Source organism: Bicyclus anynana, chromosome 9, assembly GCF_947172395.1.
Source record: "Bicyclus anynana chromosome 9, ilBicAnyn1.1, whole genome shotgun sequence".
Lineage (NCBI taxonomy): Eukaryota > Metazoa > Arthropoda > Insecta > Lepidoptera > Nymphalidae > Bicyclus > Bicyclus anynana.
This window is the reverse complement of record NC_069091.1, coordinates 5,429,377-5,573,555: the sequence shown is the minus strand read 5'-3', so window position 1 is coordinate 5,573,555 and position 144,179 is coordinate 5,429,377. Positions and strand designations below refer to the sequence as shown.

General features: G+C 35.2%; 4 protein-coding genes across 5 annotated transcripts; 2 read left to right on the top strand and 2 right to left on the bottom strand.

Moving 5' to 3' along the window:
* Positions 1-74,517: 74,517 nt before the first annotated feature.
* On the bottom strand, positions 74,518-110,213 carry LOC112058316 (mitogen-activated protein kinase kinase kinase 15). Of its 2 annotated transcripts, XM_024099038.2 has the most exons (25): positions 110,031-110,213; positions 109,747-109,952; positions 108,470-108,664; positions 105,282-105,451; positions 102,859-103,137; positions 101,968-102,138; positions 101,166-101,278; positions 99,731-99,932; positions 98,148-98,259; positions 97,518-97,687; positions 96,382-96,562; positions 95,732-95,932; positions 94,557-94,707; positions 93,708-93,922; positions 92,728-92,823; positions 91,670-91,809; positions 90,522-90,671; positions 87,868-87,963; positions 85,258-85,351; positions 83,527-83,709; positions 82,598-82,862; positions 80,983-81,118; positions 80,746-80,862; positions 79,904-80,092; positions 74,518-79,378 (listed from the first exon to the last, which is right to left on the bottom strand). In XM_024099038.2, exons 1-25 carry the CDS (start codon positions 110,077-110,079, stop codon positions 79,114-79,116), a joined length of 4,146 nt encoding a protein of 1,381 aa, XP_023954806.2. In that variant the 5' UTR covers positions 110,080-110,213; the 3' UTR covers positions 74,518-79,113. The 2 variants fall into 2 exon arrangements, with proteins under 2 accessions (XP_023954806.2, XP_023954807.2); XM_024099039.2 differs by lacking the exon at positions 87,868-87,963.
* A 2,129-nt stretch (positions 110,214-112,342) lies between these two features.
* On the bottom strand, positions 112,343-137,464 carry LOC112058319 (muscle-specific protein 20). The gene is made up of 4 exons (XM_024099043.2): positions 137,308-137,464; positions 114,902-115,113; positions 114,501-114,621; positions 112,343-113,515 (listed from the first exon to the last, which is right to left on the bottom strand). Exons 1-4 carry the CDS (start codon positions 137,329-137,331, stop codon positions 113,324-113,326), a joined length of 549 nt encoding a protein of 182 aa, XP_023954811.1. The 5' UTR covers positions 137,332-137,464; the 3' UTR covers positions 112,343-113,323.
* Positions 117,478-119,410, top strand: LOC112058320 (myophilin). Its single transcript, XM_024099044.2, has 4 exons — positions 117,478-117,624; positions 118,190-118,389; positions 118,556-118,676; positions 118,839-119,410. Exons 1-4 carry the CDS (start codon positions 117,619-117,621, stop codon positions 119,019-119,021), a joined length of 510 nt encoding a protein of 169 aa, XP_023954812.1. The 5' UTR covers positions 117,478-117,618; the 3' UTR covers positions 119,022-119,410.
* On the top strand, positions 125,876-133,019 carry LOC112058318 (uncharacterized). Its single transcript, XM_024099041.2, has 6 exons — positions 125,876-126,144; positions 128,046-128,138; positions 130,072-130,219; positions 130,413-130,546; positions 130,934-131,083; positions 132,637-133,019. The coding sequence occupies exons 1-6, from the start codon at positions 126,075-126,077 to the stop codon at positions 132,834-132,836; spliced, it is 795 nt and encodes a 264-aa protein (XP_023954809.2). The 5' UTR covers positions 125,876-126,074; the 3' UTR covers positions 132,837-133,019.
* Positions 137,465-144,179: the final 6,715 nt, after the last annotated feature.

The following is a 144,179-nucleotide window of genomic DNA, read 5'->3' as shown; positions in this document are numbered from 1 at the left end:
CATAGCACTCGTGATCACGAGTCACGTGTTATCGATTTATGTAATTACTCGCGATAGCGACTCGAGAATACGTTCTTACTTATCGTATTCCGTAGATTAAACTCATAAGGTTATAACAAAGTGAGAGTGCCATCGTAACTTTTAAAATAAAAGCGTAATCAGTATCCATAATTTGTGAGATAACCATCTATTGTCTTACGGAGTTGCGTAGGGAACTAATTAAAAGTAAGACTTTATTACGCATATTTTGAGAAGCAAAATTATTACGTTAGTATCTTACTTAGTTCAAAAATTGTTTTTACTTATTGAGACTCGCGAAAAAGCGAAAATAGAGATTCATATTTGAACTACATAATATATAAACATGACAATCTTATAAATTACTAGAAGGACCTCATGGTTTCATCCGGGCAGTTCCTATTCCTGTGTGAATACGGGTATAAAATATAGCCTATGTTACTTCCTGTTAGATGTAGCTCTCGATTTGTGACAGAACTTTTCAAATCGGTTAGTAGTTTTTGAGTTTAGGTACAATCAAAAATACAAATCTTTACTACTTATATATTTTTAGTAACGATGTAGATTACAATTTTATTTCCGAATTTATTTATTTTAAAATATCTCAATTATATACAACGTGATCAGAACCTAGCCCATACAGCCTCCTCATAATACGTCTTCTTGGTCCAAAAGCCAAGAGAAAGCTTCGATGTGGGTTGAAGCTCTTCAAGCTTAATTATAATTACGCTACAATTTTTAGTAAGATTTTTCAGAGATTTTGTAATATATAAAATATACTTGCTGGGTTCTTAACATAATGTGATCTATAATCTCGGAGAAAGAACCAGTGTACTTGCTTTCTTGGATAAACTCACATAGAATGCCAAAGTAAAATTTGATTTTAAAGTAAACTTAATAGGAACTTAATATAAATATCTCAAGGTACATTAGCCTCGCTTATTAATAAAGACACCTTTATCAACTTTTTCAAGTATCCCGTAAGAATTTTAGCGAAGAAATTCAAGATAAAAGTATCAAATTAATTTTTAACAAAGCATCGTAAACACGGGCCCATTTTTCTTTTGTGGAACCGTTACAATGGAAATTCGGTAACGTTAAATCTCCTTAGCGTGGAAAAAGTAATGATTTATTTATGTCAATGGGCTATAGCCGGGGGGGTTATTTTACCTTTCAAATTGGTTATTGTTCGTATAAACTTCTTTTATTACAACGTTGTTAGTAAAACGAGAGCAGGTACGTTTTTTTTTCAATTACCCCCTCTTCAGATAATGGCGGAGTTTTCCGGGCTAATCTCGGATTTTTTCATCGTTTCAACGTCAAAATTCTATCGTATTACGAAAGAGGGTCTTTGTTTTCCCCAATACTAAGCCTCAATGCACACCCGTGGATAGTATGGGAGTGAATTTGAAAATAATTGTTTATGTTATTGAAGCTAATTTTAAAGCCTTGCTTAAAATCGAGGCCTTAGAATCGAATTTCAACTAAGGGCAATTTAGATTTTTTATTTTAATTTTTTATATATGTATATAAGAAACTTAGCTAGGTTATCCTACGAGTAATTGCTTTACAAATAACCCAGGTAGTTAGTAATGGGTGGCAAAGATACTGGCAGCATTGCCGCTTTGAACAGTTAGGCTGATCATTTGAGCAAAATATGAGTCAGCCCTTCAGCCGCAGTGAAATAATTCGCAAAACAAGATTAAAATAGTTCTACTTGAAATCAGATAAGATTGAAGTCAAGGACTTAATTTTTTTTTTATTCTTTACAAGTTAGCCCTTGACTACAAGCTCACCTGATGGTAAGTGATGATGCAGTCTAAGATGGAAGCGGGCTTAGGAGGAGGATGAAAATCCACACCCCTTTTTGGTTTCTACACGGCATCGTACTGGAACGCTGAATCACTTGGCGGTACGTCTTTGTCGGTACGGCAAATGGGGGATCGAACCCAGGACCTCCGTTTTGTAAATCCACCGCGCATACCACTGCGCCACGGCGGCCGTCAAATTAAAAAAATATCATACCTAAGCTAGTGACAAAAACAGATTGGTCGAGGAGATTGGTTTCCTAATAAAGCATTGGATTGGATATCTATTGACCGCTAAGCAAAAGATTAGCAAAGAGCAAATTTTCTTAATCACACTAATACTATAAAGGCGAAAGTTTGTGTCTAAGTTTGTAGTTTATTGTATTACTTTTAAATTGCTTTAGCAGTTTAGCAGTGAAAACGTAACAGACAGTCAGGCAGAGTTACTTACATTTACTTTTACTTTTATCATTAGTAAAGTGTTATAGCGAAACAACTCAGTGGCAGTCACGGAGGTGACATTAACGTAACTAAGTTGACCATTACACAGAATTACCGCAAAGCCTTATTGCCGCCGGTTTATCTGAGCGATCCCTCGAGAGTAGGAAGATATCGCTAAGTTGCTAACACCTGTATCAGAACGTCGTTTGAGATACTCGTAGGTAATCCGATACATTATTTAAGTTGTACTTCTTTTAGTCGTATTATATTGGCAATCATTCTAACATTCGTGTATAAAAATATTTATGAAGCTTTCTAAAGTTATTTAGGGCTTATAAATTCAGTTTGTTTCAAACAATACAGTTGGTTTTAATTTTTTAAGAAACAGAGATTAAGCAAAAATGCCACTAATATATGAGCCTATAACTATATGAGCTAGTTTTTGTTCGAGTCAAGTGTCCCCACCCTCGTACGTAAAAAAATATGCGAAAGTAGTTTAAATAATGAAAATACAAGGAAAACTAATTAATTTGCAATTGCTATTTAAAGAGTAATAGTCGAACAACTTAAAAACGTAATTGGAAATCAAAAATTGCATACTAATTCCGTTGTTAATTAAAAAGATAAAGTTATCAGTACGGTAACTCAGTCAGAGTCTGTTAAAGCTAGAAAGTTGAGATTTAGTGAGGATATGTATATTAATTACTTCTATAAAGTGGTAAAAAGAAAATTTGAAAATAAAGCGTTTTTGGGGTTCCTTCCCTACATGCAAATTCAGGATTTTTTATCGTCTATCCTACAGTGTGGGCAATCGTTATCGGTATTTTTGTGCATTACATAAGGGATTAAAGTGCTAAGTTAGTCTACGGAACCCTACACTGCGCGTGACCCGACACGCACTTGGTTGGCTCTTACTATTAATATTATTTGTTTTCAGTATAAAACCCATAAGATTTTAACAATACATTAATGCAACGTCGACAGTTCCTATGGTAACTGCATCAGTATGTATCCATTTTGTGTCGATACATTTTAATTGGAAGATATTATCGGCCGCAGTAAATATGGCTGTCCGTTGCGGACAGTTCGCCAAATTGGAATTACGAGTACACTGAATATTACTAAATGTAGTCTGGAATTAAATATGATTTAAATCATATATTTTATGCCAAGTTAACATAACTGTTATCTGAAATTAATAATTTGTTTTATTTTATAAAATTATTTTCTTGCACTACACCGCATTTTGATACTTCGTTTCTCCAAAGGTTGTCTAGTAGAAATTGCATTTGCACATTTATACCACCGCCTGTATTTTGTTTGGTTTTTTTTGTTACTATGCAATAAGGTATTAATAAAAAACTTTAAGAGCTTCCGTTAAGTTAACACTAACACCTGCCTCTACGAAGTGTGAATGTCCAAAATTATATCGAAGCTCGTCACTTGATTTATAAATCATTACGTCTAATCAAACTTTCAGGGTCTCTAGCGAAGAGTCAGGTTCAGGGTCTAAGAAGAGTCTGGCAAGTAGACCCTTGAATCCTCACAATGCTACTATGGTGCAAAATCTTTAACTGTCTACCGTACTTCTAAGGTTAAAGCATGATTTCGGACAAATTTTCATTTATGTTGTCTTCATTTCATTTCACTTCACTTTAAAATTTTGTGAAAACAAAAATTTTTTAGCGTTCCGTACTCAAAAGAAAAAACGGAAACCTTATTAGATCAATTTGTTGTCCGTCTGTCTGTCTGTCGAGACCCTTTATTTCGGAAATGCATGAAGTTGAATCTATTTCAATTACTCAGGTCTACAGTCCCATCAAGTTATGAAAAAACTTCTACATTTACTTAGCTTTATTTTTAAGTTTTCGACTAATTATTATCACATTTATTTATTAATATTGTTATCTGACGTTTTGAAAGTGCTTGTAATCTAAGCCTTATTTAAATAAATGAATTTTGATTTGATTTAATACGTATAAAAAAAACGGCCGTTTATTCAGCGAATTTCAACACTCAAGAGAATTAAACTCATAGGGTACTTCTCGTTGACCTAGGACTATTAATTTTGACATGTGACATGGTTATAGACCATAAGTATATGAAAAACTCAAAGCTTTACATTTGTACTTAAATCTTAAAAAACAGGCGGTCTGAAATTCGGGAAAAGCTCGACAAAAACTGCGCAATTCAATTCCTTTAACTAATATATTGATCCCGCGATGGTACGGAACCCACGGTAGCCGAGTCCGACTCGCACTTGTCTGCTTTTTTTATTACATAGTTACTGAATTATTGTTAAACCCACGTCTTACTAGACACGGGCATAAGTTAGTTATTTCTGCATATCGTCTCCAAAGAGTAAAAAAATCTTTTGTAGGTTTGGGTGTACTCTTCTATAACAAGATCCCCAAGACTGTGATGGACCTGCCAATGCATAACTTTAAGCAATGTGTTAAAAACATTTACTTAGTCGAGGTTACTACAACATTGATGAATTCCTTAAAGATAAAAGCGCTTGGAGGCAATTGGATCAGCTTCCACCTTCACACAGGAAATAAAACTATAAGAAATTGTAATTGTTATCAATTGTAAATTATAATACTGTATGACTTTTTCAAAAGAGCAACTGTTGAGTTTCTTGCCGGTATCTTCTCAGCAGAACCTGCCTCCCGAACCGGTGGTAGAGTCTTTACAAATAGTCAACTGACGTGTCAAAAGTGCTTGAAACTGAGCATACTTGAAATAAATGATTTTTGATTTTGATTTTTTTTTTGATTAAATAATATAGCTGAACTAGGAAGATAAAACGAAACGTGATTAAATTATTATAGCACTCTGAATATTATTATTTATTCATTCTAGTTCGTGTATTAGGTTAGGCAACTAACAAATCGATACGTAAACGATTTAGAGTTTGCGCTAATAAATTGTCCCACAGTTGCCCAATACTACCACACTAAGTGAATTTAGCAATAGCAAGTGAATAGGTAAAATTTATTGTCTTTACTTGGCTCCTAGTATGACATTCGCAAATTCGAAAACGCACAGACGATTTCGAGTATCGTAACACTGTAAGTTAAGAAAATGGGATCTATCTGCTTTGTTAATTTTAAAAAATGTTATCTCTATTTATAGCTATAATTTAAATATTTTAATTTTTGTACGCTTTGGCTCTATTTTATGACGTTCTGACATAGAGCAGACACTACCACTTTAGTTACATTTTCCACATGTAAAGGACAATATCAGAATCAATACAATTTTACATTAAGTAACGCGCTACGATTAATTATTATACGGTCATAATTATTTATAAATATGGATTAAGATTTCAACAAATAATATAAAAAAAAATCGGTTGTCTGTAAAGTCGGTTTACTGACTAGTAGTGATTAGGTCCACTTTTCATTAATAGTTGAACGTGACAACGTCATGAGAAAATACTGATGGAATGCATGTTGCATTTTTCAAAGGAAAATGTTTGTTTTCCTAAAATGTTGGCAACCCTAGAGCGACGGAACGAGGCATGACGTCATCTTTTTTCAAGTGTGCAGCCGGCTTTATCGAATTATAAGACGTTGTCACGTCAAAAATTAATGAAAAGTGGACCTAATCACTACTAGTCAAAGTTCACTATCCTTTTCAGAATATTGAGATGTAAATCTAAATCCATATTTAAAAATAACGTGTTTAACGTGATTTAATACCAACAGAACCAATAGGTTACATAAAGGTTGCTAGCTTAGTGACAAGTTTACTTTAAAAACCGAAATAAAAATATGCTTGGATGTAGAAATATGCTTTCACGGACTAAGGACTAACCTCTTTCATTCTGAGAGGAGACTCGTGCTCAGCTGTGAGTCGAACATGGGTTGTTAATTTTAAATACATAATGCAATAATTAAATTTCTACTCAATCTGTTATTATCTCTTCAGTGTTTCGGATAGTAGAAAATAATTTCTACGATAGTCAGCGAGGTAACCTCATACTAAGGGTGTATTCATTAACGTTAACTAATGGATCGAAGGAATATTCTATGACTTATAAATAATTCTGTACAATAAAGCGACCGTTGATCTTACACTATTTCAAAATAACCTCCTTGGTTGTTCATGAGCCGCCATGAAGATAAGCCTTGGATTCGATTTCCAGTTCTGCAAGTTAGTTTACTTTGAAGTTTCATCATCAGCGTTGTCAGCTTTTTTTTTAACTTTTGTCTGTCTGTCTGTTTGTTCGTGCTTTCGAATCTTTAAAACGGTTAAACCGATTTTAACGAGACTTTCACTGGTCGGTAGAAGAGGTCATAGAGCATCTTAGCTACTTTTCTTTCCGGAAAAATACATTGCTCCCGCGGGATTTGTTAAAAACTGTATTTCACGTGGACGAAGTCGCGGGCGTCCGCTACTAGGTAATAAAAGTGAAATCTTTGAAAAAAAATATATAAGTGCTCTTAAGATGTAATCAGTGGAATCTAAGAGGCGTGTAAATGTCAAAATATAAAGCAATAAATAAGTAGAACAGTACATGGTAAAAAATGCAAATGCCCAGTGATTTTAGTTCTGTATTTTGTAAAGGTATAATTTATATGTCAAAACATTAATATAAAGGGAACTTAGCGTAGAGCGCGACGCCGGCAGATGGCGCGAGACGCTAATGACGTCGGCGTCGGGGCATTAAATTATTTTTACGATCTACCCGCGCATAGTGGCTCCATACTTTATACGTGTCCCTCGAATACTATCTGGTTATCTCAATGACATAAATAATAATATACGAGTCAAACACTAATACCATACCAAATAATATTATGACTACGTAGTGACGTACATACTAGATGAAAGAGAAAGAAAATGAAAGTTTTCACGCCATGCCTTTTATTAGAAAGAGATAAATATAGATATGCTCTTTGCCCACAACACGATCTTAGGCAATTTAGTAACTAACCTGTCATTTAAGTAACTATGTACTTATATAGACAATGGGAGATACGAATGCTTTCATACGATCTTGAACCTCCAAAATATCTGCTGCGAATACCCACTGATTTTCAAAGGCAGACAAAAAGAGTTTAGTGTATTAGTGAGAACAACGAAAAATAATAAAAAAAAAACAAATAAATAACTATTGAAAAAATTTCTTTCAGAGATTGAGAGACAGAGGGAGAGAGAGAAGCATACTTATCTTTTATGGAAAACGAGTAAATGGTAAACGTTTTAAGTGGCTTTCATTTTTCAACCAAATGTAAAAACATTTTCCTTTTTCCGATTTTAAATAAACGTACACACAACTCTATCAGATAACCAGATACATGTAACAAACATTTTGACAAATCAAACGTATTATTTATAACTATTTAACGAACTTTGACTTAGACCTAGACTTTGACTTTGACTTTCATTATTACCCGGCACAAACGGTAACATGGTCACCCTAACCGCGCCGCAACCTAACATAACCGTCCAGTATACCGGCTCTTGTGTAGTTCTTTAGCTTTAATATTGAATTATGGCTCTAAAGAGGTAATAAACTCGGTCTAGCGTTGAGTCCGAACATTATTAAATTTGTTATGTCGCGAATTAGTTAATACCGTGAAACTAGAATATTATACGTATTAATTTCCCGCCCTTTAATAAATAACTTACCATACTCAAGTTATAGCGATATCCATATCAAGCTTACCTAAATGTCTGAGACTAATAAGCTTAAGTATTCGATAAAAAAGCGCCTAGTATATGCATACTAAGTTTGATTACAAATATTTCATACAAACAAAAATCTCTATTAGGTAATATAATAACATAATAGTACGAGATCGGGCATAAGAAATATATACCCTCATCTGTTATTTAATTGTGTTAAGAAATAAATGATGGAAAATATTCAACATTGACACATTGGATATGGGTTGCCTAGTTGAATTGCGACCGTATAGAATTAAATGATTTTTTTTCAATTTATTTAATCTTTTTCCCTTATTGGTCAGATTAAAAAACGTACACTAGTTAATAATATATACCCAAAAGAATTGAAAAAGTAAAGGTTGACTGCTTTCTTATTGCAACTGTGGGGTTGCCATATATAAACAGTTAAGTAATGTTAATTATATACCTACCGTCATCAGTTATTTAGTCGTCTAATAAATCGAATGAAAACTTATTTTATGCTTAATATAACTGTATTAGGTGGTCTTTGATCTAGTTCATGGTTTCCTACAGTTTGTATGAAAAATGTGTTTCACTGCAATTTAATTAGGCAACCTATTTTCAATATGTCTCTGTGAATATTATCTATGATTAATTTCATAGCATTAATGAATACCAGATGAGGGTATATATTTCTAATGCCGGCTCTTAGACCATAAACGCTTGTCGGTATTTATTACCTAAATTAGAAAAATTTCAACCCGCGACTTCAATCGAAAATTTTCCCACGACTAAATATTTATACACCACCTGAGGACTGGCGTATGTATTATATGTATATATTTGGGTTGTATTTTGCCTGTTATTTTACCAGCCCTTCAGATTGGAACACAGCATTGCTGCTTTTAGAAGCGGATAAAAGCAAGGTCATACTTCATACATATGTGGCAGAAAGAATTCTTCCAAGATGTATTTAGACGACTCTATTTATCTCAGTTTTAAATCCTCATCAGATACTCTATGACCGTACACTCATAACTCATAATATTTTTACATTATGTAATATGCAAAAAACGTTTTATATAAAAATATTAAAATAAATATGAGACGCTAAATCATAGAAATCTATGAATATAATAAATGTATAAAAGTTTCACAGTAATTTATGTAGCTATTAATTAATTATTTTATTGTTGGAAAAACAAAATGTTTGGAAACTTTTTTGGTGAGCTTAATCATTGGTAACAAAAATAAAGTACTTACCTAACTACTAATGAAAACTACCGTGGTTTACGGGTTTCATTTTCTCGCACAAAAGATCGTAACTTGCGAAAACAGGTCTCTTAGTACGAAATCTTAGTCACAGACGTTTATGGTTTTCATACGAAATACGATGTCGACCAAAGATATGTAATACAAAAATGTAAATGATTTATGAGAAATTTAAATATCACTCATCGCATCTGATCTAATTTACACAGTTGGCATACTTACCTACCTACTTTGTCATTGTCATTACTTATTCTAATGTTATATTAGGCCTCTCTATTTCGATGTTATTTGAAATGTAGTCTATACTTAATTATTACATGACCCAGTGTAGGTAAGACATATTTGTAAAAAAATATTTACTTTGATAATCTCAATTTATAACACACTCAACACAATACTTGTGTTTTAATATCATGTTTTCTTTACAATCAATATTCAAATGATAATATTTTTTGCCTTTTCTGAAAGTCTGTGTTGGTAAAATTTTACAATTTATGCATTTCTTTCTTGTGTCTTGTGTGTGTTATGTCTTTTGTTTAATCTCGGGAATATCGTTCTCAGTGTGCGATTGATAAAAGTAGATAATGTAGCAAATCGTAAAATAATCGTATTAAGTATGATAATTGAAATCAATCTTCACCAATTTTAATGGTTCACTGTAGATCTAAGGGTGTAGACCTGAGGGTCTCTCTATAAGGGAATTAAGGCTTAGTACCACGCCCTGTATAGTTTGATTTTTAATTACTTTTTAACAGATGCGATAACTCGTACTGGGGAACGCTTTTATGTTATGACTTACTTTCTTTATCAACTGATTCACGGATGAATCATGCGGTGGAGGTCACATTGCCTTGACTCACCAGCAAAAAATAAAGACATACAATTTGTAATGTTAACCAGTTATTATGTTCACGAATACTATGTAATGCTTTCGGCGTCCATCGCAGCTGTTTTGATAAGTTTTGATGCCATAATCATTAGTTTATAGTTTTGATTGGCAATTACATTTATGTTCGTGTTTTTTCCAAGGTGAAAAAAATATATTGGCTTTACTAAAACATACCTACTATGATAAACCAGACCGATGTAATAAAAAGTTCACTACCTATTGGAAACCATTTTGTGTTAATTGCTTAATTTATTGTTCCAATGAATAATAATGCCCTAATAGCTTATGATAGCCACAGAAACCTCATTTTGTAAAGGCTGAAGTTTCAGCCCATGCTTCATAGGTAAGTACGATAGTCATTAATGGAGGTTGGATTAATAGTGCATTTTTCTTCGACATGGCAACCCTTCGAAATATACCGTTAAACATCAAACTTTAAGGGTCTATAGCGAAGGGTTGCCACGAAGCTAAGCCATTCATTCATACATGACATCTCGCAGTAACTTTCTAAAAAAATACGCATTTTACTTAGATAATTGTGGATCTGGACCCTATATAATCCTACTATCTTCCAAAGCCACCAAGGCCCAAACTCCATAATTGACTAGCGTACTTACCTATTTCAGGAACATCAACTTACAAATTTTTAACCTTCATAAATGATGTGTCTCGAAATTGTGGCTTCGGTCATAAAGTACCAATAATAATTGTAATTAATTAAGAGGTTTTTTCGAGGAAAATTGTATTGGAAAGCCTTAAAATTGTACTAGGCTTGCATAAAATTGAAAAGATGCCGTTAGTGTCAGCCCTGCGCTATCTGTTTTCAAGGCGAAGTAATCGAGAGGATGCTCGGAATAACTTCAACAATGCGTCTGAAATCTTGTCTAACTGCTTGACATACCGAATGTTCGATTCTCAACTCGACTGAATCCGCACGTCTGCGGTCCTGGTACCTATTTCAACCAAAGATAAAATATTTAAGGGATGGAATAAATAAAACATTCCGTGGATGGAAAATTGTTTGGGAACTCTTTGTTTACTGAATTGGAAATTTTCGAGTAAGTTTGAGTCTAAACGATCTTGCAAGTAATTAGATTAAACACTGGATCTATCTGTCTTTACATAAGTTGCAATAGTTCTTTCTGCAATAATAGGTAATTGTACTTAATATACATCGATGACTATATATCGAACTACCCGACGCCCCGCGGTTTCACCCGCGTACGTTTACGTTTCCGAGAGAACACGGGGATAAAATACGAGTATAGCTTATGACACTTACAAATAACGTAGCTTTCTAGTGTTAAAGATTTTCAAAATTGGCTTCGTAGATCCAGAAATTACTCCCTTTAATACCACAATCTTTACCTTTACAATGATAATCCTTTCTAATCATATTTTTGATTGAGTGTGTTGTTGGTCCTGTAGTTAGCCTATAGCTTCGGATAATGAAGTTTTAGATTCAACTCCTGGGTATGAAATTTTAAGCTTTACGTCATTCAAAGACACTATTACTCGTAGTAACTCAAACTTAGCAAGTGATGGTGTGTCTCAATAGCATAAACGGTTGTAATCTCGGTCAAAGTCAAACGTATCCAAAACCCTCCAATCAGCATTAGAGCAGCTTGGTGGATCTAAGTTTCAAATCCTACACAATTTAAATAGGCTGATGAATTGTCATCACAATGGTACAACAACAGACTCACACAATGGTACAACAACAGTCTCAGTCTGGAAACTTAGGCGAGCGCGGAAGCTCTACCAGAATTTTCGATCGGATTGATGAACTCCCACATCTGAAGGGTCGTCCCTATGTGAGACTTGGATGTTGACCTAAAGAAACGGTATGGAGCGGGTTTGTGGGTTTATGGTGTAACGAGCTTCAAATACCTACTATACAAAAAAAGTCATAACAATTTTTTTTTTTGTTTTTAAATAAATAAATATACTTAAACAATACACATCACTATCTAGCCCCAAAGTAAGCATACAGAGTAGCTTGTGTGCTTGTGGGTGCTAAGATAGTTGATATTATAATATTAATATACAATTATATACTACATATAAATACTTATATAATGTATAAATACACAGACACTGCAAAACGAGCATGCTCATCACACAAATATTTTCCAGTTGTGGGAATCAAACCCACAGCCGTGGATGCAGAAAGCAGGGTCACTACCCACTGCGCCACGCGGCCGTCAAAATTATTCACATTTATGTTGTTTTTTCAATAATATCCCCGAGCAAAGCCGAAGAAACCTCTCAAAATCTTCACAACCTTTTCTATTCACACAAAGACTGACCTTTACGTAACTCTTCGAACAAATTGGTACAAAATGTACACGTAGGTGAAAACACATTAATTTCATTCACAAGAAAGTATGTCTCGCACAAGTTGTTTCATATAATTCTGAGCTTAAGTAGCTGGGGAGAAAAATGGGCGAACTGAAAAATATCCCTGTTCGTACGCCATATCATATTTCTGCTTCTTTTACTTGATATTATGCTGCATTTTAGCTGATATATATTGCTACCGTTTGTAATGTTATAATATCATGGAAATATTACAACAGTAGCAAATGCCTGCGACTTCATCCACATCACGAGTAATGACTTAATCCTATTTTTTTTATTCTTTACAAGTTAGCCCTTGACTACAATCTCACCTGATGGTAAGTGATGATGCAATCTAAGATGGAAGCGGGCTAATTTGTTAGAAGGAGGATGAAAATCCACACTCCTTTCGGTTTCTATACGGCAACGTACCGGAACGCTAAATCGCTTGGCGGTATGTAGGAAGACCTGGATCAATCAAGAAAACCTCAATCGGCCCAGTCGGAGATCGAACCCAGGACCTCCGTCTTGTAAATCCACCGCGCATACCACTGCGTATACGTAGATAAATGTACCTTGTATTTAATCTCAGACGCAAAAGCGGTGTAAAAAAAATTATCGATATCCATCTGTATATTTAACTGTGGCATCAATGATCACAGGTAAATGATTTAAAAGAAGATTTTTTTAACTTACCCGCCAGCAAGCAGAGTTGGTTTAGAATTTAGGCAGTTCTTTCAGAAAAGCTAATATTTTTTGCTTTCAAAACGATCAGTAGAGAGCTTATACTAAAAAATCTATGGTAGAGAGCTTTTCGCGCACTTACAATGTTATTTTTCGCTTTTTAGTATAGCACAATTTATTACAATTTGCAGTTACTAAAAGGTGATTTAAAAATAAGACATTATTGTTTTCGAACATCAAAAAGCGACATTTTAAAAGCATATCAAATACGTTGATAAAAATAAAAATAAAAAGCTCTGTTTGCCCGCCAGTCTAGTTTACATAGCGCTGTGTATCCGACGGGTTCGTATAAAATTGAATTATTTGTTCTTTTGCTCGCGAAAGTTGTGTGGGGTGGATGGCACTTAGTAAACACACCTAATGGTATCTCAATAGTTTAATAAAGGTAACTTATTTGAACAGTTTTGCTGTTGGGGCTAATGGCTTTATTATGTTGCTAGTTCATTTTGTTGAACTCTCTGACGTAACAGTGCAAATGTCTGCAATAACAAGCTTTGAGGTGTGGTCAACTACTGTCATAATTTACGAGATAAGTTCAATTGGTTGCCTACCTGTACTATAAAATAGCGAATTAAATATACTAATGGACGCCCTGCGGTTTTACGCGCGTAGTTCCCATTCTTGTGGGTATACAGGGATAAAATATAGCAAGTGTTACTTGCTAAAAATGTACTTTCAATTGCTAAAAGTTAAAATCGACTTTTGTAAAGGCGTGGAAGCGTAACAAAACAAAGAACACTTAGGTACTTACTTCGGGATAAAAAAATATCATATATGTTGCTAAATAACTTTCTCTATTTTCCAGTGAAAGTTCCATGAAAATGAAAAGATTAGCCGGACAAATAGACATACAGACAATAATTAAAAAAAAATTGTGTTTTAGTATAGTGCAAATAATTATAAGCATTTGTGAAAACATAACTGTTTTTATTTATATGTCATCATCATCATCTCCTTACCCTTATCCCACTTAAGTGGGGTCGGAAAAATATGTCAATCTTTTCCATTCGTTTCTATTACTCGTCAACTCATCATCCACTCCTTTTACACACATGCCCTCTTTCACACAATCCAACCATCTCTTCTTTGCCCTTCCTCTCCTCTTATGACCTTCCACTGTATTTATTGATATATTGATATTTAGATTTTGGATGTAGCATTGGTTTGACCGTAGGTAGTCCATGAGTTCTGAGTTTTCTAAATAAGTAACTCTAAAAACATGAGCAGCTTAGTAGTAATAAATAGCTGTACTCTAAATAAGTGAAATTCACTTACACTCAAGTTAAAACTGCGTTGGGATTTAGCTATTTGTTAGTTTGCCCGGGACGCGCACCGCGAATAAACAAGCAACTGATAAATTGTTTATGACTGTAGTTCGTGATAGCGCCGCAAGCCCTGAAGCGCGCCGGAGTATCGTTATGCGGACTGTGTACTATTCTAGTTCGTTACTACTTACTCGGTGTTGCCAATGGCAAAGACTAGAGGACAAACATAGATAGATCAACGCAAGCTAGTTGCGTTCTTGCCACCATTCCACGTGGGCATGATTTGTATAGTTATTAGGATAAGTTAGCTTAAGTTCCCTATTGTATTTCTTTCTCAATAAAAAAAAAAGCTAGTTTTTATTTTGTTAGCATTATTGAACTAAAAGAAGCCGATTCAATAGAGCTGGTATGCATACTCCTTACTAGTACTCGTATTATACTTAAATCAACAAATTTGTTTGTTGCACTTCTCACGTCAAAACACTAAACTGATAATCATAATTTTTTGAAATTACAAGTTAGAAACATACGCCCTCCGGAATCTGAGGCAGAGGTCATTCTACTGGGCTAGCACGGCTCTCACGACTGAAGTTTACAGTAAAGAAACCTTTTATTTATAAAACATTTAAATTTTCCCGAGGAATAGAAAGAGCTTCAAAGTGAGTGAAGTCACGCGCAATAGTTCTAGTTCACTGAAAAATTACAACAGTTAAGCTGAGTTGACTAATGTAACCCATGTACAATAGGTATATGGTCTATGGTATCACCACATGATTGTGCTTTTGAAGAAAATAGTATTCAATTAACTTGACTACATTAAAAGACTTAAGCAATACAGTGTTAAATAGGAATGTAGAGTATTTCAAAAATACGGAAGCTAGCAAAGTTCTATTTAATACTGTGAACAACATGCCCTCTACCTTATTTCTTTAGTCTTTGGGTGTTTAAAACAATCAAACTACAGCAATCGGAAAATCCTCTGAGACGCTTGATTAAAATAAATTTTAATTCATTTGGTAACTTCATCCGTTTTATCATTTAGTACTGGTAGTAAGACTCTGAATGAAAAACCTTTTTGTTATCACATATTACACACAAATTTATTTTTATTAGCGAAACCATAATTTATAAAAGATATAATTATTATAACAGCTTCTCCCGTGAGTCGTTTTGATTTTGAATTTAATCATTATAGATAATACAAAATAAATAAAAATAAAAATTACATACCGATTATTATTATGTCCGTACTATGAATAACAAATATTATTACTATAGGTCATGTAGGTACCTCACTACAGCTTTTATGTTTATAATCACAGTAATAAAAGGCGAAAGTTTGTGTTTGTGTGTGTGTGTAAGTTTGCTCCTCCTTTGCGCTGCGGCTACTGAAGCGATTTCGCTGGGAAAGGAAATAAATTTTACTCTGGATTAACATAGATAACATAGAATACTTTTCATCCCGGAAAAATCCATGGTTTCCGCGGGATTTGCGAAAAACTGAATTCCACTCGGGCGAAGTCGCGGGCGTCCGCTAGTTTTTTCATAACAATCGTCCACAAAATGCTGTTTGTTACAAGGTATTTTAAAATGATTTTTGATATCGTTATAAAAAGTGCAAGTAAGTACCACGAACAATCAATATTTCATGGCTCAGTCGCTTCGCATCCAGACAAAAAATAACAATCGACAATTTGAATGGGCAGATTGAAAACAAAACGGACTGTGATATTGCGGTAGACGTCTATATAAATGTTGAATAATTTGTTTGCTCGTGGTAATTCATCGGCAAACAATTGCATATTAATAGAGAACGTATTTTTACGAACTGATTTAATGAATCATCATCATCATTATCATATCAGCCGATGGACGTCCACTGCAGGACATAGGCCTTTTGTAGGGACTTCCAAGCATCACGATACCGAGCCACCTGCATCCAGCGAATCCCTGCGACTAGCTTGATGTCGTCAGTCCACCTGGTGGGGGGTCGGCCAACACTGCGCTTACTAGTGCGGGGTCGCTATTCCAGCACTTTGGGACCCCATCGGCTCTTCGAACTATGTGCCCCGCTCATTGTCACTTTAGCTTCGCAACGCTTTAGATTTAATGAATACCTACAATTAACTTATGTACCTCGGGAAATACAATTGTACTTTCATATTACTCATTTTGTATAACATTTCATCATAGAAGTCATTATTATCAGCCTTTTTAGCAGCCCACTTTAAACCACGCCTTCATTGTAAGAAAGATGATATGGAGCTAAGACCCACGTTGTTATCCAATGTGAGGTGGCGGGCTTAGTGTGATAATTTCTCTGAGTCACAAAATTATCAGTGATATGAGAAATCTACTAAAAATTTCTTAGGGTAAAGAAAACAGCTCTACTTAGGACTCGAACCCTGGACATTATATCTGAAGCCATATGCACTAACCACTGGAGTATCCAGGCAATCGTTTGAGTACAAAAATCATTAGTTTGATTTTAGGCGTAAGAGTATAGACGCCTAAATTTTATTTTTTAGGGTTCCGTAAACAAAGATTACTAAACTAAAACCCTGTTACTAAGAACCCACCGTCCGTTCGTCTTTATCTTATAAATCGTAAAAATTTGCAAAGAATTTGTTGCCGCTATAACAACAAATACTAAAAAACAGAAAAAATAAATATTTAAGTGGCAGATTCACCCCTACAACTAACGTGATTTTTTGCCGGTTTTAATAACCTCAAAAGCAAGAAACCGGCCGGACTAATCACCGGTTCAATTCTCGCCCACTGGACTATTGTACCCACTCCTTACAGACTTTCCCGACTAGTTGGGCGCGAAATGGAACATCGGTCATAATTAAAAGATACAGCAAAATATTCAAAAAAAAAAAACAAATGATGCGGAACTCTTCATGCACAATTCCGATTCGCACTTTGCCGGTTTTTCAGACCCATTTTTAGCCCTAACATAACGTACATTTATATGCATCAGCATGATATCATTCTGTTATACTAAGGGTAATACTGGCTTGGTATTAACGTTATAAATAAGGATGTTAGGACGTAGCCCACTCAAATAAACGGAGTAAGCGGCCATTGCCAGCACTTGCGCTAAGCCTTTGTCACTTTCATTTCGCTTTGTACACGGAAATGTTGGAAAAGTAAAAGAAAATTCGTTGTATCCACAGACAGTGTAGCGAAATAGAGACCGGAAATAACTGTAGCTACAATTTGGCTTTGTCGATGGTTTTTGACCCTCGTCGCAAAAAGAGGGGTGTTATAAGTTTGACGTGTCTGTCTGTCTGTTTATCTGTCTGTCAGTCTGTCTGTAGGACCGTAGCTCTTGAACGGATGAAGCGATTTCAATTTAGTTTTTTTGTTTGAAAGGTGACTTATGGGCGAGTGTTCTTAGATATGTTTGATGAAAATCGGTTGAGTCGTTTAATAGTTCTGGGGGTTGAAAGTGGGGAAGAATAACCGAATATCTGCAAATATACTCGAGTGAAAGCGCACTGAAAGAGAATATTGATGACTTGATAGAGAGTGTAATTAATAATTTCATGACCTTCGGGGGTTTTTCAAAATTTTAAGTTTTATTTGTATTTCTGGAAGTAACTGCAAAGATTACACTTCCATATTATACATATTTGAACATTATGAAGAGGTAAAGTTTGTTTGTAAGTTTGTATGTCGGGTAATCTTAAGTTACTACTGAACGGATGTATGAAATGTTTTCACTGTTATGGAACATTATACCACCATTGGTTGAAATTTGCCTATTTCTTTGTACGAGGTTATCTCCTGGGTTGCATGTTGGCGTCAATGGATGAGCTCTATCATTAATAGTGTATTACTAATTATACTAAATGTACTCTCGTCGGAGATATAGCGTGAAATACAAACTAATGTTTACCGGTAAATCCGGTGTATAACCGGTAACGTAATGATTAATAGAACAAAGGGTTGGTACTATCGAAATAACTTTTAATTATTCTGATTATTTAATTGACAACTAGAAAAGGCGTTTCTTAAACAGGTAATCAGACACGCAAATATTTATTTCAATTAGCACTCCCTTTTAAGGGCCTGCGAATGACTGCAAAGGCAAGTGACATCTGAGAGAAAAAGGGTTACTTCTTAAAGGATTGGAATTTTGAATGGCACTTCTTAAGCCTTTGACGAGTCTAATTAAGTAGGCGAAGAACATTCTGACCCGTTTGTGATATACTGTGAATAATATAATTGTGGATTTATTGAGTTTGAAACGCTTTTATAACATACTAGCGGACGCCCGCGACTTCGTCCACGTGGAGATCAATGTAAACTTTCAACCCCTATTTCACCTCTTTAGGAATTGAATTTTAAAAATTCTTGAATCACATTATATTTCGTATCTTTTTTGTTGTTTGTGAAAATGTAACTCTAAAAATGAAGGACTTTCCATACACACTTTCAACCCCTATTTCGCCCCCTTCTATTTTTATATTAGGGTCAAAAAGTATCCTATATTTTGCTCCAAGGTCCCATTTACGATCATACCAAAATTCATCTTGATCGGTTCAGCCGTGAAAAGGTAACAGACAGACAGACAGAGTTACTTTCGCATTTATAATATTAGTATAGAAGTATAGATTTTGAGAAGTCTCAAGTTATGATAAAAAAGAGAGAACTTGATTTGTTTAAATATTACCAAAAAAGATGACGATGATGATGATGTATGTACCTATAGTGACATTTTTCCTTAAAAGAAAAATAATACAAAACTAAGGAAAGGACAATAGGAATTTCTTTCAAACTTACAAACGCACTTTGTAAGAAATTTTATGATATTCTAAGGCTCCAATCAAATCAATCAAGTAAACGAACACGTTATTATGGTAGCGAAATTGTTTATACCAAAGGTGTGAATCGAAATGCTTCGTATGTAGCAGAAAGCTGCGATATTTGAGAGACTACGCCGTAGGCAAGTCTTGAAATTAACTATAACGATTTCTTGCTTGCCTCATTTTTTGACAAGCCATAAAACCTTTAACGGACTTTATCGTAATATGACATTTCTATAGGCTCATTTCTGTTGTGATGATGATGATTTTTTTTTTTATCTTTTTGATTTTTTGATTAATTTTATCTATAAATTGTGTGTAATACTTTCGTATATTGTTTTTAAACGTTATATTTTCTTAAATTAGAACCGGAGTAATCCGTGTTACAGACCTGCACAATTTTAACTGAACAGTCGAACTGTTCAATTAAATTGTCCGTGTGTCCGTCAGTTTTTACTGTTCAGTTGGTTTTGATTGAAATTATAAAATTGTACAGTTAAAAAGTGCTGACCTATTCATTATTTTGGTCTTTATTATCAATCTATAGAACAACAAGTCAATTGACAAAGTGTCATCTACATACTAAATCATGTCCACCAGTAAGCACCGGATGACATTTTGTAATTTGTATCATAGTATATAGATTGTCAATTGATTTGTTTTTTTATTTTGGTGAGTTGATAATAAAGACCAAAATAGGCAAAAGACCAGCTGTAATCCCTCTAACTCGGAAATATTGTCATATAAATGATAACAAGTCATTGGTACGTATAACGATTAACTAACTTTAATTACCCAATAAAAAGGATTTTGGATTTTTGCAAAAGCTCATTTTATTCAAATAAAATATTAATGTAGGCAGAAACTTTCTTATTACATATCTATAACGAGATATTTTATTTCGTCTAGAGCTTTTGGCTGTCTCGTTTGTTTCAATTTCATGCATGCTGTCTTCTTAAGTGCTTTTGGCTTTTGAATGTGTTTTTGTGTTATTTAAATTCACTCATAGCCACTTGAGTTTATAAAACGAAATGTATGTAAAAATATTCTGCCGCCGAAAAGCTCATGCTTTCGTGTGGACCATTATTTCATTTTATATGCGTGAAAACTTATACTATGTGTCTACTGTCTATACTTTTTTTTATTCTCTGACAAGTTAGCCCTTGACTGCGATTTCACCTGACTTTCAGTGACGATGCAGTCTAAGATGGAAGCGGGCTTGCACGAAAGCTTTGTTCAACCCATACCTCTGACGGTTTCTAGGCGGCATCGTACCGGAACGCTAAATAGATTCGCGGTACGTCTTTGTTTGTGGTAGCTAGCCACGGCCGAAGCCTACCACCAGACCAGACCACACCAGACCTACTTAAATAGTTTAAGGTATGTAAACCTCAATAGCTCCATTGTAAGAGGCCGATCTGAAAACTTGTCAAAGGTCGGAAATGCGTACTGACTCTTCAGTAATGTTGGAGCAATAAAAATTAAACTCACTCGAACATATCTTGTTCTCAAATCTTCTACATTTACACAATACGGTCATTATTATTGCACAATTTGCAATAGCAAATAATAATTATGTGCAAAACTTGCGAGACGTTTTAGATATTCTCTATATCTCTGTTCCTTTGGCAAAGTCGTCGACCAAACATATTCTTAATATTAAACCAGGTTCATATTATTTATGAGATCACTCAAGTACCAATGTTATTCTACCGATAGCGCCACTGGGGTACTACAGTACCTATTGTGTATACAGTATGAAATAATACAGTTTAGATGATTGTATAAAGTTTTATATGGGCGAAATTAAACACTCGAGCAATTTTGCAGCGTAAATGCATTGTAAATCATTGGTGGTCACCATTAAAGTACAAAAGTTTGTTTCCATTGTTTCTCTGTGCAACTAATATTAAATACTTGTTTTATTTTTAACAAAGCTGATAATGTTGATGGCGGTTTCTCTCTCGCACTCTGTTCGCGTGAAATCTAATGATCATTATGGACCTACGACGTCATTAAATCGTACTATTTTGTATGAGGCGTTTTTCAGGGATCCGTGGCAGCGCCGCAAATCTGACCCTTTAAATCCCTGTAGCTCCGAAAGTAATGATCGCAGATAGCCTGTTACTTTACAAAGTTACTATTAGCATACTCTTAATTTACAATTTAAAAAACTGTCATCATCCCTATAATATGTGATAGACAACAGACGACGTAAGGGCATTTTAAAACCATTGTAATGTGTGGTAAAACTTATAGATCAAGATATTTCTTTTATTTCTTTATTTCTATTCTTTCTTTCTATTTTGTTCCCCAAGTCTATTCAAACAATGGGCACCGTCAATCGGTTAATACCACAGTTTACGACAAAGTGACGTTCGCTATTAGTTTTATAACCAACATTTAAGGTTTATTAGTACGTATACAATTCCCAGGTTATTCCACACATGGCCAAGTCTAGACGACCAAAATGTTGGAAAACGTCTTTGTATTAAGAAATTTCGTTTCACGGCAACACCTCGTACATTGTGCCAGAAATATTAACAACAAAACTCTCTGCTGTACATACGTTGCATATATGTAATTACCTAACATATGATATAATTATACAAGACCAGCTAATTATAGCTAGTTGACATAATATTTGAAATTCTATATGTAACAAATGTCACCCGGTGCCTACTGGTGGATATCTTATAGTAAGTAGATGACATTTTATCAGTTGATTTGATGTTTATTTTGATAAGTTGATAATAAAGACTATAACAGTGAATAGGCCAGCTAGCGCCTCCATACTTACTACATACAATATACATACATATTTAAGAATTGTATTAAAATAAACGCATGTTGAGTTAGCCTGTAAGTGGGGCATAGCATATTATTTTTAATGCATGTTAAGTTTAATTAGTCATGAGTTTTTTGTATACAACGTTGGCTTCCGAATAAATAAATAAATAAAATAAAATACAGTACAGTACAGTAACAATCTCCATTTGATATTATCAATAACTAGCGGAAGCTTGCGATGAAATTCTGTTTTTAACCGACTTCCAAAAAAGAGGAGGTTCTACGTTCGGCTGTATGTATGTTTTTTTTTTTTATGTATGTCCAGCGATAATTCCGTCAATTATGGACCGATTTTGAAAATTCTTTTTTTGTTTTGTAGGGTTTACTTCCAGGGTGGTCCCATTTTTTCACAAATCCCGCGTAGATTTTTCCGTTTTAAAAAGTAGCCTATATTATTATGTTGCTTAATAACCTCCTCTACCTAGCAGTGAATGTCTCGTTTTTATCGGTTAAGCCGTTCCACAGATTAGCTCGGATAAAAATAAGACAGACAGACAATAATTAAAAAAAAAGCCTGATTATGTTTTAGAATCATGTAAATAGCTGTCTTGCAGATTCTATAAGAGCTAAATATCATAAGGCTGTCATTGTTCGTCGGCGTTCCGCCGCGCGCCGAAACATATCGCGCTGTCACATATCTGCGGCGGCGCCGGCCCCGGCCGCTATTGTGACACCGCTCTATAATATGTCGTATGCGACAGGTGAATGAATTATTTACAGACTTATTGTAATGTTCTAACATCCCAATATACCTGACGACCTTCACCTAGCTGGCTGGCAAAAAGTTGCATGCCCCGGACCAAATTTGACTACACCCCCCGAATCGAAGGCATAGTCTATATCCACTGGGCTATCACGGCTCTATTCACAGCGGTCCTTAAACCGAAACACGAAAGATGAAGCATGACGTCAGTATTTAATGGAAATACTACAGCCTTTATAGAATTGCACCGGTTGGTTGTAATATTACTGGAATGTAAAGTGTCAAATCGCGCTAACTTGGATGTTTAGAAATTAGAACTAGGAAGAAGTGCGACTTATTGGCCGTATGCCCCTGATTGATTAGCGTTATTCTTTAGCGGTGATTACTAACCATAAGGCTGACCCTGAGTTAATTTGGGAAATATTAGTACCTATTTAACCGAGCTGAAAACCATAACTAGGACCAATCTGTTCCAAGCCGACGTATTAAATTACTATCGCCTGTAGCAAAAGAAGTCGTACAATTTAAAAAAAAAAAAAAATTATCGAAGACTTATAGAATACCTGCCAGTAAACGTTTGCATTGCGGAAATTGAGTGTGGTCTAGTAATAAGTATACTCGTATATTGTATACGGAGAACGTAGACCGCGCCCGCTGACGGACGGCGCACCGACCGCTACTGGGAGTGAGATGTTTATACTCATAGCTGCCAGTTCATGTAAGAAATGATATGGAATAAAGGGAATAAAATTTTTGACGGCCTCCGTGGTGCACAGTAGCGTGCACTGGGTATTCCACCAGGGTATGCAATATACGTACAATTTGTATAAAGTAGAAAATTTCTTCTCCAACGTAAGTTTTTAATGACTTCCTAGAAGGGGCGTAGCTACCGCAGTATCAGCCGTATCAATGATATAGAGCCCCCCCCCCCACCAGTGTGAAAGCAAACATCAATAAAATTTAAACCAAAATTTTACTTAATTTGGTGTTTTCCGGTAAAAAAAAACCTAAAACATTTTCGAGATTTGCCGCTCGTCTATTGGGCCCCCCAACTAACTTTAATACAGGGCCCCTCCAAGACAAGCTACGACTTACATGTACAGTGTATACATATATACACTGTACATGTAAGTACCTAACACCAATAACAATTGACCATTGCTTGAAGGTATTCTTTAAACATAAAATGTTACAATTCATGCAAAAAGGCGCAGGTAGAACGAATTCAAAGACGTAGTGAACATCTCATCAGAATCTAATAACACGGACTTAGTGTCGCGTTACAAGGCCCGCGCTTGTCATCTCTCGTCTAGACAAAGCGCTCGCTTCGTGACTCTTCCACCATTATTCCCTCGTCCCACGACAATCGTACCATTTTTACATTTTACATCTTTTCTAGACCTCAAAATATTCACATAATTACATAAGATAAATGTTACTTTAGGTCCTTTACACACTTTGGTGCGACAAAATGGACGCAACGTATTTGTCACTTTAACGCGAAATCAATGGAACCTTACAGGCTAATTTATTAACTTTGACGTATGTTAGTTGACATATAAGTACGAAATTGAGATTCAATTTAACAAATGTCATCCGATGCCTACTCAGTTTATTTGGTGCTTATTTTAATAGGTTGTTAATAAAGACCAAATTTACCAAACCACCAGGGTGTGGTCAAGTTTGTTAAGGATGTTTTATGTAAACAAACAGACCACCGCGACTTCATCCGCGTAAAAATCCTGAACCACGACGTTCTTTATTAGACTGTACTCGTGTATATTATACAAACCTTTCTCTTAAATCAATATTTTAAATGATGAAACCGCATTAAAATTCATTGTACGCAAACGTAAGTTCGTTACAACGGAGAGTACCTACTACAACATTGTAATAAGTACGCTTTAAACTTAAAGAATCTAATTGGAAACGTAAAGAGTGAGTTCCTTAAAGATAAAGGCGCTTGGAGGCCATTGAATTAGCTTCCACCTTCACACAGAAAGTAAAACTATATTGTAAATTATAATACTGTATGATTTTTTGTAAAGGAGCAACTGTTTAGTTTCTTGCCGGTTTCTTCTCAGCAGAACCAGCATTCCGAAGCGGTGGTAGAATCTTTACAAATAGTCAACTGACGTCAAAAGTGCTTGTAAACTGAGCCTACTTGAAATATATGAATTTTAAATTTAGAGGGACTGTGGAAGCGACTATGTTATCATTAAAACTATTAATTGAACGTTAGATATCAAAACATAAACAATATAAAAAAAATCTATAAATCTCAGGTATTAATAGAAAGTTGTTTAAATACAGAGTAATTAAACAAAGTTACGTCATCAGCACTAGTGTGAAATTGTTAATCGCAGATGATAAAAGTATCGCGTGTGCTTTTACTTTTACAGACATTCCAATCCATTACACGTTGACATCAAAAGTTAGATATAAATCTAGATCTAGATTCTATCTAGATACAAAATTAATTTCTTAATAAAGAAAGCTGCTTGATGGATTGGGTGTTAGTAGAGGTTCCATAAAAGCAATTGTTTTCCATTATCTATCATAACGCAAAGAAACAAAGAACTATGAGAAACTTTGTATTTATTTTATAACCAAATTAATTTATTAAACTTAAATTAAAAAAATAGCATATTTTCATATAAGTACTGAACGGCTCGACTTCGCCTCCAAAAGCGAATAAAACTGTGTGGTTAATTTAGTATTATTTAACGCTTAAATTTACTCTATTCAAAACGAGATGTAGGTATATTACAAGAATTCGGTAATTTTTATCACAAATACCGACTGTCGTCGCCCCATTTCCAATAGTCCCAGTTTGGGCGCCATTACATTTCTTCTCAGTAACTATCTCACTAAATAATTTAATCATTATGAGGCGTCAATAATGATTAAATATTGAAACTGATATTGGTGTTTTTTTTTTGTGTACTTATTTGCGTATCTGCATGGTTTTATGCATCTTGTTAGATCTGTTAGGACGCATTATAGTTAATCGTCTGGAAAAAGATCTTCTATAATTTTATTGATTAAGTTATTATTTTAAAAGATTTCTCGTACATCATCATAACTATTGCCTTCGTTTTAATGATACACAGATTTTGAGCTTACACCCACAGTTTTGCACCAATACGAGTTGTCAGGCTTAGGCTTTGTAATTAAGCCTAACTGTCATAGACGATCTAAATTGTTTACCATAGGCCTAAAATATTACCTTCAAACCAAGGCATATTTGTTGAAATAAAATAAAATTGCATGAATTTTATTTTTAAGTTGTACACCATGAATAGTTGTACACCAACGTTCAGAGGACGTCTGTCAACTCTGCTATTCACATATAAATGTTTGGAGAATAGAATAAACATGGCGCAGCTACCACGGCACTAATACGTGAATTGCGTCAGTGCACGGCGGTGATAAGTTTTTGAACGTTTATGAATAAATGAGTGGTCCCCGTCTGCCGCATCAATACCACCGGTGCACGGCTGAATGCCAAATGCCGTTCGTGACATTTTCCACTTTCACCCTTTTTTTTTGTAAGTATAGATCGTGTCACGAAAAAAGTGCATGTGGTTGACAGTTGAAAAATAATTCTTCGTGGTCAAATTAATGGCAGAGTTATCACATTAGGAGTGGTATAGGCTTCATATTCTATGTTCATATTGTAAATCTTATAGTACACTAGCGGATGCCCGCGACATCGTCCGCGTGGAATTCAGCTTTTCACGAATCCCGCGAGGACCATGGTTTTTTTTTCGGGATAAAAAGTAGCCTATGTGATAATCCAGAGTAAAATCTATTTCCATGCCAAATTTCAGCCAAATCGCTTCAGTAGCCGCAGCGTAAAAGAGGAACAAACATATTTACACACTTATACACGTACACACTTTCACACTTACACACAAACTTTCGCCTTTGTAATATTAGTGTGATGTGATTAGAGTGGCACATTGAGAAGATTTTATAAGTCGATTACAAGATTATTGGTACGAGTCACCGGCAGTCGCTGATTACAAATGGTTAAGGACCGCGGGGTTTATAAATTCCTACAAAAATGTGTTGATGATTCTTTGTTAGTTCCTATGTAGAGCTATCTAACACACTCGCTGATGTATCTCTTATTATGCCCAGGAAGATGTAGAACTATATTACGATTAAACAGTGCGCAGTTCAGTCATCAGTGCATATTTTACATGACGTAACCTATATGACTTTGGATTTTTGTACAGCTAATTTGCCGAGTTACTTTGCGTACCAAACCTTTTGACGTATTTCAGCTTTTATTTGAAATCTCTTTGAATCAAAATAAAACTAAAAAATATGAGAATATTCATATTTACATCAAAATTCACTATTTACGCAAACGAGCTATCAACTTCGTATCATATGTAAAAGGCAACTTATAAAATGTAAGTAGCTGTGAAATATAAAGGGTTATATAAAATATCGCGTCCTTTGTTGTCGGTGTTAATCATACACAAAAAGCGTAGATATGACGCGTAAAGCCGCGTCCACACTTGTATCATTTGGCCGAGCCGATCACCGTATCCATATGGATATATTTATCTCTAGACCGTATACAAATTATTCGACATATGTATAATATCTTATTGTGGACGCTTTTCAGTGACCGCGCATAAATTCGTCTAGTGCTGTGCAGTGTTGAACTGACTTGACATGGATCAAACTCCATCACCGAGGCAGTGAATTAAGGTGGATTTTTAAAGGACCACAAGGCAAAAGAGGCAGAGGAACTCACTGGCAAGGTGAAAAGACAAAATTAAAAAAGCAACTGGCCAATGCTGGTACCAAATAGCACAGAACAGGGACGATTAGACATCTTTGGAGGAGGCCTTCACCCATTCGGGGGTTTTTGCGTATTCTATCTATTTAAATTTTACTAAACAAAGTAACTTAGATTACTAACATAAATAATTTCTGTATTTTTTTTTTTATTTTTATTTCATTTTATTTTATAAGTCTGCCTCGTTGGTCTAATCTAGTGGTTTCGAATCACGAGGCCCTGGGTTTGAATCCTGGGTCGGGCTACTGAGAGACTTTCTTCTTCTCCGGTGTTGGGAAATTGGTGGTGTTACACCCTGTGTCTCGGAGAGCACGTTAAGCTGTCATTACCGGTCATTATCATTACCCTAAGCCCGTCAATTCACATTGAAGCAGTGTGATGGGTCTAAGCTTCATATCCCCTTTTTTATAAGGTGGAATGCCTGGCGCTAGAGGGCATTTAAATAGGCTGATAATGATAATGATGACCTGTAAAGATACAATCTTTCGATCAACGACACAGATACGGTGATCGGATCGGATTAATGCTGCAAATGTAGACACGGCTTAACATGTTTGGGAAAGGTGCGAGACCGTTACCCCAGCGGGGACTGATAGTAATTGACCTCCCCGCTCGTCTGAAGGTTCAACGCCATTAAGCCCTAAATAGTTACAGCCAAAGCCCGCTATATATATGTACATCTACTTAAATAACTTCAAACGCGTCACAACTTACAGTACGCACGGTTAAAGTGAGTCTCGTTGAACAACAGCCTACACGATCGGCTCATCTAGTTTGATATCATGTAATATTTACCATACCAAAATATTAATTTTGGTTCCAAAAAAATATCAAAAGCAGTCTGAATATAAAAAGTTGGTAATATAAAGCCCTCGTGAATAAAAAATGCATATTTCCACGTGTGTGAAAAGCGCGATCTTGACGAAGTCAAACATTATCAGGAGGACGTGATAGCCAAGTGGATATGACCTGTGTTTCCAATTTCGGAGGGTGTGGCTTCGAATCCGGTCCGGGACATGCACATCCAACTTTTCAATTGTGTGCATTTTAAGAAATTAAATATCACGCGTCTGAAACGGTGAAGGAAAAACATCTTGAGGAAACCTGCATATCAGAGAATTTTCTTAATTCTCTGCGTGTGTGAAGTCTGTCAATCCTCATTGGGCCAGCCTGGTGGTCTGTTGGCCTAACCCCTCTCATTCTGAGAGGAGACTCGAGCTCAACAGTGAGACGAATATGGGTTGATAATGATGAATGATTATGTATGTAAGAGACCGATATATGTACTACAGTGGGTTTAGAATGGGCTGAGTGTGATGAAAAAAAATACTACTATACTTACATCTCTCTAAAATATTAAATTTCGTACCGTGTATCAAGATAACGATTTTGAAAAAAATCTCTAGAGTAAAGTTACCCTAACATTTCGTTCTTTTCAAATCATCGGCAGGCGTCTTTTAGGAAAATTCTTTTCCAGTTTTCATCTATTCGCATACGTACATTGAACGTTAAAGGAAACGTTCAGGATGAACGCTTGCAATGAAAACTGGCATTTCCATTTAGAAATGTTAATGCTCGTAGACGCGAAACATGGGCAGAAAGCACACGTTCATATAAAATATAAATAAAAAAAATATTTCTGTCCTTTTATGATTATTCCTGTATTGTAGTTAAATATTAAAAAAATGTTTAAATACGTAGACAAAATGCCAAGACGATTGTCTACGAGAATTAGTTCAAAGGTGATGGAAGATGGATTTATCTTTCTACTGTAATCTACGATTATCGTCTAACTTTTTGGTACCATTTGCATTCTAACCGAAGATAAGCAAGAAGTATACAAAAATGTGGTCTAGTGACTTCAACTATTACCTCATCCAATCGAAATGACCTTTTGGTCCTGTGGTTAGCCTATATGGTTTCGAATCACGACGTCCTGGTATCGAGTGCTAAAATTGATAATGAAGTACCTACTGAGTTATTCTTCTATAAAAAATCTCAGGCTTCAAAGTTAACTCTGCCACTTGGAAAATACGCCGCCGCCCGGTCATTATCGTGAAATAGTCGAACTTTATGACCCTTAATTCGCTATTTTTTCCTTACAAGTTAGACCGTGACTACAATTTCACCGGATGGTAAGTGATGATGAGACCATCATCACATACCGTGATCGAACCAGAAATGAGGAGAGAGAGTGATGTTTGGAAGTCCCTACAAATGGCTTATGTCCAGCAGTGGACGTCCATCGGCTGATATGTTGATGATGATTCCACGAGTACACCCATGTATACTAACAGTGCAAGGTTAATAATGAAATATGCTGATAGTAAATGAATCTTCTTCTTCTTAAGGTGCCTCTCCGACTAGCGAAGGTTGGCTGTCAGATTCTTGAACTCGTCTCTATCCTTCGCGAGGCGAAATAATTGTGCGGCGCTCGCGATCCCGGTAAATGAATGTAACCATTAAAAAATAGCTTCAACTTAGCTAACAAGATTAGACCCACATAATACACACTAAATAAAAGCTCGAGAACAAAACCCTATAATCACACACGTTCATCGGCATATGCAGTCTCCGCAAACTCAAAATTTAGTTACAGCACAACGTTATGCAAACGCATTTTAAGCAGAAAGGAAAACAACAATGAACAAAGTGGTATCTGGCTGAAACAGGTAGAACAAAACGAGCGCCGGCAAAGCGCAACAATGTCTGCTACAGGCAGTGAGATGTCAACATACTTTTTGAGTCTACGTAGCTACTTACTTGTGTTTAAAATGTTTACTTTGTCGAGAGAAGTAGGCACTCAGTAGCTTCTGAGAGATGTTTTGTACACTTCATGTACGTGTTAGGGTACAAGTATCGATTGAAAGTTTGTGGAGATTTGCGCTAAAATTGTATAGAGGCTGAATTGTTTGTATACATTTCTTTTTTTTTTAATGAAACTAAAAACTAAGTTATCCTCATATTATCATGTCCATGGTGGCAAGAATAGTGACTGCATTTCCGCGTTTTAATACATTTTCTAACAAATCTATACTTATATTATAAAGAGGTAAAGTTTGTGGTATTAGTAATTTCTTCAGAAAACGCAGTGTTGGTCGACCCCCCACTAGGTGGATCGAGGACATCAAGCGGGTTGCAGGGAGCCGCTGGATACTGGTGCTTGGAATTCCGTGCAAGAGGCCTATGTCCAGCAGTGGACGTCCATCGGCTGATAATGATGATGATGAGGGGTAATCTCTAGTTCTACTGAAACGATTTTAAAAAATCTTTTACCATTAGAAAGCCACATTATTCGTGAGTGTCATAGGCTGATCTTTATCTCCGTATTCTTACGGGAACGAGAACTACGCTGGTGAAACTAATGCTTCAGCTAATATTAAATAATGTAAAAAATTAAGTTATAAAATGCGGTACTTATAGTTTTTTGTAAACTAGGTTACGCTGGTATGAATTCTACTCATGAAATCTCTCTTCCCACTTGGAAGTGTAAAAGCTACAAGTACTCTCTAAAATTGAGTTCAAAGAGCTCAAAAATGTCTGGATAAGCGTCATTTCGAATGAATTGCACTAAAACTTGTCGGGATTTTGCAGGAGCCTTTTACTATTTTTTGCAGTTTGTTGGAGTTCTCTAAGAATCGATTTTTGATAAATAGCCCCCGGTATGAAAAAAATAACAGTAAAATTCGATAAACAAATGACAGCTTTACGTTTTTTGTACGCCACCTATTCTGCGCACCTTTCACCTTGCGTTGCCGCCAACAACATATGGCGCATATGTACGCTGTTGGCGGGCGCGCACGCCTCGGCCTAATGCTCCTCGGTTGCGCACCTTTCACTTTTCAGGCGTAGGTATTGAGACGTACATAGTGTATGCAACATACGCCTATTTAGACAGTCAATCTGAAAGAGTAAATCGTAGCACTATTTCATAATACTTAGTATACCTAATAATACGTTATTTAAAAAGCTAGGTTACCCAGATTAATTTCGTAGATATTCCGTGACTAAACCGAATAAGAACACTATTAAATAAAAGTGCACGCCCTCTAATTCTAGTTCATCGTATTATTTCGATACAGACAGATTTCTTAGAAGTTGTGTTCATGCTAGTTACTCGTACCTACACTATGTTATTCTTCTTCAATCAACCATATTCTCAGTAATAAGCCAAGGTCGGCGGTCGGTGTTCTTTATTTAAATGTTTGTAACATGGGAAGGTTTTCGTAAATAACTTTAATTGTGGTTTTTTTTCATGTACCCAAATATTTATTTTGTTAATCTATCTTTTTATGCTAGTTTATAAGGTCATGAAGGTTTTCTCAATAAATCACCCCCCGATTTCAACGCTGATTGTAGATCTAGGTACACAGCGTCTTCGCCGGCGAAGACGAGGTCTCCGATATCTGACGTCACCCTGACGTGGACTTTAACTTCCCTTTCCGTACGGCCCTCTAAGGTCCGGTCTCAGAGAAGACGCCCTTAGAGAGTTATTCCGCCCAGCTTCTCTGCTTCTGCGTTGGGACCCCATCAGGTGATGCTTCTGTGCTCGCCCAAACACCCCGGTGACGCCGCTGAGGTCCAATTAAGGAGCCTACGGCACTTACACAATCAGAATAAAAAAAAGTGTGTATCAGCTCCGACGCACGAATGGAGTTTACTCTTTCAGATCGACTGTTTAAATAGGTGTATGCTCAGACTAATTAGATAAAGACCTGCCTCGCAAGATATTATTTTTATGTCAAAGTATATGATCAACGATCTTATGCGATTATAAACACTGTCTCTATAGAATCGATGTTTCATAGTTTACAATCGTGTTAAAAACCTCTGTAAAAATACCTTTTTGTGTAGTTTAACTACACAAAAAGGTATTTTTACATTTGGTGTAAAAAACGAACAAAAACTGTTAGTTTAGTATAAGATATGTATGAAATCTAAGCTCGTTTTCCTTAGAAAATGGCAGAAAATTTTGTTTGTGAATTTGGGTGCGATACTAGTCCTTATGTATTAAGTCTCAGGGTGTATGTTGCCCCGCAGCATACACTATGTACGTCTCAATACTTACGCCTGAAAAGTGAAAGGTGTGCAACCGAGGAGAAGCAGGCTGCGGCGTGCACGTCAACCAACAACGTGCGGGCGCGCTAGGGTGCCGTTGGCAGCAGCGGACGGTGAAAGGTGCGCAGAATAGGTTGCGCATATGAACGTAACGCTGTCATTCGTTCATCGAATTTTACTGACCATATTTTTTCATACCGGGGGCTATATATGAAAAATCGATTCTTAAGGAGTAAACTCCAAAAAATTGTTTGCAGCAGAAAGTTTGTTCACATCTGGACAAGCTCTACCTGTAGTACAAAGAACTGTTCTACTCGTGCTTCCACATATGCTACTATAACAGCTCGATAAGTATAGGCACTGTGTTCCGTGCTCTGCAGTACTTAAGGCTTTCCAATTCCAGACTGGTACTAAGAATTGTGTTGGAGAAAACACCTAATAACTTTTTTATCGTTGGCCTGACACAGAAAATCTCTACAAGCGACCTTTGTTGATGGAACCTTTAATGAGAGAGAGTGATTATACAAATGTTTATAGTCGATACTAAAATACGCATTACTATGATTACATTAAAGAGCTATTTGCATTAATACTAGCTGTCTATTTTCTCTGCTTGTACCTTTTCAGTCTATTTTTAACCTTTCCTACTGCAAGGCACAAACTGTAATCCCCTTTCTTCTATAGAAAAGAACCAAGAAGAAGAAGAAGAAACCACGCTACTCCAGAGTCAATAGTGTTATAATGTTTGACGTTGTAACGATCATTTATAATTACTAACTTATTTGAATGTCCCGTTAAAAGCTCACGGGACTTTTCTAGTTAAATATGCAACTGCTTATGATAAACTGAAGGAAGTATCATATTAAAATTTCATATTTAACTAGAAAAGCGGCTAGTCGCGCGGTTAGCCTGCGGTTAACCGCTAGTGCGTTACAGCTCTTACAGTTAAGTGTTGAACTGTGTAACCATTATAAATACTACTTGTTGTACTACTTGTTGTGTACTATAAAGTTTTTTTTGTGTGATGATAATAATGACAGAGTTTTAAATGCGTTTGACATATTATTTAAACGGCAACTTTCAAGAACCACGTAAAAAAAATATAACACTTAATTTGCCTAACTAAATTTTGTGTTATAAAACGTTAAATCCTTCTAAATCTTTAACGAGTCCCTATTAGAGGTTGGCGGTTCACAAAATTATGCAAGGTCGTTAGAAAGCAAGCTTTGATGAAGTAGTCGGTAATTCAGCGGCGCTTTATGATGATTGGCCTCATTATTTTGCGCCGGCGGTGAGCTGCGGCGGTTTGGGGCTTTCAGAGTTAAGACGGAATCCTTTTTTTTGTATAGAAGTGCGCTTTGAACAAGAGTGCTAATATTCGTTTCAGGGTTGCTAGAAATAAGGCATATAAATTTTTTAGGAGGACAACTATACACAAAAATAATAAATTGTATAATCTACATAATATAATCCAATCTAAGTCTGATTGCTAATTAAGAAGCTTACCTTTTCAAACCCTAAACACGCTCGGTTGTGTTGCAAAAAGAAAAAATATGTATTAAAATAATAAAACTAGTATACTTGGACAATAACCTAGTAACTCCTAAAGTCATTTACACTTCTAATTCAGGAAGTGTCAAAACACGAAGTAATTTCTTGAAAACGATTGAAATAACGGATACATGTACAACTTTAAATAAAGTAACACATACATAATTCCGCCCAAGAAACTAGTGAAACTTTTATAATAGTTTTCAAATAGTATCTCAAGTAGTAAGTAAGTACATATTTACATTCAGACGTACGTAAGTGACGATATTCTCAAGGAAATTGAACAATAATCATTGAACTACGTGACTCAATCCAATCCTCCGCAATAAAGGCAAAATAAAAACACTTATACGACGAAACGGATTTGCTCTGATATTGAATTCAAAACCCTTTGATGGTATGGTTATAGCAATCGATGGATTTTGTTGAATGTCTAGCGCTAAAGTGAAGCTTTTAATAGTTGAATTCGATCTCTCCATTCGAAGGAAATCGTTCTGTATAGACCTACGTCAATTTTGATGTAGGTAATAATTCATTAAACAACATTATAACACCATGTCACATAACTGTGTGCCAGCGGTAAGTAAATAATAATAAATTTAGTCTCTATTTCTTTTGATTGGTTTGATTTTGTATTGTTTGGTTGGTTAGCAATATTTTTGATCAAAAATTATATACAGATATATATATTTTGAACAAATCTATGCATATGTATCTCGATATTAACTAGAATCACCTCGTGATGGCGTAGTTTGCTAAACGGGTGACAATTTTATTGAGATAGTAAACCGCAACCAGACGTGGCATCACGCCAGCGGTTAACGACGTAATCTACGTATGACAGTATAATGTTTCCCAAGCACCTACTATATTTGTATTACTTGTAGAATGAACGTGATACATACCTAAGGGATATAATAAAATATCAGATTTCATATTTATTGTATAAAACATTTTTAGGCAAAATTATGAGTATCATGGTACATGGCTATAGTAATATACTCCATGTACCGTTTGCGAGGGATTAATAAATTTTGAGGTGCATTAAGTAGGTATTAGAATGAGGCATGTCATGAGGTTTAACACCTACGTCAGTTGGACTCAGGGCGGCCCCTTGTGGGAAGTGTTCTTTGTGTGCGCTGTGACAGCTGTGATGTGTGTGTGTTGCTCTGTTTATATGCAATTTTCCCACTTACCATCAGGTAGGTCATCTGCTTGATCCGTCAATTATTTTGCCAAAAATATGCTAAGATTGTTTCCTAGAATATATTGATCCGATTTAAATAAAGTTGTCGTAACTTTTGCATATTATTTCAGACAACGTTAAGCCCTCATTCGCACGAGAGTTTTTTTTTTATAAGAAGGAAAAAAGCGTTCAAATACAACAAAATGCATTCCTAAGTGTAAGTTCATACGACAGCATTTTTAAAACACGACGCTTTTTTCGAGCAGTGTTCCATTTTCAATTTTGGGTGTTGGAAAGAGACCTAAATTTAACTTCATGCTATATTTGAACGCTTTTTTAACGTCCGTTAAAAAACTCTCGTGCGAATGAGAGCTTAGGATGGATCGGCGAACGTTATAGGCGTATCGCTCTGTTAAGGGTTATAATTTTGGTAAGTTATTAAAAATTATCTTATAAACAAATACCTATAGTCATATAGAAAACTGTATTATTACCTAATGCCTTATGCCGTATGCCGCATGATACGGTAATGTTAAGCCCGTGATCGATCTCGCATTGTTCCAACATCACTAAACAATCAATCATTTTCATAAGAACCATTAATCAATGTCATTAATGATCGTCATAATTTGGATAAGATGGGCAACAATTACATATAACATTCCAGTTTATAGCGTGACTTACTTAAAGCCGAGTCTCCATAATGTAGCAGTTTGCGAAACGATTTCGAAAAACAACGAAATATCTCAAATGTGACAAGTTGAAGCTTAAAGAAGATCTTGAGATAACAAAAAATGTACAAAAGTGTTGGTAATCCTAATGAAGCATGTTTTTTAACTTCCATCTTATTCATCATCATAATTAATAGCCGATGGATTCCACTGCTGGACATAGGCCTCTTGCATGGTCTTCATTCTCTCCAAGCATAGTTCGTTCCATCCCCCACTGAGTGACTTTAAGACTTTATGATGAGGGCCACATTTAGCGACCAGGTCTCGGATCAGTAAGTCACCACTGGCAACACACACAGTTAAAAAATAGAACAGGAATACTTGTTTTTATATAATGCATAAATATAAATTATATTCAATACGTTTAAATAAACATAACTTCTTTAACACTGTTTTAACATTTGTTAATTTCAATGTTTAATTCTCATACACATCTAAGGATAACTTAATAAGGGTTTCTTCATATTTAATCGCCCGGGAGTCGTAAGTCGCATCGCTTTCTATTGTAGGTTTGGCTTAAGATTTTATGGAGAGAGAATAGGCGGTGATTTTTCCTAATCCGCAATCAGAGGGTCTTTATCTGTAGCAGAGGTAGTTCTCGGCGCAATTTCGTCTTGAGTGCAAGCAAACAGGCTGAAAATGAGAGAAGTAGCTCCATGTTAATTAGACGACGTCTAGGGTTGCCATGTTTAAATAAAACGTGGACTTTTTAAAACATATACTATTTGGAAACTGTATATTCTTAGTCTTATATAGTCTTATGCTATATATAATTACCCTCAACTATTATTAAATTATTACGAATATAACTAAAAAATAAATCAAATAGTCACAAAATGAAAACAAGAAAATTGGGGTTAAAAAGTGGGAATATAAAAACTTATTCCCAGATCTTCATTTTCTTAATCAGAATTCGTTTTGGAGTAGTGTGGCAACTAACACTAAAACGAAAATTAATTAATCCAAACGAAGAAGAAGAATAGACTAGAACTATAAAATAGACACGAAAAAAATAGACGCGAATACAACATCTTCTTCTTTCTTCTGGGCCGTTTCCGCACTTAGCCAAGTGTTTGGCCGTTGTGCGTGGGGCGAATACAACATTTTGGGGATCTATTTCATAATTAGTACCTACTCCTTATGTACTTACATGTGAGAACTCATTCTTCAGAATGGAATTATCAACCCATATTCGGCTCACTGCTGAGCTCGAGTCTCCTCTCAGAATGAGAGGGGTTAGACCAATAGTTCCACCACGCTGGCCCAATGCGGATTGGCAGACTTCACACATGCAGAGAATTAAGAAAATTCTCTGGTATGCAGGTTTCCTCACAATGTTTACCTTCACCGTTTAATACACTTGATATTTGATTTCTTAAAAAGCACACAACTGTAAAGTTGGAAGTCCACGCCCTGGACCGGATTCGAACACATACCCTCCGGAATCTTAGGCAGAAGTCATATCCACTGGGCTATCACAGCTCCGTTAACCATTACGATACCAAAATAAAATATTTAATTTAGATTGGTAAGAGGGCTCAGAAGAGCTTAGTTTTCCCGTAAGTCGATATTAAAATAAATTGGACTTCTTAATATAGGTATAATAAGCTTGAAGACATCTTGAAGTACTTTAATATTGTAATCTTCTTGAATATTAAAGCATTGCAGACTATATTTGAACAAGCCTCCTACGACATTGAAAATTAAATTATATTGATGTGATTGAATGTGATTGACATTTTAAGATAATTTTATTATCATAAAATGTATCCCTTAAACGCATCCTTATAATAAAGACGGAGACAAACTTTTAAAATGCAATGATAGATAAAGACGTGTGTTACATGGATAATCGGAATTATTTGAATTACTTTGTATAGAAACATTAAAACTATTTTTCTCTAGTTACTAAAATATTAGTTATGCAGTTCGGTTTCTATAAAATATGTTCTCATCAACACCTTGAAGTTATGGGAAATACTCCCGAGCACCCTGTATAGCAAAAAAATATTCAAAAGTATCATCATCAGTATTATTTGATAATTTAATAGTTCATGTAATCGCTAAGGTAGTGGGAACCTATTCTTATTTTAAGAAGACTAGCACCTGATAAAAAGGTAGATTATATTGAGAAGAGTCAGAAAGAAACTCAATTGTTGCTATTTTAAAATAATCATCATCTGCATATCAATCATCATTATCAACCCATATTCGGCTCACTGCAGAGCTCGAGTCTCCTCTCAGAATGAGAGGGGTTAGGCCAATAGTCTACCACGCCGGCGCAATGCCAATTGGCTGACTTCATAGACTCAGAGAATTATGAAATTTCTCTGGTATGCAGGTTTCCTCACGATGATTTCCTTCACCGTTTGAGACACGTGATATTTAATTTCTTAAAATGCACACAACTGAAAAGTTGGAGGTGCATGCCCCGGGTTGGATACGAACCCACACCCTTCGAGATTGGAGGCAGAGGTCATATCCACTGGGCTCATATATCTCTAATAATACTAAATAATATTTAATTATCATTTAAGAGAATATTATTTTTACTTCCATTTACAAATTTTCTAAGAAACTAAAAGGCCTAGTGACTCCTAAAAGTTAATGCTTTTCCTAACCTAACCTAACCTAACCTTCTATTTTGTTTAAATAAACAAATACATATTATAGGACTGTATCAGACCGTTCGAAATCATGGCCATCCTAGTGTAAAGCCGATGGCACACTGTAAAAGCCGGGACTAACTCTTGAATCCGTAATGGGACAACCCTTCCCAGTTATGTCACTCTCACTGCTTTTTGTATATCGTCAAGACGTTGTAACTTGCTTCTAATTAGGAGCGAATGTTTGAATTTCGTGTTATCCCTTGGCTGTTTATTTAAATTCTTAGCATTTGGACTTTTCCTTCCTTCTTCTTTAGATTATTTTGTTTAGGAAAAGGACTCGCATTAATTAACATAAATACAAGATTTGAAATACTCTATTCTACTAATTAAGAAGACATTTTTCAACATCATTATCGGCTTATTTTAACAGTCTATGCCGGTAGGGTTGTAACTAGCAACCGCCGAAGCCTCCCACCAGCCAGACCTAGACCAATTAAGAAAACCTCAATCTACCTCAACCCCAGCCGGGGATCGAACCGAGAACCTCCGTCTTGTAAATCCACCGCGCATACCACTACGCCACGGAGGCCGTCAAAATTATAAATATTATTATTATTGGTCGATAAAATAATATTTACTCTACCAAGAATTACTTTTTATTCCGGCCTTCATAGTGAGTAAATAGCATTGAATATAAACATTCCAACATTAACATACAGCTCATTTTTTAAATCATACACAATACGCATTCGTTGGAAAAAAAACAAAAGCGTAGTGCGCGGGAGACCTTAACATTCATGAAGCTGTAAAAAAACCCCGAGACGGGCAAAACGAAATATAAGTGGATCCCGGCATCCACCAAAATAATAAATACTTGGTATAAAAGCATTTTATATATTTATACACCTGTCTGATGTATGTAAATATACCGAAACCGTATTCACGTGGACGGCCATTCAATTCCAGAAAGGACCGAAGCCAGCCAGTTTTAAATATTCCATGTGCGGTCAAGCGCAAAATCTACAAAGAAAATGTATTACCTATCGTTTATTGCATTGCTCCCCTTTATGGAGGCAGCGGTCTGGAGATAACAGAACTCCGTATTATTGTATCAATATCATAGACACTGCGAACATCTCTATAGCTCTATTTGAAGACACTTTTTTATTTCATGCGATTATTGTATATCGACTGAAAACAAACCCGTTATTATTTTGTAACACCGATACCATATAACAAAACAAAATTAAATGTTTGTCTATCAAAACAAAAGTCAACCTTTTGTTTTTTTACGTTCACTTCTTTTATCTTTAAAACTACTAAACTAATTTAATCTCAACTCATTGAGTCGCCGGATTATCTTTATATCATGCTTAGATTTGAGCTTGATTTCGGTTTCACTATACAGTGAAAACTTGCGAAATTTATCCTACAAAATAATATGATTTAGAATAGGTATGTATCGTTTTAATAATAATAATCGTTTATTTATATGGCAAACACACATCTTATTGTTAAGATCGAACAGAAAAAAAAATATGATTAAAATCGAATTCCAGGCCGTGGTTGACAAACTTGTAGAAATCCGAAGTAAATTAGCTAGGCTTACAAATAACTTTAAGGTTTAAAAGCAAATTAAAAAAAGTGTTGTCAATTTTAAAAATATTATTTCAATAAAAAATAAAAACATTACAATAATATAACGATGCCATAAGTACTCAAATAAGAGTAGGGATACAAACAATTAGTAAATGCTCTTGACTACATAATAGGCGTTGTAAAGAGCTTTGAAATAAATATCCACTCAATCAAAATTCCCTTAAGAAACAGCCCTTTTTCTCTCCGTGTCACCATTTCCTTTGGAGTCAATAGCAGAGGATCTTAAAAAGGGTGTGCTAATTGAAATAAATATTTGCGTGTATAATTCTCTAAGAAACGGTATTTATTTTATCTCCAATTAGTAAGTAGACCCTTTGGGTGTCATGGATGCATTCTCAAACCAACAGGAAAGTAGAGATTTAAGAACACACCCCAATTAACTTTAAAAAATCTAACTACGTTTCATTCGATCGAAGTAGGTATGTACGAACTTATTTAATTTTTGACAGTGCTAGTTTATTTATTTTATGTTTCTGTTTCTAAAGAATATTGTGTGCTAGTATATTTATTTTGTGTTTCTGTTTCTAAAGAATATTGTGTGCTAGTCTATTTATTTTGTGTTTCTGTTTCTAAAGAATATTGTGTGCTAGTCTATTTATTTTGTGTTTCTGTTTCTAAAGAATATTGTGTGCTAGTCTATTTATTTTGTGTTTCTGTTTCTAAAGAATATTGTGTGCTAGTCTATTTATTTTGTGTTTCTGTTTCTAAAGAATATTGTGTGCTAGTCTATTTATTTTGTGTTTCTGTTTCTAAAGAATATTGTGTGCTAGTCTATTTATTTTGTGTTTCTGTTGCTTCTAAAGAATATTAATTAAGATACGAGCTTCAAGTTTTAGGGGCAGGATAAAATTAAAGGAACAGTTTATAATTTTATACATATCATTTTCTTTGTCTCAAATAAATCTTTTTACCGATAGTAACTATCCAATAAATTGTTGACGATGACTTGTTTTATGATTCTAATAAAAAGTTAACATCCTAAAGTTATTTTAGTTAACAAACTCTTTATTGTTCAAGTTCAACGAAACATTGTCAGTAATATTTCATTATTGATATTAAAATTATATTTAAATAAGAAAAGCCACGAACAACTGGGGACATTAGAGATTTCTATTTATATAATGATTTATTTATTTTGCTATCATCCGCGAAAAGTCGACGAACCCTTGCGACAACGTCACCCAGGTCCGACAAAATACTCTCTACGTACGTTTCACCCCGAAACCGGAGCATCCTCAGGAGATGTTGACTCTACAACGTGCAATTGCAAAGTTTGGTTCGTCGACTTTTCGCGGATGATAGCAAAATAAATAAATCATTACATAATCATGATGAACTTCCGCAAAGTAACGCCTGCTTCTATCCAAGATTTCTATTTAACTTTATCGAACCCAGTGGCAATCGAACGCCACTAATGGGACGGTACAATTGAAATTGTTCTGTGGAAAATCGAGCAATAAGTATGCATCACGTTAGAAGACGGTGGCCGATGCTGTCTAGAGATGTCTGCCTGCCTCGGTACTATTATTACCGCTTGCTTTCATCTCTGGCTTTAACGTACACAGTCATAGAATTAAAAAAAAAAAACATGTATTAAGGAAAACTAAGAAGTGGATTTCAAAAAAACAATCAAAGAACAACAGATTTTTTTTAGTACGCATTTAATCATCAATACATAATTTAAATTGAAATGTCTGTCTGTGATTTTAAAATAACTGTTTTTTTTTCATAGACAATCTATTCAGGTTCGTTATGCTTGCAGTTGTAAAGTGACAGAGACAGACCAAGCAGAAGGTTTGTTTCATAAAAAAAAATCTTTCAGTTTTACATACATCCAGACTGTCCGTCAACTTTCACACGCTTGTATTTATGTATGTACACTTGTTGATGACAAAATTATTATAACAGTTTTAATAAAACCACTTTATGAATAATGCTACCGTTTGCTTACATTTCCCGATCTTGTTAATAAACCTGGTTATTAAGTATTATTTTATTAGAAGACGAAAAATCTCTACATTTCGTAGCACGTCCCGGAGCCAAACCCAGAACCTATTGAACCAAACTCACATAACGAACAGAATAAGTTAACCCACCTTTCTTTATCAACCCATATTCGGCTCACTGCTGAGCTCGAGTCTCTCAGAATGACAGGAGTTAGGCCAATAGTCCACCACGTTGGCCCAATGCGGATCGGCAGACTTTACACACGCAGACAATTGAGAAAATTCTCAGACATGCAGGTTTTCCCACGATGTTTTTCCTTCACCGTTTAAGACCACGTGCTATTTTCTTAAAATACACATAACTGAAAAGTGTACACCCTCCGAATCGAAGGCAGAGTACACCCTTACAGTAATGTAACGTATGATTCAAATGTAATATTCCCGAATATCAAATTCAACGTTCATATGGTTTCTCTTCAAACATAATGTAAGGAGAAAAAGTAACTTGTTCATTTTTCGTTTCCCTTCACGAAGCGAAATGAAAGCGACAAAGGCTACGCAAGTGCTGCGAATGACCACTAACAGCGGTTTACGATTATTTGAGTGGGCACCAACGGTAACGTCCTAATTTATAACGTTAATACAGAACCATGGACTGACAGCCTGCGACAGCCAGACATACCGCACTTATATTAGGAAGGCCGAAAGTATGCCAGTCTATGCTCCTATCACAGTAAGTATTGCAGTAGGGGCTTTCGGGTATTCGACATTGTTTTCATTATTTTTATAAATAGTTTGCTAGTAGCAAATTTAGTGCACGAACTCGTAACTGTGTATCTGTTAAAACTAACTAACTATATTCGGAGATACCGGGACATCTTTGCAGAGGATCGCTTAAAAACACTCCATACAAAGCTTCCACTCCATGATTGGTTACCGTACTTATATAATAGAAAGAAAAGTTTATTCAGAATACACATCATACAAAGAAAAGAAAGAAAAAAAAAATTAAATACATTGCAACTTGCATGGTGTGATCCTAAAAGGGTCTCCACTCAGCATATTGCAGTGTCCGTGGGGACACCGCGTTGATCTTCCGTGGAACCATTAAGGTGACGTAATAATAATAATACCGTATGTACATCGAAGACTTGATAGCTTATATGACGTCTGCCTTCGATTCGGATGGAATAGATTCGAATACGGTCCGGGGCGTGCTCCTTCAACTTTTCAGTTATGTGCATTTTAAGCAATTAAATATCACGTGTCTCAAAGAGTGAAGGTAAAACATCGTATGGAAAGCTGCATACCTGAGAATTTTCTTAATTCCTTACGTGTGTAAAGTCTGCCAATCCGCACTTGGTCTCTCATTCTGAGAGGAGACTCGTGTTCAACCGTGAACTGAAAATGGATTGATAATTAATGATGTGATGATTAATGATTACTGTGTGGAGGCGAATTGTTAACAACGCATCGAAGGGACTGCAGTGCGGACACGACCTTCAGCATTGAAGAATGCGACCAAGAAGAAGAATTAATGATGACATACATGTATTAAAGTACTGCATACACTTGGAGTTGTTTTCTCCGTGCTCATTAAATGAAAATTTTCCCAGTTTGGTTAGTTTTTCTTATTAGTGCATACCTTGATTGACAACCTTATGCACGCTACTGGACTAGGGTCAAGGCCGAACTTTCAGTCGTCCTAAAATGAAGTACGTCTGTCTCTTGCAGGCTCTCGGCTCTCTCTACCATGATTGTCGGCTACATACGCTCCGTGATATTACTGGCGGCAATGGCTGTGTGGATGTGAATTATTAGGATACTCGTGCCGTGCATTAGGCGTGTGTGATGGGTAGACGAACACACTGTGATACCAGAGATGTACAAAATAGTTCTATGTAACCAGATATGTACAAAATTGTTCCATAGAATTATTTTGATATCAAATCTAAGGTTTGTCTAGATAGAATTGATCGAAAACCCAAACAAATATGGCCGTACTGATGACGTCACAACACCTCTAGGGATGTGCCTTCAATGAACGAAATCGGGAACGAATTATTGAATGGAAGTCTGATGCAAAAAAATTATTAATTTAATTATTATTGGATAGAAGCAGGCGTTACTTTGCGGAAGTTCATCATGATTATATAATGATTTATTTATTTTGCTATCATCCGCGAAAATTCGGCGAACCCATGCGACAACGTCACCCAGGTCCGACAAAATACTCTCTACGTTGACTCTACAACGTGCAATTGCACGTTGTAGAGTCAACATCTCCTGAGGATGCTCCGGTATCGGGGTGAAACGTACGTAGAGAGTATTTTGTCGGACCTGGGTGACGTTGTCGCATGGGTTCGCCGAATTTTCGCGGATGATAGCAAAATAAATAAATCATTATATAATTTAATTATTTACACTCCATTCCAAAGATTTTATACTATTAAATATGTCATTAACGTCGAAACTGAGGCGAAGAAATGTGGCTAATTGTTTTAATTTAATATAGTCGCATAGTAAACAACTGAAGCGGCCTCTGTGGCGCAGTGGTATACGCAGTGGACTTACAAGACGGAGTTCCTGGGTTCGATCCCCGGCTGGACTGATTGAGGTTTTCTTAATTAGTCCAGGTCTGGCTGGTGGGAGGCTTCGGCTTCTTGATAGTTACAACCTTACCGACAAAGACACGATGTCGTGTAGATTGTAGTCAAGAGCTAACTTGTAAAGAATAAAAAAAAACTAAGTAATATACACGATTAAGTCTATTGCTTTGTTCGTCTTAGGAACTTTCTATGCTAGGACTCAAAAACCATAATTAAGTAGAACCTTATATTTTTAGATTCTCAAAAACATACTCGTATTGGACAATATTTATTTGATATTGTCTGGGCGGGGACGCAGTGTAACTGACGACGTCGTTTAAAATTAAATTATTTGTTGTTATAATTGAGTAAAACTTGCGTGGGCGGATAAAATTGGATCTTTCGACGTAATAGAATCTAGATAGAGCTAAATTGTAGTAAACTTGTATTTTGAATTTTTATCTGTAACGTAATTCAAAGATTGTTTGAAGAAAGTATTCCTAATAAAACCTTAAATTTTTAAGTTTAAGAGTCTTAAAGATAATAGATTTTTTTTTAATATTACCATGGCAACATTATGATCATATGATTATGATCGAACTTCACTTCCACGTAAGTTCGTTTGATCCTTAATTATATTACACTAAAAAGTTACCCATTAAAAATTATCGCTAATGATTTTTTAAGCTTAAAACTAGTCGGGCATACTCCGACTTAATATTGCGTGAGTTTTAGCCGTGTTTCATAATCAATTAATTAAAATTAAAAGGTATCATAATTATTCGGAAATTTTAATGGTCCACTACAGAGGCAGTCCTCCCTCCTACCTTTTAGGAGGGGAAATATGGAGCTTATACCCACCACGTTGTTTTAATTCTGCTAATATCTGGGTGATAATTTTAATTTCAATACCTTGCTCGCTTAATCCAAAATTCAAACCAGAACCTCGAGAAGACTCAGATATAAGCTAACCACTGCACCAACGGGTCTGTTTAATTCATTCAAATATTCAAAAATAGAACTAAGTGTTTATTTTTATACCTACATAGATATAAGAGGGGTAGAACAGACGTCGTTTCGCATTTCCTGCTGATCTTAGTAATTCAATCCCCGTGAGCAACTGGCAGCCGAATTAAATAATTCAGAGCGAACCAATTAATATCAGCTCGTTCGCCAACCACAGACGGTCAAAGACGACGCAATTATTCTTGCAGATGGATCGGATAAGTGACTTTAGGTGCGGATCCTTGACCGCCGTCTCGAGGAAACGAGGGTCATTCATTTAGTTTACCACCCGCCTTGTTAGCTGTTGATGGATCGGGCTTAATACCGCACATCGCTGAATATTGATTTTGTGTATATTTGCTTAGAATTTAGATTCTTTAAAATTCCATCGAGCTATCACTTTGGTAATTTATTTCCATGTAGAATGTTTTGCTATTTAATCATCATCATCATTATCAACCCATATCCAGAACTATACATATTCTGAGTTCGAGTCTTCTCTTAGAATGAGAGGGGTTAGGCCAATAGTCATTTGGCAGACTTCACACACGCAGAGAATAAAGAAAATTCTCTGGTATGCAGGTTTCCTCACGATGTTTTTCCTTCACCGTTTGAGACACCTGATATTTAATTTCTTAAAATTTGCTTAATAAACATCGAAAGTCAAAAAAATGATACCTAAATATTGTCTACAATATCGGGTTATGTTTTCAGAAAGTGTCTAAATATTAAACATATTACATAAATATATAATATAAGTTAAACACAAAATTGTACCTGTGACTAGTGGAGTAGCTACCACTCATTTCAATTCGTTAAAACCGGAACCGTTAAAAATACATCTTCGAAAATCCTTTATACTGTAATATTGTATTGGTCTTATAAATACCAACATTAAATATTTGATTAGCGTAGTAAAATATCATAGTAGATTTTGCTGCATCGCTAAAATACAAAATGAATGTATTTATAGTGCGAGGGTGGATTATTTAGCTCCGTAATTTGTCGTATATTTTCAGGCTGTAATCTATTCAGCTAATTCGAACGTAAGCAAATCCATTCGTTAGCACATTTGCATAATCGCTCGGGGCTGATTAAATTTGTACTAACTGAAATCGGTGTAAGCTTTCGTAAGTATACAAAGTTAACTTTATACACCTAAGAAAGATAATATAATATTACTAGCTAACGCCGCGCGGTTTCACCCGCGTGGTTCCCGTTCCCGTTCCCGTTCGTAGGAATATGGGGATCATTTAAAGCCTATAGCCTTTCTCGATAAATGGGCTATCTAACACTGAAAGAATTTTTCAAATCGCACCAGTAGTTCCTGAGATTAGCGCGTTCAATCAAACAAACTCTTCAGCTTTGTAATATTAATATAGATTTTAATATTTGCATTTTGTATAACAATAACTGCTTGATGGTGGCAATGTTAAAGTGACTTACATACGAGAGGTCGAGGATTCGATTCTCGCCCGAGTTGGACTATTGTGGAACTTGCTCTTAGATCAGGGTTATAGACTAGCAAGATCGTTGATAACACTCCCATGATATGCGGGTGACGGGCGGAAAGACTGTGCGGTTGTAAAATCGTGCGTGCGGGGAAGTGACGTGGGTATTTCATTCATCGCTACATGCCCCCCGCTCCGCTCGCAACATCGGGAGTGTTACGAACGAAGTTGAAAGCTATACAGAGCCATGTTGAAAAACCACGTGCTACGTTTAAATAATTAAAGCCATAATATATCTACGGACTCAAATTCGAGAGGGATTTTGATCCCAGCCAAGATTGAATAAAAATATTAAATAATATTATTAAAGCCAATGTCGGTAGGTAGGTATACATACTTACCTAATATTTGAATGATTACTGCTATATACGTTTGATGTATACGTATACGTATAATACATAATATACTTTAACGGTATTAATTATTACTAAACAAATAAATTAAGCTCATTTAATAGAACAGGCATTATAGTGGTCAACTCCTCGCTCGGTCAAGTTAAAAGCTTTAAGCTATATAGAGTTACTTAATAAAATCAAAAAACATCAAGTCACTAAATACTATAGGAAGAAGTTCAGAACTTTTTGCGTAAGAAATTAAATTCATCTTAACGGAAAAATTTTAACAAACTTAATTTGGCTCAGGAACGACTGGTGGTTGGACGATTGGTGGTTGGACTAATCAGATCTCGTTCGTGAATTAAAAAAAGTTCATAAAATTTTCCTATTGGAATAACACATTTATCTTGAGAGTTAAAACGCCACAGAAAGACTTATAGACAAGATAAAAATGTCATTTAAACTGATAGCAGCTTATAACTTTTATATGCTGACTGGTGTCCGAAGTGATAAGTACCAGTGGCGAAGAATCCAGCAAGCCAATTCTCACCGGGTTACAGTTTACAAATCCATACATATTCATTATAACATGGATAAGCTAGAAATACACAGATATAAAACGCTACATACCTCCCCCTTATAAAAAACCATATCAAGCGGTATGAATTTCTTTTTTATTGGGTTACTTCCGACAAAATTCCAACCGTCGCCACTGGTACCTACATGAGATAAAAATGTGATTAGACAAACCGCTATCAGCTTATAACTTAAGTAACTATGGTGTCCGAAGTGACGCTTCTTAAGAACGCGCAGAATTAACCGGAGGGCTACTTGCGGTCAACCGTGGCGTCACTTTGACTGACAGGCAGAGTTTACTGGACCCCTGGGATGACTTCAGTGTGGGGTCCGTCACGTTCCACTGGAATAGTAAAATTATTATTTGCCTTTTGATGTACGAGTAGTAAGCTTTCTCGTATGTGTAGTTTATTTTATTACTTTTTTATATACCTTATCAATAAGTTAAACGTTATCCATTTGATTGTAATTTGATTCTAATCTGCAGGCTAATTCAGTAACTGTGACGTATGTTAGTTGTCATATACGAAATTGAAATTCTATGTAGCAAATGTCATCTGGTGTCTACTGACAACCCTTCGTGGTTATGATACAGAAGATAGATGACATTTCTCAGTTGATTTGATATTTATTTTAGTAGGTTGTTACTTAAGACCAAATTAGTGAATAGGCCAACTGAGGTTTTCTTTTTGATTGATATTTATAGCTATTGTGTGTACCGTACCGTATGTAAAATGGTGACTTACCTAATGGGGCCGTAGCAGTGTCAGGATGAAAAGTAGCCTACGTATTAACATTGGCTACTTTTCATCCCGGAAAAATCTATGGTTCCCGCGGGATTTGTGAAAAACTGAATTAAGTACGTACTCAATTACTACGTAAAATTTATACAATGAGACAGCTTTTTCCATGAAAAACATACAACAAAACAAAATGCGGCCTTATCTAACGTACGGTACAAATAAGAACCTGCAGTCTTTATTGCTTGGATTATTCTGGCAAGTAATTATCATATGTTAGTTCACATATTACGTTGGTGATTCCGTATTTCTGCCAAGAGTTCTATATTGCGTTGCGCGCCCTCTGAGACTAAACATTTGCTTTCATGAATACCTTACCATAATAGACGCCGCGAACCGACGCCATAATAGCAACAATGTAAATTTAATCTTGATTCGTTCTGAGTAGTGTGAATTTTGAGTTCTCTGTGGGTGTTATTTTAGGTGCTATTTTGAAAACAAATGAAAAAAAGTGTTTATTCCTAATACTGATGTTGTATTCTTTGTAAATATTATTCTTGATTTTTAAACTTACTAACTTCGGCAGTTCTGTGCCTATGTAAAGAAAAAAAGCTCTTCTTTTGTATAAACTCCAAAAGGAGCAGCAAAGTGCGAAGGCTAGGGCCAAAAAAACGAGAAAGTCAGAACACACAGCTAAGGTACAGCTTGGTACCTTCAAGCTAATCAGTAGGTTAGCACCGTTCTGTATCAACCCATATTCGGCTCATTGCAGAGCTCGAGTCTCCTCTCAGAGTGAGAGGGATTAGGCCAATAGTCCACCACGCTGGCCCAATGCGGATTGGCAGACTTCACGCACACAGAGAATTAAGAATTTTTTCTTATATGCAGGTTTCCTCACGATGTTACAAACATAACATATACGATGTTAGTTTTCGCTTTTTAGTGTACTGAGTACATTTTAGTATTCGGTTAAATATTTTTATTTTTTTAATAATTATTTGAAAGTCAGATATTTTTTGTACAATTTGGAATTGTTTACCATATACTCGTAGCATTACAATTATCTGCACGGTCAATCTGTTATTTCATATAATATTACTAGGATTATGTGTATATTTTTTAATTAAAAGTTAGCTCGTCGTCGTAAGCATGTACCACAAAAAAAAAATATATAGCTGCTATCAGACTGATATTTCGATGCAAATTGAATAATTTTGTTTTTGATTAAGCTCGGCTCGGCGGGGACAAAAAGTTCATATTGTGTCAATTTAACTTCTAATCACTTTTTAAATACGTTAGTAGCGAGACGAGAGCGTGATCAACGAATAAATTTGAATTTATTAACAGACCGATTTGCCTCCGCCCATTTTGCTGACAGTTCGAGGGGAGATCGTAAATAAATTGATTTTTATTTACGTGCTATTCACTTCTTCATAATAGGAAGTAATGGGGAGTTATTGCCAGAGCCGTGATAGCCCAGTGGATATGACCTCTGCCTTCGATTCGGAGAGCGTATATTCGAGTCCGAAATCCGGTCTGGGGCATGCACTTCCAACTTTTCAGTTATGTGCATTTTAAGAAATTAAATATCACATGTCTCAAAATATTGAAGGAAAATCATTATAAGGAAACCTGAGAATGTTCTTAATTCTTTACGTGTGTAAAGTCTACTAATCTGCATTGGGCCAGCGTGGCCTCCTCTCCCTCTCATGCTGAGAGGAGACTCGTGCTCAACAGTGAGCCGAAAATGCTACATCTAATAATGATGATGATGAGTATAGTTGTATCTCGTTAATGCAGTGGTTAGGTTAGTGGTTATGTGAGGTCCTGGGTCCGAAACTTACCGGTCTATAAAGTGTCGAACTTTTCTTTCTTTCAAGAAATTCTTAGAAGCAGCCGGCTGTGACACAAAGCAAATAAAATGAGATTAGACTAGGACGTAACAGTTTATCCTAAAATAGGGTTTGGCCTGTACCTTCCACATTAATTCCCGAATTTGATGGCCTCCGTGGCGCAGTGGTATGCGCGGTGGATTTACAAAACGGCGGTCCTAGGTTCGATCCCCGACTGGGCAGATTGAGATTTTCTTAATTGGTCCAGGTCTGGCTGGTGGGAGTCTTCGGCCGTGGCTAGTTACCACCCTACCGGCAAAGACGTACGATGCCGTGTAGAAACCGAAAGAGGTGGATTTTCATCCTTCTCCTAACAAGTTAGCCAGCTTCCATCTAAGATCACATCATCACTTACCATCAGGTGAGATTGTAGTCAAGGGCTAACTTGTAAAGAATAAAAAAAAGAAAAAAAAAAGAACATGAGCTGGGAAATGTCGCGTTGCATTAAATTACCGACATATTTTTTTAAAAATCATTATCAGCTACCTATTTTAACGACCCCACTATAGGCCTGTAGGAGACCTCTATCAGATGTTAATGACCGGGACCGACGGCTTACGTGCTCTCCGAGGCACGGGAGTATAACACCACCGTCTTCCCAACTCCACGCTGAGAATATTATAACTGAACATTTTCTTTAAAGAAAGAAATCTCAGTAGGTATCTCTTAAAGCCCGACCTAGTATTCAGTACCTACTACAGGGTCAAGCCTGTAGTGGAACCGTTAACTAACTCTATTAGATATTAATGACTGGAACCGACAGTTTAACGTGCTCTGTGAGGCACGGGGGTGTAACACCACCATTTTCCCAACCCCAGGCTGAGAATTATAACTGAATTTTTTTTAGAAGAAAGAAATCTCAGTATCTCTTAAATCCCAACGTAGGATTCGAAACTAGGACTTCGTGATCTAAAACCGAAACATATTATAACCACTGGACAATCAGTTATTTCTTTAAGTTTCGTAATAAAATTTCAACAATGTATCCAAATTGTATGTCCAAATGCCAACACTAGGTACGGCGGCGGTCGAAACAAAGAACGAGGTTATAATGCCAAATATCAGAAGCATTCGTTGTGCAATAATAATAACATTATGCTCAGAAGTTATTCTTTGAAGCAGGGCGGGCAATAGAAATCCAATTATTATTGAAACAAAACTGCCGTGAAATGCCGGGGCTTTAACACACAAATTAGGGTTACCACTCGCTACTTATTATGTGTTAATATTTTATTGTCGATAATCTACATTAAAAGAATCAAAAAATGCAAAAATCTTTTGCTCTGCGAGCAATTTTTCCCTTTTTGATTGATTTTTTTATTTATATTTACTAAATAAGAAAAAGGTGGCGTATCTTATAACAATGTAATAATGGTCAAATAACCTATGGCACTCACAAATTATGTGGCTTTGTATATTTTAGTATTAAAAAAAAATCGGTTCAGCAGATCCAGAGATTCACCACAAACTATACCTCTTTATGATATTAGTATAGATGACGATAATGATGACGAAGTTCTGAGGTAACAAATATTAATTCATCTTTCAAGGATATCGACCGTAAACTGCATTTCCCTAATCTCAACAGTATTGCAGTGTATGCGCCAAACTTCTAGTTGTCTATAAAAATGTCTTTTGCAGTTTTTCTGTAAAATTAACGGTTTTCATATTAAAGCGCTGAGAAAGCGACTATATTATGACGATGCGATCGTTTCCTCACTACCTTCGAGGTAGACTGCGACTCGCGTTTTTTACCGGACCTCATATCTTCCAAACCGGATCTAGGATTTATGTAATTAAGATATCGTTAGATTTGTCTTAATAACCCAAGTGTTCTAGTCCACTCTGAAGTTGCACTGCATCGAACTGTGCAGATAATGCAACTCCACTGGGATATGGTTTTGTACAATACGCATCGTGTTCAAGTCGGACTAAAAATTTGGCACATACTTTACTAATTATTATCAAACTAAAGTTTATAAGGTGCTGGCAACCGTAGCAGGCGTGCCTATATTGCGATACTCGGCCCCGGAACAAAGGAGGCAGTGGAGCGTCGATTGATAATTAATATTGTTTTATTATAAGCCCCGTATCTCGACGGAACAGCGCTCTGCCAAATTCTGACGCATCCATGCGTGCTAATACAATAATCATATTACGTTTAGTCTAATTTTAATCACGATTTTATTGCAATGCGCTTTAATCTTGTAATTTTAATAAAAATATTCGTGTCCAACCATCTGTAGGATTTGGATAATTAAATACCTAATTAACGCAATTTTACTGATATAAATGTACTTAAGCCTCTCGTCCAATAGGACGAGAGGCTTAAGAACTTAGTAAAATTAGTAGGTCACTGATGAACGGTATTTGGATGTACTTTTGTACTATTGTAATTCATATAATATATTTCAAATAGATAAGGCTTTTAGCTTAAAACAGTATTTCATTAAGTAATATTATTTAGGGTAAAAAATATAACAATAAAATGCAGAAGAGGTATATGGGTACCTTTAGACATAATAGGCATGATGATAGTTTTTTAAATTGTATATACATTAAGAGTATGCTAATAGTAAAGTAATTTTGCAAAAGTAACAGGGTACCTGCGATCATTACTTTCGGAGCTACAGGGATTTAAAGGGTCAGATTTGCGGCGCTGCCGCGGATCCCTGCAAAACGAACGCCCCATACAAAATGGCACGAACTAATGACGTCGTAGGTAATGTAATGATCGTTAGATTTCTATGTGCGTTCAAACAAAATTACTTTTATTAGAAAACAGTCGGGACCTTAGATATTGGATAGAATGATTTTTTTTTACATTATTTAATAGGTCCCGACTGTTTTCTAATTGCTTTCTACACTTCTGGACTGAGCTTGTTTTTTTTCTTTTCAGTTTTTTCATACTTTATGCAGTCGGGTTTTTTTTTTTTAATTAATTTATTTATTTACATGATTGTATCATAAAAATCAATATAATCAAACCTAGTCATCATCCCCATTAATGTCTATATTTTATTTTGGTATCTCTAATATAATTTGAAATTTTATTAGATAAGTAATCATCAGAACGACTGCTGTAACGAACGATTCATTTATATTAATATACATACGTACATTACTATAACTCAACGGTATGTTACTATAATGTAACTGTCGTGTCGTGAAAATACAACATCATGAAGTGATCACATTATTATGATCAAAAACGAAATCGCCTAAAACATATAGTCGTATTGTGACCAGCGAAGAGGTTAGTGTACAAACAAAACAATATAATAATACGCATAATACTGCTGTTTTATATGGAAAGTAAAATAAAACGTCAGCTAAACTAAGACTTAGTGCTTCAAATATCAGCTGTAATTGCTTCAGAATGACTTCACAATATGCGCGTTTCTTTCCATTACTTTTCACAGTCGTGTAAAGTATTTTGGAATGTGCAAAATAAGTTCGACGCCCCGTTATAATGGTGTATAATGGATATGTTGTAGCCAAATAGGTAATTGGGTCATTATTTATAAAGCCCTGCCAGTCTATATACTAGTATATAAGGACAGGTTCGTTTCAACATTTATAACATGAACGGTTAAACGGATCTGGAAAACATTTACCTACCATATATCAAAATCAACACCAAAATTTATTTCTTTCGAGTAAATTTGCAAGCAAATTTAAAACGTCAATTAGTTTGACTGTTTATAAAGACTTCACCGCCGATTCGGAACGCAGGTTCTTTTGAGAACAGAATATATTAGATATTAAATGTAAAACCAGCTAAGAAGAAGTAGCAAGCCCTTTTATTAATTTTGCGAGGTAAAAATAAACAATTTAATCCATTAAACTGATATTTACTCGTATTTAACGTTTGATAAGCTATTGACTACAATCATGTTTAATTAAGGGCTAAGTTGGAATGTAGTGATACTTTGAAAGTGTACAAATTATTTTATACGTGGTAGGATACATGGACACCATGGGTAATTCAAACCATTTCATTAAAATACACTATAGTTTGTTCTGATTTTTTAGTTTTATTATCTCATATATGATAATAAAATAAAATCTCAAATAAGTTATATTGGCCAGGCATTATGAATGTTGCCCGATAAACGACTTTGCACACAACAAATATATAATAGCATTTATATATATTCGTGTCTAATCGACTCCTACCCTTTGCCTGTCAGGCGAGCTCGCGATTAACCCTGCCAAATGGAAATTATCTCTTCTTTTCGGATTGAATATATTACCGTGATCTACGCTTTTCTTTAAATATTTAAATTGGTGTGAATAAGGAATATTTTTCTTTTTTTATTTAAGAACAATTAGAGCTTGACTCTCACGAGCCTGATGTTAAATGGCAAAGTATTTATCGTAATAGCGCAGTAACTAGAAAAAAGAAGGTTTATTAAATTTATTATCTGATAGGTGTCGTCTTTGCCGGCGGTATAGAAAATCTACTGCGAGATATCCATTTGGCCTTGGGTGTAGGGGTAAGATTTTAAACCAAGCGCGTTTGTGTGTATAACTGAAGGTTCCTTTTGTTAAAGGTGGTTCCTTCAGTTAGCTGACAAACAAGTGCTTGTCTGTACATGTACATTGTATAATACACCTTACGTCCAGTTATTACAGCATATACTTAACAGCACAACATACGGGCGCGTGGTAGGGGTAGAGACACTGCTTTCTGCATCCTCGGCCTTTGATTCGATTATATGTAGTACAAGCGGACGCCCTTGCTTAGGCCTCTTTAATCCGATCCTCTCGCAAAACCCATTCTTAGTGGACGTCTACTACTTAACTACCTCCCTGCCAAATTTCAACTTTGTACGTCAAGAGATTTTCGAGATATCGTGATGAATGACCATTCCCATTTATATAAATAGATATATGACAAATCAGTTCTCTTGGTACATTATACAGATTATACGCTTACTTCGGGGCTAAGTAGGGTTGTATGTGTTGTTTAAGTATATTTGTTCTTCTAAAAGACTATAACTATACTATCTTAGCCACATTTCACGATCAAGACCGATTGCAAGGACTCAAAACTAAATAAGTCACTTGATCTGTGCATAAACAGAAACTGAAGCTGATATGCGTAATTGCATATGCGTGGGATACATGAATCTGTAAATTGGAGTGTTCATGATCAAAACCCAGATGGTGTCGATGGAGTTTATTTCTGCAACGGTAAAAATATTTCATGATTCTCCCCTAAAACGTGATAATCTTTACACTTTGCACTCCCATGCGAATCGTCGTGTTAAGTTTCATATATTATGCACGGTTCATCCCTCGGTGGTCAGATGGTGTAAGTGGTATGATTGGTCGGTGACCTCACGTCTAAGCGAGGTTTAAATTTTTGTGTCATATATAATGAAGATTTTTTAGAAAGCTATACATATAAAGAAATACTATGCATACTTGAATTTATAAATAAGCAAGTTTGTATAGGTACCTAATTTCGACGGCCGTGAGGCGCAGTGGGTAGTGACTCTGCTTTCTGCATCCACGGCCGTGGGTTCGATTCCCACAACTGGAAAATATTTATGTGATGAACATGGATTTTTTCCAGTGTCTGTGTGCATTTATACATTATATAAGTATTTATATGTAGTATATATATGTATATGATTATTATAATATCAATATTTTAGTACCCATAACACAAGCTACTCTGTATGCTTACTTTGGGGCTAGATAGTGAATGTAAACGTTTAAGTATATTTATAAAAAAAAAAAGTGACTTTAGTACAAATGTACAAATCTGGACTAATGTGAAGAGATTATACTAAATTGATAAATTATAGACGATGCCCCACGGTCTCAGACGGGAAGTTTTCGTTCCCGTGCAATTACGGGGTTAAAACACTCAAAAATAACGTAGCTTTCTAGTGGTAAAAAAATCGGTTTAGTAGATCCAGAGATCCCTCCAATACCACAACCTTTACCTCTTTATAATATGTATTAGTAAGTATACCTAGAAGTATAGACAAAACAACTTAGTGTACCTACATAATGTGTCTTCTGAGCACAGAACATACAAAGCTAAAGCTTGCTGTTTTCATTAAAAAATTCAAAATTAATTTATTTCAATTAGGCTTAGTTTACAAGCGCTTTCGAAACGTCGAGTTATGTCATGATTTAATGGTGGTAAGTAAAGTCAAAAACTAAAAATTAAAGTTACGAGGGTTCCAAACGCGCCTTGGTCCGAGAAGAGAGTCATTATTCCGTGCTTTTGGGAAATCCGATAACTAAATGATTTACCAACGTCTAACAGGGAATACGTAAAAATATAGAAAATACCTAGGAATTAGTATAAGACTAAAATAGGCATTTGCAGTAATAAAGAACTTTAATTATGTTTTTTAAGAAAATTGCAATGCAACTTTGGTAGGTATGTACATGTAATAGGTACATTGATAATAATTATTATTTTTTCATAGATGCACAAGATTTTTAGTCATACTAAACACTTTATCCAAAAAGTATTCCTGTTAAAATTCAGCATATTTTACTCTAATCTTTAAACACATTGTGTAACTTTACGGAGCTGGCAGTGAACCAAAATGTTGTAACGTGGATAATATGGAGTTATATGAAGGGTGAGCTTTGGACGGAATCCTAGTTGGTAAGCTGTGCCTAAGCAATTTGTACAAACGATACCACTTCGAACGTTCTCTTGGCTTTACTTCAGACTAAATGCTAGCTAGACTATGGAAGGGCTTATATTTTAGTAAACATTTAAGGTGGATACAGATTGGTGCAATGCAACATGTAATGTAATATTCTGCCTTACATTGCATGTTCCCTGCTGCCTTGGACGTGTGGCGCGCGCGGTACGCGCATTGACTACGAATCAGTCGGCTCAGTCCTGCGCACACTGCGCGCCCCTTTGTGTTCGTACCAACCGACAAATCTCGGATCGAACCGCGCACGAGTTGTAACGCTCGGAGCGTGCGCGACCCAGGCGCAGTTCGTGCGCGCGAGGCGTCCAAACCACGAGCATTCGTGATACATTGCAGCAATGTGGACGTCAAATTATTGCATTGCATGTTGCATTACATGTTGCATTGCACCAATCTGTATCCACCTTATGGTGACGTGCCTGTATGTTTTGTTTGATAACATTGATAGTCAGGTATTAACTGTCCTATATTATTTAACAATAAAATATTCTTCGGTAAAATATTTTGTTCTTATCGAATCGTATTTTTTTTGCGTCGCAAACTATGTTAGAAGCCTTAGCTTTAGCGTTCTATATGTTCTGTGGTTACTGGTTCGGACCAATGTAGCAATGTAGAGGTAGTAGGTATCTTTGTAATGAGGAATTAAGTTTGAGAGCTTCTTCTACTTAGATCAACTTATTTCAGATAACTGTTATCGTCATGTCTACAACACAACAACCTAACCCCTTCAACTGTTGTAAAGGAATGTAATCGTATCATAGGTTTAGATTAGTTTAGACTTTACAATACAAACTTTCAACCCCTATATCACACCCTTCTGATTTAATTTTCGCGACAAAAAGTATCATATAACCTTCTTCGTATAATGGTCTCAATCATGCCAAATTTCATTCAAATTTCAATCAACAGTTTCAGCGTGATGGGCGGTCAAAAAAAAATCGGACAAAAAATAAAAAAATATATATTTTTTTGCCTTCAGTATCGATTACATAATGTCCCCCAACTAAAGTTTTCAAAATATCTTGAAAGTAGGTAAGTTCAGGTAATACAGAATTTAATAACTTGTTACAGTTTTACTATAAGTATAAGATAGTGTAGATAGGGTTGTCACTGCTTGATCCAAAAATGATTACAATAAAAAATGGATTCCTGGTTTGAAGAAAAATGTTATCCAAGATGTTTATCATATCGAGGTTTCACAAGTGACCTAAGTGAATAGCTAAGAGGAACTTCATTGTACATTCAACAACCACGAACACAAAAAACAACATAGCGAAACGCATTCAATGCGTATATTTAGTTGGTAGCAAGTACTTTGTACTATCGTCTACCCTTTGTTACCTTGAAAGCTCAGTATTCCTTTGAATTGCTTCGCTTGGTAAAATAAAAGCGGTTTGCATTTCCGCAATGTATTTGTTGTTCGTTTGCTCAAACAAACCTAGGAATCCGTAAGTTGCTTTCACTCCGTGATAAAATATCACAGGGCCTTCGCATTCTTCCGATTCCCGTCTGAAGTCAGCGGTTTGGAAGCGTCTTTTATGTTTAACGATACTGCGTTATATTTACGAGCTGAACGGATGAAGTTATATTTTAAACTTGTACGTAGGTACTTATCCGTGGCTTATGTGCGTAGTTATAAGTACTGTAAGTTTTACAATCATTATCTAATGTTAGCCACTGACGATCAAAATAATATCACATACCTGCAGCGCTAAGGGCTTGACGTCTGATAAAACTGATCGTGTGTTGGTCGCGATCGGCTTGATGTCACACATCACATCGCTTGATGATCATTTGATGTCGCACAACGCGACCACCACACGATCAGTTTTATCGGCTTGTGAGATCACTTGATCGTTAATGGCTGCCACAATGTTTGTTAAACGTTGAGATGGCTTATTTTGATTGGTTTGATTATTGATTTGATGTCGTTTTTTTTAGGATTTTCCTTTTATTTTAACGATTTTCTCACGAAACTGAGCTGAGAAAATTTTAAGTAAAAGAAAGCTGTAGGAAATAATCACATACTTTTAAATCAAAACACAGTAATTCTGCAGCTATGTAGCAAAACTATCCAAGGCGGAAGCACCTAATTCCTAAGAAGAGAAGGAAATTGACATAAAATATATAACTACTGAAAAAGTTTAAAACAAAGGAGGTAAATAGACCTTTTCATAAAATCGGTGTATTTGCGAAAATACGAGTACAATAGGTCTTGTTCTTGGTTGGTATAGGTATACAATAAACTAATATGAATTTCGTAAAGTAACATGTTGCCATCACAAAGGTGCCTAAGTGAAGCAATGTATGAACATATTCAAAATTTTAATAAAAAAAATACAACCGACTTCAAAACCTAAAAACGTTCCCACTAAACTAAAAAGTGAAAAATAACATCATAATATGTTCTACCTGCTGATCAGTATGAAGGCGGTGCTAAGCCGGTGATGTATTAATTCAAGCCATGTGAGAATATCTTATAGATTTAGATTTTGCAGACAGTGTTGTTTCATGTCGTCCTGTCAGAAATGGCTTAAATTAAGACAACACCGGCTAAGCACCGCCTTCATACTGATCAGCAGGTAGAACATATTATGATGTTATTTTTCACTTTTTAGTTTAGTGGGAACGTTTTTAGGTTTTGAAGTCGGTTGTATTTTTTTTATTAAAATTTTTATTATTTTTCCATTTTTAGTGTAAAATTTCCTCTCAAATGAATACATCAGGCCCCTAATGACAGTCACAACCCATCTAGGTACAAAATTCTCAGCAATACAAATTAATCAAGCCCAAGCACAAGGTAGCTACCGTAAACCGTTAAGGGGTTCCCTTAATTGACCTTGGTCTTCATTATCAGACCCCTAATAACAGACACAACTCATCTAGGTAGAAAGTTCTCAGCAATACGAATTAATCAAGGCCAAACACAAGGTAGTTGCTGTAAATTGTTAAGGAGTTCCCTTAATTGTCCTTGGTCTTCATCACCAAACCCCTAAATGACAGTCACAACCTATCTATGTGGAAAGTTCTCATTAATACAAATTAATCAAGCCCAAACACAAGGTAACTGCTGTAAATCGCCGAGGAGTTCCCTCGTCTATTTTATGACTCCATCATCAGATCGATTTTAAACCTTCATGAAATTATAGTGCTTAAAAGTACTAAATGGAAAAGTATACGAACACACTAGACACCCATATAATTTTCGAAAGTTCCCCTCAATTTCTCCAGGATCCCATCATCAGATCTTGACATGATGGCAATGGGACCAAATGGGGACTATACCGTTTCAAACAAAAAAAGAATTTTTCAAATCGGTCCAGGCGTCTTAGAGTAATCGGTGTACATACATAAAAAAAAAAAAAAAAAAAAAAAAATACCGACCGAATTGAGAACCTCCTCCTTTTTGAAGTCGGTTAAAAACAATAATTTACATACGCTCCGTCTGTATTTGTTGCAAACGTCACTTATGAAAGACAAAGTGTCTCTGTTATTAGAAACAATATTTGTTTAGGCTCGCACTGTTTGGAACGGCGGATTTGCATATTGGTAGCTGCAAGCTGTCTTAATTTCGTCGTAATATGGCGGGGTGCGATTGTGTTGTAGCACAAGAGCTAGTGGCTTGAAGGGATACCGAATATTCAATCGAAAATACCTTAAATTTAAAGAATTTTAATTTTCTGTAAGCAAAATACAAACAGCAAAATTGGTAATTAATATAATTTTAAGTTTGTATACCTAAATCTTCATTTTTCAATGAAAAAATACTATATTTGAAACACTATTATTTTATATTAAATCTAAAACATGACGCAAAGTTAGGGCTTAGATTTAAACTGACACGGAATACATAATTTATAAGAACCGTAGTCTATTTAAGACTGACATAAAAAATAATACTTTGGTATACGTTACAGCTTATTACTATTTTATTAAATACCTGTTCAAAAGCATCCACCAGCTCCTAGTCTAGCGGGGCTGGCGCCCACATGATGCTATTACTACGCAATTTATTGTCTCAATCTGTGCGGCTGCGCCCGCCTAGTCGGCTGAACTTGCAATTTGTTCGTGCGACGATCACACGAGATTGTGTCGGTGTGGTTAACAGTAAAATAAGTAATGTTGCGACTTCCTGGCTCGACGTTGCAAGAACATTTTGGGAAAATTTTACCATCTACCCGCAGTTTCCGCTCGGTATTGTTTAAATTGTGTGCCCTGACTGAAATATTTTCGGAAAGCTATCAATATTTGGTACTTTAGACGTGCTTATGGACTTTCATCTATATATGTTATAACTTTTTATATTTATCTTCTAACCAGTCATGAGTAATTTGTTCATATTGTGACGAAATTTCGATGGAATGGTTTGGATTATGTCACTGGCAACAAAAAAATCTTTTGATAGCATTGCATTGCAATCCATGCCAGAACGCCGCTAGTTTTTAGCAAAACTTGGCAAAACTTATCAGAAGCTGATAAGATTTGAAGGTTGATTTTAAAGAATCTTCGCTTTATACAATCTACTATAGGACCTAGACAGTGAGATGATGTTCTGAATTAAGTAAGTATAAGAAGGATTTTATTAAATAAACCATAACATTATGCATGTTCACCACTCAGTGTAACATTTGCATCTTATTGCTAAATAAAGAATACGGTAAGTCTCAAAATTTCAACAAGTAAGTACATTGACTCTTTTTAATTAGCACAAGGACGTCTGTCCGTCGACTCAGCGCTTTCTTATTTATGAAAATGCCAATTTTTTTCACAGAAAACGTCCCGGGACCGCCCCGCCGTAATAACGAGAAATTAAATTGGAAAGTGCCTTCTCGGAAAATTTTAATGGCCTTTGTACACAGATTCATTGTTACTGATTTGCGAGACCTCGAATTTTGCTATTTAATTCTACTGCAATTACATTAAAAACACGCTAATCAAGGCGTTTGCACCACCTTGGATTCAAAGGCCTGTAATTTATATTCCTCAAATATGTAAGATGATTATTTTTTGCCTTCAGTAGCACCTTTAATAGCTAAAATTAATCCTAGCATCTAAATCCAAACAGCGAGCTAACAAAAACATTACAACACAACGTAAATTCTAGAGCGGAATGCAGCAGAGTCATGAAATGCCATAATATACGTCTGTCCCAAAGCAAACCTACCTTCCGAACTCCCAAGTACGCGGGGCTATTATTCCAGCTATTTCGCCACTTACTCGGAGGATAAATCTTGGATATATATTATTTGGAGGCAAAATACGCGCCGGACAAAACACTTAACCTGATTGACCCTCGGATGGTATTTTTATTGCTTCTCAGTTCGTCCTTCGCGTGCATTCGACTCTTAGAAAATAGTCGGGATATTTCTTAATGTAAAAACTTTTATCTCGATAATACACCTAGTTCACATTCTATTGTTGGTTAAATATTTGTCTGAAATATTTCTCCTTTGTACACAACAATTGTACAATTTATGAACAGTTCATTGAGTAGCTTTTAGCAAGAATTTATTGCTCGCCGGTGTATGTACTTAATTCAACTTTTATTTGGCAAGGTATGTATAATGTTTTGCACATGCGAGTATGAATCTTACCTTAATTGAATTGTAGATTTGTTACAGTCTGTCAATTTTGGTGTTTTCATTTAAAATGGAAAATGCTCTATTTGTAGATGTCGCGTATGATATAAAATATGCTATGTTTCCACGCTAAAATAACATATTACCTCTGATTTTATACTTTAACGAAACACGATGTGCGTTGTGCACTGTTTACTAACAATCAAATTAAAAATGAGGATATCACTCATAATTTCATCTAATAATAATAATTACATAAAAATAACGTGTTTTTAAATTAATGAGAATAAATTTGTTTATAATAAGCTTAGAAAAATTACATTTAGTAAATATATTTTGAATAACATTTTATGAAAAAACAATACATTAATTTAAAGCAAACAAGTTATGAAATGACCTTTATTTATAGTTATTTGTTGGTAAACAGTGCACATCGACTATGGCTTTAGTATAAGTCCAGAAAGTAATCCAAAATAGCATCACCGACAATCATATCAAAGTATCAGATAAAACGATAAAGTATTTTATATTAAACCACGTATCCAGCTATCGTCTGGCTGAAATACTAAGCCCCTACCTGTTGCCGACCACTACTTGATAAGTCGACTGAGCTGTCGCGACAATATTTGACTAGACGCAAAGCCGAGACTTAATAAATGTCTTTTAGAACTAATCTTGGAGATTAGTTTCTATAAACTGCTATTTCATTAGGTACGTCATACATCTATGAATAATGAACATTGAGGGTTTAATGTTATTTTTGGCATTATTTGAAACGATGATGTTTGTTAGATATACAAGAATTATTTGAGTTTTATTTTTTTTTTTTTTTATTACAGTGAATTCTTAATGTTTACTTTGTACTCGTAGTAACACTTTATTATATTCAAGCAAAACCTCAGATGCTCGATTGATTAACACCACCAACTTCCCAACTCCAGGCTGAGAATTTTAACTGAAAATTGCTTACAAGAAAGAAAAATTTAATATCTCATAGCCCGACCCGGGATTCGAATCCGGGACCTCATGATCTGAAATTACATTGGCTAACCACTGGACCAACGAGGCAGTTAAGGAAAGCTATACAACACTATATTGCGCAAACATATGTTAGTCGCATAAAACACTTCATTAAAACATGTCTTTTAGATCAATCTTTTCTTCATACTGATACGTCATACATGTATATTGTACAGTAAAGTAGGTATGAATAATCAACTTATCATGTTGCAATGTATTTATATTTTGGAATTGTTTTTTATGTGATGATATTTTATAACTTAAAGGAAAACTTTGAATAATATCGCAAAATACATGTGTACAATAATATTTGCAATATAGAACTTATTAGGTATGTAACACTTCTTTCGCCAATATTAGTCAAATAAATGTTTCATTAACGAAGTACACTAAGTCTTTCTAGACTTTGAACTAACTAAAAAGGACGCATGTAAGGTCTATTTTGCAATACGAACTTTAACTTTAATCACGACACCTATGTCGTGATTAAAGTTAAAGTTCGTATTGTTCGTATTGTTCGTATTTAAATTAAAAGGAAAACCGAAAAGAAATTGCTGCATACATAGCAAATATTTGCACAGAGGCGTTAAAGGAAATGGATGTTGCAGAAAACAGCAATGTTTCTAAAAAGGAAAATTCAAAACATTTTCATCATTTAAAACGAAGTGCATTCACAGAAGCTTTAGAAGTGATATTAGAATTTTCAAACCGCCCAGGTGTCGGGATTCAGCGTCTTGCAAGTCGTCGAGAGGATCAAAATGTATTATTTATAAACGTTAGACGTCTGCCCGGGACTAGGGAGGGATATAGGCATTCTCGTTATATGTATACTGAACTCATAAACATAGGTACTCAACAGGTGGAACATAGGAAGATATTGGAAATAGATTTACAGATGTTTGTTTGAGAAGAAAGAAATTTGGCTAACTATTCTTAGAAGTTAAATTAAAGTTTTACAAATATTTTCTTATCGGAACACACCTACCTAATGCTTGAACACACCTACCTAATGCTTGAAACTTTCGGCTACCTATTTAGTTTTATGGTATGGAATTTTCAGCAACGTGAAATAATAAATATATGTACCTACTAACGCTTCATAAGCATCATCAATAAGTGTTATAAATAAAGTTTTTGAGTTGTCGAAAATGTCGAAAGTCGAAAAATCTATACTAATATTATAAAGCTGAAAAGTTTGTTTGTTTGTTTGATTAGACGCGCTAATCTCAGGAACTACTGGTCCGATTTGAAATATTCTTTCAGTGTTAGATAGACCTTTTATTGAGGAAGGCTATATATTATCCCCGTATTCCTACGCGAACGGGAACCACGCGATTGAAACCGCGCGGCGTCAGCTAGTAATTATTATAAGACAAATCGCCTTTGCACATATTTTAAGTTATTGTTTTTCTTTTGTGCAATATAAGTTAAAACAAAATATTGCAAGAGAGACCTTGATAGCTCAATATAATATTAATATGCCAATAATAAGAGAAACTCATGTTTTCGAGATTAGATTGAGTTCGGACTCGAAAACGAGTTCTTCTATTATAACTGCAAAAAAAATTACTGAAGCTTTACGATTACATACTGACGATCAAACACCGTTTCAAACTTCATATGTTGTAAATAACAACTAACCTACATGAACCAACATATTTTTATAAATAGCTAACATATTTTTAAATACGTACTTAGTATTAGAGACCATAAAAAAGGAATCTATCTACTCTGCCTAGTCCAAGCGCTTCATAAGTTATCAATAGCATCGACCTTAGTAATCTCTACTCGAAATGCAATTTAATATTATTATTTGCAAGAAATTCAATAGCTATGGAGTCTGTAAAATGCAATATCGCAATATGACAGCTTTGTAGCAATCTTAAGATATGTAAGGGAGTGGAGGGAGGCGGTACTAATTGGAAATACATGAGAATTTGCATTTTACTTTGTTCCAAACTCCCCGCGGAGTGATGTCTAGGCGAATCCTTTGTCGGCGTCGAAGCTCATTTAAGACTACAAGTACCTACTTTGACTATACAGTGCATACTACTTGATACCTATGTTTTATAGAAAGTTAGGTTGTATTTTAACAGAAAATAGAGGATACTCATCACTCTAATTGGATACAGGGTGGTAACGACATAATTTAATAGCCTAAGGGTTCATTTACACGAACAGCAACTGCTTCCGACGACTGCATTCGACTGCTGTCGGCGAAGTCTCGGCGGCAGTCGCTGACTGCAGTCGACGGCAGTCAACGGCAGCCGACTGCTGTCGTCGATAGTAGTTGCCAGTTGCCGTTGGCAACGTGCTGCTCGTGTACATATCTATCTAACCTTCCCAGATATCATTTTAACACCTATATTTGAGCATTTTTAGTCCTAAATATCCAATGCACCATGGTTCGACAAGACTTCAGAAACACTTACATACCTACATTGCACTCGTTACGGAGGAAATAGACAGGTCACTAGATGCCTAAAAACAGAGGCTTGAGCGCAATAAAAACAGATTGTTAGACGTCAGGAACTGCAAGTTCCGACTGAAAATGGCATGACTGGCCAATATAATATACTAGCGGAAACCCGAGACTTCGTCTGCCCTTTGACCTCCTTAATCCAGCCCTATCGCAATATCCGTTCTTAGCGGATACCTATTATCTATAATCTACCTCCCTGCCAAATTTCATATTACGTCAAGCGGCTTTCGAGATTCCGTGGTGAATGACCTATCGCATTTATATAATAAGATACTCATTCCTGTACATATCTATTATAGGGACTGTAAGGACCCCAAACGACATTCTAAGCTAAGCAGTTATTTTATAGGATTATGGTCCAGAGACTGATCTCCGATAGAAAAAGAAAAGCGAAAAAAAAATTGAGCAAATCTTATTCTATTCTATTGTAAATCAATAGCAAAATATACAATCACAATAGGTATGAATAGGTATAACATTGACTTATGAAGACGCAGTGCCAAAAAATCTCCGAATTATTTCTGACTGATAAACAAAAGGCCAGGCTTATTTTTGCGCAAAGGGTCAGCCTGACTGTCCAGCGCGGAATTGCATCCAGTACTCTTGCGACCAATCGAGACGAGGGCATGATTTGTATAGCTATTAGGATAAGTTAGCTTTAAGTCTTTCTCAATAAAATTAAAAACAACTTCATCCTAGGTTAAAATATACATGACCTTACATTTACAGTGCTTACCTACTGTAAACAGTCTTGAATGGAAACTAAAACCTTTGTTAATCTGAACATTTGATAGCGAAACTGTTCAGAAATAAGCAGATAGGTATTAAAGTATTGTGTATCGCGAAGATGTACGCCCCGAGGGAGTCTGGCAATCAGTGCGAACACTCGCTGCTCGTTCCAAACCCATTAAGGATAAATTAAAGAAGATCGCAATCCGCGTAAGCAAATTTAGGTGCAACCACCTGACGTGCGAAATCTTTGCATAAATAGAGACAACAATTAATTACCCGTTTCGTGTGTCTTTGAGTCAAGTTTCAAGTATTTTTAACCGACTTCAAAAAAAGGAGGAGGGAGGAGGCGTTACCAAGTTAGTGGCGTATTTAATTCAAGACGTTTAAAACATAAGATTTTCAGACATTTCTTTCTTGGCTTTAATTAACACAACACTAACTTGGTACCGCATTCAAACTGATCAGAAGGTAGCACATAGTACGATATTATTTTTCACTTTTTAGTTTAATAGAAACATTTTTGTAATTTTGAAGTCGGTTTTATATTTTTATTATTTTTTTTTTCATTGTCATCGGTCAACAGTGCTAAGCCTCTCTCTCTTAAAGAAAAGGAGATTTGCTGTTTAAACTTACCACAGTGTTCTAATACGTTTTGGCGGGTGACGGGTGATAATTTTCGAGTTTATTACGATTTACGGTTATTATTAGATGTTAATGATAATGACTAGGACCAACAGCTTAATGTGCTCTCACAACTTGGCACTTACTATCAACTTTTTATTAAGTACCTGTCACCTAGAATTTGATAAAAGAAAAAAGCATGGCTTCAATCCAGAGGCCCAAAGATTCAGAATCCAGGACCTCATAATCCTAATTAGGATATCTTTGGACCAAGGAGGAAATCAGTCCAGATGAAATCCAAAAAAATTAAATTAAGTAAAATAAAACGAAAGGTAAACGTTAAATAAACGAGTAGGTAGGTCGTACTTACTTGTAGTTATGGATTTACAATCCCACATTAATTCACATTATTGATTACTCTGCAAATATTAATAAACAGAAAACAGGTCACAAAATTCAACACCTATTAAAAACCAATTTTTTTCCACTATAATTTGAAAGCTTATATGAATGAAGCATACGAGTACCAGTGTTCATGCATATACGGGGACAAGACTAATGTCTCCTGGCGCGACTCATATATTTCAATATCATACGAACAAGGGGCCCGGAAATGTTAGAGTTGAATCATTTGTCTTGCCCTTACGCTCTAATGGCTTCAGCTTAATATTCAATTTTTTCACCTAATTGTGTAGCTACGTCCCGGGTCGGGAGATTAATGGACCTCTAGTGCACCCTTGCGTTAAAAAATTACGTCAAAGGGTGGGTGGTATCATTCCGTCGTTAGTTTTGCAACCATCAGTCATGCGTGCTGTAAATCTGTTTTGGATTGCAACTTCTGCGTACTCAATAGTTCGTATCGTATGTCATTTTGATGTTGGGTAATTGAATTTTTTTTTCTCAATATGCGCTAAATGTGGCTACTTTTCAAAATAAAATATGGTAGCTAAGCAGTGAACGAAGCTAAAGTCACGTTATAAAAAAATATAACAGACTGACACAAATCTCTTGAAACTCTTGTAAGCAATAAGACCACCCTTGCACATACTTGTTTTCTATGTTTTCTTTGTTATTGTTTTTATTTTGTGCAATAAAGTATAAAAAAATAAATAAAATAAATTTGCGGGAGTCCGTTAGTTAGTCGACCGAATATTATCCCACTTCTGATTTTAACCAGAGTATATAGGGTGAGGGTAGGATGGGGGTAGGGTAGGGGTAGGGTAGGAGTAGGGTAGGAGTAAAGTATGGGTAGGGTAAGGGTAGGGTAGGGAATAATTGCACATAAGTCAAAGCGAAGCTTGACCGGGTCTGCTAGTTTTTAATAAAAAAATTCTCAGGCCACATAAGTTTTAAATAGATAATAAAACTTACCAGATACCTAATAACATAGCTTGTAGAAAATAGAAAGAACCGATAAAATGTCTACTATAGCAATATTTACGATCATGGCGCAGTATCGTTTATTTTAGTTTTAATAAAAATCAACTCCCGCGAGATTCCCCCGAACTCTGCGAGAGTGGTGCAGCAATTTTCCAATACAGCCATCAAGGTCCGCAGCATCCGAGCGGTAGTCATAGTCATCTTACAAGCTGAATTGATACTTGAGACACGCCGGAGCGGGTATTCTCTTGAAAGCTTTTATATTATATTATCTGAGACCTTTCAGCACGTGGCGAAAACGTCTGCGGTAGCGATCAATCGATTTGATTCGCGCATCTCTTGGGTGAAGACTTTCGAAATACGTTCCTACAATATTGTACTATAAACAATGCAATGTATGTTCGAATGTACGTACTTTTCTGACTGTTAAGGTTCCAATGTTGCTAGGAAGTTACAGTTACATAAGTAGCGTAGCGTGCCCTGTATCACAATAAATTGGGGGGCCCAAATGAAGGGCAAAGATTTCTCACAAAATAAACAAAAATTCTCACTTAAAATAAATATGACAGTGTATGTCATATTTATTTATTATATGACAGTGACTTGACTTATGTAGGATATTTCCAACTTTTGGACGCACGCTTAAACAGGGAAAAATGAGATTGTGGACGACCTACAATTTACTAATTTTTGCTTTCACACGTGAGGGGCCCCTGTAGTCCGGGGGCCCCGTATCATTGATACTGCTGATACGGCGGGAGCTACGCCCCTGAGTCACATAATGACATCAATGCTCATCATCATCATAAACTCAGATTTCGTGTAGATAAGTCATCGTCTTATGACGGCTAACGTGAGTTGGCAGTCTTATGACGATATTTGACTGATAAGTCTTAATTATCTCACTATAGAGCATAATGTGCTGTAAAGGCACCGGGAATGCAACCAGCAACTTCCTAATTAAGGGATGCTATTATAAAGTTCTTGCATGAAACCCACCATCATGGGTTCGTCTTCCATGTTTGGACTATGAATCTATCGCATTATTTCGTTAATTATCAAATATCAAACAACAAAACTACAAAAGAATCTTTACATTTGACTAAAAACCAGCCTCGAAAGGTAATCTGAAATGAATAAGTTCAGACGCTTATTTTTCGTTCCGATCTTTATCACGTAATACAATGAACATTTACGTCCGCCCGCAAAACGTTCAGGATATGAAAACTGCTGCTCATGTTGCTACGAAGCTTATTATAAGATAATCTAAGGGAAGGCTTGAGGTGGGACTTGGGAGCGTTTGAACATCACTCGTAGTTGTGTAAATTGCTTAGCGTGGCTGAGACGCCTAGGTTCCGCTTTACCGATCTCGGGTCTGGCGTAAGTACTTATTATGCAAAATCCAACGTTTTGGTTCACTGCCAGCAGCTAAACGTATACCACATACCTACACATGAATTTCCTTTATAGATGTACAAACTGAAATGAAGAAATATAATTCGTATTCTAATATAATCTATTTTGTGCTACAAAACAATTTTTATACGTATGTGAAAAGGAAAAGCTTTGCAGCTGGTTTGGTTCTTCTGCGGACCATTCCCTATTTTCTGATTTGCTCATGCTCCTTAGGTATACTGCTAGCATAACTCACTCATTCACTCGAGTGACTTTAAGGCTAAAGCCTTCTTATGAGGTCTTGAATTAACGACCACCGTCTTCTACCGAAGTCCCATGAACCTAATATTGATGTCGAAAATGTATAAAATATTAAAAAATAAACTGTAAACATAAAATAAATAACAATTTATCCAAACAATTTACATCGTTCAGAGCTCTTAGAAATATCCCGCATTATTGTAGTCATTAAACTTCACAGAAATTTTCTATTCTCTATTATGAACACTTTTCAAAGTTATACAAACTTCTGAACGAAGAAATACCTAAACAATCTAGTCGACGATTTGAAGGTACTCAAAGAAAATTAAAACCAAGTAGGTGGGTATCTAATTTTAGATTGCCTACAAAATTCTGTATAATGAGATCAGTTCGATTTACATCAAAAAGCCTTCGGGCGGATCTAATAAAATTAACAATTCTTTCGTCTGACACGGGTTGGGCATCTCGATTGAAATTCAAATCCGAAGTCTCGAGCATATCTAATATAATTAAGACGGTTCAGTAATTGAGTAGACATCCACCCCACTGTTTAAGCTAAACTTTCGTTTTTTTAAAAGTAGAGTCTAATAAAAAGCTTTTTCTTTAGTGTTCTATTAATTACCCTATCAGCAATTTTAATTAGCTGCAAGTTTATGTCTATCTTTGCTACACTTTATATTTTACGAGTTTGAATAATGTCATAATTAAGTAACTTTTGTAGCGTTTAACCGCGCGTATATAGACCAAGACGCAGCTTATTTACGCCTTGAGTAATAAATGCCTTGGTAGGTATCCCGGATTCGAAAGTAGGTATTCCAGCAAATCGTCGACGTGTCAATCTCCCACCAAATTAAAAATAATGTAGCAATATGCTAATCATCCCTTTAGTTCACTAAGTAGGTACTTTTTTTTTTTTCTTGACTAAACTTTATTATAAAAACCGTTGGTTCTCTGAGACGCACAATACTTGAAAGGTGTATCTAGACCTTTCAAGTATTGTGCGTCTCAGAGAACCAACGGTTTTTATAATAAAGTTTAGTCAAGAAAAATCAAGAAAAAAAAAAGGGAAAATATTGAGCATCCGGCCGCCAAAGTCGACAATGGTTAGACCACAGTAAATAAAGACCACAGTATATAAGATACTGGGCTAGACTATTCGCAGCTAAAAGAAGAGAGTTCGAGTCTCAGAGGAGACGCACTTAGAGAGTCGTTCCGGCCATCTACTCTGCTTCTGCCTTCGGGCCCCATCAGACTATGCTTCTGCGCGCGCTTTTTATGAAATATAACTTTTATTAATTGATATTTGTTATCGATACATATTATTTCGGACCCATATGCCATGTACCTACTACACGAAATTAATAAATGGTTTATATTAAATTTGATATGAGCCAACTACCTTATTGGAAGGCCTTTCAATGCTAAACTTCGGTTCCAGGATGGCAGGTATACACGATGATGAATTAATTATAATTGCTATTTGTAGATATAGTGATTTATTTGGAAAGAAGACCAGCTTTCCTTTCATAGTTTAATTTACGGTATAAACTTATTCAGAAAATTATAATTTACCTACTTGTTAAATAGGCATAGGGAGATAAATTACCTATATGCAGAAATATTTACAGGCAGACTTACCTACCCTAAACAAACTAATATAAATGCCATTAGAAGTACGTAACATAAATTAATACGTTTCGCGTTATATGTAAATTAGGTACTCGCAGGATAGACGCTAGCCCGCAAACACTGGGTAAATTAATGTCTTGCGTCTCACACGCCCTGGGGAGAGAACTTAAATTGTAACAATATCGGATCCGAAGCTCCACGTCTAATAAGAACGTATTCAAATTACTTGTTATACTTGTTATTTTCTGTGTTAACATATTGTTAAAATAGAATGCGCATTTGTTTTACTTGTGTTGTTTTACATGTTCACCTACCTACACGAGGTATCAATATTTAGCAAACGGTTTACTTGTTTGAATATGTTGCACTTGCTTCATTTTATTAACTAGCTGACGCCGCGCGGTTTACCCGCGTGGTTTCCGTTCCCGTAGGAATATAGGGATAATATATAGCATATAACCTTCCTCGATAAATGGGCTATTTAACACTGAAAGAATTTTTCAAATCGGACCAGTAGTTCCTGAGATTAGCGCGTTCAATCAAACAAAAAAACTCTTCAGCTTTATAATATCAGTTTAGATATTGACAAAATTGGTCACAAGAGACTTTGAGCTTTTATAAAATCATAAAGATCTAGCCATGACAGGTCCTCGACACTTTTAAAACCTAACCGTAGCTCCCCGTGGCGCAGTGGAAAGTGACCCTGCTTTTGGATCCACGGTAGTGGGTTCATGTCTCAGAACTGGAATATATATGTGCGATGAGCATGGATATTTTTCAGTGTCTGGGTATTATTTACACATTAAGTAGATATATAAGAATTTATATGTAGTAGGTATATGAATATATATTATGAAATCTTAGTAGGTATTCATAACACATTCTACGCTTAGTAGATAATGAAGTTTTGGATTAGTGAAGTATTGTCATATTAGAATATTATATTCTTACTAGCGAACGCGACTAGTGAAACTCGAAATAAGCTATCAATCCTAATTTCACCTTTTTTTTTTATTCTTTACAAGTTAGCCCTTGATTACAATCTCACCTGATGGTAAGTGATGCTGTAATCTAAGATGGAAGCGGGCTAACTTGTTAGGAGGAGGATGAATATCCACACCCCTATCGGTTTCTACACGACATCGTACCGGAACGCTAAATCGCTTGGCGGTACGCCTTTGTCGGTAGGGTGGTAACTAGCCACGGCCGAAGCCTCCCACCAGCCAGACCTGGACCAATTAAGAAAATCTCAATCGGCCCAGCCGGGGATCGAACCCAGGACCTCCGTCTTGTAAATCCACCGCGGATACCACTGCGCCACGGAGGCCGTCAAAACCTTCTATTTATGTTTTCGCATGTTTTATATTATACAGTCCATTAATCATTTTACGAAAATGTAACTGTTAACATGAATGATTTTTATTAAAATAAAACGTTACAGTTTTATTATAAGCATATGAGAAACCTCACTGCGCTTTTATGTATTATGTCCTAAAGCTCAGTCCACTGAGCTTAAGCCGTACTTTTTTACATTTTATAATAATCACACTAGCATGATTTTCGGCTACAGCAGAAATCATACAGGAAGTCGCTTACGTGCCCGTAAGTCAGTTGGAGTCCGACATAAGCCTTGCTTGCTTGAGAAGGTATCCATGAGGATTTCCCCACCTAAAAATAGGGGTGAAGTTGGTGGAAATAAATAATAAAGACCAATTTAATTCATAACATTGTATTTTGTACTTCACAACAGAATTATTGAGTATTGTTAGAGTAGTGCCTAGCTACGTACTATGCGTACAATTATAAATTCATATGTCTAACATAACGAACTAAAAATATGTGTATATGAATACCATATTGTTAAACAGTATGATTAATTCACAATATAAATCTAATAAACCTATATAATATTATATATATAAAACATCATAATATAACAATCCATGTGATACTTACTTTTAATAAGAATTTTAATACATACGATCTTATAACAACCATCAAAACTATATCAAAATAAGGTTTTATTCGATTTATATCTTAAAGAACATAACGGCTAATTCGGTTGGCGGACAAGACAAAGACAAAGAGCCTTCGATAACTCATTTTAAAAAGTCTTCAGTCAAATCTCTTCAGTTTGTTTTTAATAGTAGCAGCGACGACGGCAGCGATATTAATTACATTTAATAAATTTTGTATTGTTTTCAAATACTTGTAAGTAAAAAGAGATTTTTGATCAATCAATTAAGTCAACAATACTATTGATACATATACAATTTATATTTAAATGACGGCGTTAATTTAAACTTTGTAATATTATAACATTACTAGAAAAATATTGAACGTGTACTAGAAAAAAATATACATACATACTAGAAACTAAAAAACAGTATATTAGAAAGTGAGTAAAAGTACATGATATGAAGAATAAACTATTCGCTTTATTTGTTTTCTTTTAGTTTACACACAAACGCGATGCGCGATATGTGCGATATATAGGACAAAGATAAACAATTGACCTGGAGGCCTATTATAGTAATCTCGTTATCAACTGGCTCGTCGGGCCTTAAACAATTTACCGGGCATTTGCTTCAATCATTTAAGTACCTTCTGGCGTTAATAATATATATATAATAGTACCATTAAATATTTACGTCCTTCGGCGTTTTTTTATACATGAACCTAATTTCCTTAAAGAGTGTTTTCATTGAAGTATTTTCGCATTTAAAATTAGGCAAATGTTCTCGGTAACTATTATTATACACTGACAGCCAGTTTCTGCATGTAAAGCTAAAGTAACAGTAAAAGTAGTAAGCAGTAAAGAAGACTTTATATTTCAGTGAATAAGACTGTCACTTTTGGTTTATGACGTTACTTTGACTGTTACTTGCGATGAAGAAACTCACCGTAAGTGAACAGGTAGCCTTTTACCCGATAGCGGTCCTGGAGAGGACGCCCAGGGACTGATACACTCAGGCCAAAACACCCTTCCCGAACGGCCCTCTAAGCCGAGGTCCGAGTCTCAGAGGAGACGCCCTTAGAGAGTCGTTCCGCCCATCTACTCTGCTTCTGCCTTCGGGCCCCATCAGGCGATGATTCTGCGCTCGCAAAACCCCCCGGTGACGCCGCTGAGGTCCCTTAAGGAGCCTACGGTACTTACACAATCAGAAAAAAAAGGTCCTGGCACATCCTTCTCTATATTGTAACGGCCCGACGATTCCGTTCATAATGAGCTTACTATAGGCCCCCCAGCTGGCCTATTCACTATTTTGGTCTTTATTATCAACCTATTCAAACAATTGACAAAATGTAATTTACCTGCTGTGTGATATCCACCAGTAAGCACCGGATGACATTTATACATATAGAATCTCAATTTTGTATATGTCAACTAGCAGACGTCATAGTGAATAAGCCTACATGTCATCATCATAGTATAATTATTATGAGAACTGTCGCTATAAAAAATAATTACATTTTTTGTTCTTTAGATTTATATTAATTTTTTTCTTAAAATTGACATGCTTCTGATAACATTGAAAAACTAATATAATATAATTAACGCATTTTGAACAATCCGAACTTTTATATGAACAAAATATTGACACTATATAAACTTAATATAATTATAAAGAATATACTTTTTAACTTACACTTAATTTATTTAGATTAATTAAATTAACACTAAAATTATTGTTCAACATTAATAAGGTATTTAGTACTTAATTTTAAACTAAATAAACGTAAATATATCTATGTTACTATGTAGATATATATAACTATGTATGTATGGCACAAAACACTAAAAATTAATAACTTCTTCAATAAAGATATTGTAAAAGCTAAATATGATATTTATTCGTAGACATACGTATAGTATATTCTTAACAATGTTGCCATGTATAAACATATCAAGTGAGTGCAAACCTTAAAACGATTATATTGTAACACTATTAAGCCTACAACATTTATTTTCTTTACTAATTTCTGATTCCAAAAAAGTACTATGAAAACATACCAGAATTTTTTGGTTGTGCAAAAAAATCCATTTATTATATAGGTCTGTTGCCCCGCAGCATACACTATGTACGTCTCAATATTACGCCTGAAAAGTGAAAGGTGCGCAACCGAGGTGCAGCAGGCCGCGACGTGCGTGCCCGCACGCATGTGCACGCTGTTGGCGGCTGCGCATGATGAAAGGTGCGCAGAATAGGTTGCGCACAAAAACGTAACGCTGGCATTCGTTCATCGAATTTTACTGCCAATATTTTTTCATACCGGGGCTATATATGAAAAATTATATTATATTGGATTTTACTCCATAAAAATCGTTATGGAGTAAACTCCAATAATTTATTTTTCGATTTCACAACAATGTCGAACAACTTCAGATATGGAAGCCCTTATGGAATGGATTTTCATCCAACTCCAAATAAGTTATCCCGCTTCCATCTTGGCTTGCATCATCACTTACCATCACGTGAGGTTTAACTCAAGGGCCAACTTGTAAGGAATTAAAAAATACTAAATCATTAAAGATTTGCACGCACTACTCTCTGTCAATTATATCATTTCAGTATAATGAAAACAATATTTCATACAACATTTCATATTTCTGTAACAAGCGTATTAATTTGAAAGGCACGTAACATTAGTCTAATCACATAGCACCATCCACATACACCAATGTGCGTTATTAGCCTTGTAAAGAAGCGTTATTGCTTATTATGCCTCCGTATATAATATATTTACAAAATCTATATCAGTGTAAATAACATTTCGTATTTTATAAATACTTTATAATATAATATACAATTTAGTTAAGGGTGATACACTCAGGCTTTAAGCGGTTATTGCGTAGCAAAGGCGATTATTTTTCGAACGTACGATATATTTTTAATTAGATCAAATATCGATTAATCGAGATGCGGTCTTGAATCCTGTAGGATCCAATATTTTTAATTAATATGTATTTTCAGGCTATCTTTTATCCACAAATATTGGATACCTTACAAAAAAAACAATGAAATTTAATAAGTACACGTACTTATTAAATTTCATTGTTTTCAATCTCAATCTCTACTTATGGATTTCGATTTAATCGATTATCGATTATAATAATTAATATGTCAATCAATAAAATGTACATATTAATATGAAAATCACACAAGTTTTGTATAACTATTATATTGCTAACTTGTACAACCGCGTATTGCTTAATTGGTGCGATAAATATTAATTTTTACACACAAAGCTCGTTACTTGCTTTATAAAACGATTTATATTTATTTTATTAAAGGAAATGGTCCAAAATTGTTAGAAGCATAGGCTTTATCTTTATTTTATGAATACATACAAGGAAAAGAATATATATTTATCTATTTCTGTTTATTGAATCACGAATTCATTTCTGAATTTCTTCGGATTGTTTCATTGAAATTAATATTTTATTGCTAACTGTCTGTGACTGGAAAGGCATTAATTGGAATAGGGATGATGACAGTTTTTTAAATTGTATATAAATTAGAAGTATGCTTATAGTAAAACCATTTCCTAAAAGTAACAGGATATATAATATAGGAGCTTCAGGAATTTAAGGGTCAGATTTGGGGCACTGCCACCGACCCCTCAAAAATGTCCCATACAAAATGTCACGAATTAATGACATCGTTGGTTCGCTGATCGTTAGATTTGTAAGGGTGTTGAAAAAACAAAATTACAAATATCTTTGTCATTTGTGGGTTCATGTTTATAGTTCAAGTATTGAAAAATGTCACGTTAAATGTAAGGTAGCTAAAAATGTATTTAGTAGATTTTGAAATTTTATAATTATATTTATTTTGCAAACATCCAGTCAATCTTTGGTTTTTACATATTATTCAGCAAATATTGACCTTATTTACCCGAATGTCTCATAAAAATCAATATATTCAAACCCAGTCATCGCCCCATTGCATTTTTATGTCTACCAACGTATTTAGTTCGATATATACACTATTTCCAAATTTAAACAGTTTATATACTTGGTGTAGGCACATAGACTTAGTCAGAAATGGACCATCTCTTTTAATGTTTTTGTAATAAAAGGTTATAAACCAAACAGAACAACTTTTTTGTATTTGTAAATTGACAAGGCTTTATATTTTAAGTGCACAAGTGTCAGCCCAAAAAATATTATCTTGTGTAGGTTTATTAGTTCACTTGTCCACTGCACATTGCCATTGTAACCTAACAAAGTTCCACCTTAACAGTCCGACTTAAAGCCGAAATCGCAGAAGTCACCAACCCTGTGATCACTGCAGAGTGCACCACCCGCGCAATAGTCAAAGGTTGACGACCCCGTTCTCCGTGTAATACTCACCAACACCGTCACCGTTGACTTGCTGATCCCTGATGACTATAGTGGGGTTGTTGGAACAGGAATTGTTTGAAAGGGTCCGGGAGGTTTTGCACTTCTGACATTCGACGACGACTATGGAGTTTGTGTCCATGTCGGTCTCCGTACTGCTTGTTCGTGTCAAATGGTGTGCATTGCTCTGAACGCGATGATCAGCTATAGCACGCCATAGACGCAGTTCGACGCCACCCCTGAAAGGATACATTTTAATAATATGAGACGTATATCTTAGCTTAACTTCAGAAATACTCAACCAGCACGTCAGATTAAGATAAGGTAGATGAGTTGATCGCTTAAAGGTGTGCATTTCGAAATCTGTCAATTTGAGCGTAACGTAAATGGAATGGAAGGGTTCCAAAGTTACAAAATAAAACCCTTATATTTCTGTTATAGAGCCACAAGCGCGAATAAATTTTAACTTATTTTAAATGAAATAATCGCTTATGTTTTCTGATGATCAGTAAGCTAATGTAATAAAAATTATCTTTAAAGTGTGTAGTTTTTTTCCCCACCAAGGGAAAAAAGTATATAACCATTTATTCTTTCTATCATCTAATCTACCAAATCTAATCGACTAACATAATCTTGACCTTTCAAAAGTGCTTGTAAACTAAGCCTAATTGAAATAAATGAATTTTGACTTTTGACTTTGACTCCCATAACGCTTTAGTAACTGCAAATTTAGTACCCCGGCTCCGCTACTAAAAGGAACTTACTTAAGATTGAGTCTCGCGATGTCCTCCCTCTGAACGTGTTGCAATAGATCAGGCAGGGTGTAGTTCTGGTTCACGAGAGCGACGGCCGCCTCCACGGGAACGCCGCGCGGTGTCAACCATTCGCGAAAAGCTTCCAACTGCTCGCGGTCATCGTCAGTCGTGTCTACACTGGGTGTATGGCTTCTGGTGCTATAAAATACATAATGAAAGTAAATATTTAAATATTAATAAAAAAAAACTTATGAATAAGGTAAAATAAGGTTGTTTTCACACAGATATATTCAAATGCGACGCAACCTACATAGTAGTATGTATTAGAAACGACCTTCACCCACCTGTTTAAGACGATGTGTTTTACATCAAAGTTAGTAGTAGTAAAGTTAAAAAATAGTCTGTCTATCGAACTATTATTAACCAATTTTAATGATAATTTGGTCAGGAGTTCTTGAGGCCACATACTCGCAATATATTTTTAACGTACTAATTTTAATTTAAAACAGTTTTCATCCATTAAACAGATGGGCGAAGGTCGTTTCTAATACGAATCTTAGACTAACAGGTTCAATGCTAACCCTGTCTAAGAAGGAAAATAAATCGGTCAAACTCGGAATAAGAGTCAATAAAAGCTATAAACTATAGTGTTTATCAGATACGGTGGCAGTTGCCTTATGATGTTCATAATACGTACTATTATCGTGAATCGCGTCAAACTTTCAAGAGTAAAACGAACTGTCACCGTACCCATGCTATCTGAAAAACACTTTGATATACACCTTCATGTTGGCGTTCTTTAAGTTTACTCAAAAGTCTCATAAAATCTCAAGTTATTCAAGGTCACATACTTGGATGTCTTTTCCACAATTTCTCGTAAAATTTGCGTTTGCATTTTTTGCTCCTCCAACATTACTTTGAGCAAGGCTTGATACTGTTGGTAGCTTTCGATCAGTTCTTGTTGAAGCCTGAAAATATATATTATTACAGACATCTTACATGTATATCATATTATACACACTTCATGCGAAGCTGAATTACACAATAGACAGCGCGAGTGCTACAATGGCTAATTACGTGCGACTTACTTATGGTTGTCTTGCCTAAGCTGGTGCAGCTGCAGGGGGTCTCTGGTGGAGGTCGCAGTGGAGAGTGCGGAGGGCGACACGTCGGCTGCACCGCCGCGCCTCTCAGCTTCTTGGCCAGCCAAGTTTGCGCCTAGTTCTAAAGGGGAATGTGTGAGTAATGGATAAAACTCATTATATCGTCTCGGAGTCGGACCCGCTCCGTACCGCCTCGAGCCCGTTCAGTAGTTCTTAGTATGAAACACTATACTTCAAGGCTAATAAGATACGTAGCATAGACAGCTCGCCTCGGGACCAGCTTATCGCGCACAGTCCCCGCGATTACGTGACTTCGTATGGTCGGAGAACTGGTGGACATTTGATACGAGTAGCTTGTTCTCCTAGCTACCCGACAACACCGTATTAGACACTTGGTTGGGGATTTTTTTTATGCAAAATATAAATCATTGAGTATATTTTTTACATAAAATATCCTTTAAGCAATTTGTAATTTTTATACCATTGGTCGCCGAGTGAACAGCGAGGCGATACGGAGCTGGTCGATGTTCGAGGCGACATAATGACTTTTGTCGCTGATATATTAGTTTTACCGAATTTCACTAGCGGACCGACTATAAATTCGTAAGGCTTGAAAACTTGTTTTTAACAAAAGTCGAGGAAACTATTTTTCCGGAATAAAAATGGTAGGTTTGGTATGTGTTAATCCAGGGTATATTTTTTTTCCAGCCAAATCGGTTCATTAATTACAGTGTTACTAACAAACATACACACACAAAGTCCCTTTAGTAATGAAGAATTTTAAATATCAATGTTACCTCTGACGATAATATACCTAACAATGTAACGCATTAAAAAAACACTCGTTTGCATTTTCGTTACATAAAAACGGGACCTGCTGATAACTATCTGATAGTCTAAGCGTAAGATTTGTCACATTCTTACTTTATGTCAAACTAGCGGACGCCCGCGACTTCGTCCACGTGGAATTCAGTTTTTCACAAATCCCGCGGGAACCATGGATTTTTCCCGGATGAAAAGTAGCCTATGTGTTAATCCAGAGTAAAATCTATTTCCATTCCAAATTTTAGCCAAATCGCTTCAGTAGCCGCAGCGTAAAAGAGGAACAAACATACTTTTTGACGGCATTACAAAACGGAGGTCCTGGGTTCGATCCCCGGCTGGGCAGATTGAGAATTTGTTCAGGTCTGGCTGGTGGGAGGCTTCGGCCGTGGCTAGTTACCACCCTACCGGCAAAGACGTACCGCCAAGCGATTTAGCGTTCCGGTACGATGCCGTGTAGAAACCGAAAGGGGTGTGGATTTTCATCCTCCTCCTAACAAGTTAGCCCGCTTCCATCTTAGACTGCATCATCACTTACCATCAAGTGAGATTGTAGTCAAGAGCTAACTTGTAAAGAACAAAAAAAAAAAACTTACACACTTTTACAGTTACACACAAACTTTCGCCTTCATAATAGTAGTTTGATAGTGTGATAACAAAAACAAAACATTTGTATAATTCATTCGACACTGACATTCTTACTTTATGTCAAATAACATAAATAATTCATTCATACACTTATCATAATGTGGTAAAACAGTTATCAAAAAATACTCACCAGGCGACAACACAGTAATGGCGGCTTGCACAGCATTCCTAACTAAATTATCCAAAGCGAACATCCAATGCGGCTTGATACTGTGCATTCGCAACACAACGTTCACAGCCTCTTGGAACATGTATATGGCGGAATGCAATTCGTTTATCGCATTCGTGTCGAAGTCGAGTTCCTCCTTCAGTGCTATTATAGCGCGCTCGATCACGCCTCTGTTTTGGTCGGTGATGTATTCCTTTAGCGCACGGCGCAGTGTCTCCAAGTGATTCTGGTCGCGGAAATAGGCTAAATTAGTCATGGACGTGACTAAGGCCTACTTCGGACTGCTTTAGTATTTTAGTCGAGTACGAACGATTTTTGGGCGGTAAATCCAAAAATTGTTCGTACTCAAATACTGAAGTAGTCGGAACTAGGCATTAAGGTATAGTATAGACATTAGACCATCTCAACTCTGACGTGGCGCGGCGAACCTCATAATATATATACTTTCGACTTTACTTCAAAATGGTTTATTTCGGGTAGGCTTTAGACGGAGTTAAAATAGACTACTTATAAGCGTGCCGTTAATAATCAAATCGATTTTGACATTGATTTTGCCGTGATTTTCACAACACACTACACTCAACCTTTTGACACTTGTCAGATAGACTTCAAAGTCTGCAAAAACGGCCACGCATCTTGTTAGGACTATGGAACGAGTAAGTATTTTTGGCAGAATGCTTCAAAAGTGGATTTAAAAAATAAGAAAACCAACGGTTTCACAATATTTGACACGACAACTTAATTAGCAAATCGAACTGTAACCAAAATAAGACTCTAGAATGGCAGATAATGATCTTGAGTGGAGTCACGTACTTGTGAACATACATCATTCAAAGTACAAAGAAAATTGAAGAATCTTGTGAACTAAGGAAAAAATAAGATTTTCATACCATTGTCAAAACCGTAGTACCGAAGTCCTGTTGTATGCTGAGCATCCATTTTGAGCATATTTTCTCGCTGTCCTGCTCTAACACTCGCGACAGTGTGAAACGGCGCTGCGAGTCTTTCTTCAGGAGGTAGAATCCATCGTGCTCTGTATCTATAGACGACCGCGGGACATTCGGCATATCCACCTACATAATTTAAAAATTATAACATATTATATTGAATGGTAATATTTTGGTACTTTTAGATTACTATTTTCATAATATATTGTGTGTTATACACTTATGAAATCCCGACGTTATCCCGTTGATGGGACGTAAGAGGGAGGGGTATATAAACATAATTCCTCTATAAGCGGATTTTACTTTTGCTGTAGGTCCAGGATGCGTCAACGACATTTAAGAGTTCCCGTCCGAGAAAAATAAATTGTCGACCAATAGCGGCGGAATTTAAACTGTCAACCTCTCTTTCCATTCCTCAAAGAGAGAGCGATAGTTTCGATAATAAACCTTGGTCAAGACTTGGTCGCTAACTATGGGCCTCATAAGAAGGCTCAGAGTCACACAGCGGGCGATGGAACGAGCTATGTTAGGAGTATCTTTGCGTGATCGAATCAGAAATGAGGAGATCCGCAGAAGAACCAAAGTCACCGACATAGCTCAACGAGTTGCGAAGCTGAAGTGGCAATGGGCGGGGCACATAGTTCGAAGAGCCGATGGACGTTGGGGTCCCAAAGTGCTGGAATGGCGACCCCGCACTAGTAAGCGCAGTGTTGGCCGACCCCCCACCAGGTGGACTGACGACATCAAGCGAGTCGCAGGGATTCGCTGGATGCAGGTGGCTCAGTATCGTGATGTCTGGAAGTCCTTACAAAAGGCCTATGTCCTGCAGTGGACGTCCATCGGCTGATATGATGATGATGATGATGAAGTAATCCCCCGAAGACACAACATATGTAGGCAACTTTTTCTCGATATAATAGACTACAACAAGCCCATGGACAAATTATTTAATTAATCTGTGAAATGAACCAACTTGAATAACGTTTAGAAGGCTGTTATATCAGAAACTACTACTATATCAGAAAATAACTCTGAGCACATATATATTATTTATTTAAACAAATATTAACTACCTATAATTTTTGGGCGGCATAATTATTAAACATTATTGTCCGTGTTTAATAATATTCTGAACATGATGCCGTACATTTTACAATGACCTTATATCATAAGGGTGTAGGGATAAGGTTTCGACCCGTGCGCTGGAAATATGTAGGCGTTTACGGGTAAAGTATCTGTATATATGTACAAAAGGAATTACACAAATTCCCTACAGTAATAAATGATCTATATTGCTTCTGAAAATATCGGCGAATTAAAAATTTGTACTGATTTCTTATTCCGGTACCACCGCTTTTGTACGGCACTAGGTTTATCGATATCTATTTTTAATCATCTATACACCTATAATAAATCCGTACATTAATTAGTCGTAATTCTTCATTTGTACCTGAGGTATTCCATTCACTCACGTACTCACCTGTACCGCTCAGAAATGACGGCATAGTGCTGAGAGTTATTTTCTGATATAGTAACAGCCTTCTAAGCGTTATTCACGTTGGTTCATATCACAGGTAAATATATATTCAAGACCTTGTAGTCTAGTAAGACGTGCACCAAGTTATGGTGCACGTCTTAGTCCTATTGGAGAAGGTAACATAAAGGTTATCATACCTCAGGTGAGAGTAATCCCCCTGAAGAGCTTCTTCTATTCAGAATTGTGTCATTGTTATCCATCTCGTCAGTTGACGGCGTATTTGGCATTGTGCTAAAAAGTAAATTATACATAAATCCTAAAAATAAAATATGCGCAAAATATTAAAAACATTATTCATAATATGTATCAGAAACCCTGTCAGACCTATTTGGAAGCATTAGGTAACTTGTAATAGTTCTATTAATAGTATTTATCGTAAAAGAATATATTATCATATTTTTTCACCCTGTAGAAAATCAAATAAATAGTACAAAGTTGTGAAAACTTATATGGCATCAAGAGACGTGTGCCATTACCCTATATTTATGTAAACCTACTATAATAAACTTAAGACTAAATACATAAGGACTAGTATCGCACCCAAATTCACGAACAAAATTTTCTGCCATTTTCTTAGGAATACTAGCTTAGATTTCATACATATTTTAAACTAAACTAGCAGTTTTTGTTAATTTTTTACACCATATAACTACACAAAAAGGTATTTTTACGGAGGTTTTTAACCGACGGACACGATTAAACTATGAAACATCGATTCTTTAGAGACAGTGTTTATAATGGCATAAGATCGTTGATCATATACGTTGACAGAAAAATAATGTCTTGCGAGGCAGGTCTTTATCTAATTAGTCTGAGATAATAAAGGATTGACACCGAAAGGAGATGGTCCATTTCAGGTCGACTCTTGTACCCCGTATCATTAAAATTTAAAAATTACAAGGATTTAATTAAAATTTATTAAAGTGGACAAATCTAACTAAATAAAAAGAAATAAATTAAAAAACCCAAGATTTTGAGTTAAATTAAGATGGCGCCCTTTTGACAATTGACAGCAAACGTCAAATCGATTACTGCATTGAAAACGTCATCAATCCGCCATCATACCCATAATAATATTGCATTTCTTGGGAGATAATAAATATTATTTCGAAAGAAATAAAAAAAATCGTAGATAATCAAAAATAGTTAAAGAAAATATTTTCTTTTATTTCCGCTAGGGTACAATGACTGATCCTGGGCTCCATACAATTTTGGACAATCTCCTTTATGAGGATTTTAAGTAACGAGATATTAAATAATATTTTTATCTATTTTTCTATATAAAAAATATTGAAATTCCTGTGAAATATATGCTCCTTCCGGGTCTGACACGATTTTCGGTACACATAGTTTTATAGAGCAATCAACGTTCAAATATTTATCAAGCGTTAGTAAGGTGTTATGGTAAGTGTTATGGTGTTTCATTGTGGAGATTAATTTAAATATAACAATTGTGTTCACTTATACTGGAGATTGATATACATTGCTATCGAGTTCGATGATAAAAGCACAGTGATAAGAACTGCGGACCGATTTAATAGGCTCATTTATTTTATAATCAGTCATGACATACTACACAATGGATGATTTCATAGAATTCAATATTTAAGAACATTACGGATTCCAGCTTCAATTATTATTCAAATTAATTTATTAGTTATATTGTTAATTATTATTACCATTTTAGTTTTACTGTATATAAGCATAGATTATAAAGCAGAAATAATATTATATCGATTAAAAATTACAATATTAAATATTAGCTATATTTTGCTTTACACCAGTTGTTATTTATTGACATAAACGGATATATATAGAAGATGCATATAACGGGCTTCTGAATTTTTTTTAAATAATTTCAAAGAAGATTTTTTCTGGATATTGACATATTATATTTCTAAACTGATTATAACAGAAAATGTCTGGGTATTATATAAAATGTTCCTGTGTAAATTTTGAAAATATTGAAATCTATACTAATATTACAGAGATTAAGTTTGTGGTGTTGTAGGGATAATCTCTGAATCTATTGAACCGATTTTGAAATTTCTTTAACCACTAGAAGGCCACGTTATTTGTGTGTGTCATAGGCTATATTTTATCACCGTATTCTCACTGAATGAGAACTACGCTGGTAAACTGGGGTGTCGGCTTGTTATTTATATAATGAGAAGAGCATAACATATACATATTATCAATGAATCCTCACCAAAAATATAGTATTCTATGAGAAATTACGAGTGTTTTAATTAGAAAAAAAAGTAGTGTGCGAACTAATAAAGCTATAAAATATAAGATATAAAAAGAATATTTTGATCATTCAAAAGAGTCTAACTAACTAGTCTGTTTGTCACCAAACTCTAAAAGTATTTTACGAATTGATTTGATATATTTACAAACTTCCCATTTTAGATTTGATCCCGAAGTAACGGAAATACTGGAAATTTTAAAAACGAACTACAACGAAGCGTGGGTATTTAGCTAGAATGTTTAAAAGTCTAGATTTGCATTATAAAAAAAAAATAAAGCGGATAATTCAAAACAGCGACCTACTAATCCACGAACATTCCTAAATATACACTGTAATATATCCCTAATATCTCTGTATACCATCCCCCATATATATACCCTGTACTATCACCTTAAAGGTATACGCCGAAATATCACCATATACTCGTATACTCCGTAACATCAACATATATAGCCAACTATATCCCCATATCTACAAATGTGGTACAAATGATTACCTGCTATTCGACAAGTCCGGTGGGTATATCAGAATCGGCGAGAGCATCGACGATGCCGTCCTAGTGATGGTAGGGTTAGACCGGACCGTTTTAACCCTTGGCGGCGGAAACAAATAGATGCTTAGTGGGCGCACACCAAACTTTGTCTTTAGATGTTAATTTGTAGAGAAATTCTACAAAAGCGTTAATAATTTTGGCAAATTAATTTGAGTTGTCCTTTTAGAGCCTTTATTAGATAAACCGACGCAAAATAAGGCAATATAAATAAAAAACCTTGAAATTCTCAATGAATTTATAACCACCCGAACGTACTTCACCCACAATAGAGACTAGCCATTTATGCCATCTATTTAGAAGATATGTTAATGCACAGGTGTTAACAAAAATATGTGTATTATATGTTTCTACTAAAACTGCTGTTTTGCAACACACGACCGTGCTCTCTCGCATACAGGAAGTATCAATTCCCCACTTTTCGCAGGCAGCTAACGATTTTGTTCCCGAAAACTAACCAAAAAGAATTGGTTTGCCTCACAATAATACGGACTAATTATTATTATTATTATTAAAAGTTTTGATTTAAGACAAAAAGGAAAATTTTGTATTTTTTGTATGCAACGAATTAACACAAAATACTGGACCGATAAAAAAAAGTTGGCTCCCAATAGAGAATTGCAATAGCAGGAAGTAACATGGGCTATATTTTATCCCTGTATCCCCCACGGGAATGGGAAAACTGCGAGGCTCTGCTAGTATTTTATTAAGAAAGTTTTATTACTGTTATTAAAGTTATAAAGTAAAGTAAAGTACTAACAGTACTTGAGTAAATAATCAATTAATTACTAATCAATCGATTCGATTATCATAGGCTCTAAAGGACAACCAAAGTTTTATTCAATATTTAACCAATTAATATCGTTAAAACGCTTAAGAAATTCGACCAATTAATTAAAAATAATTGTTCTGTTAATAATGAATTCGACAATGTGTTTCAGTTTACGCGTAAAATAAATCTAAAGACAAACAAATATAACTGACGGTGCTACGACTAAATCAATCACATATTTATTTGTATGTAACTATTTGTTACTAATGAATGGTAAAAATGGCCATTTTGAAAGAGAGATTAGTTTATAACTGGCATGAACATGAAAACATAAAAATACAAACGAATATATGATATTAATTAATTTATTTTTTATATAAACTCCAAATAATTTCGCCACCAAATACATAAAACCACCTCCCTTTCACCATAACAATGATGGGTATGTAAATGACGTCACACAATGCAAATAAACAAAATTTAACTCTTCAACATAAACCCATAACAGCCATATAAAACATCTCTATTGGAAATACATGCAAATAAATAAGTGATTATTTCTACTGGATAATATTTTGATGTTAACGTTTGATATATGAAATGATATAAGAAAAAAAGCAATAAATTGAGTTATGCATTTTTTTTAAAGATTAGTCATTTGAGATTTAAGGTGTAATATTTTCAGGCAATTATGATAAGGTAAGAGTTTCTATTAGCTCAAACAGTGGGTTATAAAAGATAATACAAAAGTAAACATTAAAACAATAATTTTAATAAAAATATTTCATTTATGATATTTTATAGCTAACTAATTAAAATCTTTAAACATATAAATAAAATGGTATCTATAATTTCATTTATATCAAACGTTAACTCGTAGACAGAGAAGTATATAGACAGATAGAAAGTAAACTATGCGTAGATTTTGTAAGAAAACGAGACAAGGCAATTAGATGTTTGGTAACATGCGCGTGCCATGTACAACGATGTTACAAAGAAATATAAGTATCAAGTAAAGTTACCTTCAAATATATTGATAAAAAATAATTTAATGTAGTGTTTCGGGATTTGTTTTTCATTTGAATCATAACGCACGCCAATCATTCGTCTATTGACCTCTCTGTCTGCACGTTTATCAAATTAGACAAGATCTAAAATACTATGGGGATCTTGGAAATCAAAATCCATGCTTTTAATACATCATCTCTCAAAATGGAAGCAACTCTAAGACATCATGTGGGAAAATTAATAAGTCTGCCGTGTATTGAATTATTTTTAGCTGGCATCTAAAATAACATGTTCACACGATGTGCTTGTGTTATGTCCATGAAAAACATACTTAAGAAAGAAATTCCTAAATGAGTGTGCATACATGCAACACATGTGGATCAATATTTAACAATTAGTCGAGCTGTTTGGAGCAATTTTAATAAAATTCGGCAATATTGCTTCCAATTTCTCAACCAAACTCAATACTTCAATGTTGTTCAATGTCGTCGACACGTATTGTCAAATGAATATATGATATTCGGTAGGAAAATTTTAGTACCTCATTACGATGTGGATGCTACATAGAGCAACTTCCAGGGTTAGGGTTTCAAGTATTGCAGTTAATTCTTTCATGTAGTTGTGACTTCATAATTAGGCAAAATTGCTTAAAATGGAGCAATTTTATAGACAATTAAAATTGCTCCTTTCCGTGCAAGTTGTCATCGTGGTGAAAGTGACTAAAACGATATTTTCCGTTCATTCATAGACAATACAGAAGCAAAACTTGTGAATGTGTGCCACGAAAAATAACTTCAATACAAAATGTATGGACACTTACTCGATGTCTGGTGAACTTGGAACAATTCCGGGAAGACTCGGTTCGGATATTTTCTTCTGAGAGACCAATCCACGAGCTTTATCCGCCGGCACAGAAACACTGCGACTGTAGTCTACACTATTCCCTAGGCGACTGCTCGACTTTTTCTTTCTAAAACCAAGTAAATTAACTGATAAGTTGAGCCCGAGTATACATAAAATAGTTAGCGACCAAGTCTAGGTCTAGTCTTGGTCGCTAACTATGGGTCTCATAAGAATGCTCAGAGTCACACAGCGAGCGATGGAACGAGTTATGTTAGGAGTATCTCTGCGTGATCAAATCAGAAATGAAGAGATCCGCAGAAGAACCAGTCACCGACATAGCTCATCGAGTTACGAAGCTAAAGTGGCAATGGGCCGGGCACATTGTTCCAAGAGCCGATGGTCGTTGGGGTCCCAAAGTGCTGGAATGGCGACCCCGCACTAGTAAGCGCAGTGTTGGTCGACCCCCACCAGATGGACTGACGACATCAAGCGAGTCGCAGGGATTCGCTGGGTGCAGGTGGCTCAGTATCGTGATGTTTTTTTTTATTCTTTACAAGTCAGCCCTTGACTACAATCTCACCCGGTGGTAAGTGATGATGTCATCTTAGATGGAAGCGGGCTAACTTGTTAGGAGTAGGATGAAATTTCACACCCCTTTCGGTTTCTACACGACATCGTACCGGAACGCTAAATAACTTGGCGGTACGTCTTCGTCGGTAGACTTGCAAACAGTTGTTTAGAAGTCCCTACAAAAGGCCTTTGTCCTGCAGTGGACGTCCATCAGCTGATATGATGATCATGGTGATACATAAAATCGAATCACTCCATTGACTGATTCCACATTTCAACTTGCAAACAGTTGTTTTTTTTTCTGTAGGCTCTTAACGTAGGCTGATAAAGTCCACTGATCCACATCGTACGGATCGCATCGAGCGAATTTTATCTACCGTAAAATTAAAAATCAGTTTGATGCGATGCGTCTAATTCGTACGATGTTGAGCTGTGGACGCCCTACCATTAATGGGACCTCGGCGCCGCCTTCAAACCCATCACCAGATACCTAAGGTAAAATGTTATTTTACATCATAATACATACATATATAAATAAACTAAATAAGTACTAACTCGCACAGAAATGGATCTTCGAGTAACTCGGACGCAGTGGCTCGATTTTCCGGGTCAGCAACAAAACATCGCAGTATGAAGTTCTTTGCCCTCAACGACAGTTCGCTCGGTATCTCCGGGTGCATTTTATAATATCCCACCTGGAAATATTTATTTCCGAAATTCGATCACATTTATATAACTGCTCCCCGCAATGTTAACCGCGTCATATAGGTATGTACCTATTTGTAATTTCATTTTTCTGGGATAAAAAGTAGCCTGTATTAATCCAGGCTATAATCTATCTCAATTTCAAATTTCAGCCAATTCGGTTCAGTAAATCGACGTGAAAGAATAAAAAACATTCATACTATCATAACCATCAGTTTTTCGCAAATCTTACAAAAACCATGGATTATTCCATATGTTAATCCAGGGAATATGCTGGGATATACGAAAATAGATAATAATCTATATTCGTTTTAAATATCAGCCAAATCGGTTCAGTAGTAATTTGTATGGATGTTTGTCCAAATAAACATCCATACAAACTTTCGCTTTTATAATATTAGTAGGATTAAAATGGCAGACATGTTTATGTTTGTAGAATGAAAGAATTTATATATAAAAAAAATCCAAAGTAAGTAAATATGCCAACCAATTCACAGAGCTAACGTAACAGATATCATAACTTTCCGAAGGCAATAAATACTATATGAGGTTTTTGAATTCCTAAATCACATAAATAGTTCAAAAGATATGCAAAGCAGTTCACTAATTTAAATGAATATTTATTATAAAATGGCTTTTAAGCTTCAGTGAGACGAAGGGCATGAATGATTTGATCTCTTATTTCATTTGCTTTAAGACAGTGATTAAAAGAAACATAATTGAGAACACTAAAAATACCTTCGAATTTGGTAGTAATGCACAGGAATGGTCTCAACATCGATTTACAATCATATTGTAGAGTAGTGTTACAATCAAAGCATTTTAGATGGATCAAAGACAATATAGACAAACTACATACTCACGAAAAGCGAGCTGAGACACCTGTCATTGAATAAAAGAAGTCTTACCTTAAATAAAGCTGCCTGAGGTGAACCCAATTCCATGAAAGGCGGATTGCCTGTCGCCATTTCCACCACCGTACAACCCAAAGACCAAATGTCAGCCTATACATAAAATGAAACAACATTTACAGCTTATTAATATATATTTTTCTATACATCCAAGTAAAATGGTGAAAGTGTAAAAACGTACAAAGATATTATAACAAACGAAATGCAGTTTGAAAAACCAACTCTCCATAAAGGAGATATTTCGAGCTTAGACCCCTGCAATGTGGGTTGACTGACATATGGTGATAATGATCATCTCTGCTTTACCATCCACCGGCCAAATTCACTAACTTGGATATATGTTAGCAACCTAATATAATAAAAATGAAATAAATAATACCAGCCAATACCAATATCTTATTTGGTTAACGAAAATCACAATGTTAACTGGGCAACATCCAATATCTGATCTAGTTAACATTGATTATTTACCCGAATGTATTATAAAAATCAATAGGTATATTCAAATCTAGTTATCATCTCCATTGGACTTGTATCGCAATCAAATTCGCCAAAAAAAATTCTGTCGTTTTGTGAGGTGGACGAAGTAAAGTCACACATTGAAAATAAATTAACATCAATAAATATATCCTGTGTCCTTACATTACACACCACTATAAATTTTAAATCGTTATACAAACACGTGTAATTTTAACACAATGACATATCGATTCCATGCAGTTTGTGTGAACACGTTAGATCATGATCAAATAGTTTTGACAGAGGAGTAACCTCTAGCGAGGCAGGTCCTATGGAAGGTAATTGGCCTGAGGTTAGTATTAAATAAATAGTAAACACGATATCACGTGACTCAAGAGTTACTGACAATAACTAGTTGGTAAATTTCCGTGTTACATCAACTAATGGTACTCAAAATTATTGAATAGGTCAGCTGATAATAATGATTGTAAATTATTGCCATTGTATATTAAACTTACCGGAGCTCCATAACCACGCTGTCCTTTATCGATGACCTCCGGCGCCATATACTGCAGTGTGCCGGCGAAGGTCTCGGTAGATGGACACAAGCCAGCCAGTCGCTTCGACGTACCGAAGTCCGATATCTTGACAACTCCGCTATACGTGTTCACTAGTACGTTGTCACCTTTGATGTCACGGTGAACGATTTTTTGATCGTGGAGGTATTTTAGACCTGAAAATCAAAAAAATATATTTTTGGACGATATTTTAAGGCGACACAATAAAATCAACTGTTATTGGTCTTGTGTTACCATAGTGCTTATCATAGCGTAGGCCCAGAACGTCGTTGAGTAAATATTATACAGATAATATTTTTAACACAATAATGGAATCGACTTCAAGGTTATTTTGATTTTAACAAAAAATTAAGAAACCGATTTCCATGAAAATGAAATGGGATCAATCTGAAAGTATTTTCAACAAAAAAAAGAATTTTCAAAAAATTGGTTAATAAATGACGAAGTTGTGAGGAAACAAACATAATAAAATAAACATAGGTACGCGTCTAATTGAGAACCACCTCCTTTTTTTGAAGTCTGTCGAAAATTTAATATTTACATTAAAGTATGATAATTTTAATTAAAGATGTAATTTAGCATGAAGTTAGTTTATGGTTAGTAGATGTCCGCTAAGAACGGATATCGCGACACGGCCGTATTAAAGAGGTCTATAGACGGACGAAATCTGGACGCCGGATAGTATAAAAATAAGTGGAAAACAAGGTTTTGAAAGTTTGTAAAAAAAGACCATTATTTTTATTATTAAGTATTAAGTTATATATTTTTTCAAGTATATTCTGTACTAACCTTCCAAAATTTGCTTAGTATAATACGCGATGGTCGCTTCATTTTCTTTGAGCGGGCCCCACTTGGACCTCAACAGAGCAGACAGCGAACCTCCAGGAACTTGTTCCATGAATATTTTGAAGTAATTGTCTTCTGATATTGATCCGAGGTACTGAAAAAACATTAACTGAGATAAGTCGTAAACCATATTTAATATGGTTTACGACTTATCATATCGATATTCCTTGGAAGCATACTAAGCGATTTAGTTCCTCTTTCTTTTTTCGCACTACAAAAATGTGGAATGGTCTTCCAGCATCCGTTTTCCACATCACATTCAATATCTTCAAGTCAAGAGTGAATGTATTTTTTAAAATTTTATTCTTTACCAGTTAGCCCTTGATCACAATCTCGCCTGACGGTAAGTGATGATGCATTCTAAGAGGACGGGCTAACTTGTTAGGAGTAGGATGACAATCCACACCCCTTTCGGTTTTTACACGACATCGCGGGTTCCATGGAGCCGCTGGATGCTGGCGGCTTAAGACCATTGTTTGGAAGTCCATGCAAGAGGCCTATGTCCAGCAGTGGACGTCCATCGTAAAAGCCTCAATAATTAGACCTCTAAAATTAGATACACTGTTCACAATAACGTTAATTCTTTTTTTAGGGAATAATCTAGTTTCTAGGATTATTTTACAACTAAACTATATTTTCAAGCTAAGAAATGCAAGGCTTTGTTTTTACCTACTGCACTTCTCATAAGGTGTGGTGGGCCAAGAAAGATATGCTATCGCTGCAATTTTATCACACCCTAATTTTGCCGCCATAAGCTTCAACTGTTTCAGCTTCTATTGTGAAAGCACTGCCATGGTCTTTATCGCGATGGGCCATGGTGCAAGCCCAGATTTATATTCATTTTCATATCATTATAAGCCGATAGCCGGCCACTGCTGACGTAGGCCTCCTGCATGGACCTCCAAGCACAACAGTCTCGAGCCACCAGCATCCAGATTTCTGCAATCCGCTTGATGTCCTCGGTCCACCTAGTGGAGGGTCGACCAATTCTGCACTTACCGGTGCGGGGTCGCCATTCCAGCACCTTGGGGCCCTAACATCCATCGGTTCTTCGAACTATATGGCCTGCCCATTGCCACTTTATATGACTTATGACTTTGGTTCGAGATGTATATTACCTGCACAATATTCCGATGCCTCAACTGTGAGTGCAGTAAGATCTCTTCATGCAAAGGCTGCACATCTCCCAGGTTCTTCTCCGGGATCTCCTTGACGGCGATCCTGACTTGCGTGTTGAGGTCTCGCGCCGCGTACACCACTCCGTACGTGCCCTTGCCGAGGATGACGCGCTTGTTGCAGTCGTCTAGTTCGTATTCGAACTGAAACAAAGAAACAACAGTTGTAATCTATGTTTGACAATAGTACCTACTGGCGTTTGGCAACTCAGCTAAAAAAAAATCGTATTCGGGCGCATTTTCTACCGCGATCAATATTGATGATGACTTGGTTTGAATATATTGATTTTTATGATACGTTCGGATGTTAAATAATCTAAATATATAAAACTCAAAGGTGACTGACTGACATAGTGATCTATCAACTCAAATGGTAAAATGCAGCTATTTTTGAATTGGCTCATCTTTCTTAGGGGAGATGGTCCATACGTACTAAGAACTTTCTCCTCAAATCGTCCTCAGACATCGCCATTGCTAAATCGGTCCATTCATCTGATAGCTACTCGTACTCATACCACAAACACACTTAACATTCTTTGGAATATCACATGTTCTAAAATAGAAGCACAAGAAAAGAATAATTAAATACTAACCTTCAATTGGTCCTGCATAACGCTGGTATCCAGGTCCGCCATCTTTTCATGATCCGCTGTAAGCTCGCCCAAGTGTTCGTACAGGTGTTGTCGGAACTGCGGCGACGGGAGGAATATTTGGAAGTCGTCCGAGTTTTCGCTGACGTATAGGAACAGGCAGCGGTCGTCGCGCTTGTACAAACTGTATGTATGGAAAATTACTTTGAATATACATTTATTTATTAGATATTTATTAGATTAATTTTTAACCGACTTCAAAAAAAGGAGGAGGTTCTCAATAAGATTGATCAACCCTCCCGCGTGGGAACATTTGAGTGCCCAAGCAACCGGTGGTCAGGACTCCAGAGTGAGGAACCTCCTCACAATACGCGCCGTCTCAAGAATCACTGTCTTCTGTATAGCTTGTGTGTAGCTTTTCGCTATAAGACCATTGACTGAACCAACTATCGGAACAATAATCAACTCTCAACTCAACTCAACATTCCATATGGCGGTAATCTCGTGAGAAAGGTCCAAGAATGTACATATTATTAAAAATCCGGATTGAATTTTTCGACCACGGCGACCAATCTCATGTTGAGATTAACCATATACGCAGGAGATAATATAATTACTCAATGCAAATGCAAATATGAAATAAGCTAAAATAATTGTGTACACCTATCTAACGTTTCTGCTTACTGTTTTACTTTACTTTTCTTTTTTGTAATGTATTTCTTTTTGTAATGTAGTCCTATTTATTGTAATTTTTGTAATTAATCCTAGTCCAACGGAAAGCATTAGAAAATCCTACCTGGTCTCCACGATACAGATCAATTTAGTATGGAGACCACAGGCAATGTTATGGTTTTTTGTATATATTTTTGGTCAATAAAGATTTTATTATTATTATTATTATTAATTCACAGGTGTGCACAAGCACAGGTGCACTTTCTTTTCCCTCACTTATAGTCCGATCGGAAGGCAGACTGATACGACCGGTAATAGATTAGGCGCAGGACCGACGGCTTTACGTGCTCTCTGACGTTACTACCTGGAAGACAAACTATACCTGTAAATACGTATCATGTGCACCGTTACGTATGACGGCACGTATCCTTGCATCATTTCAAATATACCTGGAAGACAAACTATACCTGTAAGTCCGTATCATGTCGGACGTGAAGAGCCAGCGGTGCACCTGTCTGCAGTCCCCTCGTATGTAGTCCAGGCACAGGTTGAATATCTCCACGGACTTTTGCTCCGCGCCCATGTGCACGTTCACGTATGACGGCATGTATACTTTTGTTGTTTCTAATATCACTACCTGTAAGACAATACAAAAATCTATCGTATTATGAAACACCGAAATTATGTAATCACTTTATTATAAAGTATTAGTTCAGAAAACAATATTAATTCAATTCACTAGTATGTATTTTGTGTATTAAGTAAATCTCATATTTTACAACATAGATAGAGCTATGAATTGATGGAGAGATTTTACTAATTAGTTTTTGGCACATAGCGAGATAGTACTCTATGACAATGACTTATTGAGGTAATTATACTTTTAAAAACTGATTATATTTTTGTGCTCCAAAGTCTTACTGAAACATGATTTTTGGCTCAGAAAAGTTATTTAGATCTATGTATTTTAATAAGAGACTAAACGACTTATGCAGCGAGACTAAGAGATTCATACTAACATAGCTTTCAATCCTTAATATGTCAGTTAATGAAAATCGGCCAAAATTAAATATTTGCTATTAAAACTGAACACTTACAGGAAACCTTATTATATTTTCACATGTGCTTTTAGTTGCCTCCACAAAGAACTCCATCCAGAAAGAAAACACTTGCTGTTCTGGAGATGTTTCTTCACTCTTTTTCCTAAACCTAAAATATCACATAATTATATATTACCTTTACATAATAAACTTAACTTACGGGGTGTAACAATGGGTTTTCTGTAACTTAAGTAGTGTTATTGCCTTCCTATTAATCTATCAATAGTTATAATAAAACTGTAACAGGTCAAATTCTGTCATCATCATCATTATCATCATCATCATATCAGCCGATGGACGTCCACTGCAGGACATAGGCCTTTTGTAGGGACTTCCAAATATCACGATACTGAGCCACCTGCATCCAGCGAATCCCTGCGACTCGCTTGATGTCGTCAGTCCACCTGGTGGGGGGTCGGCCAACACTGCGCTTACTAGTGCGGGGTCGCCATTCCAGCACTATGGGACCCCAACGTCCATCGGCTCTTCGAACTATGTGCCCCAAATTCTGTACATTTAAGATATTTTGAAAATTATAATTTTAGGGGAGGGATTTTTATACAGAGTGCTCGGGAGTGCTAGAGTGATTAGTCCCATAACTTTATTATAGGTACTAACGAGACCACTTATAGGAACCGAACTGCATAACTAATATTTTATTAACTACAAAAAAAAAATCAAAATATGTTTTTATACAAAGTAATTAAAATAATACTGACTATCCATGTAACACACGCCTTTAGATAACAAAGCGACAACGTTGTATTTTAAAATATAAATACGACATTATTATAAGGATGCGTATAAGGGACACATTTTAAGATCTATTTACGAAAGAAATATTATTTACTCCGAAAATATTCATTTTAGACACATGTTCCTTGAACATTTTGAATTAATTTTTGTTAAAGAATATACACCCTAGGATTATGGGAAATACTTCCGAGCATCATGTATATTCGATACTGAAGCCAAAAGGCATCACACTGAAATTACTGGATGAATACTTAACATGATTTGAGACCATAATATGGAGAAGGCTATAGAGGCTTTGTGTCGCAAAAATTAAATCAGAAGGGGTGAAACAGGGGTCGAAAGTTTGTAAGGAAAGTCTTTCTGTTTTCAAATTACATTTGTATGTGCACTACCAGAAAAATTATGAAAATTATATCATTCAAGATTATTCAAAATTCTACCCCTGAGGTTCAAAAAGGGGGAGTTGAATTTTTTGTAATATAAATCGTTTATGATTTGAGTTATAGTTTTGTAAAATGATTAGTTGACTATTTATTATGTTCATAAAACATGGAAAAATATAAATAGAAGTGGGGTGAAATAGGGGTTGAAAGTTTACATAGCTTTTCACACGAAAGGAAGTCGCGGGCGTCCTCTTGTCATCATTATAAGCCCCGTGACGTCCAAACACCATGTTATTTTTCAATTAGTTCAAATTCATCATCACCATCAATTTAATTAAATTATGACATGACTTGATTTTTCAAAAGTGCTTGTAAACAAAGCCTAATTGTAAAGATATGAAAATAAATAAATGAATTTTGATTTGATTCAATATTACGTACCTATCAATAAGTTCAATATTCCCTATAGTTGACTTCAGGTACCAATTCGGTGGTTTCAATTTGAACATACATTCGGCCGCCTGGATTGCCTTCACATAGTCTTGAGCCAGTACGGAGATCTCGAAGAATGTGGCCACATCCCAATAGTCCTTCAGTGAAGATAAGCTGCCTTTTTTCCCTATTAAATGGTTTAGCACCATACCTGAAAGGATAAATAGTTGATTAATTACTATATTGTCATACTAATTGATTATGAAACACGGCTAAAACCCTTAGTCATGAGCTGGTTCTTGCACGTTGCAAGAACCAACTCATGACTAAGGGTATGGGTTCGAAACTAGTCGGGCATACTTCTACCTTATGTCAGTGAGTTTTAGTCGTGTTTCATAATCAATTAATATGAATTACACTCACGATAGTTTAAATATTGTCATACTATTTATTTTTTCAAAGAATGTCTAAGATTATGAACAGTCGAAAGATTGTGAATTACAATTTAACACGTTATAATTCGGTAAAATGTAAAGAAGAACGTACAAATGAAAAAAATATCTAACCTAACCTAACCATTGGTTTTTGAGTCATTCAAGTTCCGGTTCTTATGAGTATGTATGGAGTTAATAATCTTTCGACAGTTCACCATCTCGCGAGATAGATTATAATCTAACGGTATTTATATTTTTACGGTGTCACCAATATTCAAAATTGGCTGTGGCATAAACTTCAATTTAAAACAAATAAGTCTTATAATGTATATAATTAAGGAATTTATTTTAGAATTACGAGTAAAACTATCGCGAGTGTTATTCAGTTTGGCTCACGCCGACTGCAAGAACCAGCTTATGAGTAAGGGTCCTGTATGGGTTTGAAACTGGTAGGGCATACTTCGACGATATTTCACGTGAGTTTTAGCTGTGTTTCATAATAAATTAGAAGCTTACTTATTGTTTACCTTGATGAGTAATAATAATTTAAAATGCATATAATTAACAATGTTTTAAAATTAATTATGTTTGTTTATCCTTATCGACGAATAAGAAAAAATCAATAAAATCGTCAATAACCATTAATTAATTATTATTTGACGGCCGACGGTATGCGCGGTGGATATACAAGACGGAGGTCCTGGGTTCGATCCCCGGCTGGGCAGACTGAGATTTTCTTAATTTGTCCAGGTTTGGCTAGTGGGAGGCTTCGGCCGTGGCTAGTTACCACCCTACCGACAAAGACGTACCGCCAAGCGATTTAGCGTTCCGGTACGATGTCGTGTAGAAACCAAAAGGGGTGTGGATTTTCATCCTCCTCTTAACAAGTTAGCCCGCTTCCACCTTAGATTGCATCGTCACTTACCATCAGGTGAGATTGCAGTCAAGGGCTAACTTGTAAAGAATAAAAAAAAAAAATATATTTACCCAAAATCTTTTCCCTTACTTACCTATATGTTGAAGCTCTTGTGAATTCTTGAAGTCGTTCCCGGCTATGACTAACAACGTCGCTAAGTTAATACCCGCATATTCATTTGGTTGCACTTCGAAGCCTTGTCTGTACCTGGAAAAACGATACATTTATACAGGGTGTCCCGTAATAAATGGATGAAACGCAAATGGTAGATACACCACCTAATTGTCTAAAACTAATTTGAATATTTTTCCAAAAGTCCCTAGGGTGACCAAGTTATATAATTTTTTCGGATTTGTGATTTTTTTTTATCTTGAATCAGGTTTTCCAATGCTGTAGCTGTTGTAATTATGATTTTATTTATTAGTTATTATGATATGATGATGGTCAATTTTCGTTATTTTTTTTAAAGTATTTTTTTTTAAATTACAAATAATATACAATTGATTTGATACCTTTTAATAAGTTCTTTCATTTATGTAGGTATAACACGATGAATTTTGCAAAGATTTTTTTCAACTTTCCATCTTACCCCTTACCCCATAAGTGCCCCCCCATATTCATATTTCACCTATTTACGTATATCTCTGCGTTTCTACCAAATATCCACTGGATTGGTTTACACAGACATACATTAAAATGGGCGCGAGACACACGAAACTAGACACTACCAAACTTCTCAAATCTGGTTTCAGATTTTTTTTTTAAATTTTTTAGAAGAAAGATTTTATTGCCTGACCCACGACTCGAACCCAGGACTTCGTGATCCGATACCACGTAGTCTGGACCAATGAAGCAGTTCAAATCTATTCTACCAAATCCAACAGGTTCCTGCTTACCAATGTATAGCATTCGTCAAACTCTCCACATCTGTGTGCTGAGATTCTACAAACTTATCCTTATATATTCGACCACAGAGGCACAGCATGTCGGGAAACCTATTCTCCTTCTTCTCCAAAGCCTTCACGCATACTTTTAAAGCATTTTCCCTGTCGCCTTCTTTGTTTCTCCTGAAAAAAAATTCCATTTAAAGTTCGTTTCATGTAGGATGGTGCGGGTGACAGTTCGTTTCACTCTTGAAAATTTGCCGCTATTTATGATATTTGTACGTATTATGAACGTCATACAGGCGACTGTCACTGTACCCATGCTATCTGAAAAACACTTTAGAAACTCAATATCAGCTAATATTAACGGGCTAATTTTATCAGCTAATTTGAACTCAATATCAATATCTTCAAAAAAAAAAAGATTTCGCTCAATTCGACGCGTATATTTTTTTTATTTTTTATTAATGTTTATTACCTCATAACTTAGTAATTTCTTTAACTAATTTTGAAAATTCTTTTTTCATTTGAAAGAGTATACTTCCAGATTGGTCCCATTTAATTTTCATGAAAATCGGTTAAGTAATTTTCCGTTAAAATGAAAATAACGAAATAACCCGTACTGTGGCGTTTACATTCACTATGCTAGAGCACACTTAAATCAAAAAATAAAATCTTTTTAACAAAAAAAATTTAACTGACTTCAAAATTACAAAAAATAACATTGTATGTGCTACCTGCTGGTCACGTTGAAAGGCGGTGCCATTTTGAAGTTTCTTGTTAAAAAGATTATTTAGACGATAGATTTCTACTTATCATCAGATGGACCATCTGCTTTCTCCGTTAATTATTTATATAAGAAAAAGAATAATTTTGTATTTAAGAAATAACAAAAAAACTTACCTGTTCATAGCAAAAGCGTACATAAACCTAATAATAGGCATTTTGACATAGTTCTTCCTATTCATTATGGTTTTGAGATCGTCCACGATCTGCACTATCGCGTCGTAGTCTTGTATCTCTCGGTAGGATATGAGCAGGTTGAGTATGGTATCACCAGACAGGACGGCCGGGTCGTCGAGCCGGCGGCGCATAGCGTGGAGTACGTTTGCCAGTTCTGTGCCGCTGTAAGTCTCGCGCGCTTTGCGCAGGTCCGATAGGAACTTCTCTTGGAGATGAGCTCTGAAAACGTTTGAAAAAGTAATCTTCATATATGCGAAAGGTACTGAAACCGCTTGACGTACAAATATGAAATTTGGCAGGTATGTTGTTTAGTCAGTAGACGTCCGTTAACAACGAATTTTGCGACAGAGTCGCAATTAAGAATGTCTAAAGGTAGTCTTTAAGTTAAAGGATGTCTAAAGTTTTCTTGAAAGTACAAAACTTATTCCACTCAGACGAAGAATAAAAAAATAGAATTTTGTCGTAATAAACATTAACACTATAATATTTTCTTTATAATTGAGATTACTGAGTCTAAATCCAATGGTTCAATTTAAGAAATTTTTAAAATTTTCAGTTTAGTCCCTCAAAATTCTGGAGGTAAGTTGTAAGTATTCTCGTAATGATTTCAACCTTACTAATTTATCTCCTTCGATTCAAGATCGCACAGCAACCAATCAATGGCATAGATAGATATGGATTATATAAACCACCACTCAGCAGTAGAGTAAAACGTGTTAATTATTCCTACCATGAGTTCTTTTTTAACCGACTTTAAAAAAGGAGGAGGATTTAATAGCCACGCCACTGGCTTGGCACCGCTTTCAAACTGATCAGAATATAAGACATACAACGTTATTTTTCGTTTTTTAGTTTACTAGTAACATTTTTGAAGTTTTGAATTTTTTTATTCAAACTTTTTATTGCTACGTTTTTCCTCAAATGTGAGGATTGGACGATATGTCAATAAACCCGAAAGTATTAAAAAAATCTCCGAAAAAATAAAATCTTTTTATTATTAAAATTCAAATCATTATTTCATTATTGCATTCGAAGAAATAGATTAAAGATATACTTTTTCCTCTTTCGAGAAATATGCTTTTGTAGGCGATGTATGAACGTTAATTAGTATGCAAATTAATTCTGTACACGCCAAGCTAACCCGACATTTAAGTGTATCGTGATATTTGTAGTAATATGAAAGGTTTATTGTGTACATTAGACGCCTACGCCTGGATTACGTTAAAGGTCATATTTATTATCAACTCGTAAAGGGATCGTCACCATATCAACTTGAGCCTTTTAGTATACTTTGTTTAAAACACTTTATTGCAACGCATTGGTTTGAAGACGATAATCTTCGAACGATGTTTGTTGTCATTGATAACCTATGGATCCGAGACTTGGACAGACGTCATTTTGGTACATTTTTATAATATTGGGAAGAGCGGGACAGGTTCACTACTTACAAGAAGGTTCCAGCCCTTTACTAATATCATTGTAATTTGTAAACTGAATAAAAATATTTGATTTGATTTGACCGACGTCATCAAGAGTTGCAGGGAGTCGCTGGACGCTAGCGGCTCGAGACAGTGATGTTTGGAAGTCCAAGCAAGAAGCCAATGTCCACGTTCTTTGGCCACATATCCAAAAGTTAGGGTTCAATTCAGCGGTTAGTGAAAGCCCAGGTCGAAGAAAAAAGATCCAGATGGTAATCTCCAGCCTGTTGTATTTCGTAACGGATTTACTCAAGGCAGCATCACAATCATCCATGTTGGATTGTTCCTACAATGTGGGTGCATTGTGCATCACCATAAATGAAAAAGCATTTCACAAGCGTCGTACAGTGCCCGCCACCAGATATTGTGATTGTGAAGTTAGCAACAAAGGACTGCGCAATGAATCAATAACGGTACAAACGGTTCAGGCGGGGAACATACGAGCGCATTTTGCAGCTAACTTCACAAACATAAAGATCCGTGACGAGCATAGTTTTTGGACGGCCTCCGTGGCGCAGTGGTATGCGCGGTGGATTTGCAAAGCGGGGGTCCTGGGTTCGATCCCCGGCTGGGCGGATTGAGATCTTCTTAATTGGTCCAGGTCTAGCTGGTGGGAGGCTTCGGCCGTGGCTAGTTACCACCCTACCGGCAAAGACGTACCGCCAAGCCATTTAGCGTTCCGGTACGATGCCGTGTAGAAACCGAAAGGGGTGTGGATTTTTATCCTCCTCCTAACAAGTTAGCCCGCTTCCATCTAAGTCTACATCATCACTTACCTTCAGGTGAGATTGTAGTCAAGGGCTAACTTGTAAACAATAAAAAAAAAAAACCTACATCGAATCAACTACGACCACTCTGTCTAAGAGATTATAATTATAAACTCACTTGGTTTGAACCTCAACATCTTGCAATATATTCCTGAGCCTCAAAGTAAGATGCTGCTTGGGGTCAGGCGCCTCCTCTCCCTTGAACTTAGCTGCCGCAGGGTTGGTGGTGACACATGTGCCCGCATCCGTTAGCTTGTATGACACGAACAGGAAGTTTGGTAGTGATATCTGTAAACAACATATTGAGTTAGGTCTCCTACTAATCTTCTTTATAAGCCAATGGACGTCCACTGCTGGATATAGATCATTTGCAACTGCACAGCGGCGATGTAGTGTTTGTGTATATATACACCGGTAATGGCAGAGAGCGGGCATTCTGTCTTTGGCATAGACAGAAGGCGGACGTGTGCTGCTGGCCATTATAGTGTATAACAGTGTAGTGGTGAGACGGTGACTTACTGCTATTACAGTAAGGACAAGGGACCTTACAGGCTCCCTATTAGTAGCTTGATGTCAACCGTCCATCTAATGGGGGTCAACACCGTTGCGGTGTCTCCACTCTAGTACATTGAGAACCCAACGTACATATAGGCTCTTTGAACTATGTATGCCAACTGAAGGTTTACCAAAAAACCGTTGCTTAGCAACCACTCACGTACAGATGATAATTTACAAACATGTTTCAGTTTTTATAATCCTTCAGTTTTACACACAAATGCGACTGTTTGTACCTACACCTTGCATACAAACTGAGTTATGATAATCTCAAAACCTTCTTCTGAAAATAGAAAATCTTTACTAATATCATAAAGAGGTAAAGTTTGTGAGGGTGTACAGTTCGTTTCATGTAGGATGGTGCGGGTGACAATTCGTTTTACTCTTGAAAGTTTGCCGCGATTCACGATAATAGTACATAATTTTCATGACCGTCATACAGGCGATTGTAACCATGCTATCTGAAAAACACTTTAGTTAATCTCTGGATCTAATAAACCGTTTTTGAAAAATATTCTATCAATAGAAAATCACGCTGTTAGTGAGTGTCATATGCCTCGTATTCCCATGGCAACGAAAACTACGCTGGTGAAACCGCAGGGCGTTTGCTAGTTTATTATATTTAAGTACAAATCTGTCGTTCATTTTTTTTTTTTTTATACATTTTACTTGTTGACGGACATACACGCCCACTTGATGTCAAGTGCTATAATCTTCCCCTATAAGGGCCGGCGTACACCAAACCTGTGCGGCGAAACAACGTTTGTTATTGCCAAGCTACTATCAACACAAATATCATTAAAAATAAAGTTGAAAATTAATTAACAACTATTCCCTTGGCGTGTTATGAAGAGTACCATAAAAAAGCTCAGTCAATCGGGCGATGGCGAGATGTAAGCTCGGATTTTTTTTAAAAGATCGAATCAAAAATGAGGAGATCCATAAACAACCCAGGTTACTGACATAGCTTCATTTGAGCCTCATTTGACTATAATTACACAGGCAACCCATGCCCTTTAGACCATACAGCAAAGGTGTTTTGACAGTAATAAGCAAGACTTATACTTCCCTAGATGAGCTCTGTAACAAAATCTCTACTACTCCTAAAATAGCAGTTGCTTGCTTAACAAAGTTATTATTTGTATATACAAAACATAGGTGAAAGTAGCAATTTAACCTGAATGTAATCAAGTAACTTATTATCCTCAAGTACCTACTGGACTTGGTGATATTGTTCAACTAAAATATTTTTTATTCTGTCTTATCTTTAATAATATAATAGTTCAATATCTTTGTCAATTGCTAGACGGGTTGGCGGGAATCCCAGACTAAAGAACACAATATTTATTTAGATGTTGATTAATTGATTGTAACGTCAATTTGTTTTTAAGAGTCATATATGTATAAAACGCATAGATCTATATGTCTATATGTAAACAAAGAATGAAAAATACAAATATGCAGAACACTTATAAAAAATATGCAGTAGTACCAATTAAGTAATCAAAAACTTCGAGATGATTCATAATATAAATGTGTATTCTTGTGTCAATAAAAGTATAGGAGATGCAATTGCTTTTGTATAATCGACTGATTTTACAGACATTGAGGGACTTTACATACAAACTGATAATATAAAAAACAATCAATGTTTTTATTTCTTATAGCATTAAGAAATTAAAGGATCTGACAGGGCACAATCTACCCGAATTGTAAAACAAAATCGCGTACAATATCCAAACTTCATTTATATTATTACCATAAATCCCGCTTACAGGTCAATCAAAAAGCCGATGAAAACATAATAGCTGTAACTTTGTGAATAGAACTATTATAGTATAAGATCCGGCATAAGGAATATTATATTGAAAACGTAAACCCTCATTTGCACGAGAGTTTTTTTAACGGATGTTAAAAAACACTCAAATATAGTATGAAGTTAAATGAAGGCCTATTTCCAATGCCCAAAATTGAAAATGCAACACTGCTCGAAAAAAAGCGTCGCGTTTTCATACGCTTTCACGTTAAATTTAAAACTTGTCAAACTCTAAACTCACAATTAACATATTAAATACTTTAAGTATTTACTATCCTACATTCATACTGGACTATTTAAGTATCTACAGATGGAGCCATTTATTGTGAAACATGTACTATACTGAGCTAGTCGGCATACAGATTGAGTTTATATGACTACAATTGAGAAATTGAGAGTAACAACTATTGAGTTGTTATCATTCAAGGCTTTGATAACTGTCTAATGTTTGCACGTATGTAGGTACATGAGGATATCTGAGCATAAAACCAAAACTAGCTTTTACAAGCCTAGAACTCCAATGAGGAGGTGGAGATTAATTTATGATTCATAATTTTTGTTATAATGTAACAAACAGGTCTTGGATTTAGCTTTGATCAAATTAGGATTATACGTTTTCTAAATTAGCTTAGATCTGGTCTGATATTATTGTGATTGTTTGCAAAAGCATTCTTATGCTAGACCATAAGATTGCTTTTGTGTGTTTTGTGGAAAATATTCCACTTTATATTTTGGAAATTGATATCCAACGGGAACGCGAACCACGCGGGTGTAACCACGCTGCGTCAGCTAGTTAATAATATAATTAGACATTTGACCATTTATGATGTACAAAAATTCAATCCAACTAAAAGCTAACCACTCTAAAAAGACAAGCAGACAAACAAATCTGTATAAAAGTCTTATTAATATTATTATAAGAAAAAAAATAGTACCTTAAGTCTTAATGTGGCATCAGGATCAACATCATTATAAAGCAGCACATTCTCCTTCATATCAAAGCTCTCTCTAACTCCCAGGTGGTAGAGTAGGGAGCTCTGTTGCACTTGCACGCTGAGATCTACTAGGGCCACATCAGCATTGTAGAATGTGTCCAACACACTCGTCTCGCCAAAGTCAAGCTTTTCAAACTGTAAGGAAATATAATATTTGAGTAATATACACAGAAAATGTTAGCATCCTATGATAACAGTGTGGATGCTGGGTCTATTGTATATTGTAAGAAATCAGTCAAAACCTAGTCATTATCATTATTGGGCCACAATGTAGACCAGAGAAAATATCTTGGGATTTCATGGATTCACCATATGGGTGCCAGCCCCATATAATTAGACATTCTTTAATATCCAACTTAAAGTCAATGTGACTATAATTGTGATTTTTATTTGCAGGGTGAGAAACACAACACTATATATGTTCTTGATTTGATAGAACTTTAAGGGTGTAACAAACTTTAGTGTCTGGTGACTGAGGGCAAGATTTCCTACACTATCCCAAAGAAAATATAAAGAAAATTCCACTTTATACTTGGGAAATTGATGCTGTGGACCTTATTAGTCAACTATCAAATATACCACAAGATTTTTTTTTTATTTTATTAAAAGAATATTTGCCATATCTTTTTAAATATGACCAATTTTTCCATTCCCATCCAATTAGTCGGGAAAAACTGTGTCAGGAGTGGATACAACAATAGACCAATGGGGTGCGGAATGAACCACCACCCCTTGGTGTTAAGTCCGACCGTTCTTACTGTTGAGCTATTTCGAGGAATAGTCTTTAGCTCTATTGTAAAAACCAGCGACATGCATTGTACCAACAGTCCATAGATTTGATGGAAGATTATGTTAAATCTTGTCAAATAGTTACTCCCCACTTAACATTGGGAAGAAATTTTGCACACAGTTTAACATATCTGCAGTCTATACAGTATATGTCGCCAGTAGAAACATAGGTTGACAAACTTTCAAGTTTTATAAAATTAAAAGTTCTAGCTAAGATTACTGTCTTTAAATATCAAACTTCAATAGCTACAGAGTTATGGGGCTGAACTTATGTTTGAAATGATTTTGTAGTACCCAAGCTTATCACACTTTTTATGATAAAACAAGGACGAGGCAATATTCCTTAGAGTGAGCAAAATAAATTATGCAATCTAAAATCCAACTACAAAACCTTGTGATCTAATTATGCAGTAAAATTAATCACTTACATGTATGTGATGTACGTTAGCATTCACAAGCTCAGAAGCTAAACGGACTTCCTCTAATGCCCTTTTCCTATGAGCCAAGTTCAATGTTTGGTTTATGTCCAAAACGCATGCGATGTCCATACGGGGCCTCTGGTTAGGGGCCCCAGCTTGCACAGTTGCATTGGAACCATCACTGCAAACGCTCTCGCAAATACTCCGACCGTCGCCTAATTAAAAAATAAAGTTTTCAAAATAAGAATTCAAAAATAATCGAACTCCGTCGTATTCAACAGCCAAGTTCTTACCAGATTCCTCTTGCGCCGTTGAAGTATTCGCTCCCCCGAATGTTATCATTTTCTGTTCTTCTCACAGTGGGGTCGCATATTTCTAGGAAATAAACGCTTTTTTGTATCGATATGTCCACAAATAAAATTTTAAATTCCACAACAATAACCACAACAAGTCTCACCATTCAGCTTGTTATTTAATAATAGTGTTGTACAAGCAACAGACTAAAATTCAGGTGCGCAGATGAATAATCGATTAATAAGCTGTCAAAGTCGATATTTATCGTTAAAAATTTAATCGATGTTCAAAACCAGTATCAAAATTAATATTGTAAGACCTAACCAACATTCTTTACCACAGGAATAACAATAGGTAATGTTTACGGTCCTAGTCAGACGTACGCCAACAGACTACCTGCATGACCTAGGTACAAAGGTTTATTTATTTATCGTAATTTTATTATGTACCTACAGCAGCTGTACCCGCACTGCATATGATACGATTCACTTTTTATTGCAATTTATTAGCTTAAATGTTTTTTTTTACATAAATTTTTCTATGATTTTACACAAAAAAAATTGGTTGCCTACTCAACAAAAAGTATTTTTAATTATTTTTATTCACTGTTTTAGTGAGGTTGCACAGTAATAACGAATTCCTGTTTAAATCAGTTTATTTTCCCTGGGAGCTATATATACAACAAAATGACCTCATCAACATCATCATCATATCAGCCGATGGACGTTCACTGCAGGACATAGGCCTCTTATAGGGACTTCCAAACATCACGATACTGAGCCACCTGCATCCAGCGAATCTCTGCGACTCGCTTGATATCCTCGGTCCACCTAGTGGGGGGTCGACCAACACTGCGCTTTCTGGTGCGGGTCGCCATTCCAGCATCTTGGGACCCCAACGTCCATCAGCTCTACGAACTATGTGGCCTGCCCATTCCAACTTCAGCTTCGCGACTCGCTGAGCTATGTGATTGACTTTAGTTTGTCTGCGGGTCTCCTCATTCCTGATTCGATCACGCAGAGAAACTTCAAGCATAGCTCGCTCCATCGCCCGCTGAGTGACTTTGAGCCTTCTAATAAGGCCCATAGTCAGCGACCAAGTCTCGGATCCGTAGGTCATCACTGGCAATACGCACTGATCGAAGACTTTCATTGAAGATGAAAGTCTTCGATCGATCGAAAGCACTGAGGAATTTCGGACGAAAAGATGTCGGAGTTTCCCGAACGTTGCCCAGCCGAGCTGGATTCGGCAATTCACCTCTTTCTCGAAATTGGACCTAACTAACTACCGCCAAGCGATTTAGCATTCCGTTACGATGCCGTGTAGAATCCGGAAGGAGTGTGGATTTTCATCCTCCTCCTAACAAGTTAGCCCACTTTCATCTTAGATTGCATCATCACTTACCATCAGGTGAGATTGTAGTCAAGAGCTAACTTGTAAAGAATAAAAAAAACCGTGGTGTTCAGATTCGGAAGTCCATACAAAAGGCCTATGCCAGCAGTGGACGTCCACTTGGACGGTGAACTCTTTGATATACTTATCTACTTGCGTATCGCCGGCACATGACAGTGAAAATAATATAATGGCACTACTAGTGGACGCCCGCGACTTCGTCCGTGTGGAATTCAGTTTTTCTCGAACCCCGCGGGAACCATAGATTTTTCCGGGATGAAAAGTACCCAATGTGTAAATCCAGAGTAAAATCTATTTTTATTTTAGATTTCAGCCAAATCGCTTGAGTAGCCGCAGCGTAAATGAGAATCAAACATATTTATACACACACAAACTTCGCCTTTTCAAACACAGTTTTTACAGTTACTAAAGCCACATTTCGACATTGTATACGATATTTAGGTGTAATTTATTTAAATAGTTGTTTACTGTGCGAATCAATGAGCGCTTTTGTTTGCCTCAGTTTTGATATACTTTGTTTACATTTTAATCGAAATATAATCGATAATAAATCGACTTACAACGAAAATATCGTTTAACGGTACAACCCTATAAGCGACCTTGAATATCCGTCTTAAACTGCCACCTATACAAAAATATGCAAAGCTTGTGTAGGCGTAGTGAAGCAAATGTCAAACTATGTATTCTATCGCTCACTAGATGGCGGTAATTCATAAAACCAGTTGAATTCGTACTGACGAAAAATAAAAATATTTTATTTTTATTTTTCGTCAGTACGATGCTCCGTTAGTGATAAAAATAAGGATAATACTCTATTCGGCATACGCGGCCTACATTGATATTTTACGTTACGTGCCTACCGATATTTAGGTAATTTATTAATCAATAAAACAATACGTAGGTATAGTAATATTTTTTATTTCAGAACTCGCCCTATTCAAATCTTATGATACTTACTTATACAGATTATAAAAAATCTTGAAAATTCAGTATTTTAGATCATTGTTCAAATATGATAACTCAGCATTACCTTTTTCACTACCTACTTGGCATTACCTCACTCCTATGCATAAATTATGACATTATGAGGGTAGTACGAGTCAAAAAAAACAATACGCAGTAGCGTATTGATGTGGGGGCAAGAGAGGCAAGTCCCAGGCGACATTAAGGGGTCGTGGCAAAGCGGCGCGGGCGCCACGATTTTGTCAATAAAATTGAAAATGAAAAAAAAAATCTAAAATGCAAATATGCACGCCTCATAAAACACAATAAAAAAATCTAGCACAAAAATATGCCTCTTTAAAGTGTAGCTATGCACTCGGCGAAAACCTAGGTTAGACCTGGCTTGGAGGCTCGGAGACAACTTTACCTATATTTTGAAAGGTGAAAGGTACTTGGATGATTGATTTTTAGCATTTTTGGTTTCTGAGATCACAGCATTTTTACAGCTCAATAGACACTATGCAGAGACACTTATTATTCTACATACAAATTAAGTATAGTAAATACATAATTTTATTTTATTTCTAGGCATTATTAATTTAACACAATTTAATAAGTAGGTAATTTATTTAAAACAAATAATAACCTATAAACAAAATATATTTTAATTTTCATTGTATTTTGCAGTCAAAAATAATGTAGCTATAAAATACCTACTAGGTAGGTACCTAGTAAATTTACATTTTTATGAGTAACTTTTATAAAAACTTATTTAAAATAATAATGTAAAAATATAAATAGTCACAGTTCAATAAATAAAATAAGTAGGTAAATATAAATAATACAGTAAGTTATGACGTAGTGGATTTATTTCCGTACATACTTCACAGCGTCATACTTCGAGTCTAACGCTTCGTATTCCTAACTCCCTGGTACTTCACTTGCCGAGAATAATCTTGCGCGAAGCACCAAAGTTTTGTCCAGACTGGGACGCCATTTTGTTTGTACCGGCTTGTAAGCCGATAACTGCCTCTCCTGCCCTGAGGACGTCCTCGCTGAATTCGCGGCGATTTTCTTCAGCAGGCCTGGGGCCAAGGAAAGGACCACGCCATTCTTGGTGCTTGTATGACTGGAAAATAAATATAAAAATCTTAATATCAAAGTCGAGTGCTTGCTACTGTCAATATCTAAACGACCACCCAAAGCCATCATGGTCCAAACTCCTCAGGTATAATGTTTACCTGGTAACAGGATGAACTGACAAACTTTCAACATTTATAAAATGACGAAGGTCAAAGGGTACATGATGTCATGCACATCGCGCGACCAACACCCGATCAGTTTTTAACCGACTTCCAAAAAGGAGGAGGTTCTACGTTCGGCTGTATGTATGTTTTTTTATCGGATGTCAAGACGTTAGCGCCGCAGGCAGGTGGGCTTTATGGATGGAGGGTGGCCAGTATTAGAGCTAACTTATGGCACCTCAGATACTGAATCTTGACCCTTATGTGGCCCTCTTGATCTTCTCTATTAATTACTAGTAGCAATCTCAACTTTAACCACTGACGAGAATGCCTAATGATCTGTAGCCCACAACACAATTTGCTATATTCCTTAACGACCAGAACTGCTAACCTTGCAGCACATAATACATTATGTACAAGTATACAGTTTATGTTGTTTAGTACTAGCGAACGTCACTCAGTTCGCGTGAAGATCTAAATGTCACAAATTGCGCAGGAAACATGGATTTTTCCGGGAAAAAAGGAGTCTATATTCTGATTGTGAAAAGTGATTCGCAGTTTAGCAGGGAAACTGTAACAGACAGTCAAACATTCTTAGTGTACGCTAAACCACACTACTGAAGTAAAACTTCTTTAGCTCTTCCTCTCAAGTCTCAACGTCCGTTCGCTTCGCCCGATTACACTTTTCATAACGCAATCACCAGCTTACTCCCACAGTCGAGCGTGATGAAAGAAGTTTTACTTTAATATCTATACGAGTACGTATATGGATTTATGGTTTGTTGAATGTTCTTCTTTTATCTTGTGGGATAATATTCGGGTAAGGTAAACCCAGAATTATCTAAATAGTAATATAAAAAGTTAATTTACCGTTCTTCCAAGAGCAAAGATCGTTTGTGTCACCAGTGCGATGTTCTTTTGGTCCCAGAGGTCAGTTGACTGGAAGAGATCTGTGTCTGGAACTCCGTATTTGATACACGCTTTTTGGAATCTGTAAGCACAAACAACACAAATATTTTATTTAACCTTCCGTTTATTTTCATAGGTATAAACCTTGCTCCTAACATTCCTCTCTATGCCTACATTGATGAAAACGACGCAATGACTAAAGACTAAAAAAAAAGAATTTTCCAATTAGATTTAGGCGTCTTCGAGTTCTCGGTGAACTATACATTAAAAAAAGATTCTGACGAATTTTTCCTTTTTTTTAAATCGGTTAAAAATAGCGTTACTTTAGCGATGAACTAGGAAAAGAGAAAAGTTGTACTAACTGGCTAATATTGTCCATGAACTTGTAGTCGCCGCCGGAGATGTTCACTTTAGAGATGATGCCGGGCTGGAGCCTGTTCATCAGCTTGCAGAGGATGATGCCGTCGCGAAGGGCATGCTCGTAAGGTACGCCTGCGGGGAACTTCTCTCCGATGACCGCTTCGATCCACTTCTGGGCCTCCTGCTCCTTTTCAGGCTCACGTTTGTTGGCACACTGTAACGTTAGAATGGGAAAATTATTTTACTTGGAGTTGTATGGTGGGTAAGCTCCATATCTCCTATGACGACGCCTGGTCCTTTAATGAGTCGTAAAAATCGGCTGACAACGATTCAAAAATGTAGGCTTGGGTTTTATTGGGATATATTTTTTGGGTTTCATTTTATAAATAGAAGTTACATAAAAATTAAATAAGTTTTTTAAAAGTACAAGATAATTTAAGAATATTATCAGGGGTTTCCCGACACGCGCCTAACTCAAATAACGATATGTCTTCAATATGTCTTGGATAAATGCCAGTGCAAGATTTATTTATAAATGTTTTTTTATTAATTTCTTATTTTTATTCGAATTCGATGGTTGTTTATAAAAGTAGATTGGCAAAGTATGATTTCAAGGGTTTTAACAATCAATTAAATACATTATTACAGGTTTAAATAAATGCTGTGCAAAATACGGCTGTGCTACAAAATCAGAAAAATCAAGAAATGGAATGATCTTGTAATATGAAAACTTTAGAAGTGAACCTATGACAAAAATTGCAAAATAACAAAAAAATCGCTCACGGAAATACTCGATTAAAATCGGGGCTTATATGGGAATATTGACTCGTCGACAGAATTCATAAAATCAATTAAAATGTGGCCTATGTTACCCGTCGTAATAACAAATCGATTGACACCTTATTCCCCAAAATCGGGTGAATATGTACCATGGAGGAACAAACTTAAATACATACATATACTATTGAAAACAAAACTCTTCCTTTTGGTTTTGCCTTAGACGGGTAATTATAGCATCTTTTTTAAAAGTTTTTAATCAACAATATTTTTCATAGATCTTCACTTCACATCTGAAAGATTTATATACCTACATGTTAAGATGATTACTTTGTAACCTTTCTGAATTTAAAAACAGTTACATTGTAGTGTTTTCACGAATTCTGTTCTGACATCACAGCAGCCACTGAACTCAAAATAAAATCTAATTGTAGAAACGGCTGGATTAATGATTGAACGCGCTAACAAATATTTCACAGTTGTATTAATGCTAATCTCCTCCTTATTTATACAAACGCTGACGCAATCAGACATTATACGAGGAATAGCACGATCATAAAAGTTTTCATCTTAAGTATACCTACTTCATAGGTTTCATCTATTTCTATACAATCAGCCTTTTAGTAAAGTTAAATTAAGTTACTTCTTAAGTTAAGTAAGTTTCTTAGGTTAATTAAAAATTGCTGATGAAATTCACTGAAAGTTGATTTGAATAAATGCTAAATGATCGATGGCTTTATACGAGTACTTATTAATGAAAAATAAAATAGTTAAATAAAAACAAATGTAGAAATTATAAAATCATAATTCATTATATAATATAGCTATAAATGATGATGTGATACCAGAATCACTTTACAAATACAATATTTCAATTATCAAGATTTGTATTTGTAAAGACCGGAACTTTACTAATACAAATATTGATAAGAGTAACATTGAGCATAATCATATGGTTAGTGATAGTATAGTATAACTAGATACAACTGCTAAAACCACAGGAATATACAATATTTGTGAAAAAAGCGATAGGTAAACTATGCTATACCTTTGTATTAAATGTAAAATATGCCTTTTATCAATGTATCTATGTCAGAGAAAAAAGTGAATTAAAGCAACATTTCAGTGAGAAAGATTTACGCGTTTCCGCTAATCGGGCGTAAAGAAAATAAAGCGTCTTTCAGGAATAGATTCGAAACCGGAAATTACATCATGGCTATTTTAATGATCGTTTGAAATGGTCCGATAAACATTCAACGATATTTTAAAAACGAAAAGAATATTCTATATTTGAAAATTATTTTTTAAAATGAAAAGTTAAAATAATAATATGACGCCCGCGACTCCGTTCGCAGGAAATTCCGATTTTCACAAGAACCACAGATTTTTCAGGATTTAAAATATGCCTATATTTCGCTCAAATTCATCTTCAGCGGTTCAGCAGTTTAGTTATAAAAAGATAAGAGGCAACTTTCTTTAGCGTTTATGATATTGGTGTGGATAATTAGTTCAGGACCATGTTTTTAATTTGAAGCCTCAATAGCTGTAAGGTAAAGGAGTCGTACCCAACACCAAAAAGGTCATAAATGCGATTCCTGCTCACTTTACTACGCTCATGCCTACTCCTAGCACAGTCTTTCCGACTAATTAGTGGGAAACGGTAAATATTAACACCTAAAGGTAATATAGCAAATCTTTAAAAAAAGATATATTTTTATTTGTAATAAATTATAATCAAAACATTCATTCCATGAGCTGAAAGCAATGAAGTAATGACTATAATTACGTGTGCTTTTGGATGATGAAAACACGTAGTGACGTCATACGCCCCCGTGGACGCTGAACTGCTTTGGGCGGGCGGTTCCGAAGCCAGTCCACTTGTTGATTCGCTCCCGGATAGTCCATTCGTGTTTGGAGTTCAAAGTATCCACAAAACACCAAAATGCCTGTAAGAACTTGATCTTTTGGCTTTTTGACTGTTTTTTTAACATAAAAGTTATTCTCAGTAGTTCGAAAAGTGTTGCAAAAACTCTAAAAGATATTTTAACTTGTTTTTTAGTGTTTGATATTTTGACATTCAGATCGGTGAAAGTCATATTCAAAGGACATCATATTTAGCATTCTCAAAATATTCTTCATTTTATGAGCCATTATTTATTCTGTAAATCATAATATTTTGATGTTTAAAGTACATCTTATATTATGAAATTGATGATTCAAACTTCGTCTATATTTAGTGAAACATGTCTCCATTCATCTTTCTTAATGTGGCGTTCGTGATGGAGCACACAGCTGCATTTGATTATGGGTTGCATTAGTCCTTTAGTTTCAAAAGCTTTCCAGACGCATCAACGCGATAATAACTGTAGGTTGGCGCTAACGTTATTTTAGGAGATGATTCTGGAATTCGACCGCTCCACCATCAAACGACTTGGCACTGGAACAGATATTTTATGGCTGTTGTTCAAAAACTGACTCTTATTTACGTGTCTGACATAAACAAATGCTTGCAGGTCAGAAACAAGGAGCAAGAAGAAGAAGTCCTGGTTTGGATCGCAGCTGTCCTTGGAGAGCCTTTGCCTAAGGGTGCCTACGAAGACATTCTTAAGGATGGCGTTATTTTATGTAAACTGATAAACAAACTTGCACCTGGATCGGTAAAGAAGATCCAGGAACGAGGAACCAACTTTCAGCTCATGGAAAACATTCAAAGGTAACAACTTATAATAATAATAAACAATTAAAACACGCTTATTTATATAAATCCAGTTTGTTTAAAATGTTCTCGTATTCGTAGTGGTTGTAACTGTAGCTAGGATCGTAAAAGTACTCCGCCATGAATATAACTATTTATAACTCTTCTAAATCGTGCATTACAGGTTCCAAGCGGCCATTAAAAAGTACGGAGTTCCGGAGGAGGAAATTTTCCAGACTGCCGATTTGTTTGAGAGGCGTAACATTGTACAAGTCACTCTGTGCTTGTACTCTTTGGGAAGAATCGTAAGACATTATTTCTATTTCACTTAGATATTCACAAGTTTCTTTGGCATTTGTCATAAAGTCTGATAAAATTTATGTTTCGACAATGATACACTCACCAGAAGTTGATGAAACTGACCCTTTCTGTAGAATGTGCTTGTATACAAATGGATTAATTTTCAGACTCAAAAACATCCAGAATACAACGGCCCACAATTAGGACCCAAGATGGCGGATAAAAATGAAAGAAGTTTCACAGAAGAACAGCTTAGGGCACACAACGCCGAGCTTAACCTTCAAATGGGCTTCAACAAGGGGGCGTCACAATCCGGTCATGGTGGATTCGGCAACACCCGCCATATGTAATTTATAATTACGTTTTTAATTACATGTCAACAACATGCCAACGCCTGGGTGTTAAAGATCAACATCGTTTAATAAAATCAGTATTTCTAAGTGTTAGCTAATCGTATATCTCTATTTTTATATAAGCTTTATTAAATATAGCATCATTAATATTTAATCTAGATCGAAATACTCATTTTTCTATTTCTAATAGTGTTGTTTCACTTGGAGAATGTTTGTATTATTTTGTTGTTATTTTGTATTAATTTGCTATCCTTATGAAAGCTAGATTTAATGTGGTGTTTTTTTTTTTCTTGTGAAAGATTTACAAATTATAGTTAGCTAAGACATTTTTACCTGACTAATATAATTTTGTACATATTTTATATTTAATAAAAAAAGTTTTTTACTATCACATTTTTATTAATACCGCCCCGTAGCTTTTGAAGCATTCATGAAAACAGGTTTAATTTTGATTAAATTACGTTTCTTTTTTACGACTTCAGAAAAACGTTTTGTAACCTTATAAAACTAAAAAAGAGTAGAATTCCACATTTTTATAAACCTAGAAAATAGTGCGCTAAATAGTAGTCCGATATTTTCTTTTTTTGTGAAAACATCTTTAAAGATAGTTTAATTTTATTATAGCTTTAATTTTTGACGTAAAACAAGTAATGAATATTGTAATACACGAACCGAGGCTATTAAAATGAATTATTTCTTGGCATAAATTGTACGGTTTGCTTGACAGTGCCAAACATATTGTGGGACGTACATAATAACAAAGTGCATACAATTAATGTCATTAATAAAGTTAAACACTGAAATAATATTAATTCTAAATGGCAAGGTTACCAGGTACATAGAGCAACTGTATAGTATCTAAGATCGATACTATCTAACGATTGTTTACTAGATTTAGTGCTGATAAATGTAGCTTTTTTGTGTACCTTCATAGTTCTACAATAAAACACCGCTGAACATTTTTCAAAATTCATTTATTTTAAGTGGTTTTGAAACATCATGTTTGTCTATTGTAAAGAGCGGGCAATAAACTCAAGTCGCTATTTTTAAAACTCATGCATTACAGCAATAAAGTCAAGTCGCTATTTTGAAAACTCATGACTTTGCAGATTTTATTTTTTAAAAGTAAGCCCTTGATTACAATTTCACCGGATGGTGTGTTATGATGCAATCTAAGATGGAAGCGGGCTAACTAGTTATGTGATGAAAATCCACACCCCTTTCAGTTTCTATACACGACATCGTATCGGAATGCTAAATAGTTTGGCGGTACGTCTTAGGGTAGGGTGGTAGCTAGCCACGGCCTCCCTAGACTAGCTAGACCTGGACCAATTAAGAAAACCATTGGCTCAGCCGGGAAACGAAGCCAGGACCAGGATTTGTAAATCCAACGCGCATACCACTGCGGCATGGAGTCCGTCAGATATGTACCTACTACCTATTACTACTACTACAAGGTAAGTTCCAGACAGTATTGTTGAAATTAAAAAAATGTTATTAGATAAATTATTAAAAATAAAGTTATATTACAAATAATGGTTATATGAATTGAAGCAATAAAAGCTTAAAATAAACTGAAGATGTGAGAGGAGTTCTAGATATTCTTGATTCTTGGTACATTTTATAAGTTCAATGAACTTTGTATACCTACTTATTTATAGTTATGTATTAGATACAAATAATATTAACTGCTTTAAAATTTTAATATATTTTTGGCAATTATTGTCGTTACGGCATGGATACACCAAGACTAGCTGATGCCGCGCGGTTTCGCCCGCGTAGTTCTCGATTCCGTAGGAATACGGGAATAATATATAGTTTATAACTCAATAGTCTTCCTCGATAAATGGGCTAACACTCTAACACTGTAAGTATTTTCCAAACGGACCAGTAGTACCTGAGATTAGCGCGTTTAACCAAACAAACAAACAAACTCTTCAGCTTTATAATGTTGAGTATAGATTATAAACTACCGGACGCCCGCGACTTTGTCTGCCTGTAGACAGACCTCTTTAATCCAACCCTTATAGTAGTATCGCTGTAAAAATGGAGTAACTTCTCCCGTTTTCCCATCATTTCCCTTCAATGCTCTGCTCCTATCTTACACCATTTAATGGTCTAAGGCTCCTATTGATCGTATAGCGTGATGAAAAGTATATTATAACCTGCCCAGTATGAAGAATACTCGTAATTGTACCAAGTTTCGTTAAAATCCGTCCAGTATTTTGTGTTTCGATAATGAACATACAGACAGACAGACAGATAAAAATTGATTGCATTTTTGGCATCAGTATCGATCACTAATCACCCCATGATAGTTATTTTGGAAATATATTGCATGTACAGAATTGACCTCTCTACAGATTTATAGGTATAGAAGATGTAGATTATGGTAAAGTTTGTGAAGTTGTAGGGGTAATCTCTGGATCTACTGAAATTTGAAAATTGTTGTACCAATAACAAACCACCATATTTCTGAGTGCTATCTATACTAATATTATAAATGCGAAAGTAAGTCTGTCTGTCTGTCTTGCGCCTTGGTCGGAAAAGAGTCCACAACAAACCCAACCAGTTTCGTAATAATATATTCTTGAAAATAACTTCTTAATTTTTTTACAAAATTTGTTGACAGACAAACGGTTGCGAGCGAAAGTAAAATGTAGTTGACAAACTTAAGAAGTGTCAACATTGCTTGTTTCGAAACATACCTATATTTAAAGATGTCAAGTTAATGTACCCACTACGAATCTCACGTTTGATTACGTAACTGAGCAGAAGTATTTGGAACTTAGTATATAGATAATTCACATTTGCGCTGGGATTAACATCCATAAGTTTTAGATTGTTGGTCCTTGAAATATCATTATTATCTGCTCTGCATCTCGGCAATGCCTCTCTAAAAGATATGGATCCTTATAGGAGGGAGAAGCCCTATAGCTTCTAGACCCTGATCGGTTTACCAATGCGCTAATGCGAAATTGACATGTAATACGTATTAACTGGATAGATTTTTTTATAGGTTTGAAACTTTGCAAGGCACTGTACGTAAACGTACTACGATTTGTTGCCTTCCAAGATCTGCTATTGCAAACAATCAAATCCTTTAGAACAAAACGTTTAGTAAGATTATTTTTATTGATTAATTCAAAGTTTAAATTTGTAAAACAGAATTAGCAATAGAGACAATACACATCGATCATTTGAACATAAATAAACGGAAATGTGACGCCTGCTTAATTAATGATGACAGTGACGGGATGCTTAAGGTTTATAAATGTGTACAGTGTATACGCCCCCTATATATTAATGTGATTTGTGTTACCAATAGATATAATTTTACACAAAATATCACATTGAGGTATCCAACAGTCTACCTTCAAAAACTGATATTATGTGTAACATTGCATATTGCTCTTTTGGACCTTAGATCTATAAATTATAATATATTAATGTATGAATTACTCGCATAATAATATGATCAATTTCAAAAGTACTGTTATTTAGTAGTACTTGTAGCAATTTATTCAAGTGTTTCGACAACTTTTAGTTTTTGGTCTAGGTACCATTATTATTCAGCAACGTTTATTTTATCTATTCTGCAATAATATTTTCTTTGACACGGCTAGTTTTATTTTAATAAAATATTGGTACATCAGAGTCGGCGTTGTTTATGTGCAGCCATAACCTGGTTTAATGTTATAAAACAAGCCATAAATAAATAACCATTTTTAACGCTTTGTTGTTTCTAAAATCTTATAGTACGTATAAGATACTCTAAAATTAATTCAATTTATTCAAAATGTACCTATAACCTGGACCTACCATAATTATTGGCATTAAAAAAGGCTTGTCTGATAAAATAATGAAAATTATTGACGTATTAAATATTCTGCACTAAAAACCTCAATATTGTTTTAAAAATAAACTAGAATTCTGGACGAAGGTGACATATTTTGCTTAGATTTTTTTCATTGGGTTTTTGTATTAAAGTATTAGGTTAATTTTATAAATCCAAGGAAGAGGAAGTATGTTATACCAACCAAGAGAGTAAAGTTGTAAAAGGAAATGAAATAAAAAAAACTCATGCATTGTTTTGGATTTAAAAGACCAGTTACCAGGGTTACATAAGCGCTAAGAAATTTATTCAAGGCCGCATCAGTATTGCTTTTGTTCCAGAATGCTCCAACGAACGGTACTTATCGTAAGACAATGTCACGCATGGTATACATTGTTGGGTTTATCCAATTATTGTTAATTAGTGGGCGAAAAATTCTTAAAGCAATTAGTCGTACCGCCTCATAATACTGATGATTTACAGGGTTTGCGTGAAATTGGTCACTGGCAAATTATATACCACAGCGTGGGTAACTTGGCACGACACAGGTGATGATCAACGAGCCAAGATATTTTTTATGTATTTTATGACACATTAATGTTAAATAATATAGATTATCAACAATTACCTACGATGAGTGTTTATTTGGTAACCAAGGCACGACGTTCACAAAAGAAAAATGGTGTGCATCAAATATTATTGAATGATTAGTAAATTGCTAGAAACCTACGGAAGGTAGAGCTTCGCCTCAACAACTTTTCCATTCTCTTTGTTTTGTCTTTCTCATTTAATAGTCTTGGTTAATGTAATTTTAATTTTGTAGTCTTTGTTTATGAAATCATCTTTCGTATCATCTTTTCATTTAAACTAAGCCTCTATTGTGCTTGATAAACATAACAATATCTGAACTTGACTAAAAAAGAAACACAATACATTTTTTTTCTTTAATCTTTACAAGTCAGCCCTTGACTACAATCTCACTTGATGGTAAGTGATGATGTAGTCTTAGATGGAAGCGGGCTAACTTGTAGGAGGAGGATGAAAATCCACACCCCTTTCGGTTTCTACACGGCATCGTACCGTAACGCTAAATCGCTTAGCGGTACGTCTTTGCCTACTAGCCACGGCCGAAGCCTCCCACCAGCCAGACCTGAACCAATTAAGAAAATCTCAACCTGCCCAGCGGGGGATCGAACCCAAGATCTCCGTCTTGTAAATCCACCGTGCATACCACTGCGCCACGGAGGCCGTTAAAATTCCCCCTCATTCTCTTAATTAATGTAAAAAAGTTAGTGTTAAAATGAATACCTGGTAGTACTGGGCGGGTAGCCCAACATCCGGGAATTTGACCGCAAAATCACAATAAAGTAGACAATTTCTAATAAATCCCTTATCTTTTACCCCTACTTGTTTTGTAATACAAGACCGCATTCACTGTTCCAAGGCCGGACCTAAAGTTTCCAAAGAGCCATTCTCCATACACTCCACTAATGCATTAATTGCATAATGGGTAACCTCAAATGTTAAGTTGACATTTTCATTGAGAAACAATACTTCGTGTACAAAAATCTCAATCATATTAACTGCTGTGCCACTATAGGCGCCACAGACCTACAGTTTTAACTGTGCAGTTTTGACTGTACAGTTTTATATAATCGAAACAATTTCAATCAAAACCATTAGAAAAAACTGTACCTACAGTTAAAACTGATGGACACAACACTCGTACGATTTAAATTGTAAAGATATACCCATAATATTTTTCGTTTTTTCTTTACTTTCAATACACATCACACATACACATAATATAGATGTACGTTATTGCTAAAATACTGTTTTTGTATTAAGTATAGACTTTAGATTATTCAAGTCTGCAAATAAATCCACTTAAACGTCATAGATATTCGTTATAGATATCTAAAGTCTAGAATGATGATCATCAATGAATAGGCTTTACAGCACTCGAGAATTTTTAAAATTCGAACAAGCAGTTCTTCAGATTAACACGTTCAACCAAATAAATTTTTCAGCTTTATTAGTAGGTACTTAAATATTTAAATCGTTTATTCTTATCTTTCTTATTCTTATTTATCTATTTAAAATAAAGTAAAATTTCTTTGACCGAACCAGACCAGCTTTGGAGTTTCTAATGAAATGGCTGGGCTTATTTGAAGAAAGACCTAGTATTTTCACGTATTCATATAAAGAATAAAAGTAGGAATCCGTAAAACGATTACCAAATAGGTATGAAATTGTTAAATGGTACGGAACGGCTGTAACACTTATTACCGCTTATTAGGTTTCTGTTACGAATGCGTTGCTTCTACGAACTAGAACTTGTTTAGCAGGGACGTCGTCTAGGCAATACATCTTGCTGTCTTGTTTTACCTTTTGAATTGCCCAATAGGATGTTGGGAAACCATTTCTACTGTCTAAGTTGGCTTAGGAGAGATCTACTTAAAATATTTATACATAATCGAAAACTAAAGCGTTTAAAAACAACTTAAGAGAAAATATGTTACGAACATAAAATAAACATAAAATTATAGAAATACCTACTCTAGAAAATAAAAAACTCAAAAGAGCATTAAGTTATAAACATAAAATTATAGCAATAAAATACAGTCTTAGTTTCTTGAAGAATAGAAGAAAATCAGTCCACGAAAACCGATGAAATGTAAAAGTAATGTCTATAAAACAAAGTGATGCCATTGAGTTGATGGAAACTTTTACAAGATTGGATGATGTTAAATAATGTTGAGTAATTGTTACTTCATCTGACATCAACACATGTAAGAAAACAAAAACAAATAATGGAAAAATTGTATTAGCAACGCAGTTAAGACGTTAAGCAAACGCCGGCTAACCCAGATAGCTAAATAAAAGTTACATAAACATAAAAAGATGTCGCGGATTATGTAGTCTTAGTACTCATTGGTACACTACTAGGCGCAATAGAGTTACGTAAGCATTACGACTATGAAAAACATTTGACAGTTGGTAACAAGGGATGGAAGTTTAAGCACATCCAATAATTCTTAACTTAGAAGGACAAAGTTTATGTTGTATTTACATTGCTAAGCATTGCGATATACTCCCCTCCTTTGTGTACAGTGGTAGAGAAACCGGCATTTGGTGCCTTAGTCTCAAACTATCACCTCGAGCAGTCTGCTCGGGGCATAATAAAAAAAACGTTAAAACATAACAGCAAAATCATGCATTTCATATTGTTTATAGTGATCACAGTGCTCCAGTATTCAACTGCGGAACATTATAAAACGAAGCGTGAGTATTTTTGGAAGCACTTTTAATCCGTGTGTTCTGTTTAAAACCGTCCCACTTCTGATGAAAAACATACCACTACTTAAGCTCGTTTTATCTGATTTATAACCGGAGTGCTGCTGTATTAATATTTAAATAATTTGCATAATTTACAAGGCAAATAGCCATAATTGATATATATCTTAACACTTTTGTTTATAGCAAAGATAAAAACCCGGCTTTTGCTTTTCGCACTTCCCAGAAAAATATCCAGTAATGTTTATATTTAGGTTTCTTGCCACAATACTAGCGGACGTCCGTGACTTTGTTTTTGAGAATATGCAGTGTTCCTTTTTACATTTTACATTTTAACATTTACATCAATGTATCATTTAAGTATTAATTCGAAAAATAGCATAATTTCATATAAAAATTAAACCCTATATTATATTTAATCTCATAAGGATTAGGTAATTTATCAAAATTCTTGAAACACATTATGTATTGATTATTAAGTTTTAAATTAGTGAAAACCCCACTTTATTTATATTTTCGCGCGTTCTGCTCCAAAGTCATCTCTATAGCAAAGTTCATGAAAATCAATTCAGCTATTTAGCCGTGAAAAAGTGTCAGACAGACAGACATTTATAATAGTACAAGCGGACGCCCGCAACTTCGTCCGAGAAATTCAGTTTTTCACAAATCCCTCCGGATTCATGGATTTTTTCCGGGATGAAAGTAGCCTATGTGTTAATCTAGGGTATTATCTATCCTTGTCGTAAATTTCAGCCAAATCGGTTCAATAGTTACGCCGTTAAGGAGTACCTACATCCAAACAAACATCCCTACAAACTTTCGCGTTTATAATATTAGTAGGATTACAGATAGTATGGATGGATAATGTCTTCATATTGAATTCGAAAAGGGTTCAAGACTAAATATAGTTCACAGTGAACTGACCGATACATGCGTGAATAAAACCGAATTTCGTAATTTATAGCTTGACCCATGCCCAGTATACAATACCCATACAATGAACCAGGATTTGTGGCTCCACATGTATTTTTAGTAATTTGTGCTTGTGCTTAGTATTCTAGTGAATTTCAGAATTTTTGAAATTTTTAAATTGTAAATTTTAATTAATATAACCCTTGGCTGAGTTTGTTGTAGGCGCGGACCAAGGCGCGTTTGGAACTCTCGTACTCTCTTTAATTTTAAGCTTTCGACTTTATTTACCACTTTATTTAATCGTGACATAACATAACTTTTCAAAAGTGCTTGTAAACTAAGCCTAATTGAAATAAATGAATTTTGAATTATTTTCTCAATTCGACGCGTATGTTTTTTATTTATATTTTTTAATGTTTGTTACCTCATAACTTCCTCATTTACTTTTTTTTTTTAATTTAAACTACCTGTAACTACCTAAAAAAAATTGAAAACGGGCCATTTTTATGTTAAAAAGATTACTGAATGGAAAAAAATCATCATCATTCAATAATTGTCTATCACCGGCCCATTGTAGGGCCAGGCCTCCATCCTTAAAGGAGAGGGGTTATGGACCATAGAACCACTTTCCTTCATTGCGGATTGGGTTTAGGGTCATTATGTTTAACCACCTTTACCAGGTGTCAATCACCAGGAGATGTCAATAGATGTCAATGATAACGGGGCTCAGGTTACACCACCAAATTAGCAATTTCCTAACTGTCAATTTTAACTAAAAATTTAAAAATAGAAATAAAAGCTAAAACTGTACAGTCTGACCCAAGAACCCAGGATCTCGTGATCCAAAGACAACCTAACTAACCACCGAACCAAATAGGCAGTTATGGAAGAAAAACAAGGAACTGATTCCTTGATTTTTTGTTGATGATGACTTTCAATTTTTCAAATTTCAATTTTAAATATGAATTTTTTTTCAGCAAGTTTCATAAGGACATGTTTTAAAGGTGATCCCGAATTTGATGATTGCTCGAAAGACGCAGTACAAAATCTATTCAACGCTTTGGGCCCAGGTATTTATATACTTTTTATGTTCTAAATTACTCGTTAGGAGCTATAAATATATTCTTACATACAAATCATTTCTGTAAAGGTAAACAAAGACATCCTTCCACTTTCTGCGACCCTTGCATATCTCTCTTGCTTCTTCCATTTTCATCAATCCTTTCATACAAAGTTCATCGGTTTAAGGTGTACTTTTGATTTGGCCTTTAATGAGTATGTCTAGCAGACTTATTCACTATCTTTGACGTATGAAATTGAGATTCTATGTAAAAATGTCATCAGGTGCTTACTGGTTGGTGGATATCACACAGTAAGTAAATGACATTTTCTCAATTGATTTGATGTTTATTTTATATGTTTGCTAATAAATACCATAATAGTGAATAGGCCAGCTGGACTTGGTCGAGGAACGTTCGCCTTGGCCTTCCCCTTCCAACATTTCCTTTTACCCTCGCCTTTTAAATACATTTTATTAGTGTCCTATCATTCATCCTCTCTACGTTCCTATATCTAAGCATACCTATCTCAGTTTATTATTTATTACACTTATTACACTATTTTTTCTTGCGTGAATTGCTATAAGCTACCTTCTCATAAGTCTACCTATCATATAGAATAGATCTGGTACCTAGTTCTTGAGATTTACACGTTTAACCAAACAAACACTTAAGCTTTACCTACAACTATTGTATGTCTGTCCCGCAGTTTCACTTGCGTTATATTATCGCGTCTATAACCTAATGTTATCTATAGCCTTTCTCAATTAATAGGCTGAAAGAAATTTTCATTTCATTAGAACTAGTTAGCATAAATGAGATTAATTATAGTGTAGGTACACGGAAAAGACCAAATAATTACGATAAATATAATTATGTGAACTGGTAAAACTAAAGTATGTATATGGGTATTATATTGGTATTTACTTGTATCTGTCATGTGTATTTTATTTTCTAGTAAAGCTTTGGATTTTTGATCCAAGTGAAATTGCAGGGACATGAACCCTGAAGTCCCTGTCATTTCGTGTTGTTAAGGAGGCCATACTTTTTGTATTATGATCTAATTAAGAGTATAAGATTTATGCTGAACCCCCTAGTTCCGTTCTGATTTTTTTAGTTCCTAAAAATTATGATTGATGAACCCCTTTCAGAATGATGCCACGGAATTTTCATTATTACTGATTTATAGTAGTATACTTACTTATACGCTAAAACATTTTATGATGCGCTATTCATTAGCGTCATTGTCAAAGGTTCTGGGTGACGCTAATTTTTAATTAAGAATTAATTACAAAATTGTCATCATCTACTGGCATAGTTTTACTTCTGTTAGATATTTTAGATTTCGATAGGTACCTACTTTAGTTTTCTACTGTAATAAGCTTACTTTCGTTAGATTTACTGGCGCATCATTTCTAACGTTAGCATTACGAATATGTAGGTAACATGCGGTTACAACTGCGTAAGTCGCTATTGCAGTTTACTGTATTGCACAATGGCGTTGCAGCTTGCACACCTGCTCCTTGCGCTGAACTCCTGGTCGGTTCTACCTCATTGCCGTAACTTTTTACCTCATTCCACACATTTTTTTTAACCTGTTTAATTAAAAATAAAGGTAAAAAAATGCTTCTAAGTTTAAAAAAACTTAAGTTTAAAACCGAAAGGCGAAAGTTGAAATCTTTTGTTTTTTTAATTCCTTAATATTGTTGTACTTAACGCTCCTAATAACCCTAACTACCATTACTATATTTGGTATGTGTGTACAAAAGAACGATAACTAGTGGGTTCATATCCCATTAAGCTGGTCACATAGCCTCAATTACGAAATGTGAATAGTAGGACATGACTTGCGGAAAGCGAAAGTGCTATTTCTTCATCTTTATCATACGCCTCTGTGACAATATTATTTATTTATATGCGACGAATTAAAAATGTTATTTTTCAGGTTTACCCGAAATCGACCTACCGTCACTGGATCCGCTGAACATTCCCCAAATCAGGATATTACAGGGAGATGGGCCGGTGAACGTAAATGCCGCCCTTGATAACGTTGTTGTAACGGGTTTTGGAAAAACTGAAGTCTTGCTAAGCCAGTCAGTTAACTTTCATGTTTATAATGCCCGGGTTACAAGATACCTGTTTTTCAAGCTAGGACAGCAAGATCAGCAAGCAAGCTTAGTCCAAGTGAAAGACTTGCTTGAAAAAACATACCATCTTGTTATGCTTTCATATTTTTTAGTTGATATAATATTTTAAAATATAAAAACAATTTAATTTTGATTCCAGGGTTGATGGCAGAACGTACGATTTTTACACTAAAGTAAGAGTCCCAAAAATAAGAATAGAAGGCACCTATGATTTAAGAGGGAAAATATTACTGATACCTCTGGTTGGAAGTGGTCTGTGTTGGTTTGAGCCCAGTAAGTTATTTATGTTTTAAAAATTACTGTAACCTAGTGCATATATAATTATCGCCTAACTCCTCTAATATTCCCAACTATAGGTTCGCGGAATATAACATAATAATAATTAAGACTGTGCATTTGTGCAATGTACAAATACACGTAGGTACATAAGCGGGGCTATTATACGTTCGACGTATTGCAACTTCTAAAATTGTGCTTCTAAACATACTAGATGTTTTTCACAGACTATGCCTAGGTACCTATTTCAACGTAGCTAATTGCCTCGACTGGTGACAGGAGGGCTAGCTCATTGTTTGCACAAAGAATCAGATTGACAATTTACAAAGATTTAAGAAAGTTAGGGTGCCTAGTGCCTATTTTCACAAGAGGTTTTTCTTACAGGTAACATGACAATCGATATTGTAAGCTCTGTAAAATTGTATGAGAAATCTGGTCTTCCATTCTTCAATGTAACTCAGTGCCACGTGAAATACAATATAGGAGGCTTAAAATTACACATGAGTAATTTATTTGATGGCATTTCATCTCTGGGTGAGTCTACAGAATCTTTTGAACGACATTTTACTTTAACATAGCGAGGTAAGGTTTGGTTATAAGTTCGTAACGATTTAACTCAAAAACTACTCGAGCGATTTTAAAAATTCGTTCACCATTAGAAAGTTACATTTTCACCGAGCAACATATTCCTACGGGAACGAGAACTACGCAGGCGTAACCGCAGCACTGGGCGTTTGCTAGTGTTCTTGACGAAAACGTTCTGTTGCTTGTACACAACACAACTCGTAAGATGGTACAAACTTTTCTGACCCGGTGGTCAAAACTGGAACTAACGTCAGGGAGTTTGCCATTTTGTAAAATAATAATAATATGCTCATATTTTTTTTGCCCACGACGGCGAATCTCATGGTGAGATTAACCATGTACGCAGAAGATTATAGTGCACAAGTTCTGACGGCCTCCGTGGCGCAGTGGTATGCGGTGGATTTATTAAACGTAGGCCCTGGGTTCGATTCCCGGCTGGGCAGATTGAGATTTTCTTAATTTATCCAGGTCTGGCTTACCACCCTACCAGCAAAGACGTACCGCCAACCAATGAGGCAGATCATATTAAAAGTGCATCAACGGCGACACCCACTCTGGGCCAGATAAGTTTGTGGCACTTTACCTATAGCTATTATGAATAAAGTATTCTATATCGAATTAAAAGAAAGCCAGAACACAACGAAATTATAATTATTTAACTTACGTATCTGTTTTTTTTATTTCATACAGTAAATTACGTAAGACAAAATAATTCATTAAAATAAAGCAGCGCCATCTATTTAGTCTAAGTTACAACTTGACTACTGACTACTATAGCCGCCATCTTAGTAGTTACGCTATTCAGAGATAGATGGCGCTAACGGGGTCTGGTTAGTAATACCACTGCTAATCTCATATTATCCTAGTAACTTCGTGTCACAAATTGCAACGTTGAAATGTCGGGAGACGCGGCTGTTTGTGCCAGCTGACCTTGAAATTGTTGCCAATTTATATCGTAAGCCGTTTTTGCAAACTCGGTCTCTTTTCGATGAATATTTTTTTTTTAATTTAATGATTAAATAAATTATAGTAGGTGTATTATGGATATTCTCTTTCTTTTGGTAGATACGTCTTAAATTCATTTTTAATAAAAATTAGATACCTCGGTGTAGATAATAAGAGTTGAATTGTTGAATGTACCTCTAAAAATAATAATTTTTGTTAGTGATGTTACCTACTATTTAATAATATCGATGTATTATAGGTATTAATATAAAGTAACTACTGACTGTGTCATGGATTGCTAACGATGGATTGCAATCAATATTAATAGTGATGGGAATTGGGATATTCAAACAAGAGCAAAAAGATTAAATAATATTTTTTTTAATATACTTGTCACTTTGATCAGGTCAATGCCCAAAAAATGTATATCTTTAATTTAATACTAAAGCGGCAGTGAGACTTATTCTGTATGTACATTTAAAATAGTTTCGTTAATCTAAAAAATGTATGAATTCAGTTTATTTTTGTAAAATGTTTTTGTTTTTTTTTCGTTTCAGAGGAAAGCACCAATGCATATTTAAATGCAAACTGGCGGCCAGTATCAGAGTCTTTGAGACCAATTTTGTCAAAGACTATAGAAGATATTTTACTCGGGTTTATGCAACAGATATTCCACAACCTACCTGCAAACTTCATGATTGGGGATTTAAAAACTCATCTAACAAATAAAAAAATAGAAAAGAAAGGAAACATCTAAGTACTGAATTAAAAAAATATATCTAAGTATTAATGAAATTTAGACTGTTTATACTATGTTACCAATAACAATATCTTCTCTATGTGTGAATATTTCAATTTAATTCTTATTTTAGTTACTGCTTTAATTTGCGAGTGATATTATAGATACCTTGATACTTTATTAATTAGATGTAAGTTAGATTTATATTTATTGTAAATAATAAGATATTTTCAAAATGGTTTTTTATTTATTATTTTAACAAAATCCTATTTATTATATTATCCTCGATATTTCACTTCATATTAACTATGAATTCCAAATATGTAAATCAGGGTAAAAAATTGGATCAAAATAAAAAAACAACATTCGTAAATCTGTAACGCTAAAGTGGGTCAAAATAGATCATCAACTATTTATTTGAGAGATCTAATATATTTCGATTAATTTTCAATCAAAAATTAATCTAATTTTTAAAATGATTTATGTAGGTATATCCACTATACACAGAGTAACCAGAGTGAGTCTTTACAAGTAACGTGTGAAGCCGGTGCAACCCATATAAAAAACAAACGTCACGCGTCTCCTTCGCAACCGCATATAAAAACTTTTTTCATAATATATGTACAATAAAAAATACTCCATTTTATTTTTTTAAAACGGTTTTTAAAATATTTACAAACATAAGACCCCATTTTTCTTGAATAATATTGAAAACGAATGACGCGACGCTTCGAATTGTACTGACTCGAAAATGTATTCGTTTTTGAATTTTGTATATGTGACGGATACGACACCGTCGTGTTCCATACGCTCCATCTGTATATTATTGATTAATCTGTCCACTATATTATTTATATTTTGGAATGTACTGCTAAAACCTACGTTATTTTATTTATCTGTGAATGTATCTAGTTAAAAATTTATAAAGTTCTTAAATTACCAATTAATTTTTTCAATAAATTGTAGTCTGCATGCATATTGCATAGAAAATGAAAATAGTTTTACAGTTTTCACGGTTTCTTGTTATTTTCAAGTATATTCAATTCAAGGTAACGCTGATTAGTCATCCAGTTTGTGAAAATAGGTATTTAAATAGGTACCAGGGATTTTTTAATTTATAATTGGTTTCGAACATCAAATGAATTTTAATGTTTATAAGAGAATAACAGTCCTGCTTGACTATTAACTATTTTGATCTTTATTAGGTATCAACCTATTAAAATAAACATCAAATCAATTGACAAAATGTCATTTACCTACTGAGTGATATCCACCAGTAAGCACCGGATGACATTTTTTACATGGAATCTCTATCTCGTTTAAATGTCAACTAGCATAAGTCAAAGATAGTATTTAAATACTTAATTATTTATTTATCTACTTTATCTGATTTCATTGATTGCGTCAAAATAAGATAAGAAAGGAAATAACGATTAACAATGTTTGAGCTTTAAAAATAATATCATAGGTTAAACGCATATTTGAGCCTACCTACCTATAGTCAGATTGAGTAGGTATTTTAAACTATGTAAACAAACAAAAACAGCTGACTCAGGTTTGCTCAACATTTTATCATTATTTACGAATATTATCATGAAATAAAACTTCCTGTGGTAAACAAATATTTTTTTAATTTTATATTCCTATATAATATATCCTGTTATTTATCAAACAGATAATGCTTCACTTATATTAAGGGTTCCGTAGGCAATAAAGAACTCTTATAGTTTTGTTTCTTTATTATGTAGAAGCAAGCATAAGGTTTCCTCGACATATTTAAACACATTAATCAAAACGGTTTTCTCGGAGGACGATAAGGGTGATTGATTCGTACGTTTCTTTTTTGGTGACGGAAACAATAGCAACGCGGAATAACTGCTCCGGCTAGTACCAGGCTCCGGTTCACTAATTTTCGTACTAAACTAAATAAAATTAATTAATTAAACTGATAAAAAACCCGACTGCATAAATGATAAAAAAACTGAAAAGAAAAAAAAAGCTCAGTCCAGAAGTGTAGAAAACAATTAGAAAACAGTCGGGACCTATTATATTGAATAGAATTTCGTCTACATTTTTTATTAGGTCCCGACTTTAGTTTGATCAATTTTTATATCATTTATGCCGGGTTTTTATATTTGTTTAATTAATTAATTTATTTCACACTTTTTAGTTACGATAGATGGTGAATTTCGGATTTATTGGTTACGTTTGTTACAAAGTACGATAATGTATACCTAAGTCCAACCGAAATTAAGTAAATATTCAAAAAATCTACGCAACCCTCGGTGGCCGAATCCGACTCGCACTTGTCCGATTTTTATAATCAATATATTTCTTTTAGTCTATTTTAGGTGTTTTATAACTACACTTCATAAACCTCGCACCTTATAGTCGTCCGCCTCGCGTATTATGTATAGACTTAATTAATATTAGAATTAATAAATAACGTTTTCCTAATTGTAGTTTTTTTAACATGGCCATGATATACTATTTTGAAATTCTCACAAAAATCCCTTGAATTTGATTCGCATGTTGAAATATTCACAAAAAAAAAAACTTCACCCCGATTCTATAGCGTCTCACAGTCGTCTTGTTGGTTTTTTTTTTCTAATTTCACCTATCTAAGAACACTTGGGTTATTAAAACAAATCTAACGTTATCTGAATTACGTAAATCCGTTCAACGGTTTGGAAGATATGAGGTAATAAAGAATATTACATACATACATACAAGATACGCGCGAAAAACATAACCCTTCTTGCAGTCGGGTAAAAACAGTAAACAAACAACAAATAAACTATAATTAACAATAACAACGAAACGAGAACAAAACGAAATAACAAAAATTACAAGGGAAGAAAATACGCACGACAGACTGGATTTAGTTAAAGAATCATTAACGAATACTGATATATAAGTAGGAGTATTAGTCATAGACAGCAAATAAAGTAGTGTTCTGTGCTGTGAAGTGTGAACTGTCAAATGTCAAATCTTCTTTCACTTATTAATACAAAATCAAAAAAATTATCATAGTATATGGTAATTCTGCAATAAATGAAAGGTTAAATTCACATTAAAATAAAAGAAATCATCGTTTTAATTACAACTTCTTTCTTCTTTTGATATGAAAATACGACATTTATAAAATAATTAAAGTTATAATTTAATTTTATAAATGCACATTTAATACCCATAAAACTCAATATCTTTATTTTTCATAATGGTTTGTGACTCATGTCTGCTTGGGTTCTTTTTATGTCGTTTGTATTGTTTTTGTGCAAACTCTATATATTTAACATAGAGGAATTAGAAATGGAAATGGATCGCACCCAAATGCAGCAACAAAATTGTCTGTCGTTTTTGAAGGGTACGAGGTAAACTCAGTCATCGATAATATTTAACAAAAATAAATAATAAAATATTTAACAAGAATAATATAATCTGTACACAGAATATTAAATTAATGGATCGATGTTTTGCTGTTTGTTCGTTCGTTAGAAGAATAGTATCTATTTTTCTTTTAGATATGCTTGTTTTTATTACAAATTTATTATTTATTATAATTATGTTTTTGATGACCTCCGTGGCGCAGTGGTATGCGCGGTGGATTTACAAGAAGGAGGTCCTGGGTTGGATTCCTGACTGGGCTGATTGAGGTTTTCTTAATTGGACCAGGTCTGGCTGGTGGAAGGCTTCGGCCGTGGCTAGTTACCACCCTACCGGCAAAGACGTACCGCCGAGCGATTTAGCGTTCCGGTACGATGCCGTAACCGAAAGGGGTGTGGATTTTCATCCTCCTCCTTACAAGTTAGCCCGCTTCCATCTAAGACTACATCATCACTTACCATCAGGTGAGATTGTAGTCAAGGGCTAACTTGTAAACAATAAAAAAAAAAATCTTAGATTGCATCATCGCTTACCATCAGGTGAAACTGAAATCGAACGTCACGTCATCTTTTAGTGAATTAGAAGTTGTTGACCATTTTTCATGCCATTGAACTACTTACTACACAAACCGGAATTATTAGGGAGTTTTTTCAGTCGACGAAAACGATTACAACAATGAAACATCGATACGATATAAGTATACACGCGTTAGATCGTTGATTGATTGACAGAGAGGTAACGTCTTGCGAGGCAGGTCCTTCTATAATTAGTCCAAGATAATTAATTAATTGTATGTGAATCCGGGCTCAAAAGGACTAGAACCCAGAGCCGTAAAGCTTATTATTAAAAATAAAATGTATGTAAATCGAAACGAAAAGTGTCGCTTAAAAGAACCTTTTTGAGTAGTATTATTGTTGTGTAAAAAACCTAAAGTTGTGGACTATAGGTGTAGGTATTAATTGTATTTTATCCACATATATATAATTGAAATCTATATGAATTTAAGTAATTTGTGGTGCAAAAAGTAGACATATACTTAGATAGAAATAAAAGAATCCATAGATTTCTCCAGAAAGGAGCCTTAGTCTATAGTAATATTTACCTGCCAGATAGGACGTCCAGGCATGATGATAATTAAGGATTTCCGTAAACACTACACAGTTGCACTACTAAACACTCGCGCGAGTTTAGCACGCCTGTCACTAGATGGCTCTCTCACAAAAGTTGGGAACTAAATAAGCTCTACCTGACTCTTCTTACGTGTTTTATACGGCGGAACGCGATCTAACGGTGTAAATAACAGCGCGAACGGACACTACGCAGAAACGAGCAAACGATGGACAAAAATACCTCTCCGTAGCCAGGAGCGATTGCTGGAGATAATTTACTAGGAAAATTTGCAATAAACAAACAAAAAATGTACTTCCAAATAGATCATTACTTGTCTTAACACACAAAACTATTGGCAATTCATTATTTTCCTAAAAAAAATCTTAAACAGGTACATATTGCGGTTTCTTCATTTTCAGGAGGTAGGTACTGGTCACCTTTTCTTTACTCTGACCTTTTCGCCCTTATTTATTTTGTTTGGAATAATGTGTATCGTATAGAATAATTACGTACGAGAACGACGAGTATATAAATAATCGTAAAGATTATTTCTATCTAGGTATCTAATTTAATTCCATTTTATAATAAAAATTTTAAACTCTTACAAACAACTGCTTATTTTAGTAAGTTTCTTTTGTGTAGTAATATTCACGTTAGGATGTAATCTTGTTATCTAGACTATATTCAGTGTCAAAAAATACTTAGTTCTACGTTTATCACGTAAAAAAGGTTTGAGCGATATATTTATATTTTATTTTAGAATTTAAATTATTGTGATTGTTAATATAATATGAAACATGGCTAAAACTCATGGCTAAGGTTCAGAACCCATAAGGGACCCTTATTCATGAGCTGGTTCTTGCAATACGGCACGATCCAAACTGAGTTTTAGCCGTGTTTCATAACCAAATAATATTTATATTTTAGTTTCTGAAATTATTATTTTTACTGCAGTGCTGATGTATTTTTTCTCAGAGCAATAAAAATTGCCCTAGTATATCTTCAAAACTGATGTAGACATTGCTTCGAGGTTGAAACTAAGGATTTTCTTTTAGTGTACCAACTTTATTTTTAACTGAATGCCAGATTCTGTATAAAACTGGAACGAGGTTGAAAGCTTTGGTGCTAATTGATTTTATTTCGTACGCTCGGCTCTTTACTTCGATATTGAAATAATAACAATAACAAGCTAATCCCTTTTACTATTGTTTTGTTGTATTAGTTATTTCTGTACTATTATTACACTGATTAGCTGATTCTCATGTTTTATCTGTTGCATAATTTTATAAAGTGATTTAACACAGTCAACAAAAATCCAATGGGACACATAGATTTAAAATTTTCAGCTTACAGCTGTAACCGTGATTTTCTTTGCGTGATTTTTTGGTTATCCCAGAAAAGCATTGTTAGATTATTTAATTGATAATAATCATTTCCATACGTTTGATTTGAAAAGAATAAATTAGATCTTCTTTGTTACAAGTTTACTGCATGTAATTTGTATTCTTGGATATTAACAAGAACAGAAAACATAGGTACATAATATGTTTCAGAAATTAATAAAACTTTAATTCTGCTTTTTACATCTCTAGTTCTATAAATCTCTAGTTTTGATAATTTTATTCATTGAAAAGATGCTCGGTTTCTACGTTACCATTATAATAATATGTAGGTACATATAAAATTAATTATAGGGCAATGCAATTTATATAAGATGCAAATAAACCTTGATTCAATAATCTGATCTGGCAACGTTTATGATAACGTTGACAGTATAATTGCATCCAATATCTTCAAAAACATTATTATTCACAAATATTTTGACCAGATTTATGAAATATAGACCACCAAATTCAACTTTTACTTCTTTCAAAATTATCTTTAAAAATTGAATCAAAAGATAATATCTAAAATGATTTTAAACATCTAAGTCAGTTGATAATGTTGTAGTTTTTATTTTCCTATGTTCGATTCCCATCTCGAGTTAGAAGTCTAAAAACATACTACAACAACAGTATAAGTTTTCGTGTCTAAGTAGTATATACCTATTTGTTCACAGGTATTGACAGTTAGTGTGTGCAAATAGCAATATTCGAAGAGCTATGAGCAATGGATCGTAAAAGTTATTTTCGTCTATATTGATTAAAATGTTACACGTGTTGAGAGTGTATGACGTAAAACTGAAAATGTTTGATATCATCAAAAGAAACTCTATTTTAACGTTGAGTAACAGATTGTACTTACTAAGCTTATTACGTATTTCAATGATTGTAAAATAATAACCAGAGTGACGTGTCTCTTGAATAACTTTTGAAATCACTTTATAATAACACTATGTAGGTAATTAGGTAGATGCAGTATGCATAAAATTGCATTGGATTACTCTTTCATTTTCTGTTAGCCTTGTCCTTCGAGTTCCTGGTAAGATGAGCGTGAAGACATTGGATACTTGGTTTAAGCCGAATTATAAATTTAATAACTTTAAAATTAATTATAATTTATTGTTTTTGAATATTCTTATTACATTTGATTTTGAAGAAAACGGTGTCTTTTTGTAATGATAACTATACAATACCGTTTTAAATGCTACAATTTCTTGAATAATGTTATTAATATTAATAGGTATTAACTATGATGAACTATTATTAACTATGATGAACCCTTACATTTTCTCTGGGTACAATTGGAAATATTATTTTCCATTTCTTGGAATTACCTTTATTTACACTTTTTAAATAAACTAACCCAGAACAGTAAAATAATACACGATTTTTGCCTAGTGATGTCAAAATTCAATTATTGGTATTAAATATTAATACAGTAAAATATGTAAAGTAACAATAAAAATGCGATTGATTTATCCAACTGATTCCATTTCTAAATTGCATAGGACAGTAAGCGCAAAATGTAAACGAAGGTCGCCTCGGTCAGTGACCGAGTGACGAACGGATGACCCAGAGAAGGGTGCTCTCAAAGGGGATAGGGCCCCTTTGGTGTCGCTGACAAAAGGAACGATCACCAGGGTAGCATGAACGCAAAGAGATCGAGGTGCATACATGCACTTTGCACCGAATACGTGTGACGTCAACCAGTTCGTATTGTATTGTTTGCCGTTGCACTTTTCAAGCTGGTAGATGTCATTCACTTATTTGCGTACCTACATGTAGTAGCACGTGTTGTTATAATCGGTTTTATGAGTTTTGTAGTAGTATTGCACTTCGATTGATAAGATTGTAAAAGAAAAGTAAATAATACCTATATGCAATAGTACTGAAATGACAACTGTTTTTATAATACCTACTATATTTTTTCAGTTAATATCAAATTAGTATAATATAAATATATCTAGTTACAAAACAGAATAATAAATGTTATTTGACTTAAAATGTATGTACTATAAAAAGTACATAAAGTATTTTCAACTATTTTGTCTAGGTGCTCTCCTGAAATCCTCTAGTCCCCTTAAATCTTAATAAGTATACGTAAAGTAGAGTTTTTGTGCATACAGGTTATAAGTTTTTCATTTAAAGGATAATCAAAGTAATTATATAATATATTTTTAATAATAATAAAAAATGTCTTGAGATTCTATAATTTAACGCAGACATTCGAGTAGCATAACGCAAAAATCGTTACAACGGCGTTACTTTGGTCTAAAAATATCTTAAAATTTTCTCTCCTCATGAATTCCAACGAGAAACGAAGCGAGATTTTATTTAGAGCCGTCGTTTAACGGCCAATTTTTCGTACACGTTATCTGCTTACGAATATCCGAAAATATATTCGCATGGAACCTCAGCCAAGCGAAAAATTCCTTCGAAGCCGTTAGCATTTTCCAGATATATTTCTATGATTCACTACCTGCTTTTTCATAAATAGCGGACAAAAAGACAGGTGTGTCAATGTCACCTGATGTTAAGTGATTACCGCCACCCATGCAAATTTTCAGAAACAGAGCATTGCCAGCTTTTCAGAAGTTTGCTTAACCACCATAATAAATAAAAATTATTCATGACATTTTACACTAACCTTTAAAACTTTGAAAATTGGCTTAAATTTCAAGCTGTTATGTATTTCTTTTTTGTTTTGGATATATACCCTTGATTTTATTTTATCGGAATAAAAAGTTCCCTCCGTTTATGCTCCAAGGTCCAATTTATCTCTAACCAAAAATGATCATATCGGCTCAGCAATTTAGCTATGAAATGTTAATAGATAGACAGGCGAACTTTTGTACATAAAAAATTTGAATAAATGATTGATTGTAGATTTTTATTCTATTTACAACAATTACGTTGTCCTCTTCAAAGTATATACAATACAATACGATGCACTTGTACCACCGCTTTTTCCAATCTTTAAAGCACTTCTCAAATGCACTTTTTGGTATAGCCTTAAGCTCGTCTAGCGTTGCAGTTTTTTTTGGTATCTTAATATATAAATGCAAAGACGAAATTTGGCAGGGAAGTAGTTTACAAATAGTAGAGTTCCGCTAAGAATGGATTTTCAAGAGGGCCGGATTAAGGAGGTCCAAGAGAGCGAACGAAGTGGCGGGCGTCCGCTAGTTTATGATAAGTCCAGTTATGATCCTTTTGAGCAAATCAGTATCATCACTGACGTCATTCAAGAGCTCCTGAGCGATGCTCATGCGACGGATCAAAATTCAGAAGTTGCGGAACAAACCAACCGAAAATTGCATGACACGAACGTATTGTTATGCCACCATCGTCAGCAACTTCTCTTATCGTAATTCGACGATTTTCAAAATTAACTTTTTTTACAATTTCGACGATATCTTTTGTTGATGACGTGCTAGGGGCGACCAGACGAAGGTTCGTCGTTGGTATCTTCTCGACCAACTTGGAAAAGTTTATACCACTCGTTATTTTCTTTTTTACTTAGAGCAGACTCGCCATACGACATTGTCAACATTTGTAAAGTTTTAGATCACTTGATTCGATTCTTCACACAAAATTTGATTGAAATTCTGTGTATCAACACAATCGATAATCGAATGTACGTTGCTCGTGAAAATTGGAAAATCACCGTACTTTTTAAACATACCTCGTATACATATAATAGGCCAATACATTAACGTAATAATGGGTTTGTGTAAGTCTTTGTTTCCCAAGAATGCTGTTTAGTCATAAAACTTAAATAGGTCGTGCCTCATGTTGGTTCAAGGCAGTGGTTACAGGAATAGCCCTGTGAGTGAGACTTTAAAAATAGACACCACAGTATTGCTTGTCGTGTGTTTACCCCATTCTCGGCACGTCAGTTACTGCTTCGATATAAACATTTTGAATAAGGAAAGCCAAATTCAATGTAAACAACTGTGCACATTGTAAACATAGTTCTGGTCCTCATTTAGAACTTTATTACATACAAAATAAATCAAAGAAGTAGGTAGGCCAGAAACCAATAAAAAGATCAGATTGAAGCCAAGTACCAGTATTATCAAAACTACGAGTATCAGTATTATAAGAGTAGACAAATTATCAGAAACAGGGTGATGCGTAAACAGTAAAAAAAACTGATAAAAGGCGCGGATGGATCTGATATCGGAAATTTTTGGGACATAATATACATAGTCATAATAGTTGGGGTGCTGCAACACAAGCAATTTAGTTAATCATATTCCAGGGTTATATGATTCAGGGCAGGGTTTATCACCACGCATTGACCTCTTATAATAAAAGGACGCACAATCATGTAGAAAATTTCACTTAAAAACTGGCCAATTTTGCTTTAACAGTTTTAGAATTATTGGTAAAGAAAATTATAACTAAAGGCCTTTAAATATAGTCCAATATCCAATAAAATCCCAAATTGAGAGCAAATTCAACCTTGAGTTTAAGGTTGAATTTGCAAATGCGACTACTTGAATTGAGTGCCAAGAAGTTGTGTTTGGCACTCATTGAGTGAGGACGCTTTTTAGTCACTGATTTTGAATCCATTTTTAATAGGACATCGATGTCTTCATTGTAAAAAGATAACATCAGTGTAACGTTGCGATCGCATCACTTCGTTACGCTGATGGAATCGTATCATCCTGTGTATAGAGTTTTATATATACCTAGCGGACGCCCGCGACTTCGTCCACGTGAATTTCTATTTTTCACATAACCCGCGGGAACCATTTTTTTGATAAAAGGTAGCTTGTTAATAGTTAGCTGTTGTGTTAACTATAAGCACTTGAGAAAAAAAAGTTTTCCTGAAATCACAGACACACACTTCAATTTTGTTTATATGTGTTGATAATGATATTGGTGTCGTGTCACCAAATCATGGTGATACGGCGATTTTATCTCCGAAATACTCTCAACTTGTGAAAAATCACTTTCATACATAAAATTAACACCCTACCACTCCCTTAAATTCGCCTATTCCTTAGTCCTTTTTTGCTGGTTGCTTGTATGTTTTTATTGGTAAATCCTGTTATAGATCTAGATAAGAAAAAAATCGCCATAGACAGGTGTATTTTGCTCTAAGTCGTGTCAAAACCTTGGAAGGAACATCGCTGTCTAATTTAAATTCAAACAAAGTATTGTGTAGGCCTCACCACGAAGCGAGGGATATTGCACCAGATGACGCGATTACGCAACTTAAATTCTATAACAAACTGCATCAGCATGACTAGTAGATAGTGATTGTTCTATGTAAAACTTCTGTCTTAATAAGCTATTATTTTTGTTCGAACTTAACATTTTGGCGTACTTATTGAACCGTACTAAGTAAGCCCAGCAAAATGTAGCCACCGTAAGCCGTTATGAAGTTCCCTTAATTATTGTCCTTCGCCATCATCACTAGACCTCAATATCAGTCACAATGCATCTAGGTGGAAATTTCTCATCAGTACAAATT

What these genes read in the sequence shown, in the direction of transcription:
- LOC112058318 (XM_024099041.2), top strand. Translation starts at nt 126,075, where the DNA reads ATGCATTTCATATTGTTTATAGTGATCACAGTGCTCCAGTATTCAACT. An exon ending in GGAACATTATAAAACGAAGC is followed by an intron (nt 126,145 to 128,045) that starts GTGAGTATTTTT and finishes ATTTTTTTTCAG; the next exon opens with CAAGTTTCATAAGGACATGT. An exon ending in TCTGTGTTGGTTTGAGCCCA is followed by an intron (nt 130,547 to 130,933) that starts GTAAGTTATTTA and finishes TTTTTCTTACAG; the next exon opens with GTAACATGACAATCGATATT.
- LOC112058316 (XM_024099038.2), bottom strand. Translation starts at nt 110,079, where the DNA reads ATGATAACATTCGGGGGAGCGAATACTTCAACGGCGCAAGAGGAATCT. An exon ending in CATTACTGTGTTGTCGCCTG is followed by an intron (nt 81,119 to 82,597) that starts GTGAGTATTTTT and finishes ATTCCCCTTTAG; the next exon opens with AACTAGGCGCAAACTTGGCT. An exon ending in ATCGCGAGACTCAATCTTAA is followed by an intron (nt 79,379 to 79,903) that starts GTAAGTTCCTTT and finishes GTATCCTTTCAG; the next exon opens with GGGTGGCGTCGAACTGCGTC.
- LOC112058319 (XM_024099043.2), bottom strand. Translation starts at nt 137,331, where the DNA reads ATGCCTGGACGTCCTATCTGGCAG. An exon ending in CTGGACGTCCTATCTGGCAG is followed by an intron (nt 115,114 to 137,307) that starts GTAAATATTACT and finishes CTAACGTTACAG; the next exon opens with TGTGCCAACAAACGTGAGCC. An exon ending in TCTTTGCTCTTGGAAGAACG is followed by an intron (nt 113,516 to 114,500) that starts GTAAATTAACTT and finishes TTTATTTTCCAG; the next exon opens with TCATACAAGCACCAAGAATG.
- LOC112058320 (XM_024099044.2), top strand. An exon ending in CTCATGGAAAACATTCAAAG is followed by an intron (nt 118,390 to 118,555) that starts GTAACAACTTAT and finishes CGTGCATTACAG; the next exon opens with GTTCCAAGCGGCCATTAAAA. An exon ending in TGTACTCTTTGGGAAGAATC is followed by an intron (nt 118,677 to 118,838) that starts GTAAGACATTAT and finishes ATTAATTTTCAG; the next exon opens with ACTCAAAAACATCCAGAATA.